Source organism: Durio zibethinus, chromosome 1, assembly GCF_047325235.1.
Source record: "Durio zibethinus cultivar Kanyao isolate XHJ-2024 chromosome 1, ASM4732523v1, whole genome shotgun sequence".
Taxonomy (NCBI): domain Eukaryota; kingdom Viridiplantae; phylum Streptophyta; class Magnoliopsida; order Malvales; family Malvaceae; genus Durio; species Durio zibethinus.
This window is the reverse complement of record NC_143162.1, coordinates 9,451,642-9,594,429: the sequence shown is the minus strand read 5'-3', so window position 1 is coordinate 9,594,429 and position 142,788 is coordinate 9,451,642. Positions and strand designations below refer to the sequence as shown.

The 142,788-nt window shown below is 31.2% G+C and overlaps 10 protein-coding genes, 1 non-coding gene and 2 pseudogenes across 30 annotated transcripts; 7 read left to right on the top strand and 6 right to left on the bottom strand.

Annotated features, from left to right (window-relative positions):
• The first annotated feature begins 45,608 nt into the window (after positions 1 to 45,608).
• Positions 45,609 to 53,032, top strand: LOC111312067 (AMP deaminase). 6 transcript variants are annotated; one of them, XM_089762802.1, is made up of 21 exons: positions 45,609 to 46,152; positions 46,818 to 46,999; positions 47,112 to 47,298; positions 47,729 to 47,907; positions 48,007 to 48,058; positions 48,161 to 48,288; positions 48,382 to 48,561; positions 48,951 to 49,018; positions 49,116 to 49,258; positions 49,608 to 49,669; positions 49,966 to 50,079; positions 50,299 to 50,439; positions 50,559 to 50,711; positions 50,975 to 51,028; positions 51,105 to 51,215; positions 51,303 to 51,476; positions 51,583 to 51,663; positions 51,891 to 51,942; positions 52,019 to 52,117; positions 52,287 to 52,409; positions 52,561 to 53,032. In XM_089762802.1, the coding sequence occupies exons 1-18, from the start codon at positions 45,795 to 45,797 to the stop codon at positions 51,894 to 51,896; spliced, it is 2,373 nt and encodes a 790-aa protein (XP_089618928.1). In that variant the 5' UTR covers positions 45,609 to 45,794; the 3' UTR covers positions 51,897 to 51,942; positions 52,019 to 52,117; positions 52,287 to 52,409; positions 52,561 to 53,032. The 6 variants fall into 6 exon arrangements, with proteins under 6 accessions (XP_089618928.1, XP_089618904.1, XP_089618925.1 ...); XM_089762778.1 differs by having other exon boundaries at positions 51,583 to 51,757; XM_089762799.1 differs by having other exon boundaries at positions 51,583 to 51,783.
• Positions 53,033 to 54,780: 1,748 nt separating this feature from the next.
• LOC111312065 (cytochrome c oxidase assembly factor HCC1-like) lies at positions 54,781 to 57,586 on the bottom strand. Of its 2 annotated transcripts, XM_022912029.2 has the most exons (7): positions 57,267 to 57,546; positions 56,981 to 57,172; positions 56,786 to 56,876; positions 56,242 to 56,454; positions 55,930 to 56,019; positions 55,687 to 55,819; positions 54,781 to 55,121 (listed from the first exon to the last, which is right to left on the bottom strand). In XM_022912029.2, the coding sequence occupies exons 1-7, from the start codon at positions 57,417 to 57,419 to the stop codon at positions 55,007 to 55,009; spliced, it is 987 nt and encodes a 328-aa protein (XP_022767764.2). In that variant the 5' UTR covers positions 57,420 to 57,546; the 3' UTR covers positions 54,781 to 55,006. The 2 variants fall into 2 exon arrangements, with proteins under 2 accessions (XP_022767764.2, XP_022767763.2); XM_022912028.2 differs by lacking the exon at positions 54,781 to 55,121 and having other exon boundaries at positions 55,325 to 55,819; positions 57,267 to 57,586.
• A 406-nt stretch (positions 57,587 to 57,992) lies between these two features.
• Positions 57,993 to 61,313, bottom strand: LOC111312066 (uncharacterized). 6 transcript variants are annotated; one of them, XM_022912032.2, is made up of 5 exons: positions 61,116 to 61,278; positions 60,851 to 60,956; positions 58,553 to 58,614; positions 58,353 to 58,411; positions 57,993 to 58,264 (listed from the first exon to the last, which is right to left on the bottom strand). In XM_022912032.2, exons 2-5 carry the CDS (start codon positions 60,925 to 60,927, stop codon positions 58,250 to 58,252), a joined length of 213 nt encoding a protein of 70 aa, XP_022767767.2. In that variant the 5' UTR covers positions 60,928 to 60,956; positions 61,116 to 61,278; the 3' UTR covers positions 57,993 to 58,249. The 6 variants fall into 6 exon arrangements, with proteins under 6 accessions (XP_022767767.2, XP_022767768.2, XP_089618893.1 ...); XM_022912033.2 differs by having other exon boundaries at positions 60,851 to 60,944; positions 61,116 to 61,274; XM_089762767.1 differs by lacking the exon at positions 57,993 to 58,264 and having other exon boundaries at positions 58,329 to 58,411; positions 60,851 to 60,944; positions 61,170 to 61,313.
• Positions 61,314 to 62,492: 1,179 nt separating this feature from the next.
• LOC111311130 (protein trichome birefringence-like 3) lies at positions 62,493 to 64,636 on the bottom strand. Its single transcript, XM_022910501.2, has 6 exons — positions 64,368 to 64,636; positions 64,008 to 64,245; positions 63,727 to 63,898; positions 63,399 to 63,595; positions 63,155 to 63,313; positions 62,493 to 62,951 (listed from the first exon to the last, which is right to left on the bottom strand). Exons 1-6 carry the CDS (start codon positions 64,561 to 64,563, stop codon positions 62,618 to 62,620), a joined length of 1,296 nt encoding a protein of 431 aa, XP_022766236.2. The 5' UTR covers positions 64,564 to 64,636; the 3' UTR covers positions 62,493 to 62,617.
• Positions 64,637 to 79,013: 14,377 nt separating this feature from the next.
• Positions 79,014 to 81,639, top strand: CXIP2 (CAX-interacting protein 2). Its single transcript, XM_022912027.2, has 2 exons — positions 79,014 to 79,510; positions 80,930 to 81,639. Exons 1-2 carry the CDS (start codon positions 79,121 to 79,123, stop codon positions 81,431 to 81,433), a joined length of 894 nt encoding a protein of 297 aa, XP_022767762.2. The 5' UTR covers positions 79,014 to 79,120; the 3' UTR covers positions 81,434 to 81,639.
• A 1,376-nt stretch (positions 81,640 to 83,015) lies between these two features.
• On the top strand, positions 83,016 to 89,440 carry SAC8 (SAC domain-containing protein 8). Its single transcript, XM_089762720.1, has 20 exons — positions 83,016 to 83,304; positions 83,625 to 83,699; positions 83,810 to 83,937; positions 84,036 to 84,127; positions 84,264 to 84,321; positions 84,838 to 84,894; positions 85,111 to 85,160; positions 85,332 to 85,411; positions 85,499 to 85,605; positions 85,745 to 85,831; positions 85,931 to 86,008; positions 86,736 to 86,800; positions 87,692 to 87,790; positions 87,904 to 88,003; positions 88,171 to 88,279; positions 88,385 to 88,457; positions 88,548 to 88,641; positions 88,746 to 88,832; positions 88,969 to 89,035; positions 89,148 to 89,440. The coding sequence occupies exons 1-20, from the start codon at positions 83,151 to 83,153 to the stop codon at positions 89,273 to 89,275; spliced, it is 1,788 nt and encodes a 595-aa protein (XP_089618846.1). The 5' UTR covers positions 83,016 to 83,150; the 3' UTR covers positions 89,276 to 89,440.
• Positions 89,441 to 90,399: 959 nt separating this feature from the next.
• LOC111312063 (protein ZW2-like) lies at positions 90,400 to 91,110 on the top strand (annotated as a pseudogene).
• A 282-nt stretch (positions 91,111 to 91,392) lies between these two features.
• Positions 91,393 to 95,278, bottom strand: ACX4 (acyl-CoA oxidase 4). The gene is made up of 13 exons (XM_022912025.2): positions 95,169 to 95,278; positions 94,699 to 94,806; positions 94,353 to 94,459; positions 94,134 to 94,211; positions 93,923 to 94,046; positions 93,706 to 93,779; positions 93,539 to 93,598; positions 93,313 to 93,422; positions 92,678 to 92,837; positions 92,434 to 92,510; positions 92,176 to 92,347; positions 91,994 to 92,086; positions 91,393 to 91,698 (listed from the first exon to the last, which is right to left on the bottom strand). Exons 1-13 carry the CDS (start codon positions 95,191 to 95,193, stop codon positions 91,567 to 91,569), a joined length of 1,320 nt encoding a protein of 439 aa, XP_022767760.1. The 5' UTR covers positions 95,194 to 95,278; the 3' UTR covers positions 91,393 to 91,566.
• Positions 95,279 to 95,419: 141 nt separating this feature from the next.
• Positions 95,420 to 98,346, bottom strand: LOC111310663 (lysine--tRNA ligase-like; annotated as a pseudogene).
• Positions 98,347 to 119,527: 21,181 nt separating this feature from the next.
• TRNAA-AGC (transfer RNA alanine (anticodon AGC)) lies at positions 119,528 to 119,600 on the bottom strand. The gene has a single exon. It is a non-coding gene; the product is annotated as a tRNA-Ala (tRNA).
• A 277-nt stretch (positions 119,601 to 119,877) lies between these two features.
• LOC111312058 (exocytosis protein SRO77-like) lies at positions 119,878 to 127,559 on the top strand. Of its 9 annotated transcripts, none has more exons than XM_022912011.2 (24): positions 119,878 to 120,079; positions 120,208 to 120,338; positions 120,677 to 120,761; positions 121,068 to 121,121; positions 121,208 to 121,299; positions 121,420 to 121,523; positions 121,822 to 121,897; positions 122,274 to 122,709; positions 123,172 to 123,510; positions 123,605 to 123,811; positions 123,882 to 123,980; positions 124,083 to 124,155; positions 124,231 to 124,358; positions 124,493 to 124,787; positions 124,883 to 125,106; positions 125,191 to 125,315; positions 125,495 to 125,609; positions 125,826 to 125,881; positions 125,972 to 126,065; positions 126,148 to 126,325; positions 126,404 to 126,475; positions 126,554 to 126,654; positions 126,729 to 126,811; positions 127,054 to 127,559. In XM_022912011.2, exons 1-23 carry the CDS (start codon positions 120,035 to 120,037, stop codon positions 126,789 to 126,791), a joined length of 3,192 nt encoding a protein of 1,063 aa, XP_022767746.2. In that variant the 5' UTR covers positions 119,878 to 120,034; the 3' UTR covers positions 126,792 to 126,811; positions 127,054 to 127,559. The 9 variants fall into 9 exon arrangements, with proteins under 9 accessions (XP_022767746.2, XP_022767745.2, XP_089618826.1 ...); XM_022912010.2 differs by having other exon boundaries at positions 126,533 to 126,654; XM_089762700.1 differs by having other exon boundaries at positions 122,348 to 122,709; positions 126,749 to 126,811; positions 127,054 to 127,384.
• A 1,715-nt stretch (positions 127,560 to 129,274) lies between these two features.
• LOC111312056 (omega-3 fatty acid desaturase, chloroplastic-like) lies at positions 129,275 to 132,148 on the top strand. The gene is made up of 8 exons (XM_022912006.2): positions 129,275 to 130,093; positions 130,236 to 130,325; positions 130,461 to 130,527; positions 130,646 to 130,738; positions 130,817 to 131,002; positions 131,106 to 131,186; positions 131,338 to 131,475; positions 131,560 to 132,148. Exons 1-8 carry the CDS (start codon positions 129,561 to 129,563, stop codon positions 131,734 to 131,736), a joined length of 1,365 nt encoding a protein of 454 aa, XP_022767741.2. The 5' UTR covers positions 129,275 to 129,560; the 3' UTR covers positions 131,737 to 132,148.
• A 1,461-nt stretch (positions 132,149 to 133,609) lies between these two features.
• LOC111312057 (uncharacterized) lies at positions 133,610 to 135,217 on the top strand. The gene is made up of 2 exons (XM_022912007.2): positions 133,610 to 134,600; positions 134,699 to 135,217. The coding sequence occupies exons 1-2, from the start codon at positions 133,754 to 133,756 to the stop codon at positions 135,070 to 135,072; spliced, it is 1,221 nt and encodes a 406-aa protein (XP_022767742.2). The 5' UTR covers positions 133,610 to 133,753; the 3' UTR covers positions 135,073 to 135,217.
• The last annotated feature ends 7,571 nt before the right edge of the window (positions 135,218 to 142,788 follow it).

The window sequence follows — 142,788 nt, the reverse complement described above, 5'->3', positions numbered from 1 at the left end:
TAAGGAATGAGATTAAACTATTTTTTTCCATTTTTTGTTTATTTCTCTTATCTTTTAGATCTATTACAATTAAAGGTTAGAAAATATATAAAACTAAAAAAGTTTTACACTATATAAGTTGATCCCTCATATATATATATATAAGATAGGTTATGAAAATCAGATATTTAAATCTCGATAGTTTCAAATGTCAAAAAGAAAAAAAAATTAACAGTAGTATAAGATTGGTAAAGAGAAAATTGAAAAAGCAACAAATTATATATATATATATAAGAATATATCAACTTATGCAATGTAAAACTAAAAAAGTTTTACACATTATTTTAACCAGTGATTTTAATAGATCTAAGAGATAAGAAAGAAAAGTCAAAAATTATAAAAAAAAAGTTTAATCTCATACTTTGAATATATTAAAATCAATAGTTAAAAAAAAATGTACATTTTTTTTTTTAGTTTTACATATTTTTCTAATCTTGGATTTTTTAGTTTTACATATTTTTCTAATCTATCTTCATATATATATATATATAAAGATGGATAAACTTACATAATATAAAATTTTTTAGTTTTACATATTTTTCTAATCCTAGATTTTATTAGATACAAAAAATGATATTGTTATGGTGTTTTCTAGTGTCTTAGTTGAAAGGAAAAAAATGAGGTTGAAAGGAAGGACAATTGTAACATGTAGCAAGAAAACATGGTTAAAGGGCTTTAGAGTTGTCACTATTGAGCGTGCTTTGACATTCAAGTCAGTGTATTACCTGAGTTAGTATTAGGAAATAAGGTTAGAAATATGAAAATTTTAGTGAAGTATGTGGGAGAAGCTATGTTAGAGAGAGAAATCTAAACAGATTTGTAGGTTCTCCATTTGTTGTTGTGTACCTGGTTCTTCTTTACCTCTTGTGTGAGACAAAAAGCGATCAACTGATTGAAACAATTGATAGTTGAGGAAATATCTATGTAAGACAATTGATAGTTGAGGAAATGTCTATTTAAAACTCGAGGATGGTCCATATGAATGGACGAAAATAGCATTTAATGATCCCAAGTAGAAATGGATTGCATTTAATGATCCAGGGCAAGTTAGTAGCCCATTGGCCAATTGCGAAGTGACTGCCTTAATAAGCCATTGGTGGAACCTTGAGTGAGCCCTTTCTTTGGTAAGTAGTAAGCTGTCTCCTTAAATAAGGTGATATAGCTATTTGGGTATACCTTAACTAGGCAACCTGAGGCCTTGATGCGTTGATCGATTAACTTCAATATAATAATTACCTCTTACATTTAAGAGGGGTTATAAAGTGACAATCCTTAGATCATTATCTAGAGCCTAAAAAGAGAAGATAAAAAGGATTGGAGCAATAGTGCTTTGGTAAGGGGCATTTTATGTATTTGTGAGCATGGTGTGATGATGTGTCTTACTGAAGATGAGATGAGCATATTTGGTGAGTAGTTATGTTGAAATGTCTTTTTGAAAGAATAGATGTTTACAACATGCTTTATTGTTAATATGTCATGCTGGGAAGCAATGACTATCTTTGGATAAATTAAAAAATTGGTAGAATCATAAAGTCTAATACATGAAGACTTAAAAAAATTTTTAAGAAAATTTCTCATACTTATCTTTGGAGCATGTGTGATCATGACGTGTTGGATGGGGTGGTCTGTTGTACATGCCTGTGCCTTTAGAAAAAATAACTAAGTAGGCCATATGTTGTGTTTTAAGTGGAGTGCTGTCAAATAGATTTAATAGGTGCATTTTTTTTAAAAAATACACCATTCTTATGGCTATTGATTTGGTGCATTTTCTCACTTTATCTCGATTTTTAGGAATAGGTGAAAAGATTTGAAAGATTTGAAAGATTTGAGGAAGAAGTTAATTCTTGCATGTTTCCAAAAAAGTGGTTTTAAGAGGCATGTATGGACAATTAATTTTAGGGGTAGGTAAATGGATATTAATAGGAATCATTTCATATTTCTTCATGAACCAATGGGAACCACTTATAGTTATGTTTTTTCAAAAGATACTACCTTTTGGTCTAGTATAAATAAAGGACTTGGGTCTTTGAGTTTTCATTTTTGCTTGTTGGTTATGGAAAAACCTTTTTTTTTTTTTTGTATTTTGTCTTATTTTTATGTAAGATTGTGAAAAAGAAAGTAAGAATGATCTTGAAAAAAATTATTGTTGTTGATGGTTTTAGTGAGGACAATAAGGAAAATATTTGAGAGAACCTAAGGGGTGGCTTGCAATTAAATTCATTGTGTCATCAGAGATCAACTATCTTTCATATCGTAGTTGAGTAGATCGTATCCAATGCAAGTTTTTAGGCTTTTTTATGGTTTGCTGGTATTTTATGATTCTATACCATTTTAGTAGGTTTTTAAAGTCTAAAGCTTGATTTTGATGACATATGTGTCTTTGAGCTGATCAGGCACCTTAACATCTTAATGAAAGAAGCAAACCATGAAGGTGATTTCCAACCTTGAATATGATAAGCTTCTTACCTGTTGAGCTTTGTGATGATGCTTTAGTAGGTAGGAAAAAAGATGGGGGTCACGCTTGTTATGTTTTGTAGCCTCTTCCATCATAGTGGGAGAGAAAAATGTTGGAAGAAATGTGACTCTTCCAATTTCATAAATATTCTTCCTATTGTGAAAGCTTGTAAGATAAGAAGCCATTCCGGTGCATATACTTTTGAAAGATTCCAGCTATTGAGTGCTTAATCCAACTCACGATTGTTTCATGTAGAAATCAAGGTTTCCATGTGTCAATAAGAAAATATGGAATAATTATAGCTCGGAGACCCATTTTTATTTATTTAGGGTTTTGTTGTTTATTTTCAATTTTTTCTGATGCTTTGATTTTGGTAATGATCCTATTTAGCAGACACCGCAAGTTTTAACTAAATTTTATATGATTTTAGTCCATGTTGCTATCGATGCATTACTTAAGCAATAATGACATAATGGTGTGATCCATGCCATTGCCAATGACAACATAATAGCTCAACAACATTCAATCTAAAATCATGGTTATTACTATGTGAAATAGATATGAGCAATTGTAAAAAAAAAAAAAAAAACTTATTTCAATATCTATGAATTATCACTAATTTTTTTTTTTGAACTAAAGCATAAAAAACTCCGAAGCTTAACAGAGTTGTTTATTTTTTTTTTATGCCAATTTCATTAAGTTCTTTCATTTTTAAAGTACTATTCTACCATAAAGTACTGAATTGAATTTTTATTAAGTTTACAAATTATGCTTATTAAATAACATGCAAGTGACAACTCCATTGCTTTCCAAGCTGATTCTAATTATTCTTCATTTTGTGTTACTTTAGTGGGGGCTCCCTAATAGTCCTAGTGATGTAGTCAATTTACTTTTAAAATAAACTTCATAGTTCTGATAACAAATTACTAAATAAAGTGTTGCAATGTTTTAAACTTTTACCTAATTATTACTATCGAAACAAGTGTTTTGATGTTATGTTGAAAATAGTTTATTGAATTTAAAATGAATTATAATAGTTAATTAATCATGTTTTTTTGTTCAATTTTTTTAATTTGACATAGTTGTAAAGAACTCAAGTAAAATATACAAAATTTAACATAACTTGTTTGGTGATATAATCTTGTTACTATTTTAATGTAATTTTTAGTCTAATTAAGTGTGATAGTTCGTTTTCATATAATTAATTATATCACTTTTGTTTGATAATGTAGCCACTATAAATGGATAAAGTTGGAAACAAAAGTCAAGGTTAAGAGTACTTAAAGAAAGTAGAAAATTTTATTAATTTGGCTTTTGAGAATGCAATTAAAGATAATATAACATTATATCCATGTTTGAGGTGTGCAAATATCAATTGGTATATGCATGAAGTTGTGTTTGAACATTTAATTTGTATTAGATTTCTTAAAAAATACACTCATTGGTATTTTTATGGAGAGTCTACACTTTCAAGGTTATCAACTAGAGTTCTTTCAATTTTAATGGTTTTCTAAATTCAACATGACCCTATTATAGAAGGCATATTGCAAGATACTTTTAACCTCAATAACCAATATTTGAAAAATTCATTACCTCAAAATGATGGATTTAATGAGTCAATGTTGAAATAAATTATTTTGATGAACCTGAGATAAATGTAGGTGACCAACAACTAGTGGAGAAGTATCAAAGTTTTATAAGTTGCTTAAGGATGCGAATGAAAAACTTTATGAGGGATCTAAACATTCAAGGTTCTCTTTTTGTGTGTGTTTTTTTTCATTTGAAATGCTTATGTAGATGGACTGAAAACTCTTGGACCTTATTATTAAAGTTTACAAAAAACTATTTCTTTTTGTAAAAATTTTTAAATCTTGTACAGATTCTAAGAAGATAATCAACGAGTTACATGTTGGGTATGAAAAAATTCATAATTGTCCCAATAATTGTATGTTATATTAGGGTGATAGAACAAATCAACAATATTGTCATGTGTGTGGTAATTTTCGTTGGTTGGACATAAATATCGAAGACATGTTGAATGAGAATAATGATAAAGTGCATGTCAAAAAGAAGTTAGTGAAGGTTTTACAGTATTTTCCATTGATATCAAGACTTCAATGAATTTTCATATCTTTTAAAACCTTGAATTTTATGAGGTGGCATCATGACAAGTAGACGGATAAAAGCTTATTTAGGCATTTTGCTGATTCATTGGCATTAAAATCATTTAACTTTAGGTTTTAAAACTTTGCTTTTGATCCATGAACTATTATACTTGGACTAGCATCTAATGGATTTATCCATTTAAAGTGATAAGTACTTCTTATAATACTTGGTTAGTTGTTGTGATTCCTTATAATTGCCATGATTGTTTCCTAATGGCAAATCATGATTGCCAACTATTTGTTTTAGAATGTCTAAAGAAGATAAAGATGTGTTTTATAATTTTTTGAAAATGTGAAATCTCGGATGCCTACACCTCAAACATTTCGACATGTGTGAATCTCAAAGACCAAAAACCTATTTCATTAGTTACATTATTATCAGATTTTGATGCATGACTTACTTCCCATTATTTTACTTTTATTAATGTCAAGCAAGTAACTTCGGTGGTAATTAAACTTAGTAACATATTCAAAGCTATTTGTGGGAAAGTTCTCAAGGTGGTAGAGCTTGACAAGCTTTAATATCAACTTGTGATAACTTTATACCATTTAGAGAAGAATTTTCCTTCAAATTTTTTCACTATTATAATATATTTGGTTATCCATCTTCCATATAAAGCAAAAATAGATGGATCAATTAATTACTAATGGATGTATCTTATTGAAATGTATTATTTATTAAATAGCTTATTAACAAGTTAGTGTTTATCATACAATTTAAGTTAAAAAGGTATATGACAAATGCTTTATGCTTTAGGTTTTTGAAGAGGTTAAAGTCTTATTGTCACAACAAACACCATTTAGAAGGTTTTATCACTAAAGGATATTTGGTAGAGGACTGTATGACATTTTATTCAAAATATTTGGGAGATGTTGAAATGAGATTTAATAGAATAAAGAAAAATGTTGGTCTATAGCATATTGACTTTGCCTACACTTACCTATTTTAAAGTTTTGGATAACTAATGACAAAGTTGAAGTGGTGCAGTTGATGATAAATCTTGGGCACAAGCACATTGATATATTCTTCTCTATCATGACTTAATTGAATCACTACGCACTTAAGTTTTTGTGCCATAGAAATATTCATTCTTTTAAATATAAGTTATTATATTTTTTTATTTTAATAGTTTACTTTAATGCATACAATGAATATAGAAACAAAATTGAAAGCTCTTGGACAGCTATCAAACCCTCAAGAGCTTGATAAGTTATTCATAGAAAATTTTCATAAACGGTTTAGAGAAACTATCGATAATACCATTATTCCCAATTTCAAAATTACTCTTAAGTGCTTAGGGTATTGTAGACACTTTATTTAGTTCGGGGTTCAAAGTAATTAGGCCTAGATCCGATCTAAGCCTAATTGTCAAATTTCCTATTTTTTTATATCTTGTTTGTCTTATTTATTTATTTATCTTTTTTTTTATGTTTTAGTCTTTTATTTATCTAGTTTTTAAATTTTTGTGATAAATCATGCCAATAAAATTTGTAAAGTAATTTGAGCACTAATTAAGGATGATTTCGATAATTAAAACTAAAACATGATCTTTTCAAATATTGAAGAAAGGTTGAAAAGAAATCAAATTAGGGAATCAAAGTCAGATGTAATTTGAAAATTTTTGAAGGATTCTAAAAATCAAGGAAAATCGAGACAATTCCAAAAATAAATAAAACCAGTTTTAAAAAGAATCAAGAGAAAATCAATTAAAAGCATAATCAGATCTGTTATATTTTCTATTCAATACAAATCCCTAAAATTCCTAGCAAAAGGCCTTATATAAACACCAATCAACTACACAAAAAAAAAAAGAAAAAAAAAAGGGAAAACCAACTAAGAAATGGATGAGTAGCAATCTATATCCAAGCTCTTTGGTTAGAATTGGTGGTAGAGCTTTTTCGTTGGAATTAGTGACTATCTGCCACTACAAAACAAGGGATACTTCCATCTAGGCATATCTCTGCCCATTAAGGTAATTTTTACATTTCGTTTATTTATATATTTTTTTCATTTATTTCACTTTTTTTAATGTATGTTTAAAACAAACTTTAAAGATTTTGAGTTTTAAATTATAAATTTTTTATTTCATAGGTTTAAAAATTTTAAATTATGAATTCTACCAAATTATTTGAGAATTTCATAATGAATTTTTTAAAAAAAAATAATAAAAAAATTTTCAATACTACCAAACTATTGGAGGATTTTAAATCTTGAATTAAATCTTGTCAAAATATTGGAGGACTTAATGAATTTGTTGTAAAAAATAATAATAAAATTTACAACCCTACCAAACTATTGAAGGATTTAAATACTGAATTAGATCTTACCAAACTATTAGAAAGTTTAATGAATTTTTTTAAAATAAATTTCATACATAATTTCACAATAAAATCTCACCAAACTATTGGAATATCTACATCAAAGTAAATCTTACTAAACCATTAGAAGATTTTATTGATTATTTCTTTAAATAAAATTTAAATGAATCCGATGATGAAGCCTTTCCAAAGTGGGACACTAGTCTCCATATCTTAAATTGTTACCAAACTATTAAAGTAATTTTAAGATCAATTTTTAATACTAAATATTTTAGTAAATCATAAAAATGGTTAAGGCTTTGATAATTTGAAATCAAACCGGTACCATCCTTTAGATAGGCACTATAAGGGTGCTATAATCTTTCTCATATGTAACCGTATTTTTGAATTTAAAATCTGATTTCGTGGATTAAAATCTAGTATTTAAAGATACCTAAGTCAATCTTAGAAATCCTCTTTAAATAGGATAGATTCGATCAGATGGCTAATCACACCTTAACAGAAAAGATTAATGATGACTCCTTTAGTCTATATCTAGTAGTAGGTCCATAGATCTATATGTTATGATAGTTTGGTGACTCCATTGGCGATACCGAGAGTTAGGCTAGTAAATGATTTCTCGTTATCCAAGCCTAGCCTAATAAATTTAAGATTTTTTTTCCCTTATTTGTATTTATTTATTTATTTGTTTATTCATTTTATATATTTGTCATTCATTTGCACATGCATAACATGTGCTCTACATCTGAGTTCTGTCCTTTAAGAGGGAGTAAAGTACTTACATCTTCATGAGATTTCATGTCTCCACATGGGCTAGAGAAAAACTCTCACTCAAATTGAACCATTTTCGCTTATAGCCTATAATAGGTGAAGATTAGGGTGCCTTTCTAGTCTATAATAGATAATGATATAAGAAACAATTTAAGAACAATTAAACTGTCAAACTTTTAAACCTAGCATGTAAATAAACCCTAAGAGTCTGAACCTAAGTTGAGTCATGCCTTCCCTTATATTAGAAAATCCTAAATAGTACACATAATAAGACATTTATTTTACTTGTAAATTTATTTTGCTTTGTATATGTTATTTGCATATTAATGTTTTATATTGTTTCTTGTATATATCTTATTTACTAACCCTTTTTTTTATTGTATATGCATGCATTCATATCATTAAATTCTTCTTATTGCAATCATGCATACATGCATTCATTCATGGATTATTTCATTTAACTTTTTCATATATTAAAAGATGTGAATGCTTAATTAAAGAGTAATTTTTTTTAAATTTTTTTACATAATTATGAATATGAATTTTTGTTTTTACTATATATTACATACATGCATCCATGTAAACATCATTATATGTACATTATTCCATTTGTTTGGGGTAATCGTTGCCTTTCTTATTTGTATATAATTATGAATATGAATTCATACTATGTATTGCATACATGTATGTAAACATCTTTGTATATACATTATTTTATTTTTTTGGAAAAATATTTGCCTTTTCAATTTTGCACATAGTTTTGGATATAAATTTTTGTTTTCATTTATGTATTGTATACATGTATTTGTATATAGATCCATGTAAACATCTTTATATGTACGTTATTTCATTTGTTTGGAAAAATCTTTGCCGTTTCAATTTTGTACCTAGTTTTAAATATGAATTCTTGTTGTTACTATGTATTGCATACATGTATTTACATATGCATTTTTGTATGTATATTATTTCATTTGTTTGGGGTAATCTTTGGTACGTAAATATGAATTCATGTTTTTCATTATGATTTGCATGCAAGTATTTTTTTTTTTCATCCATTTGATTTTGTGTGACAATAAAAACCCATATGATTTCTTTCCATGATTGAAAAATGTTCTTTGTAAAGAAAAATTTTCATGGAAACAATCTTTTGAGAATTGGTTATAAATATTAAGAATAAACATACACAGTTGTTTCACTTACCATTTTAGATTCCAATTCAGTTGAACACCACACCACTCAAAACCTAACTTTTCAAGTCCTATGATTCTAATTTTCATTTGACAAAGAAAGATTTTTGAGTCAATGATCTTTATTAAGGCTATGAGCAATAAAGTTTTAAAATTCTTGTTTGAAAAGTTCTTTGTAGCCCTATACATGAGGATCTCTTTTAAAGATTCAAGATTTTGGCAATTTGATTAGTGCCAAGACTATTTCAAACACATCATTACCCATGATTTTTCACTTAGCCTAAACCTCTCCAATTTTTTTCTTGGGGCATAATTACCGAAAAGATCATATCCTCTCAATATCTTTGTTTGACATCTTGATTTATGCAACATTCCTTTTCTCTTTCTTGTATTGCCCTAAAATTGTTTTTTGGCCACATTTTGGGGTAAATTTACCAAAAAAATCCAAATTATCCAATTTTTCCAACATATTTTCTTCTAGATGGCATTGATTTCATCTTTTGGTATGGGTTGTGAAAATGAATATTGTTACATTGGGATTTCATTGGATGTAGTAAGATGGTACAATGAGCTTGAGTTGCCAAAAAATAAAAAGCAAAAGAAAAATGAAAAATTATGGATATGAAATATTCAAAAGATTCCAAAATCAAAGAAAAGTCTACTCCTGAGAATTGCATTTTAATAGAGGTATCCATATTTGATATAATAAATAACCATCTTTCATATTCTTTTCATAAAAAGAAAATATCCATTTACTACCCCTTTTGAGCCTATTGAACTTTTGTTTAAAAAACTCCAACCAAGGATCACCTTTCACACTAGGGTAAGTATAAAAAGAGATTTATTTGAAAAAACATTATATCCAAAGTTAAAGCCGAAGAATGAATGCCTACAGTCAAAAGACAAGCTTTAAAATTTTGGGCAATTTGTCAAGATGTGAAAACATGAAGAAAAAAGGAAAAAAAATAGAAACAAAAAACAAAAGAAATGAAGGAAAAAAATGAAATATATGTTTTGAGAAGTGGAAAAGACAAATGTCTTTTAAAAGAAAATTGATAATTGGTTTGATTACCCTTAAACACATTTTTGGGCTTATTTATCCTTTTTTTCAGAACCCTAAACCTCGGCCCATATTACGTCCTTTAAAAAGTTTATTTTGTTCAAGTGTGGATATCTAAATTGAAGAGTTTTTATTTAGGAAATCACCATAATTTTTGGATTTTGGATGAATTTTGAGTTTTCAAATGCATGATGAAATAAAAAAGAAATAAAAAGAAAAAGATTAAATGAAGCTCTAGCGTGAAACTCGAAAAGGCAGTCTAAAACAAGTTTGAAAGCTACTCAAGTAAGTTCATTAGGGAAGGTGATTTTGAAGGAACCTATGAACAATAAAGACCTTTAAGAAATTCAAGAAGACAAACCCCAATTTGAAAATTTGTTTTAAAGTTTGAACATTTCTTTCTTTCTTAGAAATTTTGAGTTTATCATAGTCATTCTTAACATTTGTTAAAATGCCCTATATCAAGAACCTAAATGAGTGCCAAAATGAATTGTGCTTTAAAAAGAATCATTTCTCAAATCTAAACTTTCATTTGTAAGCTTAGATGAAAAAATATTAATTTTTTTTTTCTTATTCAAAGACAAAGTCTTTTTTAATAATTGAAATCATGATATGCCAAGCCATTTCATTCTTTTGGAAAAACTAAAGTTCAGCTAATTCATTTTAGGTAGTAATCACCATCTTTCAAGAGATCTAAATGTCATATGTTGATACATCTTGGTCATGAAAAAGTAATATGTGAGGTATTTTTGGGGGCAATTGGTTGCCATTCTTTTAGAGGTTTATGAAAATTTTTCAAATTTGAAGTGTTATATATATGAATTTTGATGGATATGAGAAAAATGTTTTTTAAATCAGTACGAAAGAGTGACTTTTCTGGGGCAACAAACATACTTTATTTTGATAATTGTTTTTGCACTATTTGGTAAATGTACAAGTCCTTATTTTGATAATTGCATCTGTATAATGGTTTGAATATATGTGTGCATCATTTGAGGAATTTGTAAGTTGCATAATTGGTTGAACCATGTATCTACATTATTTGGTGAATATTTAATCCATTGTTTTGCATATTGCATTTGTATCATTGTTTGTTTCTATCATGCATTTGTGTTATCGGTGAGTATTTAAATCATTGTTTAAACATTGCATTTGCATAATGGTTGGGGCATACATTCGTATCATGTAGTGAATATTTAAATCATGGTATGGCATCTGTATTGTTGTTTAAGACATACATTTGCATCATTTAGAAGGCATTATATAATGGCATTTATTGCATACAAGATTTTGGCTTTGTTGGGAGAAAATATTTAACTTTTGAATTCCCAAATGAGGAAGAGCTTTCATGATGAGATTTTATTTTGACAAAGAAAAATTTTCAAACTTTTAAAGTTATAAAGCCTTTGTTTAAAGGAGCTTTTCAAATAAGAATCTTTGAAATTTTGGATACAAAAACCTAACATTTTTTTCGAATGAGATATTTGGATGCGAAGCCATAAAATTTTGAAAAATAACCTTTGAAACTTTAAATGTGAATCTCTAATTTTTTGAATGTGAGTATTTGAAACTTTGTATGTGAATTTTTAAAAATTTTTGAAGGTAAATTTTTGAAAATTTGAATGGGAATTCTTAAAATTTTTCAAATGTGAATATTTGAAATTTTGGATGTGAAATCTTGAAAATTTTTAAATAAGAATCTTTGAAATTTTGGTTATGAAATGTTAAAGTTTTTTAATGTGAATTTTTGAAATTTTCAATGTGAATCTCTAAATTTTCAGAATAAAAATCTTTAACTTTTGAATGTAAATCTCTAACATTTTTCAAATATAAATTTTGGATGTGATCCTTAAATTTTTTAAATGAAAATATTTAATTTTTGAGTGTGAATCTCTAAAATTTTTAAATTAGAATCTTTGAAGTCTGGAGGTAAGCCTTGAAATTTTTTATGTGAATCCATGAATTTTTAAATCTTTTGAATGTGAATATTTAAATATTGTTTGCGAATTACAGTTTGCGAATCTTTACAATAATGAAAATTCTTGTGAACATGAAACTCTTGCTAATCTGAATTCTTACAAATATGAAGTTCATGCGAATATGAAACTTTTGTGAATCTTTTAACTCTTGCGAACTTGTAGTTCTTGCAAATCTAAAAATCTTGAAAATTTAAAACTCTTACGAATTTAAAGTTCTTACGAATCTAAAAATCTTATGAATCTTACATTCTTACGAATTTAAAAGTCTGGTAAATCTTTAAAGTTTTATGATAAACCTTTGAATTTTCAAATTATGAATCTTTGGATTTCACATTAAAATTTTTCAGTTTTTTTGGACTCAAGCAAAATGGACGAGAAGAACATTTTTGGAATTTTGAAATTATGAAAGCCTTTATTTTAGAGGATATTTTTTCTTGAAGACATCCAAAGATGATCTCTAAGTCCTCCAAGCAAGATTCTTAAGTCTTTTGAATCAAATCTACTTTAGAGTTAAGATTTGTAACACTTTCGAGCATAATCTCTAAGCCTTTCGAGCAACATTCATAAGTTTTTTAGGCTGAATCTGTTTGAAAATCAAGATTTGTAAGACCTTCAAACATAATCTGTAAATTCTTCAGGCAAGATTGATAAGTCTTTCAAGGTGAATCTAATTTAAGATTAAGATTTGTAAGACTTTAAAACATAATCTCTAAGTCTTCTGAACAAGATTTGTAAATCTTTTGAGCTAAATCTATTTTAGAGTCGAGATTTATAAGACCTTTCAGTGTAATTTCTAAAACCTCTAGGCTTGATATTTTAAAACTTTCAATTACATTTTTTAAAAGTTATACAGCCTTTATTTAAAAGAGCATTTTTCAATGAATGATTTGTAAGACCTTCGGGCTTCATTTTCAAACTCTATGGATGCGATCTATAAAACTTCTAGGTATGATTGTCAAAACCTTCTGGTGTCATCCTTACTCTTTTTTAAAAGTTGCGTGCTTTCATTTTCGAAAAGCCTTTAAAAAAAAAGTTGAATAATTTGGGCTCGGACATGTTGGGTATTTATATCTTTGCACAATTTTTGTTTCACAAGAATTATGCAAAAAAGAGTAGTTGTAGATACCTTATTTAGTCCGAGGCTCAAACTAATTAGGCCCATATCCAATCTAAGCACAATTGTCCAATTTCTTATATTTCTTTTTTATATATTCATTATCTTATTCATTTATTTATCTTTTTTTTTTTTATGTTTTAGTCTTTTCTTTATCTGGTTTTAAATTTTTATTATATATCATGTCAATGTAATTTGTGAAGTAATTTGAGTACTAATCAAGGATGATTTTGGTAATTAAGACTAAAACATGATCTTTTCAAATATTAAAGGAATGTTGAAAAGAAATCAAATGAGAGAATCAAAGTCAGATTTAATTTGAAAATTTTTGAGAGATTTTAAAAATCAAGGAAAATCGAGATAATTCCAAAAATTAATTAAACCGATTTTAAAGAGAATCAAGAAAAAATAATTTAGAGCATAATCAAATCTGCAATCTTTTCATTAAATGCAAATCCCTAAAATTCCTAGCAAAATGGCCTATATAAACACTAATCAACCTCACACAAAGAAAAAGAAAGAGAGGAAAAAAGAAAAAAAAAAGGGAAAACCTACTAGGAAATGGATGAGTTGCAATCTATACCCAAGCTCTTTGGTTGGAATTAGTGGTAGAGCTCTTTGGTTGGAATTGGGGACTATCTACCACTACAGAACAAGGGATATTTCCATCTAGGCATGTCTCCATCCATTAAGGTAATTTTGACATTTTGTTTATTTATGTATTTTTCATTTATTTCACTTTTTTTTATGTATGTTTAAAATAAAAATTAAAGATTATAAGTTTTAAATTATGAAATTTTTTATTTCATGAGTTTAGAAATTTTAAATTATAAATTCTATCAAACTATTTGAGAATTTTATAATGAATTTTTTTTAAAAAAAATAAAATTTTAAATTCTATCAAACTATTTGAAGATTTAAATCTTGAATTAAATCTTATCAAAATATTGGAGGACTTAATGAATTTTTTTGTAAAAAATAATAATAAAATTTACAATCCTATCAATCTATTGGATGATTTAAATATTGAATTAGATCTTACCAAACTATTGGAAGGTTTAATGAATTTTTTTAAAATAAATTTCATATATAATTTTACAATAAAATCTCATTAAACTATTAAGAGATCTATATCAAAGTAAATCTTACTAAACTATTTGAAGATTTTATTGATTATTTCTTTAAATAAAATTTAAATGAAACCGACGATGAAACCTTTATAGAATGGGACACTAGTTTTCATGAATACTCATAAAGTGAGAATTATCTTAAATTTCTACCAAATTATTGGAGTAATTTTAAGATCACTTTTCAATATTAAAAATTTTTGTAAATCATAAATATGGTTAAGGTTTGGATAATTTAAAATCAAACTAGTACCATTCTTTGGATGGGCATTGTGAGGGTGTTATAATATTCCTCACATATTTCTATACTCTCAAATCCAAAATCTAATTTCATGGATTAAAATTTACTATTTAAAGATTTTAAGTCAATCTTGGGATTCTTATTTAAATAGGACATATTCGATCATGTGGCTAATCACACTTTAACAAAAAAAGATTGGTGGCAATTTTTTTAGTCTATGTCTTGTAGTAGGTCCAGGGATCTATATGTTATGATAGGTATAAATATAATTAATAACATGTATTTTATTTCACTGTTAGTTAAAAAGTGAAACGTCTTTCACAAGGTTTAAATGGGATTGTGAAACAATATAAATGTTTTATCACTAATGATTTAAATTTCACACTAAATCAAGTGAGTGATTTAAGAGAACACAACATTCTAGAGTTGTTGTTACATCATCAACTATAAGTTATGCTAGTGCTAGGGACATTACCCTTTAGAAGGAAGTTTGACTACTATGGGATTATTAATGATATCATTAAGTTGGATTATTATGGCAAGTGAAAAGTTTTGTTATTTTGATGTGATTAAGCTGATGTGAATAGTACCATAGGTATTAAGAAATATCATTTTGGATTTATAATTGTAAAGTTTTCTCAATTAATTCATACCAAACAATTACTCATCAATAAACCTTATGTTTTTTCCTTTCAACTTAAACAAGCCTTTCATTCTGAAGACCCCAAAAACATGGGGTTGGTTTGTTGTTCTTCGTAACACACCTAGAAACTTATTTAATATGAGTCAAAATCTAGATATGATGATGAACATTAAACTAAATGTTTTTATTCTGTTGATCAAAACTTAGATGAAAATATCGTCAATAGCTCTACTTAATCGATCTGTAAAGATGTTGATGACAACATTTATGAACCACGATCATCTTTATTTTGTTATTAGAATGTTCAAACAGATTGTAATAGATGCTTTTGTATCATTTATGTCACATTCACTTTTATGTACTTAATATATCATAAATCTTGCATTCTTTTTTAATTATAGTAAATTCGACTTTATAAATAGTTAATTATGAACTTTGTTATGTAATAAAAGAAAACTCTATTTTATTACCATGTGTTAACTTCTCCATTTTTAAACTTATTCACTATTATGATGCCATTAAGTTAGAATGCCAAGGAAAAGATTGACGGGGTTAAATATCATAAATATTAGTTCATAATCGTCTATAGCACCTACAAATTTTGGACATTGAATGAATTCTTTTGAGGAAATGTGCCTATTGTCGATTCTAACCCAGTCACTTCTAATACATCCACTGAAGCTAGGTTTGGTAATATGGGTATCAAGGTTTAGATAATATCCAACCAATTAGTTCTACTTCTAATTTAGTTGTATGTTCCTAAACCCTATATTTTGGTTTCAGTTATAATCATTAAAGTTTTGCAATTAACTAATTGAATTTTATTCTTGTATAGTTGATAATAATGATCAATATAGGATAAAAGGTCCAACAACTTTGAAAGATTTGTGGACATTACCTCCAGAAGAGCATATTGTAATATCTTTAAACTCTAACAAGCATCCAATTTGTGAAGAATGTCAACTATTAGCTAGGTTTCTAGGAATAATTGCCCATAACAAAATGAAATTGCCTATCTATTTTAAAATGTAGATAAAGTACCAGAAGAAGTATAGAATGAGGTTTTAAACTTTATTAAGATACTAGTGTAATTAATTATATTAAGCTGTTAATTATTTTAGGTTGATAGATCGATTGTAACTTTTTTTTTTTTACAATCAAGATTTTTACTTGAAATACCTATATCATTTGTGCTTAAGTCATTGGAAAAGAAATCAAAGGATTATAAACATAATTTAAAGAAAAAGTATTTCAATCAAAATAGTGATGTAGATGTAACAACGCAAAACTTACCTCATGATGTGATTAGGTGACAATATGAACATTTAATTAGATTTCAGGTTTCAAAGAAAGGATTTCTTAACAATATTTGCTTATAGCTCAAAAGTTTTTAACGTTATTTGGTGCCAATATTGTAAATTTGCTTTATACGCAATTGTTTTGTATAACAGGAAAAAAAAAGATTCGGATTGTTAGTAGAAAGCAATAAAAATATAGTCATACTAGTGGATCAAAAAGCTTTGCAAGAAAACAAAAAGAAAAAGTAAATTAATTTGCTAGTTAACTTTTGGTGTTATAAAAGGATAAAACTATAAATATGCTAATATATTTTTGTTTTAATGACTTAGATAGCTTGAATATATGATAATCTTGTTCAAATTGTTGAAGTTGGTTGCCATGCTTGATATATGGGAAAATATTACGGTTTATGTGTTTTTAGAACTTTTGGTACTATAAAAAGGCAAAACTGTAAATATGCTGGTATATTTCTGTTTTAATGGCTTATATAGCTTGAATATATGATATTAAACTTGTTCAAATTGTTGAAATTGGTTGCCATGCTTGATATGTGAGAAAATATTACGGTTTGTGTTTTTATGACTTTTAATGCCGTAAAAAGATAAAATTATAAATATGCTGGTATATTTTCTGTTTCAATGACTTATATAGCTCGAATATATGATATTAAATTTGTTCAAATTGTTGAAGTTGACTTTCATACTTGATATGTGAGAAAATGTTATAGTTTATGTGTTTTTAGACTTTTGGTGTTGTAAAGGGTAAAATTGTAAATATGCTAGTATATTTTTGTTTTGATAACTTAGATATCTTAACTATATGATATTAAACTATAAAATTGCAATTCATAATGGTTGCTACTCTTAACAATCTATAATATTGATTGTTGTTTGAATTAATAAGATTTCCTATTACTTATTATTAATATGTAGGAGATTGAGTATGGTAAAAAAAAATTATATGTGTGGAAAATTTTCAAATAATCTACATAAAGAAAGGTGGATCTTATTTGAATGCCGAAAATTAAGAAATTATGGTAATTTCTTGGATTATTTTTATAAAAAATAATTAATTTTTTATTACAAATATAATATTATCAATTATTAACTTAATAGTTTTATTTGATTGATTTACAAGAGAAAGCGAAAGAGAAAATAGCTATTGAGATTGAAGCATCATTAGATGCTTTGTCAACAATTAAGACCTAAAAAAATTAGATTTTCACTGAAGTTACTAGAAAAGAAAGACATGGACAGGTCAACAGACTTGGAATAGGTGTAACACTATCTAGCTACTATGGACGTAGCTCTCAGTAATTTAACTTTGCAACAAGTAAGACTTTACGAGACATCTCTATATTGAAAGAGGGATTGCAAACTATATAAATACATGTAAAGCAAATGAAGGCAGAGAGAAAAGAAAAATGTGCTAGAATATAAAAAGATCATGCTATAATAGACTAAAAGCTTGCCAGATACTAGCAACTCCATGAATAATTCGATATTCTTATGAATTTTCTATAATAACAATTTCTAAGAAACAATCTAGTTGCTAGATACTAGCAACTACATGAATGATTCAACACTCTTATGAATTTTCTATAATAACAATTTCCAAGAAATAATCTAGGTGGTCCGCCAACTTTGCTATAAAATTTAATAAGTATTTATTTATATATATTTTTATCTATATAGCTTATTATCATAGTAAATGCTTTTTTTTTTTTAGTTTATTAAGTATGTTTATGAGTACGTTAGTGATCTTGGTGAAAAAAATCCTTCATTTAATTTAAGTGCTCCAACCTTTAGCAATCATCAATTTCATACTTGTTAAATTTCTTCTTTTATATAGTTGGAAAACAAGCTAAGTTTTATTGTATTTTACTACTTTAACATACTTAAACAATTGATGCGCTTAGATATTTTGATATTTTATAATATTCAATTAATGAATTTGAATTAAGTTTTATATGTTTTTATACTTTATTTTAATGTTTAATATAATTCTAGTAGTAAATATAAAAATATCATTTTAAATATTAATTTTCATTTTTATGTAAAAAAAAAACCTAATGCAAAACACTGGTGGTGTTTATAAGTATAAATGCCATTAAAATGCAGAATATAATGATATTTATGTCTAGAAAACGTTGGTAAATAAGACAATTTAGTGGTGTTTTATTGTCATAAATGCTGCTAAATTTTACATTTCTAAACATAAATGTCGCTAAACAAGCAAAATTCTGACTCCCATGTGATAGTTTAAGGCGTTTGTGAAACGCCATTAATAAACTTGAAAACGACACTAATATTTACTGCATTTTATCTAAAAAACGATTAAATTTTCAAGCAATCGAATAGTTGGCATTTTTAGTGGCATTTTTTTAAAATATTGCTAAATATTTAGTGGCATTTATAAATGTTAGTAAATGTGTAAAAAAAGCCACAAAAAATTCATTTGTATGCTTGTAGTGTTATCATGAACTAAAAAATTTGAAAAATATTTTAGAAATATTCATTTAATATATATTGTATATATTTATTTAATTTAGTTTTGATACTTGCATTAGTATAAAAAGTTATGATTTTAACTTATTATTATATGTTTATTTTTAAAAAAAAGTATTATTATATGTTAAACTAGGGATAGCAAATTACTCAATGCTTTTAAAGTCATTTACATTTAAACTTTTTCTTACTTTCTTTCTCTACCTTGCAAATTACATCATCTAGCATATATTATGTTTACTTTCTTTTTGGATGTGCTCAAATCAATGATAACATAGTAGTAGATAATTGATAACTTAGTAATTAATCATTAAAAACTTAAAAGTAATTAATATAACTTTGTAATAATTATCAATAACTTAATAGTTAATTAGTAATAATAATAAATCATGGATAACTTTATAATAAATTAGAGATAACTTAATAGTAAATAAATAATAATTTAGTAGTCCATAACTAATAACTCAGAAGTACATTGACAATAATATAATAGTAAATTCATAATAACTTAATGATGCGCTTGGCTCGGAAGAAAGTATTTTGTAATGTTATTTTTATGCTTGGTTTTTGTAATGTAATTCCTTGAGATTTTCTAATATTTTTAAGAGTGTCAAAAAAAGGAAAAATAGCCCTAAATTATAAACTTTCAATCTTCTTAAGGTTTTCTAAGGTTATTGATGGAATACAAAATTTATCTCACTTTGCCTTTGATAAATGGTTTTAATGATCTATTTTAACCTTCAATGTCATAAAAAAAAAAAAGAAAGAAACAAATTGCATGATAAATTGAGACCCAAACTGACACTTACAGAGCACTCCAAGTCTCACTTTTTGACACCTATCAATAACCATATTTAAAATTTATTTTTCAAAAAAATAAAATTAATTCATTTTTATTTGTATTGAGCTTTTATTCATTGAGATTAAATTTGTATTTAGTTTGTACAATTGATTTCAATTTATATAATAAAAATACAATAATTGTTAACATTTATATTTTAAATAATATTAAATTATTTGAAATTAAAAATACAATAACATTAAATTATTTGAAATTAAAATTATTTTAAATATTAATTGTACTAAGATTTGAAAAATGAATTTTATTTTTAAAATTTTGGAATTTTAATAAATATTATGTTTTTAAGATAAAAACTTAGTGGATATTGAAATTTTATTTTGAAATTCTAAAATTTTAACAAAGATCACATTTTTAAAATAAAAAACATAGTGGATATTGAAATTTTATTTTGAAATTCTAAAATTTTAACAAAGATCGCGTTTTTAAAATAAAAAACATAATGGATGTTGAAATTTTATTTTCAAAATTCTAAAATTAAAGAAAAAAAACCATATTTCTAAGATAAGAAACTTAGTGGATACCGAAATTTTATTTTTGAAATTTCAAAATTTTAACAAAGACTATATTTTAAAGATAAATATTTTGGATGTTAAAAATATATTTTTAAAATTCTAGAATTTTATAAAAAACAACGTTTTTAAGATAAGAAACATAGTGAATGTTGAAAATTTATTTTTGAAATTATGAAATTTTAACAAAAACCACATTTTTAAGATAAAAAATAGTGAATATTACTACTCATAACAAAATTAAAATAAAAAATAAAATATATTTATTTAATATTATTACATATAAAATCTAAAATACATTAATTTAATATTATTACTTATAAAATTTGTTCTGAGGTACAATCGAAGTAAGGTTAGTAATTAGGATTGTAAAAATTTTTTTCTTGAAAATATGAAAAAAAATTTCAAAATTCTTTAATTTCAATGAAAACAATGTATTATTCATGAGCAACATATTAGGAATATCACGTGTCATCAAGACCAATATAGTAAATAATTTTATTAGATAATTTTACATTGCTCTAAGCTAAATATAAAAATCTTATATTCCTTAGGTCAATAAACTCATAAATAACAAATTTTCCTCTAATATCACATTTTCCCTAAATCATTTTCCTTCATGAAATCTAAGAATCCATGAACTAAACACTCATTAATAGTAAATTAATTACATAACAACTATAATTTAAGGTGTTTAAGTAGTGATTTATCTTTATAATTGTTGGTGTTTATTTAGGAGTTAAGTGGGTTTCATATTTTTGAAAAGAGCATTTTTAGTGATATATATATACACTGAGTGAATAACCTTGGATTGCAAAAGAATGGTAATTTTTACAAGATTTAACTGATGCATACTTTTTATTATCAGTTGGGTGATTGGTTCCTTTGAGGCCTAACTCGGTTGATATGGCGTTGTCAAATTGTTTTGTTGCATCTTGGGCAAGTTTGGCTATTCTTTATGGTCGTGGTTTTATAGGGTTGGCGTTTTGTTGGAATTAGGAGTGTAATCGAGTCGAGTCGAGCTGAGCCGATACATTGCAATGCTTAAGCTTGAGCTCGATTCAAAATAAAAGCTCGAAGCTCGACTCGAACTTGCTTGAGTTTTATTTTTCAAGCTCAAGCTCGACTTAAGGGAAAATTTGAGTCAAGCTTAGGCTCGCTCTGCTTGGCTCGAATCATATTAGAAAATTTATGATTTATTCATTCTTCACTGAATAAAAATCATACTAATAAAATAAAATTCACAAAATCTTCTGTGAATCATTCCAAATATATTTTTTAAAAAAGCATAAAAATTAAAAACAATTTAAAAAGAAGAACAAATTAAAAGAAGAAAAATCAAATCACATGCCATCCTTTTACATAACCATCAAATCGTAAGATAATATTAACAATTTAACAATTTAGATTCAAATACTACAAATACCTAAAAAAAAAAAAAACTAAAATACCACAAATACCCATAAAACAAATTAAAAAGCTAGGAAAAAAATATTAGAGATGCTGGAAATAATGGTTGTTCCTACTGGGATTTTGACTTAGCACATGCGATTCATTTGTGTCTTCACTTCTTACAAGTTATCACCAACCCTCTTAGCATAGTTTGTAGTAGAAAGGGTCTTTCTTACAAGAGTTGGAGTAGAAACATGACAAGAGAGATTTAGAGAAAGCAAAAGAATAGTAGGAGAGAGAGTGAAAGAGAAAACATTATTTGGGGAGAGGGAATGAGTTAAGAGGTGGCGTTGTTCGAGGGAGGGAAGAAGCTGAAAGTGAAAGAGGAAAAGAATAGATTTTAGGTTTTTAGTTTTAGTTTTTTTGTATTTTAAGGGTAAAAATGTAATTAAACTAATAAAATATATATTAAAATAAAAAAGCTCGAATAAGCTTACGAGCACTCGAGTCAAGTATTAAAATGCTCAAACTCAGCTTGTTCGATAAATTGAGTTACTCAAGCTTAAGCTAGGCTCGATAATAATCAAGTCGAATTCAAATTTTTTTATCGAACCCAAATAGCTTGCGAGCATAAGTGTATCATTTACACCCATAGTTGGAGTGTTATCTCAGGAACAAAGTTTAGGATTTTTGGCAAATGTTTAAAAATTAATGAAGATGGTTGTTTAAGGGTGACCATACAGATTGGTTTTAAGAAAAGAGGTTCAAAGTCCTGGTGACTCTTGGCAACTTATCATTAATTGACTTTTGGTGGAGGCATGATTATTTGTTTGTTCAATTACTTTGTCAAATTCTTTAAGGTTTTGAGGTGTATATATATATATATATATATATATAATTTTTGTTTCGGAGAGGGTATAACCCTTATAAAGGAGAAAATGGATTTTTATGTCTTCATAAAACCTTTTTAGCCAATAGACCATGAGGTGGAAGACAAAAGTTTTGTATACTTGTTATAAACTATGTTTTAACTCATTGTTAATGCTAGTTTTATCATTAGATTTATCCTTTTTAGATTTTTAATAAAATTTAATTTTGGCTGAGAAAAAAATTGTAAAGGTATAACAATATAATAGTAATTAAGGATAACTTTTTTTAAAAAATAAGTAATAACTTAATAATAAATTAGTGATTATTTAATAGTAAACCAATGTCGGTTTAATGGTAATTAATTGATAATAATAAATAATAAGTAACTTAGTTATAAATCAATAATAACTTAGTAAGAAATAATTGATAATTTAGTGAATCAATATTTAAAAATTTAAAAGTAAATCAACATAACTTATTAGTAAATTATCGATAACTTAATGTTAATCAATAATAATTTAATAGTAAATCATAGATAATTTAAAATAAAGTTGTGATAACTTGATAGTGAATCATGTAAAATTTAGTAGGAAATCAATAATAATTTTGTAGTAAATAATCAAAAATTAAGTAGTAAATCAATGATAATATAGTAGTAAATATATAGTAATATAATAGTAAATTATTGATAATTTAGTAATAAATTGATAATTTAATAGTAAACCACTAATAATGTAATAGTAAATTACTAATAATTTGTTTTAAATTAGTAAAATTTAATAGTAAATTAGTTAATAATTGACAAATTTATAATAAATCATCAATAAATTAGTTCTAAATTAGTTCTAACTTTATGATAAATCATCAATAACTTAGTAATAAATCATTAACAATTTAATGGTAAATTATTTATAACTTAATGGTAAATCATTCATAAATTAATAATAACTTATTGACAATTTAGTATTAAATTAGTGATAGCTTAGTAGTAAATCATTGACAATATAATGTTAAATCAATGATAACTTAATTATCTATCATTGATAACTCTTTTTATAATTGAAGTGTCCAGGATTGAACCTTGATTACCAATAGAAATGACGTCAAAACTTTCAATATGGGACTTAAAATAATCTTAACATGAATCTATTCAATAAAAAAATTTAGTAAAAACTTCTAAATTTGAATAAAATAATAATGTTATTATATAAAAAGAAAATGATCTCATATATTGTTACTAGACTTTTTAAACTCTATCTTTTATAGTTGTACATGTATAACAACATATCAGTAAATCAAGGATAGCTTAACAAAAAAAAAAGTGTTAACATAGTAATTAATCATTGATAATTTAATAATAAATTAGTGATAACTTAATAGTAAATTAGTGATAACTTAATAGTAAATCATATTCAATTTAATAGTAATCAATTGATAAACTTAGTAGTAAATCAATAATTATTTTGTAGTTAATTATTAAAAATTTAAAAGTAAATCAATATAACTTAGTTTAAATCATCAATAAATTAATAGTTAATTAGTGATAAATCTTTGATAAATTAATGGTTAATTACTGATAACATAATAATAAATCATGGATAATTTAATATAAATCATTGATAAATTAATAGTGAATAATGTATAATTTAGTAATAAATCTATGATAATTTTGTAATAAATAATTAAAAAATAAGTCATAAATCAATGATAACATAGTAGTAACTGCATTCGTAATATAATAATAAATCATTAATAATGTAGTAGTAAGTTATTAATAACTTAGTAATCAATCATTAATAATATAGTAGTAAACACTAATAACTTAGTTGTAAATTAGTAATAATTTAGTTGTAAATTAGTGATAATTTAGTAGTAAATTAATTAAAAATTGATAACTTTATAATAAATTATTGATAAATTAGTAGTAAATCAGTTATAACTTTATAATAAATCATTAGTAAGTTAGGAGTAAGTTATCATTAATTTAATAGTAAATTAATAATAATTTAGTAGTAAATAATTGATTATTTAATACTAAATTATTGATAATTTAATGTAAATTACTGGAAATATGGTAGTAAATTATTGATAATTTAATTGTTAATTATTGATAATTATTTTATACTTGAAGTTGTCATGAATTTAATCTTAATTACTAACAGAAACGAAGTTAGAACATTTATTCTAGGAAGTTATGATACACCTACAATGAATCCATTCAATAAAAAAATTTTAAATTTGAATGAAATAATAATTTTATTATATAAAAGGAAAATTAACTTTTATTAACATAGTACTCGAGTTTGCTGCTACAATCCATGGTTAGAAATATAATAGCACAAATTTTATTAATGATAATAAAAAAAATTAAACAAAGAGACTATCAAAATTTTATTAAAAATTATCAAAATTGTATGAATATTTACAAAAATTATATCATTAATTATCAAACTAATATCGAAAGTTATTAAAATTGTATAAAAAATTACCAAATTTTTATCAAACTTTTGACAAAACTTATCAAAACATATACAAAGTTATCAAAATTAAAATTATACAAAATATCAAATTTTACTTATATTATATCAAAATAAAAATTAAATTATTAGATTTTATCATTATTATCATAGTATCCTAAAAAATTATTTATTAAATTGAATTTTTAAAAATAAAAATTACATGTATGTCACTCGTGTCACAAAACTAGTATATATATAATTAATAGTAATTCTTGAACCGGACCTCAACCTTCCAATCAAAACTTAAAATTCAGAAATTCCTCAAACCTAAGTTGTTGCAGGAAAATGCATGTTATTTGGTTTATCCACAAAATCTCCTTAAAAAGAGCACTTTTAGGCTTTAGCCTTTTCATCTTACTTTATATGCACGACTTGTCAAAGTGTTTAATGCATACAAATTTCCAACCTACCCTAGCTAGTGTTGGATTAAGATAAAAGTTAATGTTTTTCTCAGTCAAAGAAGAAATTTTATTAATTAAAACAAGCAATAAACAGATTGAAGTCCAAGGAGGATCAGGTGCCAACATAAGCACGAAAAGAATACAAAAATAGAACATAAGTATCAGAAAATATCAACACATTTACAGCCAAATAACAAACAGTTCATTTCTATCCACCCCACCTTTGCTAGTGAATCAGCAAAAGAATTAGCTTTTCTGTAGGAATGGATAAAATAAACATTTCCAATCTCTTCCCTAAATTGTCAACTATCAACTATTCATTCCATGACCTTGATTCAGAATTTCAAACCCGAGAAATATCATCTTTGAATCAGATTCAACAGTCAAAACATGATTTTTAACGGTAGAAGACATGGAGAGTACCTTTAAAGCAGTCGTTGGAGCCATTAGCTCCGCGTTAGTAGAATCCATAATTTGGACCCTGATCGCCCAATCAACATGTTGAGCCGCCCGACGTAATACGTGGGCGTCCAATCAACGAGTCACCTCAAAACAGGTCACCTGTCCACCGACCATCTACTATTATTTATCTACTGTTAATTACCCCTATCACACCACCGTGCGCATACCTCAAAGGTAAGAGAAGATCTAGGCACAGGCATTCTAACCCTTCCTCCAAAACCTTCAGCGTTTTTTATTGATATTAATTTGCACAGACAATGATATTAATTTTAATAAAATTAAAAATAACAATGGAGATGAAATTTATTATTATAATATTAAAGTAAAACCAATAATTATCGTAATAATTTTATATTCGTCCGACGAATTTAAAAACGAAATAAAAATATAACGAAGTCGTTACCAATCTTTTTTCGTTAGATGTGATTAGTCACCTATTAAAATTTATCTTTTTAATAAAATTAATTAAAATTTATTAAAAAGATAATTTTATAGTTTACAAAACAATCTGAGTTCGAGAGTCGGTTACATGTGAGAAAATATTAACACCCCCACAGCGTCCGTTTAAAAACGATGCCACTTAAATACGTACTATCCTATGATTTTAATAAAAACAGTTTTATTTTCGGTATTTGAAAAATAATTTTTTTTTCATTTATTGGGAATTGATTTTTATAATTACGTGCTCGAATTTTATTCGAGAAAAATAAATTAGAACCCTTTTATAGAAATAATTCTTAAAATGTTCAAGTACATTGGTAACATTAGAATAACCTTTTCTCACCTAGAGATTTCTTAGGCATCACTTCTCGGAATACCTTAGAATCTCATCCTTGGGGACTCAAATTTATTTTTCGTAAAAAACTATGTCATACATGCAATGCAGAATGTTACCTTATTGATGCACACATTTTATTTTTTTTAAAAAAAAATTTTATTAAATTTTATTATTATTTTCATTTAAAGAATGAAAAAAAAAGAGGAATTTTTATTATATTAAAGATTTTTTATAAATATTCCAATATACTAGTAATATTTAAAGAAATCTTCTCCCTAAGAATTTTTTAAAACATCTCTACTCGAAATACTTTTAGAATCTCATTATCGAATAAAATTTCTATTTTCTCATTTTTTATTACCTATTCTTAATTTATTAATTAGTTTTTATTTATTAGTTTATAAGAAAGAAAAAAAATTTTATTGTATTAAAATTTTTTTATAAATACTCTAATACACTGGTAGTATTTAAAAAAAATATCTTCTCACTTTGAGATTTCGTAGATATCACTACTCAGAGTACCTTTGAAATTCATCAAAGGATTAAAATTTCTTTTTTCTTATTTTTTATTATTTTATAAGATTTATTTTAAAAATAACAAAATTGTCACAAATTTTTACTATATATTTCATTATTTATTTTTATTTGTTAATATTATAAAACAAAAAAATTTTATTCTAGCAAATTTAAACATTTTAGCATGCATAAATATTAATAACAAAATTTAAAACAACAAAAATAATATTAAAAATTTTTTAAAAAATTCAAAAAAATTTATTTTTATTTGAATCAGATCAGTCAACGCTAATCTAGCGATTTGATCGCGTTTAACGACTCGAACCAATCTAGTTCGATTTGGGTGATTCGACGATTCAGCGCGATCTAGTTCGATTTGCGTGATTCAAAGGTTCAACACGGTCTAGTTCAATCTGGTTCGATTTATCTGGATTGGTCAGGGTCAAAGGGTGAGTCGGGTCAGTAAGTCGAGTGCGCGGACCCTGGGTCAGGTCACGGGTTGATGTGCGAATTCTCAGGGGCTTAAAATGACGTCGTTTTGAGGTTTTATTGAAATAGTGTCGTTTTTGGCTTTGGCAGTTTCTATAAAAGGCCTAATTTTTTTTTTTGTCATTTCCTCCCTTTTCAGAAAAAAAAACCTCTTTCCTTCCTTCTCAGCCTAAGTACAGAAGGAGTCGGCCTATCGAAGTCTGGTTACCATTGCCACCACTCCGACAGCCGTCGGTGGTCACCGATCGATCTTCGAAAAATACCCAAAAATTTCAAAACGTTCCACTCAACCCCCTATTGTTGGATTCGAACTCTTTTTCACCAAAAATAGTCCCAATCGATGTAGATTGGGGTTTAAAGTTTCGGGCTCCTTTTTTTTGTTTCTGCAGGTGTTACTTTGGTGCTGGGTTCCTCGTCGAATGGGGAAGACTGTGATTTTTGTTTGAATTTTATTTTTGGCAAGAATAATTTTTTATTATGATTTTTTAATTTTTTTTACAAGATCTCCTCCTCTTTTTCTTTTTTAGGTTCGACCAGGAGCTCTATTTATAAAACTTCGATCATGCCATGTGCCTGAGTGAGTGGCATAGGGCACGACATGGGGTGCAAGCACGAGCTCCTTACCTCTTTTATTTTTTTTTGTCTTATTCGATAGTTAAGAGTATAGATGGGGTGGATAAAATTTATAGTGTATGAGTGACCATGGGATGGGTGATCAGAGGGTAGGGTATGGTGGCCAATGGTGCCGGGCAAGGCACCACCGTTATCTCCCCTTTTTATTTTTTTATTTTTTTTGTTTTTTGTATTTTTGTATTTTTTTGGTATTTTTTGGTATTTTTGTATTTTTTTGTATTTTTAATTTAATAAAACAAAGAAAAAAAAAAGGTAGGCTAGGCTTAAAGAATAAAATGGGCTTCGGGCTCAATCGAAATCAGACTTTAGGTCCAATCGAATTGAAATCGACCTGAAGCCCAATTAAATTGAAATCAGGCTTGAAGCTCAGTTGAATTAAAATCGGGTATCAACCCAATAGCCCGAGAATTATTAATTAAAATTTAGACAAATTTGGTGTCTATAGTTGCCCCTTTTTGTGCATTGCTGGAATAGGACAAAGACAAAGATAACAATTTTGTTCGAAATCCAAAAGGATTTTTCTTTTTTTTTCTTTTTTTTTTGAACATAAACTACTTAGAAAGTTTTTCTCGTCAAATCGAAAATGCTCCTTTCACTTGAGGCTCGAAAATTTTTGAAAATTTAAAATTTGAAAGAGACTTTTCTCAGCAGAGGCTCAATAATTTTAAAATTTTATTTTGAAAAAGTTCCTTTAAGCAGAGGCTCAATAACGTTAAAAATCTCATCTAAAAAAAATACTTCTCAACAAAAGCTCAACAACTTTAAAAATTCTCATTTTGAAAAAGCTTCTCTTAGTAGAGGCTCAACAATTTTAAAAATCTTTATTTTGAAAAGCTCTTCTCAGCAGAGGCTCGACAATTTTAAAATTCTGTCTCGAAAAGACTTTTCTTAACAGAGACTTAACAACTTTAAAAATCTATCTTAAAAAGCTCTTCTCAACAGAGGCTTAACAACTTTAAAAATTCACATCTTGAAAAAGCTCCTCTCAGTAAAGGCTCAATAACTTTAAAATTCTATCTCGAAAAGGTTCCTCTTAGTAGAGGCTCAACAACTTTAAAAATCCATCTTGAAAAGCTCCTCTCAATAGAGGCTCAACAACTTTAAAAATTTTATCTCAAAAAGGCTTCTCTTACCAGAGACTCAACAACTTTAAAATTTATCTTGAAAAGCTCATCTCAGCATAGGCTTAACAACTTTAACAATTCTCATCTTGAAAAAGCTCATCTCAGTAAAGGCTTAACAACTTTAAAATTTCATCCGAAAAAGCTCTTTTAAGCAGAGGTTCAACAACTTTAAAAATTTTGTCTCGAAAAAGCTCATCTCAGCAGAGGCTCAACAACTTTAAAAATTCTCATCTTAAAAAAACTTCTCTTAGCAGAAGCTCAACAACTTTAAAAAATTCATCTAAAAAAGCTCCTCTAAGTAAAAGCTCAATAACTTTAAAACTTTGATATGTTTTCCAAACTGAATTTTTATTTTGAACAAGTAAATTTCTCTCTTTTGAAATCTTCTATTTGATTATTATCTTCATCCGAATATCAAAATCTTATTTTTCATTAGAAAATAGAAAGTCTCTATCCTTATTATAATTGCTCATGGATGCATGTACTGAGTGCTCTAAATGCAATGCATGTAATGCAATCAAAATTATTCATTGTAGTAAAAAACGTCTCGAAATCTCTCACTTTTTGGTTTCTTTTATCAGAATTCTTCATAAATTGCCATATGACCAATCTGTTCTTAACGTTTGACCACTGTATTCTTTCTTAACAATATTTCTCTTCTTTAAAAGTCTGTAACATCAATGTCTTGCCATGTTTTTTCTCATCTTTTTTCATCTGCCTTTGTCAACTTTTAGAAAAGTAATGTTGAGATCTTTCATGTTTGTATTTCTTTTCATCATTTTAAGTTCAAGACAAACAAAATGCAATCATACATTTTTTTTCATTTGTACGGTGAAAAAATATCAAATAAGAATAAAAGAATGAATATACATTGTTTCCAAAAAAAAGATAGCATATTTCATTAAATGGTGAAGTGTTTGAGTCAAAACAAAGGTGCCCGAATAATGATCATAAGATAATCATGAACAAAATATTCTCAAGTTTTTTTTTTTAAAACTAAATCAAATGACTTTCTTGATCCTTCAGAATTTGTCAAACTACATTTGCCCCTGTGTTGTGGGATGATGCTTCTCATTCGTATCCAAGCCGCCTTTTTAGGTTTTCAACTTATATACATTATTCTTTTTCACTTTTTATTTTTATTTTTATTTCTTTTTTTAAGTAAAATATTTCTTTACAGCATCTGAATTTATCAGAATAGATAAATTACCTCCATCCATCTCTATTAAAATTAATGCCCTTTCAGATAATGCCTTTTTCACCACGTACGGGCCCTTTCAATTTGGTGTCCATTTTCTTCGATTGTCATGTTGATTTGGAAGGATCTTTTTCAACACTAAGTCTCCTTCCCTAAAGCAACAAGGATGAATTTTCTTTTCATGTGCTCTCATTATCCTCTTTTAATGTAATTGACTATGATAAAGTGTTGTAAGTCTTTTTTTTTCAATGAGGTTCAACTGCTCCTAGCAATTTTGAACCCATTTTACTTCTTCTAACTCTACCTTCATTAGGACTCTCAGTAAGAGAATTTTCACTTCGATCGGTAGCATAACTTCCATTCCATATATCAAAGAGAACGAGGTGGTTTCAGTAGATGTTCAGACCATTGTTCTATAAGAATGCAAAGTAAAAGGTAACTTTTCATACCAATCTTTGTAAGTATCAGTCATTTTCTCTAAGATTCTTTTGATATTCTTATTTGTAGCCTCTACTACCCCATTCATCTTTGGACGATATGGTACTAAATTACAATGATGGATCTTGAATTGTATGCATACTTCATTTATCATTTTACTATTTAAGATTTTGGCATTATCAGAAATAATCATTTTTGAAAGCCTATATCTGTATATTATCTATTTTTTTATGAACTTACATACCATCGATCAGGTCACACTAGCATATGATGCAGCTTTTACCCATTTGATGAAGTAATCAATCATCACAAATATGAATCTATGCCCATTCAAAGCTTTTGGAATAATGAGATTGATGACATCCATGCCTCACATAGAGAATGGCCATGGAGGAGTCAAAATGTGTAATGTTGTTAGAAAAGTGTGGATCTTGTTAGCATAGATCTGACACTCATGGTATTTTTTAGCATAATTAATACAGTCACTCTCCATTGTCAACCAATAGTAATCAGCCCTCATAATTTGCCTAGCCATCATACGACCATTTGTATGTATCCCATAAACTCCATCATGAACTTTTTCAATAATCCTCTTCACTTCAGCTGTATTCACACATCTTAAAAGTACTTGATCTCGACCCCTTTTATAAAAGATATCTCCATCAAAAAAGAAACTCATAGCCAACCTTCTAATAGTCCTCTTATCATTTTTTATTGCATGTTCTGGGTATTACTGGCTTTTAATGTATTATATAATGTCATGATACCATGGCTTCCCATCGACTTTTCTTTGACACCTGAATAATGTGCTGGTTCATCCTTCACATCCAGCTTGATGGGTTAGATTTTAGTATTTGCATATATTTTAATCATTACAGCTAGAATAGCTAGTGCATTAGCAATTTGGTTTTTCTCTCTAGGCAGATGCTTAAACTGAACTTTTTTGAATTGCTTGATCAAATTAAAGATGTACTTATAATACTGTATCAACTTAGAATCTCCCGTTTCCTACTCTCCTTGTAATTGATAAATGACTAGAGCTGAATCTCCAAACACATCCAACACTTTGATATTTTTTTCAATCGCTGCTTGTAGACCCATAACACAAGCATCATATTCAACTACATTATTTGTGTAATTAAAATTTAACCTAGATGTAATTGGATAATATTGTTCATTGAGAGATATTAAAATTACCCTAATACTATGGCTTAAAGCATTAATGGCTCCATCAAAATAAATCATCTAAAACTTTTCAATAGGTTTATTTTCTTCAATGACCATCACATCTTCATTAAAAAAATCCAGTTTCATTGGCTCATAATCTTCGATTGTATAATCGATAAGAAACTCGACTATCGTACTTCTTTTAATAGCCTTTTGAGTCACATAAATAATATTATATTCTGAAAGTATAACTTGCCATCGTGCTATCTTTTCAGTTAATGAAGGCTTCTTGAAGATGTATTTAATAGGATCCAACTTTGCTATAAGTCAAGTAGTGTGATAAAAACATGTATTGTCAGAGTCTTCTAGTTGTTCAAGTCAATGCACAACACATCTTCTCTAATGGTGAATATACAACACATCTTCTCTAATGGTGAATACTTAGACTCATAATTAGTGAATTTTTTGCTCAAGTAGTAAATTGCTCGTTCTTTCCTATCAGTTTCATCTTTTTACCCCAGCACACATCCTGTTGAATTTTCATGCACTATTAAGTACAAAATCAAAGGTTTTCCCAAGATTCACAGCACCAACACAAGTGGATTTGACAAATATTCTTTGATTTTATCAAAAGCTTCTTAGCATTCATCATTCCATTCTTTTGGATCATATTTTCTAAGAAGCTTAAAAATAAAATCGTATTTGTAGGTGAGTTGAAAGATGAAATGAGCAATATAGTTCAATTTCCCTATGAAAACCTCATACTTCTTTTGGGGTACGAGGAAGAGATAAGTTTTGGATGGTATGTATCTTATCCAGGTCCATTTCAATTCTTCTTTCACTGACCACAAAGTCCAATATTTTTTTTGATTTGGCATCAAATGTACATTTAACAGGATTCAACTTAAACTGAAATTTTCTCAACCTGTCAAACAATTTTTTAAGGTTGACTACATGATCTTTTCCTTCATAAGATTTTACGATCATATCATCCACATATACCTCTATTTTTTTATGCATCATGTTATGAAAGAGAGTCACCATTACTCTTTGATAAGTGGCACCAGTATTTTTCAACCCAAAAGGTATGACATTGTAACAGAATATCCCCCATATGATCACAAATGTAATTTTCTCTATATCCTCTCGAGCCATCTTGATTTGATTGTAGCCTGAGAAGCCATCCATAAAGAAAAATATGGAATGCGTAGCAATATTAACCATTAAAGTATCCATGTGAGGTAGAAAAAAATTATCTTAAATGCTTGCCCTATTTAGATCTCGATAATCGACACACATTCTCACTTTTTCATCCTTCTTGAGAATTGGTACTATGCTGGCTACCCATTCAGGATATTTTACCACATCCAAAAATCCAGCATCAAATTGCTTCTTCACTTTCTCTTTAATTTTCAGTAGCATCTCCGGTTTCATGTGCCTTTGTTTTTGTTGTACTGACTTACATTCTGGTTTTAAAGGTAACTTATGCTCTACAATATCAGTGTTGAGTTTTGACATATCCTGGTAAGTCCACGTGAACATATCCATATATTCTCAGAGCAACTCTTTTAACTTTTACCTTTTAGCTGGTAAAAGGGATGTACCAACTTTGACCTCTCTTATGTTTTCATCATCTCCTAAATTCACTAATTCGATAATTTTCTGGTGGGGCTCTATTGGCTTATTTTCATGTTCTATTAATTTTAGTAAATCAAGATGTAGTGTATAATTATCTAAATCTTTTTTATTATCAAGTTCGTCAATATGAATTAAGTTCTCAAAATTGAAAATGAGATTATTGTCATGATTATTCTTGTGTTCATTATTTGAGATCCTGCAAAGGGTAAGATGAAGAGAATGTTGGCACATGAAAATGGAATGACAAGAAAATGATAAAAATAAAAAATGAAAAGCAAAATGAAGATGAAAATAATAAAAGAAATATGGATGCATCTTTTAAGTCTTTTATTAAAATGACAAACATAAAGACACCATAAAAGATCACCTAATGCTCATAAAAGTAATTAGGGATTTAAAGTTTCATAATATATTACTTTTCAAAAGTTTTAAAGATAACAGGTAGCTTTATGACTCTCCAGTTATTTAGCTCAACATCTGAAGGACAAGGGAGCACAAACAGCTCTTCATCTCGACTCTTCTTTTCTCTATCATCCACCATTTGAATGGCCAGCTCTTAAAATTTTTCCATGAATTTTGCACTTAGGGCTCCAGGCAAATTTGGGTAAATATATCCTCTCGAACGAAAAAAAATCATAGAGGTATAGAATGATCATAGGTTTTGACTCCGGTCGTATCCCTTAAGATTAGCTATTCTCTTATCTTTTTTCTCATTCACCATTTTCATTATGTCCCTTCTTATTGGCTTATATCCTAAGCTAAATTTATCTTTCTTGTCATATACTGTTAGTGGCTTTATGATTCCTTGTAAATCTTTTCCTAGTCCAGTTTCAGGTTGCCATCCCATCTTGGTAAGCTGTTTGACAACAATTTTAGTTGTCGTAGATAAGTGTAGTGAATATAATTTAAATCTTTCAGCCACATATATTGCATTGGCAATCTCGAATGACCTATAAAAGTATTTTAATGCTTTATCTATTGATTCCATATAAGGAGTATTTATTGATTGAGTTACCAATAAATATTTTTCTCTTATCATACATGTTAGCTTTCTTTCAATAATGAATTTAACTTTTTGATATAATGAGAATGGAACAGCACCTGCCATATGGATTCACGGCCTATCTAATAAGCAATTGTATGAAAGAGAGATGCCCATAGCTTGAAATTTCATGTTGAAAGTGCACAGGCCAATTTGTAATGGCATTTCTATGTCTTCTAGTACCTTTCTTCAGGTTTATCATATGACTAGGTTTCATATAAGATCCATCAACAGAGAGTTTCGCAAGAATAATCACAGGTATAACATTGATGGATAGGCTATTATCAATCAAAACCTTAGACATTATATGACTTTTACATTTAATAGTAATGTGGAAAGCCTTGGTACTTTCTCGACCTTCATGAGGAATCTCTTCATCACTGAAAGAGATATAATTTAAAATTATTAGATTGCCTACAAGTTGTTCTATGTACTCAACAGATATATTATGAGATACATATACTTGATTGAGCACTTTCAGAAAAGCATTACGGTGTGACTCTAAGCTTAGCAATAATGACAATAGCAAAATTCTAGTTTGTATCTTGTTTAACTATTCTATCATGCTATACTCGCTATATTTTATTAACTTTAAAAATTCACAAGCTTCACTCTCAGAGACTGGCTTCTGACTGTTCTTTTTTTGGGGCTGTGACAGGATTACTCTAACATTTTTTTTCTTCTCCTACCTTGGCTTTTTTTTTTGGCTTTTTCTAAAGCTTTTAGAGTATAACATCTTTCACTTCAAGTTATACCTCTTACGTCTATTATGTTCGTAGTATTTGGATTAACTACGACATCACAATCATATTTTTATGGTACTGCTTTGTCACTCTGGTATAAAAAAGGGCTAGAAATTTTAATTATCACTATTGGTCGAGAAATGGGTTTTTCTGGCGTTGATGTTGACTTCTCATCATAATAAATTGTTACTGGTCTACGCATAAACTTTTTCTTTGAATCAATGGTAGACACTTCAGCTTTCACCAACTCTTCTCTTTTTTTGTAAAACTCTATCCATCCCATATCCATCAACTTTTACAACTCTTGATAAAATTGGTGATAATTCTTGATAAAATGTCCCAAAGCACCTATGTGATAATTACAGCTCTCAGTTGAGTTAATCGCTTTAGAGTAATTTTGAAGTTCTATTGACTTTAACTTTAACTAAGACTTCAGACACCTTAGCCATTGGAGTTTTAACTTCATCTATTTTTTTCTTTATGTGGCTTCTTTGCCTATCAATTAAGGCATTTATTGATGGTCTGGTATGATTTGATAGAGGATTTCCATTAACATTTGGAGTCTCTTGTTGGTTGATGTCAAAGTTTAACACCCTTTCATTAATTAACCCCTACACTTTACGCTTTAAAGCAGTACAATTCTTAGTGAAATGACCTGGATTCCCATAGTGATAATCACAACACGCATTAGGGTCATATCATTTGGAAAATGAAGGTTTTAAAGGTTTTACAATAACAGGAGCAATTAGATATTTCTCAACAAGTCGAGGATACAAATCTGTGTATGTCATGAGAATATGATCGAAAGTTTTTCTTGGGTATTTCTTGAAGCTCTCGAACTACTATTAGGACTAGATCTTCATTTTGGTCTTGTAGGTACAACAAGACGATTGTAGGTGGATGTTCGAAAGGATGATTGAAAATGGGATGGATAAGCCAGTATGATTGATATGGATGAGGGATAGATGTAATATTGTTCATAAAATTATAATAGGTCTGGTAGACTGCTGCAAGGTAGGGAGTGAAAACTCTAAACTGTTGCCCTACATAGTTCACCGCTTGAACTTTATTTTCTTTCTTTTTGAAAGCTTCACCTTTCTTCGCTCCATTCATCATTCCTGTATCAAGCGTGCCATTTTTTATGACACTTTCGATAATCTCAATCAATATCACTATATCTGTAAAGTTCTTAGTTGTATTACCTATCAATCTCTCATAGTATGATACTTTTAGAGTGTTAACAAATAAGACAATTATCTCTTTCTCGGTGAGAGGAGGTTAAACTTATGTAGCCATATCTCTCCATCTTTGTGCATATTCTTTGAAGCTTTCAGTTACTTTTTTTTCATACCTTGTAAAGATAGACAATCTAGAGCTAGATCCCGAACATACTAATATTGTGTAAGAAATATCTTTGTGAGCTCTTGCCAAGAATGAATATGAGTCCTGTCTAATTGAATATCCCATCTGACTGTAGATCCCGTAGGGTTATCTTAAAATATGTGCATTAATAACTTCTCATCACGTGTGCTACTATCTTACAATAATATATGATGATATGAGTTATTGGGCATTTCATGCCATCATATTTTTTAAATTCAATGACCTTAAATTTTAGTGAAATGATCACATCTGGGACTAAACAAAGTTTAGCTACATCTATGGAGCCATAAAAATTCATTCCTTCTATGGCCTTAAACCTTTCTTCCAATAACTTTATCTTCTCTCGGGCACTGGTATCTTCTAATTTTTCAAGTGTCTTTATTTCTAGCTTTTCTCTTTCATTGGAATCATCCAAATTAGGAACTAACATTAGCTCAGGTGGTTTTTCTATCATAATGGGATTAACAAAATTTTGAAATTATCCTGGAGTAGGTGTGGATGTCAATCTTGGATAAGGATTAGGATATTCACCGGAAGTAAAAATTTGTATTCTAGTTCCTTGAGAAAGTTAGGTCGATCATGGCTCAAACCCTAGAGGATAGATAAGATCTACCATATATGACGATTGCTCTTGAAAGCTAGGATTTTCTCCCACTATTTTTCTTTTATCAAGTTTTCTGAGCATATCCATTATTGTACTGAGATTTTCTCTTAGTTCTTCTTGAACTTTCTCGATTCTCTCAAATCGACTGACCTATTCTTGCTTCATGATTCTTGTTTAAGTCTTAGTATTGTATGAATGACGAGTAAGTTGGATCAAAATTTTTTATGGATAAGCTATTCTTGAACCTTTATTACCACAAAGTTTTTGAAAAAGAAAAAGAGAAAAAAATCAAAATGCTATATGTCAAAAATTTTATTTTTTTCACTTATTTTATGAAAATGATGTACATGATACATGAATGCAAATGAAAGATATTTGCTCTTGGATGAATTTCAACACTAGAAATTTTTATTGATTCCATACAACTTTTATTACATGAGATTTATCATCCTAGAATTATATCTATAGAAGCATTTGACTTGTTCATAATGATCTTTTACCTCGTCTAAAAAGTTCACTAGACACTGTCCATATTCTCTTATGGGATTGACTTTTCTTTTTAATGCTTCTACCTTTTTAACCATCTCCCATGCTTTTTTCACTGCCTTGCAAACTTGATTAGTCAGATGCTCTATGTACTATTACCTTCTTAAGCTTTCTGCTTTTCATCTTATACGAGCATCCCTTTTTGAATCATATGTGAAGATCCAATCTTTTTTCCTTCTATGTCACTTATCTATTATTGCTGAAATATGGCTCTTATGGTCTTGCAGTTGCATCTCTAACCCTTGGATCACCTGGTGAAGTGACTCTTTTTCATTCAGTACTTTAAAGTGCTTTCTTCTCTCTTTTGCGAGCATAACTTTCAACCTTTCCTTTTCTTTTTGGCATTCCACCAATCTTACTGAGGTTGTAAATTATAACCCTTTTCAATTTTGACATTCTTGAGAAATTATGGTGGTTTCCTCTTGTTTTTCTTGAGCTTTGCCCTTCCATTAGTTCATTTCCTCTCGAAGCTCATCCATTTTATGTTGCTGACTAAGGTAAGACTTGGTGACTTTTTCAGTTTTGAATTGAACTCATAACCTCTTATTTTTTTGATGCAAATCTTTTAAATATTATTGGCCACATCTCGTTCTTTTATGATCTTTGTCAATATGCTCTCTTGTATTTTTGCTTCATATTTCAACTGTCCTACCTTCTCGTGAAGTCTCAGATTTTTTTTTCTTATTTCTTTTTTTTTAGCTTCTAATTCTTTTTTGATAAGCTCAACTTCTGATAATTACACCTCTTCTAAAATATTAACTGATTGATATGAGCTGTCATTAAGAGGTAGTATTACATCTCTAAGCCACTTTACCTTCCAAATTTGATAATCATGGGTGACTTTATCGATGAAAGGCCCTAACTTCATTCTTCGTGTTTTCTTCCATGCTTGGATCAACTGCTCTGAAGTTTTTGATGGATTCGGTTGCCCATAAATGAATTCTACTTAGACCAAGCTATGAGTGGCAGGAACAAACTGCTTTGCCCCAAATTGCCTAAACACCATTAATGGAGCATAACTTACAATGCCCTATAGCCCTAACAGCGGTATCCACAGCCTGTTTCCTCCACGATACAATAAGGGCACCTGAGGCATCCAAGGTACCATCCATTCAATTTTATCCTCGGTAAGCCTTCACAAGAATAAAATCCACTCTTCTTTGGTCTTCAATGTCAGTCATTGACTTTTATAGAACTCTTCAATTGGTGTTTAATTTCGAAGATACGACTTTGAGAAAGCACTCTTCTCGCACTTGAAATGACTTCTAATCCACACAATATAATAGCGATGCACATCCTATAAACTGTCTTTTTTCATTTCGTCGATAGAAATTCAATAACTTGATGGTTTCAGCTATGACGGCTACAGTGTGATTAATTGCTTAGGTTTCAATTTGCTCAAAAAAGTCTACCACAATTATCTCAATGTAACCCAAAGTCTTCGAAAAGATTACCATACCACACAATGCTAGAGCAAACATAGCCATACCTTGATCATCATTTAAATGCCCCTGAATGAAGTTTTGAAGAAAGTCTTAATGGACATCGAGATGTTCACCTCTAGGCTTCGTAAAAGAATCAATGGTTCTACTTTAACCACATAAGCTTGGCCAACTTTTTATGATAACTTAATTTTGACTTTTGGGTAAATATTTTATCTAAACTCTGTAGTTCTATCCCAAGCAAAATCGAATACTCCTCAATAGTTGGCACTAAAGCCTCTTGATTAAAAGTGAAACATCTATAGGATGGATCCCAAAATTGTATAGCTACCTTGATTAATTGTTCATCAATCACTATCGAAATGAGAGATGCAATATGTCCGTACTTCTTGCAAAAGTTTTCTTTTTTTTCTTTATTTAACTGACCTCGTATGATGGCTAAGTCTTTTAAATAATTTTGTGTGAGATCTAAATGTACTTTTTTCAGTAATTTAGACACATAACTAGTAGGCAAACAATCTTCACTCTTTGTTGGGCTTCTTTTAACTAAACATATACTTTATTATATGGCTCACATGAGCACTAACTGAGGATGAGTAAATCTGTAGTTCTATGGGATCCATGAAAGCTTTTTGAGAGAAATATGTCTTAGAGCAAATATCTCGATGTATAATTGTATGATATGATTAATGCAAAAATAAAATAAAATTGAGTTAGTGTAAGGATGCGATTTGAGAAAAAAACATTTTTTTGAGTTTTGAGATTTTTTTTTGTTTTGTTTTGTTTTGTATTACACAACTTTTATTCTTAGGTATTTCTTACAATAAGGTGAAGAGGCTCTACCTACGGCTGGTTTCCTAAGCTTATTACATGCTGGGTTTGGATTGACACATGTCTAAAGGTTCCCAAATTATTCCTCACTATCGTCCACGTTTGACTAGTAATATATTTCATTATTTATTTTTATTTGTTAATATTATAAAACAAAAAAAATTTATTCTAGCAAATTTAAACATTTTAGCATGCATAAATATTAATAAAAAAATTTAAAATAACAAAAATGATATTTAAAAAAATCAAAAAATTTTAAAAATTTTTTTTTTACCTAAATCAGACCAGTCAACGATCCGGTCAACGTCAATTTATCGGTCTGATCGCGTTTAGTAGTTCGGCACAATCTAGTTCGATTTGGGTGATTAAGCAGTTCAACGTAGTCTGGTTCGGTTTGGTCCGATTTATCTAGATTGATCAGGGTTAAATGGTGTGTCGGGTCAGCAGGTCGGGTGCACGGACCTCGAATCTGATCACGGGTTGACGCGCAAATCCTTAGAGGCTTAAAACGACATCGTTTTATTAAAATGACATCGTTTTAGCTTTGGCAATTTCTATAAAAGGCCTAAAAAATTTTTTTTGTCATTTCCTCCCTTTTCAAAAAAAAAAAAAAACTTATTTTCCTTCTCAACCTAAGCACAAAGGGGGTCGGCTGGTTGGAGTCCAATCACCGTCACCGACCAGTAGTTAAAAAATACCAAAAAACACCAAAACGTTTCATTCAACCCTCTCTTGTCGAATTTGAACTCTTTTTCACCAAAAATAGTCCCGATCGACATAGATTGGGGTTTAAAGTTTTGGTCTCCCCTTTTTTTTAAACTAAAACTAACTTTTTTTTTTGTTTCTGCAGGTGTTGCTTTGGCACTGGGTTCCTCACCAAATGGCGAAGGCTATGATTTTTGTTTGAATTTTTTTTTAGCAAGAAGAATTTTTTATTCTGGAAACTCTTTTTTTTTTTTTTTACTTTTTTTTTGTAGGATCTCTTCCTCTTCTCTCTTTTTAGGTTTGGCCAAGAGTTCTATTTATAGAGCTTTGGTCGTGCCCTGTGCCTGAGTAAGTGGCACAAGGCATGATATAGGGTACAAGCACGAGCTCCTTGCCTTTTTTATTTCTTCTGTCTTATTCGATAGTTAGGAGTATAGATGGGGTGGATAAAGTTTGCAAGGTATGAGTGACCATGAGATGGGTGATTAGAGGGTAGGGTACGGTGGCCAGTGGTGCTGGGTAAGGCACCACTGCCATCCTCCTTTTTGTTTTTTTTGTATTTGTTTGGTATTTTATATTTTGGTATTTTTTTATATTTTATATTTTATATTTTGTATTTTATATTTTTGTATTTTTATATTTTTAATTTAATAAAACAAAGAAAATAAAAGGCAGGTTGAACTTAAAGAATAAAATGGGCTTCAGGCCCAATCGAAATCAAACTTTAGGCCCAGTCGAATTGAAATCGGACTTAAAGTTCAATTAAATTGAAATCGGACCTGAAGCTCAGTTGAATTGAAATTGGGTATCAACCCGATAGCTTGAGAATTATTAATTAAAATTCACACAAATTTAATATCTACAATAATAAAATTTATATTTGGATTCAAAAGAGCGATGAGACGAAATGAATTATATTGAAAAAAATATCATTAAAGATATTTAATTAAAATTTATATAATAATAAAAATTTTAAATTATTTAATATTTATAAAATTAATTAATAATTAAAAAATTATTTTTATGATAAATAATAAAAAATAATATATCAAATAATAAATTTATTGTATTAAATTAAAAAATTATTTTTAAAAATTTTAAATAAAAAAAAATATATAATTAAATGATAGGATATTTTTATATTTATAATAAAAATTAAGGGGCAAAAAAGAGAAAAACAAAATAAATGAATCTCTAGTGAAGCACTGGACCAACAATGATCACTGAAAAATCTGCATCAATCGCACCGCCTGAATAAATCAAATGCAAAATTATATACTATACGATACGGTTTGCATGATCTCCCATAACAATCCCACCCCGATTAAATCCAAATGTAGCCATAATCTCTTTCACTTGTCTGATTTGAGTGCAGAGCGCACTTCAAAATTCCAGCTTCAATGCTTCTTAATCGTACTTTCCCTTTCAAGTCTTCCCAACCTTCTAATTACCAGTCAACTAAACTCTACCTCACCCTTACCCCATCAATACATAATGTCAAGAGGCATGTGAAATAATTCAAGGATAACTCCTGAAGAATTTCTAAGAACGCCATCACATCCGGCCTGTCCAGATTTACCTTAAGTTGACCCATCAACATTAAACTTCAAAGCCACATTCACCACTATTAAGGCATAGTATCTGCTATCGACGCATATTCTAATCTCTCATGCCAGCATACCTATGTGGCTATATATGCAGCTTATCCCTTAAAATAAGGCATCCCTTTTGGTATTTTGTCCTCTCCGATCATGTTGAGATTACAATTTCAACTTTGCCACCTTTAGCTATAATGTCAATCAATCATCATCAATTTCGGTAAAGAAACAGAACACATTTATAATTAACCTTAGCACAAGTCAAGTTACCTAATATATAATCTATGTTTTGGCTGGTCACTTTTATGGTTTGAAAAAAGGGGTTATGTACAAAAGTGTTCATAGACAAAAACCAAATAAAGTCAAATCCGTGGGCATAGTATATCATCCTGTCTTTCGACATGTCTGGTTCTGAATCTAATATATACTAGTAATATATTTAGATTTTGAATAACTGGTAGAAATGGAGTTTATTTTTGTCGTGAAACCTGAAATTTAACAGGAGTAATGTGTGAAACAATGTGCATGATGTATAATAATATCACGTGATAACAGTTCGTACGTGGTTTTATTGATGCATGAGGAACACTTTTATTGGATTTTGTTCATTCTTTCTTTCCCACGGGAGTCCTTCCAATCAATCAAGCTACTGTTATCTCTAAGCTGGCCTCGCCATGAAGGATCAATTTTGTTAAATTTCCTTAACAGTAACAAGCGAATATATAGTACAAAGCTTTCAAACCCCCTGTCTATAATGGTGAGGGAGCCAAATCTATGAATTTTGATCAGTAGTAGCAGCTAGCTTAAGACTTAAGAGTAAACAATAATGTTTTGTTCCTTTTCGCTGGCATTGTTTTCATCTGCAACTATAATTAATTTGTTGAATACTGATGATGTTTAAAAGAGGGGTAAGGAAGAAAAGCTACCTTTATTTTGTTGATAATTTTATTCGATCAGAAATAAATTGTATGCCCAGTATATATTTTCCTTCTTCTCATATAGAACAAAAGAGATTTTTTCCCACATTTCATTGTCCCAATGTTTTTTGCAATTAAAATTACTATATTCTCTATTTTTTTGTTGCTCATAAATCCATCTTTTTCATGTATAGGATAAATACAAGTACTATATCAAGATATATATGTATATATATATATATATATAGAAATGTAGGGAATAAGCACGTTAATTAATTTTACCTATATTCAATAGGAATTTGAATTTTTATCAAAATAGAAACGAGAATTAATATTATATAGTGAGAATAAAAATGGATATGATTTTAAATTTTTATAAGATATGAGAATGAAAATAGATAATTAATTAGCACTCGTCTATACTTATACTCTACATATATATTTATATATTTATTAAATAAAATTTGTATTAAATAATATAAATTATTAATTTAGATTATTAGAATTAATATATTTTTATTTAAAAAATATATATTAATATATTTATAAAAAATTACATAAATATACAAGATAAAAATAAAAAATAAAAAAATAAACTTTGGCTTTTATTTTTTAAAAATTATAGGTACATGAATTACCCATGTATCTATTAAATACTTATAAAGATAGATATATGAATACATTTAAAATATCCATAAGATATAAATACAATAACAAATAAATATAAAAATTCAAAAAATACTTTACCCACCCCATTTCATTAATAAAGAAATAATCACACAGTTGAGACAGAGGAATCCCAGGCTATTTGCCACATACTAATAAATAAATACTACTTTCTTTGGGACTAAAATTAGGGTAATTAAACCTCATCCTTAAAATATTATTTTCATAAAAATGGTGCGCCAAAAGCATCTGATTTCATGTGTTGCAGCTGCTTGGCCTGCACATATACCGGAAACTTTGGACCTTTGTTTTGGATAAGGAAAGCAACCCACGATCCACACATCCTGTTACACGAATGAGGAATCCTACCACCGCACATTGGGCTCCACCCGAGCCCCTCTTCTTATAACAGGACAAGGTTCCTCCTCTCCCCACTGTCATCATTATTCTTTTTTATTATTATCATTATCAATGGCGAATAAATTTAATACTATTAATTATTTAATTATGCATATCACGTATACACTATTACTAACAATACAAAATCTTCTCTTTTCCATTTAAAAAACAATTCTTCTTTTTCATTTGTTTTTTCTTGTTGGTAACTTTTGTTAGTCTCATTAAAAAAAAAATACATAAAAATCAAAACTTATAAAAAAGATCTTTTCCTTATTCATTTTTTTAACCTTTAAACTCTGATTATTTTCAAATGTATTATTTATAATTTAAAGCAACATATTTTGTCATTAGATTTATCTGATGCGTAATATTTTTATTAAATAAATTAAATATATAAACAGTGATTAAAAAAAGTTAAAGCAATGTATTTGATTAAGAGTTGAATTAAGGATCAAATAATGAATTAGATCATTAATAGATTATATAAATTTAAAAACATTTAACATGCTTATTAAAGAAATTAAAAATTTAGTTAAAGGTTTTCATAAAATAATCGCAAGTATTGTGACATTTTTAGTTGTTGATACACATAAAGCTTTCGTCCATGAAAGACATGAATCATAATTTAAATAATTACCACATTGTCGAGTCGTGATTATGGAAAGGACTAATGGAATTTAAAATGATTTTTTGTTTTTACGATTACAAAAAGTGGGGTCGGAAAAAAAGTATAAAAAAAAAATTAAAAAAAAAAAAGAAGAGGAAAATGCGGATGCGTTGGTGTATTATTTTTTTTGCCCTATAAATAAAGGAAGAAGCCTAGTTAGCACGGACTAAAACAGAGCTGCTGCTTTCTTTCTCTCTGTCTCTCTCTCTGTTCTCTTCGTTTGCCAAAAACTGTTGAGTTTCAGTAGGTTTTCCGGTCTTTCATTTAACTCAGTTTTCTTTATTTGGCTGTAGATTTGGACAGGAAGTGAAAGAACGTGAGAGAAAAACAAGATTCTTGAGAGTTCTAGATGGACACGTACACTGTTCATCTTGCGATGGCGGCTCTAGTTGGAGCTTCGCTGGTGGCCGTGTCGGCGTATTATATGCACAGGAAAACCCTAAGTCAGTTGCTGGAGTTCGCCAAGACGGTGGAGAGGGAGAAAGAGAGAGAGGGTGTTCCGGAGAGAGAGTCGCCGCAGCACTCCAAGAAACGGCATGGCCACCATCCGCGCCGGAAGGGGAACGGATATTACCGCCGTGGCTCGGCGTCTTTGCCGGATGTTACTGTGATATCCTGCGGGATTGATGGTGAAGAGAAACGCAACGGTCCCATCCATGTTGACGAGATTCCCCCCGGCTTGCCGAGGCTCCATACGCTGCCTGAAGGTGAACTTGGGATTTGAAATCAAGAGTTTTGATGTGTTATTGAACAATTTAAGTGTAAAGTAATAGTTTGCTGCTTTGTTAAATAAAATTTTGCACATTGCCTAATTTTCGTCTGGGAAACCTGTTTTCTTGTTCTATGAAAATGAACTGGAATTTATTTTCAGATTAATGCGACAAAAGTTGCCGACTTTTGTTACCTTTGGTGAAGGAAAAAGGGGAAATAGACTTACAAAAGAAATTACTCCAATTTGAAACTTAGAGGCAAGAGTTAGATTACTTTTTGTACCGAAGTACTTCAAGGGAAGATCAGCCTTGTTTTCTAGATATTCTGACTCGAAATTTTGCTGACCTGCCAGAACATGAAGTTTGTAGGCGATCATGATATGTGAAGATCGATAATCAATTGAAAAAAAAATGAAATAAAAAACAATTGAGTGATATTTTTTTGTCCTTTAAGATTTTTGGTTGCATCTCTTTACGACTTTAAAGCAACTTTCAGTCTTTCACTCCTGAGAAAGTTCCAGTTTTAGGGTAGGAAAGAATAAGATTTATCTCGGTTTTTTTTTTTTTTTTCTTTTCTTAGTATTCTCTTTATTCTTTTTCCTTTTTACATTTTGTTGCATCAATGTGATTTCTGATTAGATATAGTAATTATTTGGGTTCAGGGAAGTCTGGTAGCCATGCAACTTCAGCTAAGAGATCTGGAAATCTTATCCGACCTACTTCTCCCAAGTCCCCTGTTGCTAGTGCAAGTGCCTTCGATAGCATAGAAGGATCAGACGATGAAGATAATGTGACTGACAATTCTAAGTTAGACATTACATATCTGCATACTAATGGAAATGCTGTGAGTGAACCCTTTTTTCCTTTTTTATGCAGAGATCGCTTCTGCTATGCTTTTATAGTTTGTTGGAAATTTGATCAAACTATTAAGTTATACCTAAATCTCGCATGTATAGGGCCCCAATTTGTCAGACCATATTAATGCCAATGGAGAGACAATGCAGATAGCTGCTTCAAGCATGATTCGATCCCATAGTGTATCTGGTGACCTCCATGGCGTTCAGCCTGATCCTATTGCAGCCGATATCCTAAGGAAAGAGCCAGAGCATGAAACTTTTGCACGACTTAAAATTTCCCCTGCTGGTATTACCTCTCTCTAATTGTATGCTACATTAGGTTTGTATGTAATATGTCTGCATCATAATGTTTATTATTGCTTAATAAACCACTTTCATCATTTCTTGTGTCCTAATGCTTAAATCATGTGTGTGTAAAAAGTTTTCAACATGTTAAATATTTAGTAATCTATTCAACGAAAATGCTAACATTCAAGTAGACCTAAAACCCATTCTTGTATGATTTATTAAAACATGCTCATCTTTCCTTTAGAAAATATAAGATGTTAAAAGGTCTTTTAGTGCTTGACAATAGTCTAAGATAGTGTCTATGTTTGTTCCCTTGTTTGAAAGATTGGAAGGTCCTATATTTAAGTTTAGGGTTATGATATTAGATTTTGTAAGTACAATTTGCTAATCAAGCTTTTTAATTTTTTTTATCTTCTATTCAATACCAGAGGTACCATCACCGGATGAAGTTGAGGTCTATGTAGTTCTGCAAGAATGTCTAGAAATGAGGAAAAGATATGTATTCAAGGAGGCAGTTGCTCCTTGGGAGAAAGAAGTTATATCAGACCCCAGTACGCCAAAACCTAATCCTGAGCCCTTTTTTTATGCACCTGAGGGAAAATCTGATGTAAGTTTATGCTCACAATCTCAGATTCTGTATCACTATTCACTTGCATTTGAACTCGTTCTTTCTTATGGTTGTAAAGATGCCTACCCTTTTATGCAGCATTATTTTGAGATGCAAGATGGAGTAATACATGTCTATGCAAATAAAGACTGTAAGTGTTGAGAGACCTGATACTGAACTTCCTTACTTGTGATGATCTGAAATACTCTCTTGCTTAAGCATTTTCTTTCTATTTTTTTCTGTTTTATTTCAGCAAAAGAAGAGCTCTTTCCTGTGGCTGATGCTACAACCTTTTTCACTGACATGCATCAAATACTTCGAGTTATAGCGGCAGGCAATATCAGAACTTTATGTCATCACCGGTTAAATCTTCTAGAACAAGTAAATGCTTCTCCCTGTTTATGAAGTGCATGCTAATTTTGTAGTTTTCTATATTTGATCATTAAAATACTTTTTTGTTTTGATTTCCTGCAGAAATTCAATCTTCATTTGATGCTTAATTCGGATAAAGAATTTCTAGCTCAGAAAAGTGCACCGCATAGGGATTTCTATAATGTGAGGAAAGTTGATACTCACGTTCATCACTCAGCATGCATGAACCAGAAACACCTTTTGAGGTTTATAAAGTCAAAGTTGAGGAAGGAGCCAGATGAGGTAACTTTTATTCTTGTGATTTCCTCTGGCATGCTTTTACAGGGGCGCCTTAGAATTGCTGTTCTCCTTCTAAAACTGAGTTCTTTGCAAGTTCATGCATTTCCACTCTATGGTTTGGCCATTCTTCAGTGCGAGGGGGCCTTAGGTGCTATGTAAATGTGTGAGTGTGTTGTTGTGCCCACTCCTCTTGCAAATAGTGACCCTTTTCTTATGGTCTCTCTCTAATATGGAAGTTGCATACAAGCTCATTTGTTTGGTTTGACTAATTATAACTACATATGTGGTGTATGAATAGCCTCATTGCTTTGTGCAAAGGTGTGTGAAAGTGGTGCATGTTTAGAAACATTTTTGCCGCAAAGTTGTGTTTACTAAATACTTTCTTTGTGCAGGTTGTAATATTTCGAGATGGGACATATTTGACCCTGAAAGAAGTTTTTGAGAGCTTGGATTTAACTGGGTTATGACTTTTTCTTTTACTTATTTTTTGCTCAAAAAGGAAGGGAGGGAGAGATTATGTAACTAATTATAATTTATTTTTTCTTTTGTTTGAGCAGGTATGATTTAAATGTGGATCTTCTTGATGTTCATGCAGACAAGAGTACCTTTCATCGCTTTGATAAATTTAACCTTAAGTATAATCCTTGTGGTCAAAGTAGGCTCAGGGAGATTTTCCTCAAGCAGGACAATCTTATCCAAGGTATATCCTATATATTTCCGTGATTTTGAGGATTCAGGAGGACTGTGCCAAGATCACATTGAAATAAACAATTAATTTATATTAATTTGCTATGGAAATTGTTTGTTTGAAATATGTACCAAGATTCAGATATGTTGCTGAATCTTCTATGCTACAGTCCTTCCAATTCTTATTTGAATGAACCATCAGTCTCTCTTCTTCATATCATTATATACATTATAAGGTGCTGTTCTTATTCTTTTGCTATAAAAATGATTCCATGTCTTTGCATATTGATTTGTTGCTTTGAAAGAATCTTCTCTTCCCAGTGATTGTTATTGTGAAATTAGAGAGTATTGTATCTCTGCAGGTCGATTCCTTGGTGAGCTTACAAAGCAAGTGTTTTCTGATCTTGCTGCAAGCAAATATCAGGTACTTCACTAGTACATTTTATCCCTGAGATAAATTCTGCTCTGACTTTTTGGACTTGGAAACAGAACTTCGGAGCAACTGAATAGAACCATTATATGGAAAGATTATTCTTTTTTAAATTTGCTTAACATGTTTTACTTCATTTTTTGGGGAGCTTTATGTAATTAATGAACTAAATTATGGAATGCTAATGTTTGCTTTTGATAATAAGCATCAGGTTGCTCCCTCTTTTTTACCACACCAAACAATATTATCTGGATTTTACATTGTTTTGATGTTCAATCTGATTGCTGCAGATGGCTGAATACAGAATATCGATATATGGCAGGAAGCAAAGTGAGTGGGATCAACTGGCTAGTTGGATCATTAACAATGAACTGTACAGTGGGAATGTTGTTTGGTTAATTCAGGTGCTAATAATCTCTTTGAAATCTCAGTACTTAGTCACTAGCTTCTTTTGCAATTTGTCTTGTGAACCTATATAAAAAGGTCGATTATTGGTCCCAATATGTGGATTAGAACCTTTGTAAATTATGACACTGACTCCACAAAGGAAAATTGTTGTATTCTGGCTGGGCAAGACTTCTCAGTCCTTGACTATGTAAAATTTTCTCTGTTTTTTGCTTCAGATCCCTCGACTTTACAATGTGTACAAGGAGATGGGGATTGTTACATCATTTCAGAACATTCTTGACAACATCTTTATTCCTCTGTTTGAGGTTACTGTGGATCCAGATTCGCATCCTCAGTTACATGTTTTCTTGAAACAGGTTTAGTATCTTGTATTTGTAACTATTCTATTTTTTGGATTGCAATGGTTTTGTGTAGATTACATTGTGCTTCAGTTTGCTTCGTTCACCATGACATCTGTTTCTTGTTGGCAATTTAGGTTGTAGGGTTGGATTTGGTAGATGATGAAAGTAAGCCTGAAAGACGCCCCACAAAACACATGCCAACACCAGATCAATGGACTAATGTATTTAATCCTGCATTCTCCTACTATGCGTATTACTGCTACGCGAACCTTTACACCTTAAACAAGGTATGTATTATATAAGTGGATACAGATTCATCTTTACTAGATTTAAAGATCTTTACCAATACCAGTCTCAAACAAATTAAATAAATGAACATTTGAGAATAGTTGCCTATTTCTTTGCATCAGCTTTATAGCTTTTTTCTTTACATAAATTGGTCTTTATCCCAATTACTTTTATTACTGGCTTTCTTCTTTAAATCAGCAATAGATACAATTACTTTGTTTTTGGTATACAAATGCTTACCTTTGTAGCATGATTTTTCCAGCTTCGTGAGTCCAAAGGCATGACAACCATCAAATTCCGGCCACATTCTGGGGAGGTACTCATGAAAGTTATATGCTACCTTTATGAATGTTTTATTTTTATGTGTCTCTCATATTTATAGTATTTCTCAGGCTGGTGACATTGACCACCTTGCGGCTACATTTCTGACTGCTCATAATATTGCACATGGATGCAATTTACGGAAATCTCCTGTACTACAGTATCTTTATTATTTGGCACAGGTAATAACAAAAGGAAACTTAAAAAATAATTTAGTTAATCAATAAGCTTGGAATTTCTAATTGTTGTAATGGCATATTGGTTATCAGATTGGTCTGGCTATGTCTCCTCTGAGCAACAATTCCTTGTTTTTGGACTATCATCGGAACCCTTTTCCAATGTTTTTCCTTCGGGGTCTGAATATTTCCCTTTCTACGGATGATCCACTTCAAATACACTTAACAAAGGAACCTTTGGTGGAAGAGTATAGCATAGCTGCTTCTGTAATCTCTCTCTCTCTCTCTCTCTCTCTCTCTCTCTCTCTCTGTGTGCAAGAATATCTTTACTTTTATCTAATGTTCAAGTAAAATTAAAGCCTTTGACTTGCAGGTGTGGAAGCTGAGTTCATGTGACCTATGTGAGATTGCTCGTAATTCAGTCTACCAGTCAGGTTTTTCGCATGCTTTGAAGGTACATCCCCTTTCTGATTTAAGAAGAGATGCTGATGGCTGGGAATGGCAAAGATCCGGTGTTGACCCCTTCTCTAGGAATAGTCAATATAGGGGTAGGAATGACTTGTACACAATCAATGTACATGTTCTATTCCGAACGACATCAATCTATTTGGGTGCTTGAAAAGTATTCATGAAAATATTGCGAGTGTGGAAGTAAATTTTTTTTGTTTTTATCTTTGCAAGGGCTGAGTTTTGATTGGGGACTTGTCCCAGGTCTACTACTATTTGGAGATTAGTGAGCTGACCCTTCCACTTTTGTAGAACTCTTTTTGAAATGATTGATGTATTTAAATTAGTTGCATCTGTTTCAGTCACACTGGATTGGAAAGGAGTATTACAAGAGAGGGCCTGCTGGAAATGATATACAAAAGACAAATGTACCTCATATCCGGCTGGAATTTCGTTACAAGGTAGGGGCATGACTAAATTTTTTTATGCACGGATTCTTTTTCTTGTTTATGCATTAAACAAACTTCAATAACCTGTGCAAAAACATAATTTCCTTACCCTGTCGTGCTGTCCACTTTCTGTTCTCTGCCTAGTAAGTAATTAAGCATTTAACATGTTATTCTTTTGCAGATCTGGAAAGCGGAGATGCAGCTGGTTTACCTGGGCAAGGCCATTATCCCTGAAGAAGTGGACAAGTAGCGTGCAGCGTACTGCACAAGTTCTATTCTTTAACGTTACACATATATTTAGGAGGTAGCCATCTGATTCCTTTTAACCTAGTCTGTGAGTAGTTTCCAAGTTTCTTTTAATGTTTTTTAAATAATTCAACTTAAATTGAATAATTTGGTTTATCTGGCATTTCTAAATTTTTTTTAAAGATAGTGCATTTCTCTTATTTTGTTAGAGGAGGTAAAGAACCTTCCCTCGACCTGCATCCTGCATAACGGGGATGATGACCCATAAGAACGGAGAAATGGCATGGACAAGCAACAAGCTGGTCGTGAATTTAAAAGGGTTTGAGGCCACTGGTTGACCTTGTACATGATGGAAGTGTCGGATGGAAAGATCGGTATCTCAGTTCCCAGAGCAGGGGAATCCAAAACCAAATCAAATTCAAACAGGAGGAAGCAATTTACAAAGTATTCCATTAGATATAATAACAAAAATTATTTCTAGTTTTAGGTTAAGAGCGATTATATGATTCTACTTACTGTTGTAGTTTCTACAATGTATGCCATTATACAGTTTGACAAGAAGGGAATGGTAGTCTCTTGCATCATAAATTTTGACTCAGTTTGTTGAGGAATGTGGATTTCCCGTGCAACAGTTCTGAGTGCAGACGTCGTCAATAAATTTACTTTGCTTCTTCAATCTCATTCTTCGTCTTCTTATTGTATTAATAAAGTCTCTTCCTCATTCGACGTCTGAAAGGGGAAAGGAAAACAAGAAAATTGTGAGAAAAATTGTTCCGCCTGTGACTTTGAGCTAAAGCATAACATGGTTGGCTGCTGTTCAAGCCCAACATTGCTTTTTCTTTTTTGTTTTGGGACAAAAATAACCCAATAATAATATCGGTTGTGGCCGAGTAACTTTGCCAGGCATAAAAATTCCTCTTGCCATCAAGCATTCCAGCTGTTGCAGCAGAATTAGAAAAACAGTTTCTAGAAGACGGATAGGTTAGCCATCAATTTTATTAGGTACAAAACGAATGAGTTGATTCTAACTTCTCGAAGACCAGATGCACACCAAGAATTGCCTTTCCATTACATACCTTGATAACTTCTCCTAAGTCACAATATCGGGTTGGTCAAATTATCTCAAGGTCTATGTATTTTTTAAAAAATTTGAAATTTAATTCATAATATATATAATTTAATTTTTATGTTATTTTGCTTTAATAATTTTAGTTTAATCATTAATTTTTATCAATTTTGTAATATTAAAAATATTAATGTGACTATTGACTTAATGATTTGTATATTAATTTTATTACGTAGTATTAATTTTATTGACGTAATAAGTTAGATAAATAAATTTAATTATTAAATTATATAAATAATTTTTATATTCATATAAAATTTAAAATTTAATCTCTTTCATATAATTTCATAAAAATTTTATCCTTGCACAAATTGAACTTAATAGTATTGACTTAAATACTAATAAAAATCATATTTATTTTTTTAAAATCATATTTTAATTTAAAAAAACCAATATTTCAAAATTTTTAAATTTTTTAAATTAGATTTTATTTTTAAAAAAATGGTAATATTTCTAACTTTTAAGAAATTTTATAATTTTTTAAAATATTAAATTTACTTTTTTCAATATTTTAATTTTTAAATTAAATTCATTTTTGAGCTTTTTATTTATGAGATTTTATCATTTTTAATCAAAATACTTATTTTTAATTTTTTAGGAATTTTTATGAAATTTCTATATATTTGTAGTTTTTTTCTTTTAGAAATTGTCTATATTTTTTTTGTAAAAAATAATTATTTTAATTAAATAAAATGTTAAAATTTTAAAAACAAAAAGATCAAAAAATGAATTTTATTTAAAAAAAATTAAAATATTGAAAAAACAAATTTAATAATTTTAAAAAATTAGAAAATTTATAAAAAAAGTTGAAAACAATAAAATATTTTTAAAAATTAAAATGATTTAAAAATTAAAATATTTAAAAATATGAAATTTACTGTTTCAAAATTTTTTTTAAAAAATTCAAAATCTAACTTTAAAAATAAAAATCAGATTTTTTTATAAATAAAATAAAATAATTATTAATAATTAGACCAACAATATGAAGTTCAACTCATACAAAAACGAAATTTTGTTGAAATTATACGAAATGACTAATTTAAAATTTAAAATTTTGTATAAATACAAAAATTATTTGAATAATTTAATTATTAATTTCGTTTATCCAAATTGTTACATCAACAAAGTCAACTATTATATCATCAAGTCAACAACAAAAAATTGACGAAATTAATAATTGAACTAAAATTATTAAGTCAAAATAATATAAAAACTTTCATAATAATATTGTATGAATTTTAAATTTTGAGAAAGTAAATAAACCTCCGGCATAATTTTACCTATTAGTTTCTATCAAATGTCATCCAGGCAAATAAGCTTTTATTCAAGTAAAATTGCAAGCTATTGCTTCAGCGTTCCAGCAGGAATAATTAGATTTTTAACAGAAAAACCTTTAATATAATCATTCATTCTTCTAGTCTACGATAGGAAGAGCATCAGGAGAAACTAAAAAAGGTGTTCCCTCCATGCCGAGGATTATCCAAATTCAACAAATAATAACTTCAGCGGAATCGAATGAACCCAAAAGTCTATCTATATTTTTTGCGTTGATGTATCTCTTTGATTACACCATCAGTTAGTGAATCAACATCATTATTCTTCCCAAAAAATTTTACGAATTCCATATTAGGATCCATTAAGTACCTGCATAAGAAAGAAAGACCAGAATCAATAGAAGTTGTGTTCTGTGTGATTTACAAGGGAAGTTCAGGATGTTCAGCATTAAGAATGAAAATCAAATTATTACAAAGTGTGCATACGAGAACAAGATTCCAGCTCACAAATAATAGGCTTCTTACTGCGGTGCATGAAATGCCAATTGCAGTGAATGGTTCAACAATTAGTAATTTCATCAGAAAATTGAATGATGCATGTTGAGAGGTTTAAGTACTTTACAGCAGTGCCACCCAAAGCCCACATTTACTACCATCCTTCCCTTTAGTAGCCAAAGAATTCTTCCCTTGCCATGACAATAAGTCTTCACTTGAAAAATTGAAAACCTTATCTTATTGCCTAGTCAAAAAAGTCTTGCCCGAAACAATTCCATCCTTTTCTAATTAGAGGTCCACTATTTGTGTTCATCACCGTCTACAATACTCCAAAATCTCTATACTCTACAAATGTCAATTGCCGGTTTGCGTTGAACATCATGCTGAACAAACTACAGATGCAGGTCAGAGCAAACAAGCATAAGGAAGCTAATACATACATGACTATGGAATGATCAACAAGGTAGTCTGAATCTTCCTCTTCTGTCTTCATATAATAAACTCGATATGCACGGGCAACTTTCTTGATCTCATCAGAGTTACCAGTTAACCCTACTAATTTTGGATGAAACTCTGCAAAAGTAGAAATATAATTACATAGCTAAGTGTTTTGATGAACCAAATTATAATAAGCATATGCAACTAGATCAAAATTGCATGCTTTGAAAAATACTATGAAGTACCTTTCACATATTCATGTACTTGCTCAGGGGTATCTCTCTCAGGATCAACAGAGATAAATACAGGCACAATTTCTATTCCCGCTTTTTCCTCTAAAAACAAAAGAAGATACCAAATAGAAATTATGACACTACAAATGGTACTGATCACTAGATATATTTCTAGTCTGACAAGTTCCTGTCCCATATTCTTGTTTCTATGCTAAATCCAGAATCAGATTATTTTCTTTGATTATAAGAAAGTTTTTAACGAATTAAACAAAAATACAATTCATAATTTTATGTTTCTGCCAAATGAAACTATCAGCAACTTACTTATTTTATCAATAGCAGCAGCTAGCTTTTGTAGCTCATCTGGGCAGATATCTGGGCAGTGTGTGAAGCCAAAATAAACCAAAGTCCATTTCCCCAAAAAATCCTTCTCAGTAACACGTTTTCCATCATGGTTTATAAGACTAAATGGGCCCCCAATGGCTGCTTTTCCAGCAGAAGGCCCCTCTTTTACAGCCTTTGAAGCATTACTTATTTCTGCAGCAGTAAAGCTTCAATCAATATTTGGGGGAAAGAAAAAAAAATATACTACTAATTAAAAATTCAAAATCACAGATATTTAATTCATCACCAAGCTGAATCAAAACAACTCTTTCCAGCCACAATTTATTTTCACGAAACTACTACTCTTAATAAAGCATTACACTTAAACCACATAATATCCTTCACGAAACGACATTTAAGAGACATATTATGATGCCCCAACTCGCGAGTTACAACTTTTAAAAGAGTCAGCTGCTTATTCTTATGTTTTGTTTCCCAGCAGAACCTTAAAACTAAAAAAACACAACTCACCATAGAATTGTACCTTCAATATGCCGTTTCTTTACTTTGTCGTAGTAAAGGATAATTCCAATTCCAGTGGCGAGCAGCAACAGGAAACTCAACCATGAAACAGGCTGTAAATGCCAATCCAATCAACACAAAATCCAAAAATTTTGATCCGAAAAAAGGGGAAATTTCAGAAAGAGAATCAAATGAAAAGCAATAAATAAAAAAATACCCCTCCGCGAACAGGTTTGCCTGCATCACCACTGTTCTGTTGTGACCCTCCAGCGTTTTGGGTTCCTTCAGAATTGGCTTTTGATGATGAAAATGATGACTTCTCTTGATTATCAGTAGCAGCAGTGGTAGAATTAGATAAATATCTTCCACAAATTCCCAAGGATTTGAAGTCAGCTCCAACAGCAATAGCCTATGGACCAAAAACAAAAATACTCATAAAATATTGAAAGAATTTAGTAGGTTTGTTTCGAAAGGAGAAGTAAGAAATGAGGAGGAAAGCGAACCGGTCGTAAGAAAGGGGGAGATGGAGGGTGAAGAGAGTCGGCCATTGGGGATGAAGCTGGAAAGGATGATCTACATTGGCTCAGAGTGTGGGTATAAAGACATCCACGAAAGTTTCGAAAACGACTTGCGTTTCTCCAAATAGCAGTAGCCATAGCTGAATGGATTAGATTCCTAATACGTTTGTTTTTCAGCTTTTGTCTTGTTGTGTTCTGATAAACCCTAGTGCGAAGGCAGAAGGGGTTTTCCAATGGGATTGAAATGGGTGAGAGTTGAGATCTGGTCTGGCCTCTTTTCTTTTTTGCAATAAATTCCAGTTGGATCTCTGGGCTGCTGGACACTGGACATATAGTTGGGCTTCCTTCTGCTAAGCTTCACCGGTAATTTTTGGGCCTCTAACTCTGCCTTTTTCCACTATTTATTTACTTATTTTGTAGTTAAGTGAATCTGAAAAAATTTCTCTTTGAAATCAATGGTTGCTTCCAACAATGCCCAAAAATCTCACTCACATGATCAGAATGGATACCATTTCTTTATTTGGTTTGGTTTTAAAAAAATATATGGCAACTTTGTATAAATCTTTGCACTTATCCAAATCTCCGGTACTATAGAGAAAAATAACTCCTTCCTTCCCTTTCACAAAGTTAGTCCGTTAACCAGACTTGAATAAATAGTTGATAATTTTTATGTTAAACCAAATAACAATTGAATGCAATGAACAAAAAAAATACCGCCAAGTCTCAACGATACCGATGCGTTTTCATATCATCAACCCTCTTTAGGGAAGGAATACATAATTTATTGTATATTTAATAATAAAAACTCAGAATACAAAAATATGTTCCAGCGGATTAGAAGCCCTAAAGTCCACCTCCTCTATTTCAGAGAATGAATAAACACAACACTAGATGAGATACGGCCTACAGATTATCAAACCTGCGAGAGTCACTGTTACAAATTGCCAAGTACTGTCATATCTGCCATATCACTGGCTTTTAGACTGCAACAAAAACAATATATGGTTAGAAACAATGATACATCCACCAAAGATAACATATCTAATATCAACTTAAATAGTAGCAGCTGACCTCCATATTTTTCGAGAGTTCTTTCATCTGTTCAGCAAGTTCTTGACTCTTCTTAGCAGCTGCATACACCAGAGCCAACAATTACCATCAGCAAGTTCTTTCATTGGTTCTATGTTGGATAACAATGGGCCAAATTGACATAAAGAAAAAAAAAAAAAAAGGACCACAGTAAATGAAGGAAACAAGCATATATGACATACCCATATTGGAAATATCATCTATCTTCTTTGATGTCCTCACAGCAAATCTCTGGAATGCAGGACTGAAAAATTAAAAACCAAATAAATTGAGAAACTAAGGTCGGTCCTGCAAAAGAATCACATATCACCAACACAATGCAAGTAAATCATTAAATAATGAAACTAGATGAAAAAAAAAAAAAAAAAAAAAACCCTCAACTCAAGTTATCTAAAACTATGAGAAAACTTTCCACAGGCCATTAAAGATCAAAGTGCAATTCTATTTTTGGGTTCATAGGAGATTTTTCAAACCTCGTGTAGACAATGCTTAGTACTTTACAGTATAGATATCCCTAACAAGTCTACCAAAGCAAACTAAAATTAATTATAACATAAGTTTCTGAAACAAAAATTGATCAAAAGCATTTGAATAGATCTACTAAATAAAAAGTTGGTAATATTTCCAATATATTTATAATGAAAAGGGAAAGGGACTGGTTATTTGAGGTAAAATCTTCCAAAATTAATACATAATGCATGACATGTTGCAGATGAAAATTTATGAAGATTTGAGGCACTCTTGCTTCAAGATAACGAGCTGAAGGGTCACAGACGAGCCCAAGCACACTAAGAAGGATGCTTCCAAAATTTGTTAACAAAACATTATCTCAAAGGACAACATGCTATTTACAAGCCTTCATACTCATCAAGAAATTTACTTCCTTTATACTCCACCTTTGTCCAGATATTACCCAATACGCAATTGGTCACAGGTAATGGAAATACTCAAGTGAAGATATAAATGCATTAATGATAATATAATTAAAAACAAAATAAATAATAAGAAAATCAAAGAAAGCTCTAACTATGTTTTAAATAATAATCAAATAAGAAGGTTACGGCCAGAGAAAAATCAAACACAAATGACACGAAAAGATTCTCAAACTTCCAAAGTTGCAGTTGTGTGGCAAATCACACCGCAAAAGTAATAACCTTAGGAAGTCATGAGCTTTACATTGCTTCAGCTAAACTGTTAGAGCGCGTTTGGTTTGTGGAAATCCACAAATTTTCCCCTAGAATATTGATGGTGGGTATTTGTTTCCCATGTTTGGTGCAGGGTAATCCAATTACGAGAGAATGTCAAATTCCCAACAGTACCCAAAGTACCGGAATAAAAAACCCACCTCTTTCTATGGTATTTTAGGATTCCATGGAAAAAAGTTGTCTTATTTCCAAATTTGACTTGAATAAAAAATTTCTCACATATCTGTTACCCTTTTGAAAAATAAATCCAAAACTCAATTTTAACTTTTTTTTTTAAAAATTTTCCTTATTTTTAATTCAGTTTTAATATGTGGCAATTAAAACATTTCAGGGAAGAAACGCCTTAATTGATAATCAATTAAGGTAAGGATCAATTAAGGCGTTTCTTTGTTGAAACACCTTAATTGATATCAATTAAGACATTCCTTTAATCAAACGACTTATTTGATGCTTTTTCCAAAATCTTTACAAAAGCATCACATAAGGCATTTCTTTGGACATACACCTTATTTGACCCATTCAAATAAGGTATTTTATTTTTACAAATGCCTTATTTGATGATTTTTCCAACATATTTACAAAGCCCATTCAAATAAGATGTTTCCTTTTTACAAATGCCTTATTTGATAGATGATTTTCTAGAATCTTTACAAATTCAACTAAGGCGTTTCCTTTAAACAAACACCTTATTTGATGCTTTTTCCATCATATTTACAAAAGCAAATAAGGCGTTTAGCTCTTCAATAAGCCATACTTGATTTTTTTTTTTTTTATGTTTTAATACAGCAAGTTCGGCTTGATGTCTGGTTAAACATTGTATTTGGGTATATTTAACTAAAAAAAATTAAAATCTTTCTTTTCTTATACTGCTAAAGGTATCATTTGTCGTTTGGGTTTCTTTTATTAAAACAAAATGAAAGGTTGCTTACAACTTGTCAAGGAGATTATGGTAATTATATATGAATTAATAAACCAAAATCCTCCCAACCATATGAGTAAATCTGATTATAGGATGTTCTGAAAATCAAACAAAACCCCGGGTATCACACTTTCCCCCAGAATAACCAAACGCCCCTTTAAGGAATAATTAACCTAAACTCCAACGGCCTAAAATGAAGCTTCAATCAAACAATTTTCTATGTCATAAAAATTCCTTATAAACTATTACAGAAAATTTGTATTTTAAAGGCACTTTAAAAATTCCTAATTTTCAGCACGATTGAAATTAAATTGAAGAAATGAAAAATATGAACAAAAATAATTCGAAATCATTACCTGTTTGCAAGTCTATCAACGACAAGTTCATTGATGACGTAAGACATAACTCTATGCATGAAATTCCCTCCGGCCATGATCACTTTTCGAAAATCTGATAAAAACTCTAAATCGCAATCATCAGATTAAAAATCCCAAAATTAATTAAGCCCTTTTTTTTTATTTTGCAAAAAAATAAGTATTATTAATCATGTAACAGGTAAAGTAAAAAAGAAAATCCGCGCTAAGGGCTTTCAATATTTAAAGAGGAAATATGGAATTTTACCTCCCAAAGCCAAACGATGAACAAGAAGCAAGCTCCAATGTTTCTCACAGTTACCTGATTTCTCTTTGGGTGTCTTGAATTTCGTTATACCAGGTCGCAGCCGCAGGGGTTTTTCATTTTCTTTTGTGGTTGAAGCTGTGTTAGGGACTGGGGAATTTGTCTCTCCAAGTTTTAGTTGGATCATTCACGGCCTTGGATTCACGGGCCAGAAAACTCTTTTGTACAAAAGAAAGAAAAGTTAAGGTCCATGGGCCTTCATTCACTTAGAATCACTATTTTTGTTCGTTTGGTTGGAAAAGAAAGTCATTTCAACAATAATTTTTATTTTCACCAACTTTAATGAAAATTGCATTTTTCACAACTTTAATAACATTTTCACCAACTTTATCTAAATGTCATTTTGGAGACCTATAGGCTACTGCCACTCTCTTTTTTTTTTTTTTTATCAATATTTCATATTCAAATGTAATCAAAGGCAGAACTTGACATTTTGTAATGATATTTTTAATGAGCTTGATTTTGTATTTTTATTTAAAACGGAGTTGTTAAGTATTATTATCAACATATTTTTCTTAAAGTGTTATTTTTTTTATATTACTTGTTGAACATTTTCATGCATGATATTATAAAAAATGAAATTAAAAACCTGCAACAATACGGAAGATGTGACACTTGTAATTTTTATTTTCACCTACTTAATAATATTGTCATCACCTTGTACTTGTCGAAGATTTTGGTCATGAAATTTCGCTATTTAACTTTATGAAATATATCAAAAAGTGTAAAAGGTAAAAAGCAAATGTTTGACTTTTGGCCTTCTAATTAAAAAATAAAATGAATTTGCACTTTTTACCAAAAAAAAAAAAAAACTGCACATTTTAGTTTGTTTGTTATTGAACTTGAGAATTTGACTAATTATGATCAAAGAAATTAAGACATTTTATTTTGTTTTATAAAAAAAATTATTAAATATTGTCTTTTAAAGATAACTGAAATGAATTAAACTTTAAATTTAATTCAATTCTTGTAATTTGATAGTTCACATTCCATGCAAAATTTCAATTTCTTAATTATTAAATTTTGGTGGTCAACTCGTTAGATAAAGAGCATTTTTATGGATGGGCTATCTATTTTGCTAGCTAACTTTCTTGTCTTCTTTAATAATTTTAACATCAAGAATTAAATGAAGCTTTCATGTCAAATTTCTCCAAATCTTCAATTAAATTGTTGGTGCCTTTTGGAGTTTAATATCCATTTCATTCAAACATCTTTACTATTATTCATCTTCAGCCCAGAAGATACATTTAATTGATGATCGATTGGAGCTTAATTAAAAGTTCTTTCCTTGTCACAGGTTTTGTCCAAAAAAAAAAAAAAAACAGAAGAAATTGCTTAATTTGCTAAAAAATACTACTTGCAGATACAAATGAAAAACTTTGAACACATATTAAACATATGGATTTTCTGTTTTTTTTTTTTTTTTTGGGTGAAAAAGGAAAAATCTACAAATGTGCTAAAAATATTTGATTCCAAGTATCTGGAACTCCAGGCAGGCACCAATGGATGCAATCTGCATGGCGTCGTGGGTCTCCTTTTTCCTCATCATTTAATAACCTTCCTCCAGTCTCTGTATAAATTGATGAATGTGCATCAATTCTGTACTGTGAGAGCTGTGTTATATTCAGAACTGTAACAGGAACTTTCATTTTCTTCAACACACCATCCACCACACTCATCATCTTCTTGTCAGAACCATTTCCCCAGAACTTCTTCTTCATCACTGGCTTCGTTTCATTGAAGCATTTCAGTCCATCTTCCCTGCCCCAATCTTCGCTTCTGCAGAGAAAGAGATTAAATTGTTAGAGTTGGAAAAACAGTTAACAACAATGATGGCGTAGTCTGTTGATGCGGTGTTGACTCTTAATTTTGGCCATCAATGATCCGGATTCAATCCCGAGTAACCCCATGTACAACAAAAAGAAAAAAAAAAGAAATTTATTCAAGGTAGATACAGGCATGCAAGAGAATTAAAAAGAGACCTTGTATGTACAGGGGACAGAGTTGTGAAGAAGATACGAGTCTTGTTGGGATTTATAGTTGAATCAATCCAGTTAGCCCATGTCTTCAAACCAATTTTGTAGGCAACCGGTGCATCCAGCTCTGCAAAACCATCTTCACCATTTGCGAAGGAACCCCATCTGTTCTTAACAGAAAGTAATGCAAAAAATTAAAAGCTTAACTGACAATGATTTGATTAGTTAAAACTAATTACTGAGAACTTACAACGTCTTGAGCCTAAGCCCACTCATCCACCAAACATAAGTATTAAACGCAAGGATATCAGCTCCTTCCCAGTGTTTGGAGTGCTTGGCAACTGAATCCACTTTTAGTATTCTCTTCTTTGGATCTAAAACATCGATATCCGTGTTGGATTCAACAAGAAATGGAGCCCAGTAAAATTCAATAGTTGCATTATATTCCTGCAAAATTTAAAAATTTAATGGGATTGAGAAGCATTAGCTTTGTTTCCTGATAACCTTTTCGTTTTACATTCAAGCAATGGAACTGGAAGTCTGTCAATTGTTAAGGGGCATAATTATGAAATTGATACCTTGGCTTTGAAGACAGAACGAACTTTTCCTTGTTTCATAGACTTCTTTTCTGGAGCTATAGTCCATTCAATCATACAAATGAAAGATTCCCATTGATTTCTTTGAAGGGAATCCCCTACAAAGAGTAGCCTCTTTCCCCGAAGCTTTTTTAGTGCAAGTTCTGGATTGAATCTACACAGATAGAAACATTAGAAGAATAGAAAATAGTACTACAAGAAACAGTTTCATTTCCATGCATGAATATATGTCTGAAACTAAAAAAGAATATAAAGTTTCTTACCTAGGCAAGCTGCAGTCCTCTGGCTGCCATTCCCAGTGAAGGTAGTCGAAATCAAGCCGACCATTTTTCACACAAGAAAATTGCCTGTCGAGGTATGGACAACTTCTATCTGTGTACAAAGGCTTAATAGAACGGTTGAACACCCACATCCCGTGAGCGATATTACATTCTTCAGCGTCAAACTCGAACCTGTCATCGATTTCGTGGTTTTCTAGGTTCTCTTCTGCAGCTTTATCCTCTGTTAGACAAGGACATTTCAACATTAAAATCTTTGTGCTGGAATTTTGAACAGGAAAAATAATTTCCAACTATTAACAAAACCAAACCCTGTTTGAATTGCTTAGCTATAGAGTTACTTACTAGCTTTTGTAACAGCACCTCTTTTTGCACAGGATTGGGATTTGAGAATAGAATTTGAAGAAAGAAAACTTAGTCGTTCCGTATATAAGAGAGCAAGGAATGCAAAACTGCAGACTATAACTGTGATAATAGAAAGATGTAACTTTCCTCTGTAAGATTTCATCATGATGGTTGAAGGAGATGCTGCAAAGCTCATGGTTGGAGGGAGAGGGGAAAGCTGAGAGAAATTAAACTCAACAGTGTGGGATAAAAAAGTATGAGCTAGCTGGGGCAATAGAATGATAACAACTTTTTTATTTCTTTCTTTTTTTTTTTTTTAATTTTTAATTTTACGAGTGTTTTGAGTAGGAGTAAAGCTAAAGACATGTATGGTTGGGTTGGGCGCTCTAACATCCTTTTTAATTAGTAAAAAATAGTGGAGGTTAGAGAGTAAGTTGAAAGGCTAACATCTTTGGACTCCTCCTCTCTTCTCCCATAGCTATTGTGGAATCTACATGTTCCCAATAACCACTTGAGTGTCGTTGCCATCAAATTTAGACGGTTTAGAATATTTTCATTAGGTGGGAGAAATTAATGAAGTATTTGTTAATAACAGGAGCCAGGAGTACTGAAGCAATAATCTCTCATCTGTCTCTCTCTTTTTGACTTCTTTGTGTTCATATGCATCATTGCTGAATACGATCAATTTATTATTATTTTAAAAATTTATTCATTAATAAAATAATATTATTTAATTCACTGATAATATATAAAATCTATACATTAACCAAATATAAAAAATAAACCCATATATATTTATGTTGTAAATGGAGAAGCAGAAAGGAAATCCCACTAGTTGGAAAATGCCTTCTGTTGAAAACAGAGTCAAGTTCATATATATAACTTCTTATAAAAGTAAATCATCAAGTCTCGTGAACAAGCCGTTGGAGAATATTGGCATGCTCATCATGGTATTTTTTCATAGCTTTTTTTTTTTTTTTCTTTTGTTGAAACGAAGGGAAATGGCTGGTGCTTTTATTTTAAACCAAAGCTGAGCCTTTTCTCCCTTGATTCCTCATTAATATGCACGTTTGCTTACATTTGCCTCCAAAATTTGACTGGGAAAAAATGACATTTTGATAGAAAAGCGCATTTTATTCAAACTTGGGAAAAGTTGTAATAAATTCTCCTAATAGGGTTTATAGTTCGTAGAATCTTGAATTTCAAGAGAAAATGTAATTTTTAAGAAAATGCGATACTCAAGATTTTTTTTTTATTTTCAAGACATCTTATATTCAATTCATTTATTTAGTTGGGGAGAATTCACGTATATTAATTCTTAAATAATTATTATAATCTCATTAATATATATGATGTCAACTTTTTATTAGTTTTTATTAATAATAAATATCCAAATGACAAATGATACATTTAACAGCAAAAAAATTTTATTTTATTTTATTGTTATTTTTATTTTTATTTATAAAATATCATCAATAAAAAAATATTAAGAATTATTTAAGTGTTTTTGGTTGAGAAACGCCTTAAATAATCCTTTTTATTTTTTTAAAAATGATTATTTAAGATGTTTTTTGTTTAAAAATACCTTAAATAAATGCCATCTAAAAAATATAAGGAGATTATTAGAAAGTGTTTTTATAATATCTAATATTTTTTAAAATAGATTATTTAAGGCGTTTTTTATTAAAACACCTTAAATAATCCATTTCCTTACTTATAACATTTAAGAGATAAAATATAAAAAAATTAGAGTAGTTTAGTCAATTAGAGTATATGGTTATTAACCATACAGTTGTAGGTTCATTGCTTTCTTTTAACACTTTAATGTTTTTCTAAGGGGATTATTTAATACCCTTCAATTTTTTGGACCATATTATTTAAGGTATTTTTGACTAAAAATGCTTTAAATAATCATTTTCATTATTTATAAGATCTAAAAAATAAAATATAAAAAAATTGAAGTAGCTCAGTTGGTTAAAGCATATGATTTTAACTATAAGGTTGTAAATTTGACTCTTTTTTTTAGCATTTATTTTGAGAGATTACTCTTTTTAGGATTATTTAAGGTATTTTCTAGCTAAAAAATATCTTAAATGATGCTGATCAATTTTTTTAGAGGATTATTTAAGGCATTTTCTGGCAAAAAAGTCATTAATTGCAATATAAAAAAAAAATTTAGCAAAAAAAATCTATAACTGACTTGCAGTCACTTTCAAACATACCTTTCAAAATAGTAACAGCTATTTCATAATCTTTTATTTAGGTCAAATTTGAAAATAACGTAATTTTTTCCTCGAAATCCTAGAATACCACAAGGATATGTGGGTTTTTTATTCTAAAACTTTGGGTACTATTGAGAATCTGTAACTTTCCCTTGGAATCAGATTACCTTAAACCATATGTTAGAATCAAATATCTAACAGTAAGATTCGAAAGGAAAATACATGAATTTCCTTGAACCAAACGCCCATTAATAGTTAATCTTTTTCTTTTTAGTACAATTAGAAATTCTTTTTTAATGTCATAAAAAGTAGAATTAACATCTATTCTCAAATAAATAAGAGAAGTGGAGATGTTAATGAAGAAATAGGAAAAGCATAGTGTCCTCAGCTATTATTTCTAATCTACCAACTCACATGTAAAATAGTTGTGCTAAGCTCCAACCTAAGGGTATTCTTGAGAGAATAAAAGAAGGAAGAGAGCAATTAAATGCAAAGGCAGAAAGTGTTTCCTGCATTTGCATTCAGACGGGCAAGTTAGATATCAGAATAAGAAAGATTTAAATGGGAGAAACATAAAAAGTTAGAACAAGATAGAACTTTTAATGATAATATATGGATGTTTATATTTATAGGTAAGAGGTAGAAAACCAATAGGGGAAACAATGACATAGTCGAACTGATATGGCACTGAATATGTTAGGTTGACACAAATGTCTAAAATACCCCTAATTGTCTGTTGATAGTCTCTAATAAAGAAAAAAATCATAATACCCTTCTGATCGCTAAATGCCCCCAATATTTTATCTCTCCATCGAGCAATTTAAGTATCAAATTATTGGGCATGTGGTTAATTTATTTTGCATATATTGGTCAGTTTAAAAGGGTCACTAGGGATCCAATCTCCTTTGGGCTGAGGTCATAAATCCATGAGATTGATGTGAGGGCCAGCATCAAAAGGTGATATTTGTTGTTCATTTTGATCCGAGCTGTCCTAGTGTGTGTTGACTTGACATAAGTCTGATCTTACGCGTGTGCTTTAGGTTAAATATATGACTCGTTTGAAAGTTATCGAAATGTCTCTTATCTAGGATGATCCAAGGTGAAGACAAAAGGTTTAAGAGGGTTGAAGAGTTCATTTGGCTAATGTAAGATTTAAACATTTTCAAGAACTCGAATCCTTGTTTACGCTCTAATGGTGATTAGTTCGACCTGAGGACCTATTCAATCTAATTGGTATGATCGGTTTAGGTGGTTAATGTCACATCAAATAAGGAGAAAAGTTGTTTTGGTGGTAAAATTCAGAGCAAGGAAGGTGAAAAAATGCTCTCTAATACATCTTGACACATGGTGCAATTTAGGTTATTCATCTGATTTGGGGAATGACTAGATAAAAGGTTGTTGGGACCTTTATTTTTCACCTTTTTTATTTTTTTACTTTTAATTTGACCTAAGCTTTTTTACCTTAAAATTTTTTTAGTCTTTCTTGACCTTATAATTTTTTTTCTTTCAACTGTTCTTTCCATATATCTTGGTATATATTCTTTCCTTTATGTCTTTTAGTGTTAGTTTTGAGGATGCAGGGAGCTTCAAGGTAGAGCCAAGGAGAGGTTGACTTAAAAAAGATGATGATGATTTAGTCCCACCAGTCATCAAAAGTCAAGATTACAAAAAGATGGCCTATTAGCTCAACCTAATATATAAGGAAAAGTAGTAATGAATTGATGAAAATGCTTAGGTAAATGGATAACGGGTCTTGAGACGAATGAGTTATGCTCAGATAGACTTTGATTTGGAAAATTAACCTTTTTTTCCTTTATCCCAAGTCAATCCATCTTTTACGATTAACCTTTTATTCATCTTTGGCTGTTCCCCATTCTGGGACTTAGTCTCATCAACCTTTTTCCTTTTTTGCTTCATGTCTTATAAATACTCTCATTATTTTTTTCTTTTTTTTTAATCAAATTCTATTGATATCTTTTCTCCTTTTGAGAAGTTTTTTCATCTTTTTTCTTCTCTCGAGGTCATGTTACTCCTTCGCTACTGCTCTAACTTGGAATTTTGCTCTTATTCAGGAGTTTGAGTCTTTTGAAGGTGAATACTTTGATGACAAAGAGGAACAATAGAAGAAAAATACCCATGTTAAGGAAGATGCTGGTAAGAAGGGAAGCTTTTTTAAACCAGATAAGTTGGTTGAAGTTTTTATATGTACCTTATACTCTTTAGGTATGATCTTCAAAAACATGATAAGAAACTTAAAAAAGGTAAGGTTAATTTTAAAAACTACTTAAATATGTATTCAGCTATGGAGTAAACTTTTACTTTTTAGAGGATGAGTATAGTATATTAATGTCGAACTTCTCAAATTGGGTTATCAATAAGCTAGAGCCTCATCAACTCTAGTTATATTGGGATTCAATATGGCCAGTCTAAGGTTCCTCCTTCAGTTTTTGTTTATTTCAATTTTTAATTCTTATATTTTAGCAATCACCTAACTCACTTCTAATTCAATATGGTACATAGTAAGACTTATAGTTTTTTGTCAACACTTAGCCATTTTTCCCAACTTTCCTCTATTTAGGGATTTTTTTTCCATAAAAAAATACTATAGTGATAAGAGGTGGTTTTATGCCACAATTTGACCTAATAAAAAGTTGTTTGCAGATTATTTGAGCTCCATCAAAAACTAAAAGTTGCACTTCTTTTACCTTCAAAAGGAAAAGAAAAATAAAGATAATAAGTTTAAGGTCAAGGCCTAAAAGATAATAAATAAGCCCAATAATTTTATTGATGTACCTGTTGCTCATTTTATCCAGGACCACACAATCAGGATAAAATAATGGAATACACCCGAAAGAAAGAACTCGTCATAGATGCCTACATGCTGACCTCTCTCAAAATGATAAACAAATCAAATTATTAGGGTGAGTGTGAGGTAATCTCATAAGATTTTTATTTTATTTGATTTTTCTCTAACTTTTAGCTTGATTTTGTAGAGATGTCTTCCAACTTAGTGAAAGACTTTGACTTCTCCTTTTTTTTCTACAAACCAAGGCCCAAAAAGGTTCAGAATAAAAAGATTCAGCTTGATGCCCCCTCTGAAGTGGAAAATAAAGTGGTGAATCCCATGATGAATAAACGATCAAGCTCTTTAGCTCAGCCCTCCATCGCCATTAAAAAGCATAAGATGACAACACATTGGGAGCTTTCACAATAGCTCTTCATCTTGTAAAGGAATCGATGACCAATGCCTCTTTTTTTACCTTAAACTTAAGTCCAGAGTTTTGAGGCCCAGTTCAAAAAAAATTTTTACTAGCCTAGAGTACATTCTTAGTGAAAACCCACTAGAAAGTTCTGATGTGGTCAGAAGGTTATGCAAAGTCGCAGTTCCTCCCAATAATAAGTATCACTTCATTTTAGCCTAGTTATTTCGTTGTTATTTACTTTTTTATTTTTCTAAGTCTGAGTTTATCTTTTACAGTTTACTAAAAACTCTCATCTTAGCCTACTAACAATGCTAGTCAAGCTCTATACTGTACCTACCTTACCATGGTGTATATGCTCAAGGTCAAAAAAGACTTGACTGCCTAGGGTGAGGAACATAAAAAAGGTGTAGAAGCCCTAGCCAGTCTGAGGTCCAGTCTTAGTGTTTCTCATAAAAAAAATCAAGCAAAAAAAAGTAGATGAACTGACGGCCAAACTAGAAGGCATACACATAGCAAAAGCCTTAGCATAGTCCATGAAAGAACAGGCTAAGTTGAAGCTTAGAGAAGCTCAAGCTAAAATTATAAAGCTGAAGTCTTAGTGAGATACTGAGGTGAAAGAGAAAAAAAATCAAAGAAAAGGCCAAAAAAGTCTATAGGGATGAGGTCATTTAAAAGTTCAAAGCCTTTGGAGAATTCACTTAGCTTTAGATGGAATTCTTAAGGAAAATTATCCTCAATGCCTTTAAGCTCACGAAGAAAGAAGTGTTGTGCAAGCATGCAGACCTCAACCTCAATTTTTCTAACATTAGCTTGAACAACACTAGGATGAGGCCTCATCCATATCATTTTTATGAAAAAGAGAAAATTGATGAAGATGTAGCTATGGACACCGAACTCAATGTTGCTTTTGCCTTTGAGGTCAATAAGGGGCCTACTACTGCTGCTACTACTAATGCTAACCAAGGTGTTGCTAGTAATGCTTGAGAGGCATTTTTTATTTTTTTGTTGATTTTTTGTAAATTTTTATTTAAGTATAAGGTTGTATTTTCATGGTCACCCACACCAACTGACATTATTCACCAAAACTTTTGTCAATGGATAATTCTTTGTATCAATCTTATAAAGATTAATGAAAAATGAAATTTTTGTTTATGTATTAGTTTGATTTTGTTTCCCTTTTACTTTTTTAATTATTCAAGTGAAAGAGTTCAAGTTTAAGCTCAGATAATAACCCACTGCATGATTTGGTAGTTTAAGTTCAAAGAACTTAGCTCGACTGACTCAAAATGATTCAACCAAATGTTAACTTGAATCAAAATAATTCAAAGTCTCAACTTAATTCAAGTGAGCTTAAAATTTAGCTAAATGTTCAAGAATATTTTAAATATCTTGATACAAATCTTAGGTTAAACTACTTTAGGTTGATTGAAACCTTAGCTCATAAGTTAAAATAGACATATTTGACTTTAAGTCTCAGGTTAGACTTAGTTGCGGTTATATTAGGTTCGATAAAACCCAATTTTAAGACTCACAGTAAACATAATCATTATAACTTCATTCAATGATTTTAGATTACAAGTATGAGCTTGGCTAAGTTCAAGCTATTAATAGTACACTTTTAAATTATCTGCATTTCATGTCATCAGGATGTGACTACTATTCATGTCCTGTAATCTATGAGTTGCATCATAGATGACTTCCTTAACCATATAAGGTCCTTTCTAGGTCGAGACTAACTTGCCACATCGATCATCAACTTTTGAAAGTTTAATCTTTCAAAGTACCAGGTCACTCTTTTTAATGTTCTTACATAAAACTTTCTTGTTGTAGTAGTTGGATACCCTTCGTTGGTAAGCTGTTATTCGAGTTAAGGCCATATCTCTTTGTTTTTCAACTAAATCTAGATTGGTCTTTAGGGCCTTTTTATTTTTTTTCCTTGACCTTAATTCAACTTTCAAGCTTAAGAGATCAATCTTAACGGGTACCACGACTTTTGTTTCAATATTAAGTGGAAAAAGGTTTCTCTTGTAAGGACTTTTATGGTTGTCTTCATGGCCTCTAGTACTCTAGAGAGCTTATTAGCCCATTTTCCCTTGACTTCGTCTAACTTTTTTTTTAGGGTTTCCAATATCGTCTTATTGGTGGCCTCCGCTTATCTATTTGATTAAGGGTGGATAACTGACGTGAATCTTAAATCAATATGAAGGTTAAAATACCATTCTTTGAACTTTAGATTTTTAAATTATTTGTCATTATCCGTTACTATAGACTGAAGTAAGCCAAACCTATAAAACTGAAGTAAGCCAAACCTATAGACTATATTTTTTCACATAAATTTCTTAACTTGGGCTTTTGTTATAGTAGTTAGAATCTCGATTTTCAGACATTTCATAAAATAATCTATCGATACCAGAATAAATCTCTTCTATCTTATGGCTAGGTGAATGGTCCAAAGACATCCATCCTCTATTACATGAAGGGCCAAAGGCTAATGATGGGAGTGAACTCAATTGATGAAAGATATTGCACATGGGTGAATCTTTGGTATTTATCACATCTTTTCACTAGGTCAGTTGCATCCCTTTTAATGGTAGGCTAATAATAACCTTGCTTAAGTACTTCACAAGCAAGCGATTAAGGTTTAAGGTGATTTTCACATTTCTTTTCATAAATTTTCCTAAAGATGTAGTTTTCTTCTTCATCATCTATACATCTTAAATAAAAAAGACTAAAAGATCTTTTATATAACTTTTCATTGGTTATAGTGTACTAAAGAACCTTTCTTATCAAGGCCTTAGTTTGGACCTTATCTTTAAACAGTTCTCTTGTGGTTAGGTATGCATTGATCAGGATTGTCCAAGTTTTTTTCCTTAATTTGTATAACTAGTTTCTCTTTAGTGCTCTTTTGTACCAATTATTCCACTAAGACTTGGCTTAAATTTTTTGGTATCATCCTTAAAACCAACTTAGATAGAGAATCTACCAATGAGTTTTTTTACCTTGTTATTTTTCTCACATTAGCTTTCATTAAGTATTTTCAGATTCTTTTCCCTAACTTTGAACTTATCATTTATCTGATTTACTACTAACTGAAAATCACTATATATAGTTACATGCTTCAAATTTAGCTCAGTTGCTAGTTTTAGGCTGACTATCAATATTTTATACTTGACCTCATTATTAGATGCATTAAATTTGAATTGTAGGGTGTGTTGATATCGTAGGCCTTTTGGATTGATAAGGATAAGGCCAACCCTACCTCTGTGGTTAGTAGCAGTTCCATCGATAAAAAGTTTTCACATCTATTTTTCTTTAACTTTTTTATTCTTCTCAAGTTATTTGTCAGAATGAGTTGATGTCTATTAATACTTGGAATTTTAAGATCAACTTGGGGAATATATATTACTTGAATTCATTAAACTCTATTACCCGCTTAATTTTTCTACCTGATAACTTTAGTTTTTGTAAGTCATGCTTGAGTGGTTGATCGGTTAATAATGAATTGTGTAAGCTTGGAAGTATGGCATGAGGTTTTTGGTTATTATGACAATCACGTAGGTTAACTTTTTTATCTTGGTGTAGTTTACCTTTGACCCTATCAGTATTTTATTCATAAAGTAGATCGACCTATGTTTTTCCTCTTTTTCTCGAATCAAAATCAAGCTATGGCCTAATCGATATTGGTTAAATATAGATACAATATTTCATTAGGCCTTGGTTAGAAAGGATAAGTGAGGAAAACAAGAACTCTTTAAGTTCATCAAATGCTTTCTGACACTGAAAGGTCTATTTGAAGTTGTAAATGTTTTTAAAGATCTTGAAAAATGATAGGTATTACTATACCGATAAGGATATAAACTTGTTTAGAGTAGTTATCTCCTGATTAATCTCTATACTTTTTTTACTAAGGTTGGTACTTTCATATCTAAGATTGTCTAAAGCTTATCTAGGTTCATCTTTATCTCTCTTTTATTGGCTATGTAGCTAAGAAATTTATCCGACGTGACTCTAAATGCACACTTGCTTAAATTAAGTGTCATGTTGTACCTTTTAAATGTGTCAAATGTCTTTTTTAAGTCTTTCAAGTGCTCGACAGAGCTTTTACTTTTTACTATTATGTCATTCACATATACCTTTACGTTCTAACTGATTATAGCCAAAGTAGGCGTCCATAAAACTAAGGAAGCCATGTTTAGCATTGTCATCCACTAGCCGATCTATACTGAAAAAAGAAAAACTATCTTTTGGGCATACTTTATTAAGGTCAATAAAGTCAACGTACATCTTTCTTTTTTTCACTATGTTTCTTGACTATAACCATATTGACTATCCATTTGGGCTAATAAACCTCCCCAATGAAGCCTACCTATAATAGCTTGCCACTTCTTTTTTAATAGCCTTTTATCTTTTTGGGGTACAAGTCCTCTTTTTTTACAAAACTGGTTTCATATCCGGATTAATGTGCAACCTATGGACCATACCTTGGTATTGATACTGGGCATGTCAGACAGTGTCCAAGCAAGCAAGTTGGTATTATTTCTCAAAAGTTAGATTAACTACTCTTTATGTTTAAGGTTAATTTTAATCTGTATATACTTTCTAAGGGTGTTCTTCTAAAATGGTATAAACACAAGTTCTTTTGTTGTTCAGATCAGTTCTCATTTACCTTGATTTTTTGATCAATTATTTTTTTTCTATTCAGTTAGGTCGAGATCATTTCTACAGGGATTGATCCTAATATGACGTTAGTATATTATCGATAAATGATCAGAATGTAAAAGCTGAACAAAATATATGTATATTTCATTTCAATTTTTTTTTGACTAGTGTGTTAGCTCGGTCCTATTAACATGTAAAGGTTCATGCCAACTTATGGGCTTGATCATTTTCAAGATCTATTCAAAAATTATAAAATTTGTTAAAAGCTTATTTATTATGAAATTAAGCTTAAAAGCTTAGAGCAACTTAAGAGCACACTTCTATTAGGTCAATTTTTTATTATTATGGGTGCGTACTCTTGTTTTATTGCTTCTCTTAGGTTTCTGTTGCTTACTTTTCTTCCTTAACCTTTTCAGCTTCAGTCGAACTGTTAGTCTGCTTCCTAGTCATTCCTTTCATTATTGTAACGTAACATTGCTGTGCCGTAGACTGGTTTTTCCTTACTTTTCCAACCTCATAAGGTGTTAGAAACTTTACTTTCAGATAGGGAGCTAGGCTTATGAGTTGCATAAGAGATTGACTAGGTTAACCTAATAACATATTATAGGTAGATGAAACATCTACAACCATAAATTCTATGATTGACATAACTATCCTTGATTTCATCCCCAGAGAGATTGGTAATTTAATAGTCCCTTTAACTGGTACCTATTCATTTCTAAATTCAATTAGAGTTGTGGTATTTGGTTACAATTGTTTTTCCCTGATTCTCATTTTCTTTATAGTGGTGTGGTATAAAACATCAATTGAGTTTCCATTATCAAACAAAATCTTCTTGACAACATAGTTGTACACCACAACTATGATCACTATAGCACATCGTAAGGGTATTGAATTCCTTTTAAGTCTTTTGAACTGAATGAGATCGATTCATCTTTTCAGTTTTTTTTCTTTCTTTACCGAAGAATCGATAGCCATGACTATACCTTGATCAAATTTTTTTTTGCCAAAGTAGAACTTTTTCTAGTGATCATATTGATTACTTGAGCAATTGGTTTATTATTAGTAACTTAGCCCTCATCTTATCTTTGCTCATCCTTTTGAACTTTTTCTTTCTTGTTTTTCTTTGGCCTACCTTTCATGTCCCTTATAGGTCTTTTTCAGTTTGTTCTGTAGTCTAACCTATTATGCCCTTATCTCCGTTGGTCCACAGACCTTCCTACATGACCTCTTTTGATCAAAGCTTCAATTTCAATTTTTAGGTCGACACAGTCCTCAGTGTTATGGCCTATATCTCTACAGAAGGTACATCTTTTGGTTGAATCCCTCTTTGTGTTTTGCCTAAATGGCTTAAACCCTCTGAACTTTGGATTTCTTTTGATTTGCATTAAAATCCTCTCTTGAGAGGTATTCAATACAGTGTAGTTTCTCTCTCAATTGGGGCTTTTAGCCTAATGTTATCTTTTTCTTGGTGGAAGACCATAGAAAGTCTTACTTTTTTTTATGATTGAGGAGGGGATATGAGCCTTTCTCACCTCGACTGTCGAGGAGGAGGGATAAGCCTATCTCACCTAGGTTATTTCTCATTATAGCTTCAATATTTATATCTTTATCGAATAAAAACAGGACATCGACCAACATTTTGGGTGGCTCTAAAGACATGGTCAACTTGAGGTTGTACTTTCTATCATTGAGTCCACTTGTTAAGGCCACTACAACGATCAGTTGCTTTAGGTTTTTCAACTGTAAAGTTTTCGTATTAAAATGTGTAACATAATTTTTCAAAGATTCATTTCTACCTTGATGAATTGATAGGTTGCTAATGGTTTTTTTTCTTTGTTCTTTAGCTACCTACAAATCGGGATAGGAAAGAGTGACTAAACTCTTTAAATATCATGATTAACCTTAGCTTTAAGCTGCTATACCAAGATTGAGTTGCGCTTTTAAAGGTAGTAGCCAAGCCCTTACACATTAGAGCTTCATCTGTACCATACGCCATCATATTAGTTTTATAAAGCTCTAAATGGTCAAAAAGGTCAAATGTATCATCATAAATTTTCAAAGTTAGTATTTTAAACCCCTTTGGGGGTATAGCTCTGTCAATTTCTTTAGTGAAAGGCAAGGTCTCCAAGAACTTAAGCTCGTCCTCGAAAGTTACCACCGTGCCTTTCAATTCTTTCTTTATAGCTTGCATCTGAGCTTCCAGGTCTCTGCTCGATTGGGGTTCCAAATTGGTTTGTTTTTATTTTTGGGTTGTGGCGTGTGTTAAGTTGTGGCTAAGGTAATGGTGAATGGCCAGAACATCATGCTCTTCTTCCTTTAAAGTATAGGAAGTTTCTACCTCTTCATAGCTTGATTGCCTTTCTACAGCTTGTTGACCGGGGGTGACTAGATCGGATACCTTTGAAGCCTGAGGTGGGGTTATTGTTTGTAGCATTTGCTTGAGGGCTTGTATTTGCTCGGTTAGAGCTTGGAATTGCTTCATGGTTAGACCAACTTGCGTTAAAGCAAGTGTGCTAACTATTATGCATTTCCATTCCGACCGGGATGGCCGTCTCCCTTTCCTCAAAAACTCTTTTCTTAGGCGGCATAACTTTTGGCTCAACTGATAAATGGAAAAAACCCCTACCTAGTGTGGGAATGTTTATGTCGAATTTCAACCTGCGGGTATTCTTAAGGGAACAAGAGAAGGAAGAAAGCGGTTAGATATAAAGATAGGAAGTGTTTCCTGTATTTACACTTTAATGCACAAGTCAGAGATTAAAATAAAAGAGATTGGAAAGAGAAAAATATAAAGGATTAAAACAAGATGGAGCTTCCAATGATAATACTTGGATGTTTATATTTATAGGTAAAAGGTAAAGGACCAATGAGGAATAACATTAACGTAATCGAATTGATGTGACATTAAACATTTTAAGTCAGACAGCTTAAATGTCTAAAATGTCTCTAGTTATTTGTTGATAACTTTTAATAACAAAAAAAAAATCACAATACCTTTTTTACCACTAAATCTCCCCCAACACAAAAAAATCCCATATCTGTTCATTAGCTGGTAAATCATGGAGCTGTAGATGCTTAGCTGTTTGGGAAAATAATGGTTTGCAGAACAAATAATGGACCGCAGCTTTTAGCTGGAAAATAATACAGAATTTGCCATCTTGATTGCGTCTTCAAATGCAACTATTTTCAATTCTTCCGACCCCAGATTTTACTGTTTGATTTCGACACAAAAACCAATGCAAAAATGCAATTGCTTCATCATCAAGATAAACCTAAATGGATCATCCGATCTTCCAAGAATCCATTGAAATGCATTAAAATTTTCACATATCAAAGGTCCTCGTATCGTTATCGACGAAGAACACATAGAAAAAAGAAATCATAGAGTAAACCAGCAAGCTTCGACATCTGCTTAGGTAATTTTCAGGCTGTGGATGTTAATATCGCTTGAAAATTAGATTTTGGGTGATTTCAAAGATGACTCTGTCGCTTGAAAATGAATTAAACCAATTCAGGTATTTTACGTTACATGTACATCATGAATGACAACAGTCCTAAAAATGGAGAATTTGTCTCGCGACATTGAGTGACAACATGTTCCATTGGTTTTTTTTTTTTTTTTTTTTTTGAACAGGAGAGTTGGGTGCATTCGGAATTTTGAAGAAAAGCGTTAAGTATGGTTAAGGAAATATTATCATACAACTTGCTATTGCAAGTTGCAAGGCAATAATGCCGTAGTGGTTGTGAAAAAACCAATATGGTGAAATTCTGATAAAAATAAAAAAAAAAAAAAAAAGAAATTGCATTGATGCTGTGATTGGTGAATGAAGGCATAAATAATTTATTTGTCTTGCTCACTTTTTCAAATGATCATAAAATTCTCATGAATTAGACAGGTCTTAGCCAAATATATTGACGTTTCAAAAATAATTTCTGTTAGAGAAAGCAAGGAACTAACACGTCATATCCATCGTCCTTACCTTAGCAAAATTGTTGAATGAGTTTTTTTTTTCTAGGGGGCGGGAGTGGGGGATTTATTTTATTTTATTTTTTTACAAATTTTTTGGGTTGGAGAGGATTTTGGTTGGAAGATTAAGTGCATGTTTCATTGTTCGGTAATATATTTTTTTTATTGGGTTAATATTATGGATAATTTTAAATTATAATAAAATATAATATTTAAATTTTAAAAATTTTTAATATAATATATAATTTATGAATCTATTAATTAATATAATAATATTTTTGATGTAATTAATTTAAAATTATGATATGTAATAAATAAATAATTTTTTATATATTAATTAATTTACAGTTTAAATATTATATTAAAATATTTTAGAATTAAGATATTATATTAAATATTTTATTATAGTATAAAGGTAAATAATGACATTATTTTTTTTTTAAAGCTTTTACTACTTCTTATAGTATTCCAACATGGCTAAATATGAATTTCTAAAAGGGCTTTTGCATCAGAGCCCACACTCAGTTGTAAGTCAGTTGGGTAATTAAAGCTAAGCCCATTTCATTCCAACAAAATGAAAAAAATAATAATTGGAAATCGGAAAAATCTTTGTCCTTCGAGTTCCAACTTCCAAACAGAAGTGAAACATCCCGTTCTCGGACAGCCTCTCTGGCTTTGCTCCAAAACCAGTTCCTCCTAATGGCCGCAATCAATGTCTCTCCACTCTCCATCTCTTCTTCTTCAATTCCTAGACACTCCTTTTATACTCCCCAAAATACACCTATCTTTTCCTTCTATTCACGCTTCGGCCCTTCTCTTTCTTTCCCTTCCATTTCTCTAAGACCCCACACCTCGATAAAACCTCGCTGTTTAATCATCGCTTCAGCTATCAAGAACCTCTCGGAGGTCGAACCGGTTCCTTTCCCGGTCACACCCGAGGAATTCACCTCGAAATTGCCATCCGATGCCGGAGTCTACGCTGTCTTTGATCGAAACAACGAGCTTCAATTTATCGGCATCTCGCGTAACATTGGTGGCAGCCTTTTTACTCATAAAAAATCAGTGCCGGAGCTTTGCTGCTCCGTTAAGGTACATTTAATAATATTGCTTTTATAATTATTATTGTTTCTAGGGATGTTGATTGTTGAGTTTAAGAATTTACGAGTAAATCAATGCAAGACATTTAATTAAAAAGTGAAAGAAATAAATCAGACGTGACCGGAAATAATTGACCGAGCTGAGCTGATGGATGGGGATTTTTGAACCAATGTGATGCTTGAAGTTTCGAGTTTAATGGGATTTTAACAGAATAAAGATTGTAAAATTGAATGCTTGGAAATTGTCAAATTTTTTAAAGTTTCCGATTTAAACAAAATTTGGGTTTCTTTTTGTTTTCTTGAGGGAACCCCAAATCCATAAATTCATTGAATTTAAATAGTCTTAAGTCTGCCAAGTGCCAAGTTTTGTACAAGATTTTGATGCTGAATTAGATTTACATATATTTTTAGCTCTATTTTGTCCATATCTGATTCACCACAATTTTTCGGAACATCTCAATAGTGGAATTAACCCAAGAACCCTGCCATATTCTTAGGTTACTTTCACTTCTTCTTTCAATGAAGTAATATCCGGTGAAATATCTTTCGTGGAATAACTCTTAGGAAAGCAACTTGTGTTTCAAGAGTTTTTAGTAAAGGTGTTACTTTTGTTCATTGAGGAAGTTGTTCTGAGAACATTTGTTTCATGAAGGAATTGTTCCTTGAATAGTTGTTCCATAAATACCTATTCTGTAAAAGGGATGTTCCATGAATAGTTGTTTCGTAAATTAACATTCACTGAATCAATCTTATCACCTATTCTGTAAAATAACTTTAACTGAAACAATCTTTAACACCTGCTTTGACTTATTCTCAATTTTAACAACTTTAGAGAAATTTAAAAGAATAAAATGTTAGTAACTAAAATTCAAAAATTTGATTGTTTTATTCTACTGTTTATTTGCGAAAAGGCTAATAGCTATTTGTCATTGGATCGGGCTTGATATCTCAAAACTGATTTTGGTAGCCTGGTATTATCGGATGTGCTAGAATTGATTGCTTAATGACCAGACATTTAAGGTGAATGATCTTTATCACAGTGTAATTCGTCATAGAAAATCAATTAGACAATGACTAAACTGAATTGGAACTCAAATGATGTACCACCAAGGTGGGTGTATACAAATTGTAGGTTGAGAAATTTCATCATCAACCATCCAAGAGTTTTGAATAAAGAACATGCTTCAATTCTTACCAAGCAAGCTGAATTCAAATACACCAAATTGGCATTGGCATGGATGGATGAGCCAAGTCAACCTGGCTTGGTTATTGTTTAGCCGTTTTTCTTAATCCACTTTGTTCAGAGTTCATGTTATGGTAAAACTGCTAGTGTCTTTGTTGATACTAGTGAAGACAATCAAAGAGTTATTACTTGCCTGATATTTATTATGTCAATTTAAGCGTTCTGTAGGTTAGTGTAGTCAATGAACCTGATAAAGCTGCTTTAACTCAAGCTTGGAAGTCATGGATGGAAGAACATATACAAACCACCGGAAAGGTCCCTCCAGGAAATGAATCAGGGAACACCACATGGGTTCGGCAGCCTCCAAAAAAGAAGGCAGATCTCCGACTTACTCCTGGTCAACATGTCCAATTGACTGTTCCACTTGAGGAACTCATTGATAAGTTGGTGAAGGAGAACAAGGTAGTGGCCTTTATTAAGGGATCAAGAAGCGCCCCGATGTGTGGATTCTCACAGAGAGTGATTGCCATTCTTGAAAGCCAAGGAGTGGATTATGAGAGTGTTGATGTGCTTGATGAAGAATATAATTCTGGATTGAGGGAGACACTCAAGCAGTATAGTAACTGGCCCACATTCCCCCAAGTTTTTGTGAATGGAGAACTGGTTGGAGGGTGTGATATCCTGACCTCGATGTATGAAAAGGGTGAGCTTGCTGGTTTGTTTAAAAAGTAGTGGGTTTTGAGCTTCCCTTGAAGCAGTTATCAGATTGTAAGACTGCATGTAGTTACAGGTTATGCGTTGATAGATTGTGGATCTTAAAGTTAAGTTGTACGTTTCATCAATTATTATAACCTGGGAGCAATCACTGGATCATTATCTATTGTAGTGCAAATTCTCTGCATGATCCTCTGTTGAATCCATTTCTGATTCCCCCTGGTGTCCTTTCTCAAGTGTAGGTTATGAATTACATGGCGCTTTGGTCCTATGGGAACTTTCTCATAAAAAGTATGGGATCAAATAGGACATGCTCGGTTGGCCCATCAGTTCTGCTTCTAAATTGTGATTGCTGTGTCAATATAAACAAGATAATACAACCAAAAGAGAAACAGGCCTTTGTCGGCCTTGTGGCTAAGATCAAGTCCAACCCCAAGGCAGGGGACTCAGACCGGATTAAGGGACCCACTTTTTGGGCCCTATTTCGGCCCATGGACATGCATGAAGGCTTATCTCCTCGGAGTATGTGTTAAGATTTAGGTGGAAGAAAAGGTTGCGGTTTTAAGAATTAATCTGGAAAAAGAGAACGGAAGAAAGAATATATAGAATGTGGAACAATGATTAGTATTCTGATTAAAAATAGAACAATGATTAGTATCAAAGTAGTAAAGTATTTATAATTGATAAATAATGTGAAAGTATCAAATTGTTAAAAAATGTTAACATGATAACATGAACATCTATTAGAATATGTTGATTTTGATAGAACTATTGACATTTTTTAAAGTATATAAATATATATATATATATATATATATTATCAAGTGATTGATTTAATTGATTAAAATTTATTTTATTTTGATAAAAAAATTTTAGATTCGAATTTTATCGATAATTATTTATTAAGATTATTTCGAATACACGTACATCTTATCCTAATTTAAAAAATTAAAAAATTTATCTACCTTTATATTTTTTTTACCAAAATATATATATAAACAAAGACAAATCTATGTATTTCATTGACACTATTTAATTGAAAATAAATCTTTCTCATACCATTTGTCATAAAACAATTTCTCATATCTTTTTTGTGGCTAAAAATGAATAGAAATGATATACTATTAAATTTTACAATCAAATATAAGTCTTAACAAGTTGAAGTAGAATAAATCATCATATTCGGGTCCCTTACTAAATTCCTTTGTATAGCTACGACTACCTTATCATTGCCCCCACGTCAAGCCACAGATCTTTCCAGACAAAACAACCTTAATTATTAGGAAATTATAGTAATCCACTACCATAGTAATCCCAGCACTACATTTAAGTTGCCAATAAAATTTTGACTTAATGATAAAAAGAAAGTTTTCGAATATTAAAATTTTATTATGTAAGATTTTAATTTAATTTTATCTTAAATTTAAATAATTATATTTTAATTTATTGAATAATTTATTTGTTTGATAATTTAGTGATTGTGTTGGTAATATTTAATTATTTAATTGTAATTTTAAAAAAAATTACATTACAGTTTGCGCTGATCAATGAGGGTTACTAATGTCATTTTCCAGAAAGTATGCTGGTTTTAGAAGTAAAAAATCGAATGTTCTGTTTATTCGTTGGTCAAATCGGTTGTTATGACATCTCTTCATTTCTTGATCATCATCCTCAACCCATCAACGATTCATTGATATTTGCCCAAAAGAATAATTAAAGCAATTACTTGTTGAAGATGGAAATCGGATCTTCTTCAGATAAAATTTTCAAGCTCTACGATCAACTAGAATTGCTGGAATATCAAGATAAGTTCGTGGTCAAATCCCTCGAATCTCCCGATCAAGGCTTCTCGATTTCCCGTCGTGAAGGAAACATCGAGACACTATCTGGCAAGTTTTTTTTTTTTTTTTTTTCCCTTTTCCTTGCTGAAATTCTAAGCTTTGTTTGGAATGGCTTCTACTTTAAGAATCCTGATCGCGCCATTTTTGAATAATGAATTTTTTTTATAATATCAATTACCAATAATGTAAATATTAGCATTTGGGAATGAAATCTTTGGAGTAAATGAAATGAGTTATTAAACTATTTTCTGCGTCAGGATATAAATGATTAATTTTTTAACCATGGTTAATTAAAAGCGATATTTCATTTTATATTTACTTTCCATAACTTGGATTGGAGAGTTTAATATACTTTAAAGTTTTTGCAGATGCATCTTCTTCTGAAAAACCATCCAAAACCTCTGCCATTTATGGCGTGGCTGGAACCATTAGATTGCTCGCAGGTACAATATTATCCAAATTTAATGAAAGTATTTACCTTTTTTTTGTTTTTGTGTTAGTATCTTATAAAACTGAAGTCAGTTGTCATAAATTCTTCTTGCACTTTATACAGGAACATATTTGCTTGTAATAACTTCGAGAAAGGAAGTTGGAAGTTTTCTAGGTTTCCCTGTGTACCGAGTTGAGTCTATGAAATTCCTGGCTTGCAATGAGGCTTTGAGGTTTTCCAACTCTCAAGAAGTAAGATTCCTTTTCGTGTCTTTAAAATGTTTGATCTATTGTGATGCTTATTGTTTGACCCTTCTATATCAAAACAAGTAATGCTTTATTTTGAGCAGAAAAGAGATGAGGCTTACTTCATGACTCTGTTGAAAACAGTCGAAGCAACTCCGGGATTGTACTATTCATATGAAACAGATATAACATTGAAGTAAATTCTTTTCCCTTGCAATATGCTTTTAAGTAGAAAACCACTGTTAGCCACATGGTCACTGAGTTTTAATTGTTATGTAACGAATGTTTTTCAAGTATTAAGTTTATAAGATGCATTTGATCGTGTGGACCAGCTTGCAGAGAAGATGCAAGTTAATGGAAGGGTGGATGAGCAAACCAATATGGAAGCAGGTTATTTACCATACTTGGACCATCGTGGAAAGCTTGTTAAACTTTTTTAATTTAAAAAAAATCCACTTCTGGTGTTTTTTTAAATCTTCTGGCTGTGGATATCGGTTTGTTAATGTTACAAAGTGAGGTCTTGCTGTTTAACACGTGAATATGGTTCATATGCTTACTCTTTATAGCTGCTAGTTTCTGGAGATTCTTTGCTGTTCAAGTCAAACACTCAAACTACCTTAATCTCATTTTTATGCAATTTTCTCTTTCTGAACTAGTTCAGGAAGAAGATAAGAAAAAAAAGAGGGAGTTCTTTTCCTTTTATTTTATGCATAAATATTCACTTGCCCATTATTAATTTCATGATTCAAAAATGAGTTCCTGTTCTGAAAAAATGATTACTATTCTCATGGTAGGAGGCTGACTATTGGCTGCATGGAATTTTACCTTGTATGTAAAATATAGTACAACATATAGCTATTCAATACATGCAAATGATTTTTAACTTCAATTTTCCGTGTATTTCAGGCTGATCCTCGATTTGTTTGGAATAAACATCTTTTGGAGGAACTTATTGAGTATAAGGTTAGATATTTTCCCGTTGTATATTATAACATTATTAGCTTCTTATGTTGTTAGTATTTCATTGTTAACCATACCAAAGTGACTTCTACTATTGTCCTAAGAAAGAAAAACTCTAAAATGTTGATAAGTGATGTGAACTTTTCCAACCGTATCATGAAATTGCTATATCTCTTTCTTTTCTCCACCTTTTTGACACAATTACTTTTGCTGTGGCAGCTTGACGAGTTCATTATCCCTCTCCTACAAGGAAATATCCTTAAAATTCTGTTTACTCATGCTTTTGAACTGATTTGCGAGTGAGTGGCTTGTGCATATGCATGTATATCTAATGAGGAGATGAGTCTTTGTACCTATCATGTATATTCATGAGGACTTTATTTTATTTTATATTTCCTTTGAAAACCTATTTTGCTGTTTCCACTTAACCTAGGTTTAAGTTTCCAAATGGCTCAGCTAGAGTTGAAGAATTCACCTACCACATGTACATTACTTTCAAGGAGGTGTACACGGCGCCTAGGTAAAATGTTTTTGGATGAACTATGCTTTTAATTATGAATGATGCTATACCTGAGCAGCCTTAAAATACAGTCATATGGTATCACAGGGACACGTATGTGGAGGAGGGGAGCAAACCTGGAAGGAGACACTGCTAACTTTATTGAAACCGAGCAGTTGTTGGAGCTTGAAGGTTTCAGGTGTTCATTATTGCAGGTATGTCTACTGTCCTTTGTGACTTCAGAAAAACTCATCGCTATTTCATTTTCTGTTTTGATGAAATCTATTTTTCTAACCAATGGAGAAAAAGTGATTTGTTTCAACTTGTAAAGTTATTTGCTTTTTTCCATCTCAGATACGAGGCTCTATTCCACTGCTTTGGGAGCAGATTGTTGATTTAAGCTATAAACCACGACTTAGAATTATTAACCATGAGCACACAGTATATTTTTTCTTGAAAATACAGCATTTTCTTTTTTTATCATTCTCACTGAACAGTGGTGCTTATGATTTAACATTGCACTTTCAACTCTTCATTCAGCCACAAGTTGTGGAGCGCCATTTCCATGATCTTTTTCAAAGATATGGAGAAACTATAGCACTGGATCTGACAGAAAAAGTAAGTGCTTGTTCTCTCTTCTCTTTATTGTCTAGCAAAAATCGAGCATGAGATTGCAAATGGCTTTATATATCTTGTTTGGAAAATTGTTGTTAAGAGCTGCTGGATATAATTGCAAGCTAATCCACTTATTTTTCCTGGCTGGTTTCAAATGCATAGCAGACTGCGAAGTTTTATACTATTTACTGACTTTGTACACAAGCTTTGACTCTTTTATGCAAAGTAGACCTGGCAATGTAAAACATGATACGGGGATATGAGATGAAAATGATATGAAAAAAGAAACGAATGTAACATGGTTTAAAATTTTAGCAAAAATTATATATGGGCCTAACAAAATAAAAGAAATGTATTTCACGTTTTCGTGTCAGCACGAATTGTGACACATAATTTTCGTGTAAAACACGACACAAATACATGAATTGCTAGTATTTTATGGGAGCATTTCATCTATAATCATTGTAGTACAATTAACCAATCACAATTTAGAATTGTGTGGGATCTATCAAAATTTTATGTGGAATCCACACTTATAGATGAACCCCTATATAATTCTTTATTGTGATTGGATAATTGTAGGATTTTAGTAAAAGGTATTTTAGGTGATATGCTCCCATTTTTTACACGACACAAATACACGAATTGCCAGGTCTAATGTAAAGCTCCAATATTTCATTGTACTCCTGAGTAGCAAATATTTCATCTTTCATTTATTTTGATATTTTAGCATGGTGATGAAGGTCAACTAAGTGCTGCATATTCAGCTGAGATGCAAAAGCTTCCAAATGTTAGGTGACATTCTACATTCCTATGTATTTAAATATATTAGTTTGCAAAGGATTTTTTTTAGTTGTTGGCTTGTTGCTACTTCTAGATAACTGTTGGCTGTCCTTTTTGATCTTTCCTTAGCATGATTTTCCATGAATAAACATTGATTCTTTGAGTATCAGTTTAGCTATTTTTTTATTGTGAAGATTCTTTCACTTAGTTTAACAACGTGAGAAAAAAATGAGTGTAGCTAAGAGGAGAATGCTTAGATGGATGTGTGGTAAGATTAGAAGAGACAAAATAAAAAATGAATAGATTTGATGAAAATTAGGTGTAGTCTGAATTGAAGAAAAGATGAGAAAAGGTCATTTGAAATGGTTTGGACATGTGAAACGTAGGTCTATTTGTGCACCAGTTAGGAGAAATGAGCTTTTGGATTTGGGAGAGATCAAAACTTCTAGAGGTAGACCACAAAAGATGTGGATGCAAGTAATAAGAAATTATATGAGGGTTAAGAAAGTAGATGAGCAGTTTTTTTTTTTTTTTAATAGAAATGAGTGGTGCAAGAAGATTCAAAACTATGACCTAACATAATTCCTTTTTTTAGCCTCACATATATTCGACACTAGAGTTATGGGATATAATGCTTAGTTTGTTGTTGTTGTTGTAAGATTCTTTCACTTGGTATACTTTTGATGGTACATAGCTTGGTGAAGCGCCCCACCCCTCCCCCCCCCCCCCCACCTTTGCCCTTCTTTTTAGGCAACTTCTTTCTGCCCTTGATGTCAATTGCATTCTATGGAAAGCGATACACATGTTTCCTAAATTAAGATCATTTGCTTCCTTCAGGAACTGAAGAGCCAATAAGGGAACTTTGATTGTTACAGCTTAATCTTTTGCATGTCTGTCCTGCAGATATGTATCATTTGACTTTCATCATGTTTGTGGGAACTCAAACTTTGATAACCTTGGAGTTCTATATGATCAAATCTCTGAGGATTTTGAAAAGCAAGGGTAAGAAGAACAAATATAATGTATAACATAATATGTATCCTGAAAGTATGCCATGATCCTGGTGCTATCTATCCAGAGTACTTTTTTTAACTATCACTATTCCAGCTGAGCAGATACTTTCTCATAGACACAGATGGCAACATCCTGGAGGAGCAAAAAGGCATTATTAGATCTAACTGCATTGATTGCCTTGATCGAACAAATGTGACCCAGGTTTGTGGAAAATATACTCGTGTTTTTCTTTGTTATGATATAAACTGCTTGAAGTTGAAAATATCCATGTTGACCAGCTAATCTTTATATGCTCTAATTTCTATAATACTTCAAAGGATCTTTTAAGCTCTGTTTTTTATTGTTTGTTTATTTATTCTGTTAAATAGAGTTACCTTGCTCGGAAGTCTTTAAATATCCAATTGCAAAGGCTTGGGGTATTTACGTCTACTGAGTGCATTCCATTGTTTGCTGAAGATTATGGAAAGTTCAGAACGCGTATGTTATTTTGCATACATTGCTGATTTTCCATCTTAATTTATGAGTTAATAATGTCTTTTTATTCATGCTAAATACTTGTCTCACTTGTCTCACTTATGCTAGTGTGGGCTGAGCAAGGCGATGAGATAAGTCTTGAATATGCTGGGACTCATGCACTGAAAGGGGACCTTGTTAGGTATATGAATTTGGGAGTCAATTTCTGAAAAGAATATGTATCTATTCGTATCCAATATGTGATTGTTTTTGGATGACAATAATTCTGCAGATATGGCAAACAGACAGTAGCTGGACTCATCAAAGATGGGATGAGTGCAGTATCAAGATACTATTTGAACAATTTTCACGATGGAATTCGGCAGGTAAGCTGCCTCTTAAGCTTTGTCAATCAATGAAATGAGAGAGACCTAACTGTAAATAATAAAATTGTTTGAAAATTCTATCAAACAAGTTTCATGTTTTTCAGGATGCATTGGATCTTGTAAGTGGTCGCTATACTGTCAGCAGAAACAACCCTTCACCATTCCAGCTAAATAGTTTCGAATCTTTTTCTGTATGTATCATCATATTTCCATTGGCGTTTAATTAAATATTCATGTCAAAGAATCTTTAGGACTTGCCCTTCTCTGTTATTTGTAGATTGCTTCTTGGATGGTTATTTTTCATTATTATACCTTGAAATTTTGCAGTATCTTCCAGTGGCATCAGCTTTGCTAGTAGGAGGTTTGACATTGACAACCTTCACAATTCAGCAAGGTATCACTTCTCTATTAGTTTGGAATTGTGATTAACAAAACAAGGTTGTACACATTTTTGAATTGCTGTGGTGACTAAAAAGTGTCAAAACTATTTCCTTTAACTTCTGTAGCTGGTCGAAGCGCACAACATTATGTCTCTTCTGTTTTCTGGGCTGGAGTGACTGCTGGAGTTATGGCTTTGGTCAAAGCTAATGGAAGGCAATTCTGTTCTAGGCCTCGCTTGTGTGGCCTGTTGTAAACTACTATGGCCTTCTGTCAATTGTGGATTCAGCGAATCATTTAAAAAAAAAAAAAGTATACAAATTGAAAATTTCTGATGTATTTAAAATTTATTATTTAAGAATTACTGCTAAATATTTATACTATTTAACACAAACAGTCTACTTATTGGCTTTTATTACAAGACGAAAAGGTCTCGAAATGTAGCATGGAGCCAGCAATTTGGATTATCGTCGAGTAAATTCAGTGGATGTCTAGTCAACCATCGACCTGGAAGCAACGGAACCACAGCCATTTTCTGATTTAAGTGATAAATGAAACAAAAACTCCTTAAGCTCCGTTTGCCGCTGTACTGTTCCATCCAGCTTTGAACCCCGAGAACCCAAGCAAACTCCTCCCTTGGGTTTCATTCACATATGAAAAGGAAAAAGAAAAAGGAGTAAAAAATCAGAGTAATGAGTTGGGCATCTACTTGCTTGGCTTCTTGTTCCTCAAGTGTGCAGCTTCAACAACGTGTCTTTCTTCTCGTTGAAGCAACTGGAAGGCTGCTACAGCCAAATCCCACTACGCATCAAACAAAACTGTCCTTTGGTTTTCCATGTTCACCTTCCCATGGTTAGTAACCAGTTCACATGAATTCTAATTTCAGCATGTGCAAAAAGTGCTCCTTAAACATCCTCACTTGACGACAAAACTCACCGAACCTGTCTCTTCCAACACTCATCAAATCTCTCACCCAGTGCCTCCTCTTTTGCCCTCTCAATTTGTCTGTTGTGTCGGTTGCCTTTAACACCAAAGATCGCCTCTATTCATCCCCTCTTTTCCTACTCTAACAAACTTCAAGACAGCAAGACTGCAATAATAATAATAATAATAAATATAGGCCCTGCCTTCTTTATCTCTATCTCACGCCAAAAATACACGTCTCCCGTGAACCCTGAAGCACCATCTCTAGGCCAAAGAGGAGAATTCTTTCCTACCAAGCAATAAAAACTCTGATCCTACTTCAATCCTACAACCACCTTTCAGAATCACCTGCTATATAAACAACACTTTTATTTATTCTTTTTCACGCCTATCACTTTTTTCTCTTCTCTTTATTGATATTTCTTTATCTTCCTGTTGTTGGCTTACTTGCCTGCTATGACTCCGGGAACCAACGCCGGCACTAAGAAAAATGCTGGCTCCTTTGATACATTCTTCGAGGGTTGGCTAGGGCGCCAAGAGCAGTACCTCGACGAGCTACTATCTGTTCAACAACGTGGTCATGAATCCCAAGAAGATGATCTCAAGGACCTCATCACCCGAGTACTCTCCCACTACCAACAGTACTTTGAAGAAAAATCTCGAGTAGCAAAGCGCAATATTTTCCTTGTTCTTTCTCCAAACTGGCTCTGTTCCTTTGAGCGTGCCTAGCTTTGGATATCAGGTTTCAAGCCTGGTTTTGTATTGAAGCTTGTTTGTAACTCCGTGCATGACCTATCTCAAGACCAAAGCGAAAGAATAAAGAAACTGATCGAGGAGACAAGATATGAAGAAAGGGCGCTTAATGACGAGTTGGCGAGGGTTCAAGAGAGCATTGCTGCTCCGCCTTTGATTGAGATAGCCAGGAAACGAGCACGACTGATGAATATAGAGAATGCAGAAGAGGAGGCAGCACTGGTCATCTTGAGGAACGCGGTGGAGGAAGTGGTAGCAGCCGCTGATTTGCTGAGGATGACCATAGCAATGAAGGTTATGGAGACATTGAATCCGGTGCAGAATGTAGGGTTTTTGACAGCGGTGACACTGTTGTTGGTTAAGCTTAGGAATTGGGGGCTGCAAAAAGGTGCTGATAGATATAGGAAGGAATGAAACAGTGATTCATGATAGTTTTTAGAGCATAGTTTGTATATGACATCTTTTGTAATTATTTGTTTAGGGGTGCTTTTGACAACTTGACAAAGTATTCAACGGCTACGGACTAGGGTCCAGGAAAGTTTCGGCCAGGACTAAGGTCGTCACTGGCCCCGGGCTGATGAATTGAACTCTACCTTTGATTTCCCCTTCGTTGTTGTATGCGCATTTACTTGCCTTAGGAGCAGAGGTACCTACCACGATCTGTACTCGATTTAAAATCTAAAGAAGCTTATTACATATTTGTAACTTCGATAAATTTATTCAATTCCCAAATAATATGGCTGATTCGCATAAGCATTAAGCAAGCTGTTCTTTTATTACAACTGTGCAACGGGCTATACAGAACTTACTATTTTTTTTTTCCATCACTAAAGGAATCTCCTCCCACAGAGTCCAGGAAGAAAGTTTACACTACAGGCGGCTTCGCTGGCTCATTGCTGCCGGCTTAAAACTGGCAAAACCAGTGATTTCTCTACCAGTTACCAAGCTGTTGATGTCATAAGTGCCTTCGTAAGTGTAAATGGGTTCCAAATCACAGAATGCCTGCATGGCGACCAAAACAAGAAAACTCACGATGGTTTCTAGAAGAATTTTTTCTTTAAAAACAAACGCAGGTCGTGTTACTACTCAATAAACCTAATTGGATGACAATTAGGAACAAATCTTAGGTGTGCCAAATTCACTACAAGCATACATCTAACAGCTATTCATTGTACTCTATGGACTTTTTGGATCTCAGGTTTGCATTAGGTTTACCAAATTGCATTCTGGTCAAATGGCATCCTTTTGCAGGAAAATGTGAAAAAGTGATTTTGACTTGAGAGCAGAGAATGCAAACCTTCGCAACAAGAAAATCAGACAAAATTCCATTGCCACCAAGTAACTCCCGTCCAAGAGCAACTGTCTCTCTTGCCTTCAAGGTAATCCATGACTGAAGATCATAAAAGTTTTGTCAAGATTAAGAAGTCAGAATGAAATCTCATATGAAACCACGGGCTTATGTATCTTAAATGTTTATACCTTTCCCAAGCTGGCTTGACCGGGAGTCATTTTACCCTTCTCATATAATTTGCAAAGGCGCCAACCAACAAGGGTCATTGCTTGAACATTACCAAGCATGAGAGCAAGTTTCTGCTGGTTAATTTGGAAGGCTGCCAATGGTGCTCCAAACTGCTTCCTCTCCTTCAGATACCTACATCATAGCAAATTCAGAAACAGGTCATCTTGAAAGCTTGAAATGTCATTGCTCAAATAGGAGAACAGCGCCCATTGCAATACCTCTGACACATGTCATAGACACCCATCGAAATGCCAATAGGTTGCCATGCAACTATTACTCGTGAAACAGCCAGTACCTGCGCTCTCATAGTGGCAATTCATATTAGCGGCAGGATATATTAAAAAATATTACTATAAAATAAATGGTGAAATTCAAACCACTAACTGGAGATTATCAACCAATTAGAAAGCAGAAATACTTGAGATGAGATATCATTATTTGAGGAAGGTCATTAGAATGAACCTTGCTTGTATCTTGAAAAGAGTTTACACCAGGTAACCTGTCCTCATCAGGAACAAAGACTTTCTTTAAGAGAATATCTCCATTTTGAACAATTCGTAACCCAATCTTATTTGCTATTTTTGTAGCTGTCAATCCAGGGGCATCCTTCTTAACTATATATCTGAAACAGAAGGTAGAAGCATTCTACGTTTAAGGAAAAACAGCATTCCATGAATCTAGCTACCTTTCTATTAGCAATCTTACAGCTTCTTTTGGCTTATAATTTCCATGAACTTGGGAAATTATGGCTCATGCCCATGGTAGTCTTGAGGTTTGCAACCAGTAGTATATCGTTCCATCTTTGTTCTTTATAATCCTAACCACTGGTAAATTCAGTAAAGGAAAAGGTTCTGAATATATGTCTTACCATTTTTTAAAACTTATTATCAGGGCTGAGCATTTCTACTTCTTCAGGATCATTAAGTCCTTTATGGTGGTTTAGAATATAAATTCAATCTTGGGTTCTCATTCTATGATTGCTAATACTTTTTAGCTTCTAGTGAACATACAAGCATGTCTATCTTTTAAGCATCAGATGGATTGTTTTGTGTAAGACCAAATGCTACATCCTATGTCTTATACGCTATTTCACCTACCCGTTTATCTGGTTCGTTGTGGTATTTCTGGCAAAAATAATCAACACATCTGCAAAAGTACCATTTCCTATCCAACGTTTTTGCCCCTCAAGAATCCAACCTCCCTCTACCTGTGAGATGACAGCAAACATGATACAGCATAAAATTTAGAATGCTGCATAGTGATTGTCATTAGCTATACTAAAATAAGACAAGTGAAAACCAATATACAAGGATGAGTGTGGACCTTTGTTGCAATTGTCTTCAGAGAACTAGCGTCACTTCCATAGTCAGGTTCAGTCAAGGCCTAAAAATAATAGTAAAATTATTTTTTAAAAAATTTTCTTCAATTATAGTTGGAAAAAAGACACTAAAGACCTCCCAAGATGTTAACGCCAAAAAGAAAAAACCTACCCAACAAGCTATAGTTTTTAACTGTGCCAAAGAAGGTAAATACTTCTGCTTCTGTTCCTCTGACCCGCATAATGCTATTCTTGATGGTCCAAACAAGTTATGCAAAGTCATAATTAATTTATATAATTTTTTTAAAGAAAAATTAATCATAAAAAAATGATGTCAGCAATTAGAAATAATATATAGAGAAAAATGTAAGTCATTTCATATATCCCACCAATGGTAAGCATGGCCAGAGATGAATGCACCAAGATAAAAGTTGAACAGCTTGCATCAACTCGAGCAACCTCTGCAGTTGCAATAGCACTTCCAGTAAGGGAGAGACCTGGGCATCCATAACCCTGCAAGTCAGAAGTAACCAAACATCATACTTGATTTCCACTTCAAGAAAGAAACAATTTTAAAACCAAAATCCTTATGGTAATAACCTTGATAGTACCACCAGCAATACGGAGATCACCAAGTTTCGGAACTAGTTGGAATGGAAACTCTGCCTTCTCCCAGTACTGAGAGAAAAATAGCAAATCAGTGGCTTTCATTTTGAACATATACATTAAGAAAAAATAATTAAACCCTAAAAATCACATCATTTAGCAGTCATCAATCCACGTTGTGAAAAAAGTTCATGAAAAACATTAAAACGTTACCTCTGCCATTATAGGAGCTACTTCTTTTTCCATACACTCTCGTACTTTCTTACGGAGAGCCTGCTCCTCAGGACTTAATAGATCATCAAATTGATAATAGTCAGAAGCTGTATTTTTTTCCAAGAGAAAAACACACATATAATTAGAAATCAAGAATTCCCATTAGATAACAAAAACAACAACCGTCAAAAACCTATCTACCACTCTAGAACCAATAATTGTTCTCCACCAAAAAAAAAAAAAAAATCAAGCTTGCCTCACATTCGAACAAGTTTAGATGCATAAATATAAGCAACACAAATATGCAGCAGAGCTAAAAACAGAGAACAATAAATAAAATTCGTACCAGAAGGAGGAAAAGTAGATGCAGGAGTAGCTTGAGGGAATGCAACCGAAACATCCAAAGGTGGTAAGTTAAAATAAGAAGGCTTGGCACTTTTGTCAGTTTCATCATCTGTGAGACATCAAAGCCAGCAAATTTATTTGACCAAACAAAAACTTAGCATATCTCATAGGTGAAAACAGCTAATAGAAATTATTATTACTTTTTTTTTAAATAGAGCAAAATATCCAGAAATGATATGTAAAGCTCCTAACTTTTTAGCAAAAAAAGCACGGAATTGCTAGTTACTATTAATTTTCTTAAAAATTACTGGTAATTGCTTGGTTAAATCAAATTGGGCACTCAAATTCATTATTCCTTATGTCATTTAAGAGCAAAATTATGATCAAACGGCGATAAAGAGTTAAAAAAAAAAAAAAAAAAAAAAAAAACAGAGAAACTTTCGATAATTAATTCATCTATGAAAAACGAACCTTGAATCGTGGAGTGAAGTGTCATGGTGATCAAAGGAGATTTTTTCCCCTCTCTCTTATCTGATAGAAAAGTGGGAGATCTGGGATCGGACAAAAAGAAAGAATATGGCGACTTGGCAAGCAGGTTTAGGCTGTTTTATATATAAAAACAAAACAATGGACGAACGAAGTGGTGGGCATTTACGTTTTAAGATAAGTAACAGAGGGTAGGCCAGATCAGACATTATCTTTGAATAAAGTCTGTAAAATCAAACGTTTGAAAACTAGCCCTTAATTAATTATTATTATTATTATTTACAATTTTCAAACAGTTTTCTAAAAGAAAATAATCAATTGCGTAAAATCTAATTAAAATCAACTGTTGCTTATCAATTTTAACATATTAACATTATATTGCAGTTTTAAATAATGTTAACAGGAATCTGATTTGCTGTCAGATGTGACATTGCAACAAATAGATATATGAATCTCAAAATTGATGTTATACGTATAGAAGGTAATTGCTAATCAACTAGGGAAAGAAATGACCTTGTCTAACAACCGAGTTATGGTGTGCGGAGGAGGGCATGGACATCAAAGTTTTCACAAGCTCCCAACAAATACTTACTAGCAGTTTCACTAGAAAGATCCTTAGGTATGCTGAGGTTTGCCCTAGACTCCAACTCCTCTATCATATCCATCCTTCTACAGAAGTTAGGGAAACAATGGTAATTAGACCCTTCAAAGCAATATCTGATAATACTTTCAGTGATAACCTATCTGATATTAAATACTAGTACGTTTAGTTACCAAAAAGGTAGAGTAAAATCGATCTCTATAGGTTCGCTGTCAAACCCATTAGCATGGTACTTTATTTTATGGCTCCCTGTCATCTCCTTCACCATACATGCACATTTACAATCTTGCAAATCATTCACTCTTTAAGACTTGCCTAACAGATATGTATGCACAAAATCCAACAGAAAAGTTACAGTTGCATCAATGCTTAAAGTAAATCAAGGAGGCTATACTAAACACCTGTCAAGTTAAATAAGTGTGCTACGGGGTGAGTTTGAAATAAAACAAGCTGAATTAAATGCTATTGGAAGCTTACCAGATAACAAATTCTCTGTTAGGTCCATCAAGTCATTATAATCTGCATAGGCCACGTAAAATTCACACATTGCGAATTCTGGAAGATGAGTTAGATCCATTCCCTCATTCCTAAATACTTTCTCAATTTCATAAACACGATCAAGTCCCCCCACAACCAGTTTCTTGAGATACAGTTCTAGGGAAATACGCATATAGAGCATCATATCCAATTCATTATGATGTGAAACGAATGGCCTGGCAGCAGCTCCTCCAACAGTCATAGTCATCACAGGAGTTTCTATTCCACCTGAGGAGGATGGTTAGAATATTTATAGTAAACTAAACACCAGGGCAAGTTTAAAACATGTTATCAGACGTTAGTTCACCATGCTGCACTAGCTTCAAACCCCTATGAATCCACGATTGTTGAGGAAGTTTCAGCAAAAAGAAATCATTTTGGCCCTGCTCTTGAATACTTGCTGAACCTCCGGGTTCAACATCAGGTCTAGATAACATTGACGATATCGAGTTTCCTAAAATCAAGTAAGTTATTATCAAGTGCTCAAGCCTCAAAGAAAGACACATTACTTGACAAATTCAAGTATCTGGTGTCAGTGATTGAAACATTAGAAAGCAAAATAGTAGCAATAAACATACCATGGGAGTAGAAAGTAGAAGCCAAGTTCAAGAGAACACATGACAAGGAAAGAAAAATGAAAAAGCAGAATTACATTCCTCATCTATTAGAATGTAAGTTTCTGCATTTCTTGTCATTCCAGGGGTCCATACATGATTAGTTGTTTTCTTCTAGAGACATCAGTATCTAACTACCATTTGAAAAACATACAGAAAGAGCATAAAAATTCCTTCTGAGCTTTTACCTTAGACTGTGCTTCGTCACTATTGGAGGTGACTGTATTCCTTGGTAGCATGTGAAGGCATGGAGTGTGTACCATGAGTGACTTAGGAAAAATACTTAATTCCCCTCTTTGACTCTTTCCGGTAGCATTTTAAGATGAATTTCTGCATTCAGGGCTTGCTAAGATCAAATGTAACAGCTCAATATAAGTAAGGAGTTTTGGACCAGCTCATTAATTGGGACTAGACGATTATAAAATAAATAAAGATACAGCATACTCTCCCAGTTCAAATTTCCACATAAAATCTGATATTTTGGTCCAGAATATGAAACAGATTAATCTTCGAAATGTTAATGGTAGGTTTCAATGGAAAAAAAATTTTCGATAGACAAAAGAGCAATCCTACTAAACATTGATGTATACTAACCGGGGAAACCACAGATCCCTACTATGTCACCTCGTTTCACGCCAGAGCTGTACTTAGAGAACTCATTTTCATCCATGTTGGAATGCCTAGCAGAATCAAATTCAAGAAAAAGCTCAATTCTCCCACAGCAAATAATGTGAGTTGAAACAGGAAGTTTATAAGCAGCTTGATTTCAATATCCATGACAACAAGACCTTCGAAAATTGAAACTTAGTAACACCAATCTCGGAAGATCACTGGTGGAATTCAAGACAGAAAAAAAAAAAAAAAAAAAGATGCACCTTGCATCTGCCATCACTTGAATTTTAGCACAATTTCCATAAAGATCATAAAAGTATAGTTTTGACGATGATGATCTCTTGTTCATTATTCTCCCTTAAAAGATTGTAATCATGATCAGAATAGTCAAATAAGAGACAAAACCTAAAAATAAAGCCAACTCATGTGTTGAGTTACTTGAATACCTGCTAAGCAGATTTCAGCGCTCTTACCATGTTCACCCATGCTCAAGCTTCCGAATTTGCCGATAAATTCAGTGATAGTCATTGAAACCAAAAACTTATGAAGGTACGGATTCAAACCAGATTCCTTTAGCAGTGCCAAGCTTTTTATTCTGTTCTTCAGGTATTGCTGCAACCAAAGGTTATTTTTAGAATCTATCATCCATAAATACTTTTATACCATAAGGAAGCTGAGCATTAGCTGCAGAGGATGTAGTGAAATTGGTAAAACCTACTGTAGGATCCATGTTATCATCATCTGTCACCTGTTGCTTCTGATTCTGTGTTGTCCTAATTATGCTAACGTGCAAATGCATGAACTAACCAATTAGTAATTTTTTTTTTTTGGATAATTCAATTTTCATTAATGATTCAAAGAAAGCAGAAGAACTGCTACAAAGTTTACAAACTGAAAAAAAAAAAAAAAAAGCAGCAGCTAGTTAACTAACTAGAAACACCTAAACCCCAACTATTGCAGAGCTCATTTGCGCAAACAAGAGAAGATGAACTAACGCTTGCACGAACATCCACCAAATTTTGCTGAAAAATAGTTGTAGAACTAAGCACATATTATGGCTTATTCCAAGGTCTTCCTTAAAAGAAAATGGAACAATAAAAACATAAAGAAAAAAAAAACTATTTGCACGATCATCTTGGTTCTTCTGATCTGGAATACTTGGATAAGCAGGATAGCTAATTTATATGATCAAACTAACCAATACTCATTGAATAGAGGGAGAAAAAAGCTGCTACAATCATCACCTTCTTTTTCTCCTCTTCTTGGACCTGCCTCTCTCTTGCCCTCCTTTCTCTCTTAAGAGCATTAAACAAGAAAACAAGTAGTACTATCAGTTATCAGAGGTGATTGAAGAAGGCAACTCCTCAGATATTTACACTGAAGTAAAGCACATGATGAAGAGCAACGCTTCTTGCTGAGAGTTTCAGATGAAGCTGGTTCGGGTTCTGAAACACACGAATCCATTGATATTTGCTGGAGTTCCTTGATTTTCCCGATGAGTGAAAGACTATATATAATTCTGTGATGGTCTCTGAAATTGTCTTGGTCTATGCTTGCAATTCTAAAACAGTCTTCTAATCCTCATTCCAGTCAACTAAATCAAAGGCTTTTCTTTTGAAAAAATATTATTCAAACTTGTCCTATTTATTATACGAAGGACTTTCACTGACTACGGAAAATTATGATAAGATATTGTAATCCAAGTTTTGTTTTAATTCTAAAATCATAATCTTTAATATTATATTTATGACATAATTACATAATATTATAAAATATTATATTAAAAAATTATTTAATACATTAATAGTAAAATTCTTTAACTTCACAAGTAAAATTAAAATGATAATAAATGTTCAACTTCTTTTTTAGATTATTTTTTATTTTTTAAATATACATTAAGCCACATATGTCATTATCTTAAGTCTGCTTATAAAGTTAGAAATTTTCACTATTAATATATTTGATAATTTCTCTTATATTAACAATTTTTTATTCTATTTTAGATATAACTTGAATATGTTAGATTAATTTTTGAAAGCAACCAAAAAAAAAATATCTTTAAAATATCATAATTCGATTTAAATAAGATGCATGAATTAAAAAAAATAATATCTTATTTCACATGATGATGTATAAAATAATAATCAATCTCAATATACTTGGTGACGAGATGCTTATCTTTATAAACCTAAATAAAAAGGATCCTTGAAGGGATCTAAAAATGCCACGTGTCTTTTTTTTTTCTTTTTGTATAGTAAGTGGGTTTTATTGGTTGGCATTTCTATTTCATTTTTTTGTTGTTTTATGTTTGACTATGTTAGAGGATGAAGTAGTTTCTTTGACACTTGTTTTCTTTGTTGCTTCTGTATTTGATAGGTGTAAGTCTTGTCTATTTTCGAAGCTTCTTTGTGTTGTTTCTATTTGTGTTTTAAGTAAAGCTATTGTGGTGTGTAAAGCAGCCTTTTTTTTTCTATGTGAGTTTTTCCTTTCATTTTGCTTTGGTTTTTAAGTCGTTTTTTGGTACAAAATATTTTTCTCTTTTATTATTTCATTGAATGTGAGTTTCTATTTTCTTTTGGATTTCATTGTCATTGTTTTCATGGTACACATTGTAATTTTCTTTAATGGAGTTTCATTGTTGAATGGATTTTTGGGGTTTGTGATTGGGAGTTTTGCATGTTATTGTGAATGTGTATTTTTTGAAGATTTTGTTTTTGCATATTGTCATCTTGGATGAAAATGAGTTTTTATTGTTTTCATTAGTTATGTTTTTTACTTTGGAAATTTTTTGTATGAATTTAAATAGCCAAGACTTATATGGGATCATCAAGGTAGGCGGATGAGGGTAAAGAGGAGGAAGAGGAAAGAAAGGAGTATACATAGGGTGGTTGTGCATTTTTTTTATTTGTCTAAAATATTTATTGTATGTTGTATTAATGATAATTGAGTTAGGTTTTTTTGTAGATTGGTTTGTGTTGTTCATTTAAATAATGGTTTTTATGCAAGTATTATTGAATATTGTTTGGATTAAGTTGAAGGTTAGTGAGTTTTTGTTTTTGTGTATGTTTAAGTTGAGTGATATTTTGTACAAGATTGAGGAACCAACAAAATAGAAGTTGAAAAAGAATTTTTTTTGCTTTACTCTTTTCTAATTTCATAGCTTTGAAATACTCTAGAAAAACATGTAGCAATTTTTTTAATATAAATTACAAATACACAAATTACAGTATAAACTATTTTGCAATTAGAAATTTGTTAAAAACCATTAAAAAACATTATTATTATTATTTTGGCATCAGTAAATACTCAAATATTATTTGAAACATGCAAATTTGTTTCTTTCTTTATTTTTTCTTTATTTTTTTTATTAGCATTAACTCTCTTTTTTGGAGTATAAATGTGGTTAACAATTCGAGAATATTTCAGTTGCTACATATGTCAAAGTTGCTTTAACAATTTTCATAGTATCTTTTAAGATAAAAACAAATCATGATTTGAAAAGTATTAATATATAAGTTAAGTATATTCTTATTGTCTTTTCATGGGATGTGTGTATTTCAATAAAGAGAAAAAAGTAACATTGCAGGTGATTGAAGAAAAGGCCACATAGTTGAGAAAGTCAAAAGCTATGACTTTGAGGCATGAAAAGAATTTCAACCGTGCATTGTCTCATTAGGTTCATCATTTTACTCTTAACCCATATTTTAAACTCCATTTTACTATGTTAATAACAAAAATAGTATTATACATAAATATTTGGTAGTTGTAGGGAAACAAATTGAGTATTTGTGAATTAAGAAAAAAAAAAGGTAAAGGGCAATGGCAAAATTTAAATTGTCCCGTGAATTTTTTTTTTCCATTCATAGAAAGAAGAATAAAAGTACTTAATTTGCTATTTCCTCAAGGTTTTTGTTGCGCTTTATTATGTCATATTCTTTTTTTAATTTATTAGCTACCTAAAAGCTGAATATATCCATATAATTTCAAGTTCTTATATACAAAAAGATGAATTGTTATGTTAATAAAAACTAAAAAGGAAACAAAATTTGAAAAATAATATAGACATGTGAAAAGGTGGGTGAATTCTTAAAAAAAAAGTTATGGATCTTCAACACTTTGATTAATTCCTCCATGATGCCATTTTGTGTCATCTATGCATCCATCCGTCTTTGAATAATAATAATAAGATCAAAATACATTCCTTTTCTATTTCTATGCTAGCAAAAGAATTTAAGAAAGCATGAGAACTACTCTTCATGATCTACTTTTACTTTTTATGCTATGGTGGTTGATTCTAAAGTTAGTTTAGAGGTTTTGCATACAGTTTTAATTTTAGTTGGTGATAAACTTTCATAAGATCTATGGTATTGTTTCTAATGTCACTTAACTGGAAGTAAAATGCATCTTTTCCTTTATATTTCACATTTGTTGAAATGTAACATAGAAATAATTTTGAAAAATTTTTTTTGGCCAATAAAACTGGATGTCAAATGGCTTCAGACAATCACATTTTTTATTTTGTGTGTTAAGTTGTTACTTTTAGTCATAGATATTGTTAATGGATCATACTTTGTGTATATATTGGTTGGAGCTATAATTATAATGTAGTCTATAGTTTCTTTAATTACTGAATTCAAGTTATGAAATTTTTCATGGCCGATTTTTTGTTTTAAATAAGTTATTTGTTAAATATACTCATGTTTGGAAATTATAATGTGTTGCTAAATTGTAGTTTGTTTTCTGATATCAGGTATCATTTATAGACTCATGGCTCTTTTGTTTGAATCTAACTAAGCATCTTCTCTTCAATTTATGAGGAAATATATTGATGGAGAGGAGGACACTCTTCAGAGATATGTTGTTTATTCATTCGGTGATTATTATTACTTTCGAAAGAAACTTAAAGTATTGAACCTTCTAACTGAGTAATTAAAGTTTTCTTATATCCTAATCAATAACATAACTATTTCTATAATTTTGTTAGTTTGAAATATACATTGTTATTTGTTTGAACTTTGAAGGTATATTTTCCTACTTGATAAATTTGATAAAGTAAAATAACAAAGCTTTGGCTTAGCAAAGAAAAAATGAATTGTCATCAGTTCTTTCTTGCACAACATTTTTTTGGAGGAGAAATAAGTAACCAAGCATGTTCTAGATACTATATAATCTTAATTTTTAGGTTAATCTCCATTTTGCATTCAAGGGATATACTAGCTTTAGAAGAAAATGAGGATATGCTTGGTTTTGAACATGGTCATATTTGCTATTCTCATTTTCACCCAAAAAAGTTATTGTAAAAATGTCCTTAATGATTGAAATTAATAATGGTCTTTTAGAAAATGAAACTTATTAATTTTAGTTCTATCAAACATGAATATTAAAAATTATTATAGCAAACCAAGTGAAGCTAGGCATCCATACTAGTATTTTCTCATAAACATTGAAATCAAAATAATTATGAAACAATATCAATAGACCATAATATTATAATTCCATGATATTATAATTTAGTGTTATACGGAGCAATTCTAAATAAAATAGTTTAATTATAGAAAACATCACTAGCTCTCTATCATTTCTTGGTTTTTTTTTTTTTTTCAATATTCAAATCAAATAAAGTAAAAGAATGTCAATATTCAATTCTCTAGTATATGTAAGCCTTAAATTACGCCTAATTTTTCTCTTTAAGAAAAAATCTTTATTTTAAAATCCTGTTCAAACCTTTAATTCTAATCTAAAATTAGTTTTACCATCATTTTCTAATCATGAAGATGATAATGAAAATATAAGAAACAATCAATCCTTTGCTACACCTTATAGAAATTCCTTTTATAGATTTCAAAGTACAACCTACACTCAACTATCCAATCAAATTCCCATATTTTCAAAAGATAACCAAGCCAACCATCTTACTATCATTCTATAAATTCTATTTTAAACTCTACAACATCTTCTTATAGAAAAACTAGAATTAAAGAAAATAAATTCTCTTTTATTATAAATCAATATAAACTACAAGAAGCAGATTATATAAAATTTTTCAATAAATCCTCAAAAAGGTTTTATACTTTTGTTAAAGAAAAATTTTATTTTCAAAAATACATTCCGTATTTTTTACATATCTTTTTGGATACTAGAGTAACAATCTCTAGTTATAAGAGTAATGCTATATCATTAAACAAAATGGAGCCTATGAACAATCTTATTATAATCATAAGAATGATGGTAAAGAAACCGTCATAGGTTTTAAAGCCAAAATTTTTCCTATTTATTTCAATAATATTAAATTTATAATTCTAAAAAATCATATGTTTTCCTAATATGCATGGAGACATGCTTTTAGGAAATAATTTGTTTCATAATCATTTACCTTTTTCTATCTATCCTGATACTATTCGGTTAATAATAAACAATTAGTCTATTAAAATTCCTCTATTAAAAGATCACAAACATATTTGTGATAAAAATTTTCAACCTGAAGCCAATCAGGTAAAAATAAAAATAATCAATGAAAAACATTGGTTTTATACAATACTTCAAGAAAATTTTAGTGAAGAACCACTAAAATTATATCCTAGAAGCCTTGGGTTTTGTGAATTCAAAATCATAGATTCTACAAAAATCATTAGGGTCAAGCTTATGATCTACACAAAACAAGATGTAGATGAATTCAAAATTCAAATTTCATAACTCATTTCCAAATGATTAATAGAACCAAATACTAGTCCTCATTCAAGTCCTGCTTTTTTGGTAAGAAACCATGTAGAACAAAAATGTGAAAAACCTCGAATGGTAGTTAACTATAAAAAGTTAACTTAAAATATTATTTTTATGGATATTTTATTCCTTAGAAAGATGTCTTAATCAATTTAGCAAAAAATGCTAAATATTTTTCTAAATTTGATTGTAAATCAGGTTTTTGGCAAATTATGCTTTCTGAAGAGACAAAACCCTTGACTATTTTTAGTTCACCTACAGAACATTATCAATAGACTGTAATGCCTTTTGACTTATGTAATACCCCTTAAATCTTTCAAAGATAGATGGATACTATCTTTAATAAACATAAATAATACCGCTGTGTTTATATAGATGATATCCTAGTTTTTTTAAAAAACTTTGAGGAACATAGGAAACACCCAAATCATATTTCTCAAGAATTTATTTAGTATGATATTATACTCGGTCTAAAAAAGTTTGAGTTAGAAAAAAAAAAGAGATAAAATTCTTAAAACAACAAAGATTGAAAATCTTTTATCTATTAAAACAGCAAGGATTGGTATATCTTTACCTGAAATAAATAAATGTTTTATAGTGATCATAATTATTCTTATATGGATATATCTAATTTTAGGATACTTATTAAGAAAATAATTTATTTTTTGTTTTGAAAATAAGGGGATTTTAATTGATACTTGTTTAGAATCATTTGCTATGGTATCACCACATACTTTTTCTATGTGATGTCCATGGTTGAAAAGTTTTGAAAAAATCGGTTTGATAAACTTCATCTTTTTTTATGAGATGTAAATTTTTCAAAGTTTTTCAGAAATAGTATGACTTTTTCTTATAACATTTTTTAAAGAAGTTATTGGTTTTTCTGATGCTTGATTATTATTAGTAGAACTTTCAAATACTGTATCTTGTTAAATACTACATCGTTCATAAAAATATACTTTATTTTAGAACTATCAGAATCTGTTTCAAAAAATATTTCATAAAAAATTTCATTATTTGATAATTCCTCAACAAAACATATTTGAAGATCTTTTTGATCAAGGGTTTTGATAATTTTTTAGCACTTTTTCCTTTTTTAGGATAATTGGGTGCTATATGACCTTATTCCTCACAAATAAAACATTTATATTTTTGAGGTTTAGAAGTTTATCTTTTAATAGTTTTGAAACAAAATATATTTTTATGAACGATGCAGTATCTAACTAAGATATAGTATTTGAAAGTTCTACTAATGCTAATCAAGCATAAAAAGAACCAATAACTTCTTTAAAAAATATTATGAGAAAAACTTATACCATTTTTGAAAAAACTTTGAAAAATTTAGAACTCATAAAAAAAGATGAAGTTTATCAAACTAAGGCTCAAGGTAAAAAGAACTTAACTCTAAACTAGTATCCAATTCAAATCAAAAACTTGCTTCTCAACTATAATAAATTTTATTAGATTATTCCACCCAAATTCACTAGTATTTTTCATATCACAAATTACGTGATATTATCTCTTGAGTAGCTTAACCCTTGGCTTAATATGAGGGGTGGCTTTTACTTGAAAAGTATGAATGAGTTGCTCAAACATTCATTTAATATAACCTAGATATTCAACGCAGAATATCCTATTATCTACTTGTCATAACGTCTAGATCTGGGGATCTATCGCTAGACATTGACTTTTTGAGAATTGCCACCAATCTTTTTTATCTAGGTGCGATTGGCCACCTAAAGAATCTGTCCCTTCAGGAAACACCTAAGTTTAAGGGTCCCTAAAAGAATAGGTTCAGGTCTACAAACCAGAACAAGGTTCGGGAGTTCGGTTACGTGTGAGGAAGATTATAGCACCCTCACAACACCCATCAAAAGATGGTACCAACTTAAATTTGTATTATCCAAAAAGCCTTAAAATTTTACCAAGTAATTAATTATTGAAAATTATTTTCAATTGAATCTAATACTTTTAGCAGAAAATTGAGAAAATTCTCTCACCTCAAGAGTATGCAAGAAAAACTATTGTTTCACTTGCAGAGGTTCCGTCGTCGGATTAATTAAGGAAAAATCAAAATCAAAATCAAAATAGAAAGGAAGGAAAGGATGATTGTTCTTGTGTAGGAAAAATTGATACTTTCAACTTTTCCCTAAAATATTTTTTTGAAATTTATTTTTAAGGAAAATTGATACTTTCAACTTTTCCTCAAAAATCTTTTTTTTTGAAAATTTATTTTTAAGGAAAATTGATACTTTCAACTTTTCCTAAAAAATATTTTTTTGATTTTTATTTAAAGAATATAAAACAAAATAAAAGTAAATAAAGAAGAAAAAAAATAAAGAAAAGTAAAACAAAAATAAAAATAAGATAAAGATAAAAAAATATTAAATAAATCTAATCTAATAAATAAAAAAAATAAAAAAAACAAATAAACAAATAAATGAAAATAAAAAAAAAAACCTGGAGCGGCTCGGATCGCGGCTCGGCTCGGCTCAAGGAAGAGAAAATGGCTCGAGGGGCGGCTTGGGAAGCTCGGCTCGGCTCGAAGGGGGCCAGGCACGCGCGGGTCGGGTCGGGTTTCGACAAAACGCGCGGATCTTCTGGTTACTTAAGGCCAAAACGACGTCGTTTTGAGAGGGTATAAAAGGTATTTCCCTCTGTTCTTCGGCAAAACGCTCTTCCCCTCTCTCTCTCTTTTTCCTTTTTCCTCTCCATTCTCTCTAAAGGGCCTGAAGAACACCGGTGAAATTTTCCCCGGATTCTGAAAAAAGTCACCGAAATCTGGAAAATTCACCGGAGGTTAGCCGGAAGTTTGTCGGAAGATCACCGGTTTCTGGGATTGTTCACCGAAAACTGGGCAGGTCGTCGGAAACTTCAAGATTCACCAAAATTGTTGCCGAAAAATTCAAATATCGTCGTAATTTTCGTCGGAATCTGGAAATTTCCTAGAAATTTCCAAAAAAAATTTTCGCCAAAAATTTTTAAAAAATTATTTTCGATCCCTACAGCTATCCTAACTCTTCTCAACCTTCTTTAGCCTTCGAAAACTCTTCTATACACCTCTTTTCTCTCAAATTCAGTAGCTTTGCTCACTGTTTTCTTTTTTGTGTCCCCTTCATCTGTTTCAGGAGATGCCTTTTATAGGGGTTGATCAGGAGTTCCTGATCAATCCCAATTCCTCCTTGGACGGGGATTCAATCTTTGAATCCAATTGGACTCTTTTGATTGAATTCCCCCCACAGTGGGATTCTTCAACTTATAATCTTAGCCCTCCAAAATAAAAATCAAAATAAGAAAAAAAATACTAGATAATTAGAAAAGATAAATCAAAAGATATTATAGTATAAAAAAATAAAAAAATAATATATGATAATCGAGAAAAAATCAGATAAAATTAACAGATAATTTAAAAAATAATAATAACAAATAAAATAAGATAAACCTAAAAATATATTACAAAACAAAAACAAAATAATAATAATAATAATAATAATATAATAATAAATATATAACTATATAAATAAAATACATATAAATCTAATCTAATAAATAAATAAATATATACATATATTAATACATAATAATAATAATAAATAATAAAATACATAAAATACAAAAGAAAGAGAAAAAAAATAATAATACAGGATAAAATTGAATTGGGCTTTACCCATTTGGGCCAAGCCCAATTGATCTGGGCCTGGACCCAATTGGGTGTCTACAACTGCCCCTCTTTGCACATTTTCTGTGAAACAGAAATTGGGCAAAGACGTAGACACCCAATCAAAACTCAACCCAACATTGTCATTTTTTTTTTGTTTTTTTTGTTTTTTTTTTTTTTGATCAAAGCTCCTCTAAACAGATGCTCAACGACTTTGAAAAGTAAATTGCTCCTCTAAACAGAGGCACCACAACTTTTGAAAATAAATTGCTCCTCTAAACAGAGGCAACGAAACTTTGGAAAATAAATTGCTCCTCTAAACAGAGGCACCACGACTTTGGAAAGTAAATTGCTCCTCTAAACAGAGGCACCACGACTTTTGAAAAATAAATTGATCCTCTAAACAGAGGCACCACGACTTTGAAAAATAAATTGCTCCTCTAAACAGAGGCACCACGACTTTGAAAAATAAATTGCTCCTCTAAACAGAGGCACCACAACTTTGAAAAAATAAATTGCTCCTTTAAATAAAGGCACCACAACTTTGAAAAATAAATTGCTCCTCTAAACAGAGGCACTACGACTTTGAAAAAGTAAATTGCTCCTCTAAACAGAGGCACTACGACTTTGAAAAATAAATTGCTCCTCTAAACAGAGGCACCACGACTTTAAAAAAGTAAATTGCTCCTCTAAATAGAGGCACCACGACTTTGAAAAGTAAATTGCTCCTCTAAATAGAGGCAACGGACTTTGGAAAGTAAATTGCTCCTTGACAATCATGTCCAAAGGAGTTGAAAGTTGTGTTTGAAGGAATTTCAGGAGATTATGCCCAAAGGTCTTATAAATCAACCCTGATACCAAAAGACATCCTATTTCAAGGATTAGGAACTTACCTGACAAGTTTCTTCTCAAACTTGTAAAATATCTTTATATCTATCTTTCCATGTGGGATATTGGAACACCCTTGCTTTTTGGATTTATACACTATACTTTCTTGAAAGTAGTGTATGCTATGCAAATGTACATGAATTTCAATGCATGCTATGCAAATGTTGGCCAATTAATTCTTGTTTAATGTATGGTACTCAAGTTTCTCAAGCTCTTTTCTTAGGCATCAAGCCCTTTGATTCTTCAGAGATCCAATTACACTACTCTTCTAAGATCGAACCAGTGTAGCTCTCAATTGTTTTTTCCACTCACATTCTTCTTTGTTCAGTTTCTCGATACTTTGGAATAAGCTTCATCAATCGATCATCACTTGACCATCATTCAATGAATTTCTCAGCACTAACAAATTTCAAAACAAGTTTCATCCATCATCACTGAGTCATTACTCATAGATGTCCCAGCATTAACCATTCCAAAACAAACTCTGTCTACTGATTGTCTTCATCATTCAATCATAACTTGCAAGTCATATCGATCAATTCATCACTTTTCAAGATTTGCCCCATTATATCATATACCTTTTCAAATCATCTCATTTAGGTTTCTACCATTTTTTCATCATCTTAGATTTCTTTTCAAATGAATGTAAGATTCTTTTAAGCACATATTCATTCATTCATTATCATTTCAAATTTTGACAAATACAATGCAATCAAGCATTTTCTCAATTCATTCTAAGGGTGTAACAATAAGAGGACAGAAAGTGAACTATGGTAAAGATAATCAATAAAGATCTATTTTGGTACAGAACAAATAAGAAAAGAAATGTCATTGAGATGGATGGTATGTCCGAATGATGAATATTCAGATAATTCTCAACATTAATCTAAGATTCTTTTTCAAAAACTCATTCCATTTACTATTGAAGTCAACTTGAGCTTGGTAAGTTTTACCCTAGTCTTTGAGGGATCTTCAGATGTTTTTAATCTTCCATTCATGTGAGCCATTTGACCTGGATCTTTTTCTATCAACCTTTCAGGTTTTCAATTTGAATCTCTTTTTTCATTTTTTCATTTTTTCTTCTTTCTTTCATTTTTTTTTCATCTTCTTTTTTTCTCATTCTTCACCTATTGTTGACATCCTTCATACATTAAACTTTTATAGTAATGTAGCATGATTCCATTGCTTCATCATGAGCATGCCTTCGCTCAACATATGATCATTCAAGTTGAGTATTTACACTTGATCCAAATGGACTTTTTAAGGTTGTAATATAGGCCAAGGTGAAGGGTAATAAAAAAATGGATATAATAGGCTCAAAACATGTATTTAAAAGGTTTAAGACCGAGGAATCATTTGATGCAGCTTGGCATTTTGCCCCACATCGTTTCACTACTTTTTTCTTTCCTCACACAAAGAATTCTCATTACTTTGTCCCAAGTCATGTGTGGCATTTATTTTTTTTCTTTTTTTTTCCATTTTTGAGACCTTTTGTGAAATTTTTTCAAAAATTGCCCCCCAGTGTAGATGGTGATCCTTGGTTAGGGTTAAAAAAAAAATCATAACAGGCTCAAAAGGGTAGCAATAAATGGTTTTTCAAATGGTAAAGGAAATATGGCCATTTTTCATCTCAATTGTGAATACCTTTCTTGAACATCATCTATTGAACAAACTCATGAATTCGTATAAAAGATTGCACATCTTCAAGACATATCTATTTCACCTCCGGTAATAGCCTATTTTTGCTCAAATCATCTTCTCATATTAATATGGATGAGTTCTCAGAATTAAATCCCATAATTATTGTTATCATTATCTAAATATTCATCATCTGAAATTTAAGAATGGGAATGAAAGGTAACGGAGCATGGAGTAATGGTCAAGTGAAAGAGAAAATTGTAATGAAATGCATTGACTTGCCTTTATTAAAATGATAACAAGTGAAGACATATTACAAAAAAGAAATCTAACATTACTTGAAAAGAAATCTTAAAATGACAAAAAAAGCTTCAACCAGCCTTATCTCCATTCTAAAAAATTATCCCCCTATACAAACAAGTGAAGAATCTCTACAGCCATCTTGCCCCTCAATTCATTGTGACTCTCCGGACCCTTTCTATTCTTGACTTTCACTCTGAGCGCTAACATTAAATGTTATTACTTTTCCTTGATCAAAACTTACCATTCCATCATTGATCAACCGTTGCACCTTATACTTTAAAGCAGTGCAATTTTCAGTAGAATGGCCAGTAATTCCATAATGATAGTCGCAATGGGCTGTAGGATCATACCACTTTGGGTAGGGTGGTTTAAGCGGCTCCACATGGCTGGGGGCAATCAAATGGCTATTATAGAGTTCTCGATATAACTCTGTATAAGCCATAGGAATTGGATCAAATACAGGTTTTTCTCGAGTAGTCCGTTGTTCTCGTGAGCCACTTGCTGGGTTAGTAAGACGAATTTGGGTTCTTATAGGAGCTTGAATGTTAAGGCTATATGTAAGATCTTGAGGGCTAAAATAAGGTGGTTGTGGAGCTAGCTGGTATGGGTAGGATGAGGCATTATTCACAACAGGATAGTATGGAGAGTAACCTTGGGATGGATAGGGTTGATAACCCCTGAATTGTTGTCTATCAAAGCTCACAGCTTGAGCTTGAGCTTCTTTCTTTTCTGATGCCTTCTTGGTTTCTCCTCCTTTCAACTTACCATTTTTTATGGCACTTTCAATAATTTCTTCAAAAATCACCATATCAGTAAAATTCTTTGTTGCATTTCCTATCATTTTTTCATAATAAAGAGGTTTTAAAGTACTGACAAACAGCACTGTGATCTCTTTTTCTGTCAGTGGAGGTTATACTGTGAAGTTATATCTCTCCATCTCTGAGTGTATTCTTTAAAAGATTCGTTTGCCTTTTTCTCCAGATTCTGTAAAGACAAACGATCAGGGGCCAAATCGATAACATGTCGATACTGACTGATGAAGTTATGTGCCATATCGCTCCAGGAGCGAATGTAGGTCCTATCCAATTGAACATACCACCTGGCAGCAGAACCAGTAAAGCTGTCCTGAAAGACATGCATCAAGAGTTTTTCATCATGTGCATAGGCTGCCATCTTTCTGTAATACATGGTGATATGGGTTTTGAGGCACTTTGTACCGTCATATTTTTCAAATTTCGGTACTTTGAACTTATAGGGGATAACCACATCAGGAACTAGACAGAGCCCAGCAGCATCAACTGGCCCATAAAAGCTAAATCCTTCCACAGCCCGTAGCCTCTGCTCTAGCATGCTAATTTTAGAGCTTTTCTCAGCTTCCACCCTTATCTTTTCTTTTTTTTTCTTTTTTAAATCATCTAGATCAGGAATTGGTTCTGCTGTCTTTTCAGTGAAGATAGGATTTATATAGCTATTATACTACCCTGAGTCGAAAGCTGATGGCATTTCAGGACATGTTGGATATGTAAAATGTTGTGGTGGGACCTCTTGGGTAGACTGGGCCTGAGGTGGGCCAAAATTTGAAGGGTACAAAGGGTCAACCACTTCTTGCTGGCTTGTACTTTTTTCAACTCCTTTTCCTTTATTCATGTTATTAAGGGCCTTCAGAATCTTGCTTAGTTCACTTTCAATCTTCTTCTGAGCTTTTTCTAGCTTTTCAAATCTATGAGAACTTTTTTTTTCCATTTGCCTTACTCTGGATCTTGTGTTGTATGGATGAGCAGGGTTTTCATTAGATGGAGCTATCCTCGGACCTTGAGTACCATACTTATGATTAGAAATGTTATGCTGTGCCTTATGTATGATGCTTTGATACACAGATGAAATGTACATTTTTTTGAAGAAAATCTAGTATGAAATGAATGCAAATGATTGTGTTAAAACATGATCATGAAAATAATATAGATGCATACAATCAGACAAACAACATAGTTAGTTCCATGAATGAGATGAAAGTGATGCTGGTGCATAATGTTACATATGATAAAAATAATACACAAAGTTAAACAATCAAAATGATTAGACAAACACCCTTTTTGTGTCCTAATTTCAGGGTATATCTATCATTGGGTAGAAAAAGCTCTATCTTAGGTGTAGGCACTCTTAAGGTTCACTACATGTGGTTTTAAGGTCAGAGTCTAAAGGTCCTCAAATTGTTCCTTACATCCCTATCCATCACAGACTAGTAAGGCACCCTAATCCTCACCCATTATAGGCTACAAGCGAAAAAAGTTCAATTTGAGTGGGAGTATTTCGCTAGCCACTGCGGAGGTATTAGACCTCATGAAAGTAATAGGTACTTTACTCCCTCATAGATGGACGGAGCTCGGGTGTAGAGCTCATGTTATGCATATGCATATGAATGACATAACTAACAAGATACATAAACATGAATGAATAATAACACATATATACAAAAAGGTTCAATTTTATTAAGCTTTTGGATAACACAAATTATTTGCTGGCCTGACTCTCAAAGTCTCCAGTGGAGTCGCCAAGCTGTCATAACATCTAGATCCGGGGATCTATCGCTGACATTGACTTTTTGAGAGTCACCACCAATCTTTTTTATCTAGGTGCGATTGATCACCTAAAGAATCTGTCCCTTCAGGGAACACCTAAGTTTAAGGGTCCCTAAAAGAATAGGTTCAGGTCTACAAACCAGAACAAGGTTCGGGAGTTCGGTTACGTGTGAGGAAGGTTATAACACCCTCACAACGTCCATCAAAAGATGGTACCAGCTTAAATTTGTATTATCCAAAAAAGCCTTAAAATTTTACCAAGTAATTAATTATTAAAAATTATTCTCAATTGACTCTAATACTTTTAGCAAAAAATTGAGAAAATTCTCTCACCTCAAGAGTATCCAAGAAAAATTACTGTTTCACTTGCAGAAGCTCCGTCATCGGATTAATTAAGGAAAAATCAAAATCAAAATCAAAATAGAAAGGAAGGAAAGGATGATTGTTCTTGTGTAGGAAAAATTGATACCTTCAACTTTTCCCCAAAAATATTTTTTTGGAAATTTACTTTTAAGGAAAATTGATACTTTCAACTTTTCCCTAAAAATATTTTTTTGAAATTTATTTTTAAGGAAAATTGATACTTTCAACTTTTTCCCAAAAATATTTTTTGGAAATTTATTTCTAAGGAAAATTGATACTTTCAACTTTTCTTCAAAAATATTTTTTTTTGAAACTTTGATTTTCAAGAAAAATCGATACTTTCAACTTTTCCTCAAAAATCTTTTTTTTTTGAAAATTTATTTTTAAGGAAAATTGATACTTTCAACTTTTTCCCAAAAATATTTTTTGAAAATTTATTTCTAAGGAAAATTGATACTTTCAACTTTTCCTCAAAAATATTTTTTTGATTTTTATTTAAAGAATATAAAACAAAATAAAAGTAAATAAAGAAGAAAAAAAATAAAAAAAAGTAAAACAAAAATAAAAATAAGATAAAGATAAAAAATATTAAATAAATCTAATCTAATAAATAAAAAATAGAAAAAACAAAAAACAAATAACAAATAAATGAAAATAAAAAAAAAAACCTGGAGCGGCTCGGATCGCGGCTCGGCTCAAGGAAGAGAAAACAGCTCGAGGGGCGGCTTGGGAAGCTCGGCTCGGCTCGGCTTGGCTCGGAGGGGGGCAGGCACGCACGGGTCAGAAGCGGGTCGATGCTCGGATCGAGTTTCGGCAAAACGCGCGAATCCTCTGATTATTTAAGGCCAAAACGATATCGTTTTGAGATGATATAAAAGGCACTTCCCTCTGTTCTTCGGCAGAACGCTCCTCCCCTCTCTTTTTCTTCTTCCTTTTTCCTCTCCTTTCTCTTTAAAGGGCCTGAAGAACACCGGTGAAATTTTCATCGGATTCTAGAAAAAGTCACTGAAATTTGGAAAATTCGCTGGAGGTTCGCCGAAAGTTTGCCGGAAGATCACCGATTTCTGGGATTGTTTGTCGGGAACTGGGTAGGTCATCGAAAACTTCAAGATTCACCGAAATTATTGCCAGAAAATTCAAATATCGTCGAAATTTTCATCGAAATCTGGAAATTTCCCAAAATTTTCTAGAAAAATTTTTCGCCAAAAATTTCTAAAAGATTATTTTCGATCCCTACAGCTATCCTAACTCTTCTCAACCTTCTTTAGCCTTCGAAAACTCTTCTATACACCTCTTTTCTCTCAAATTCAGTAGCTTTGCTCACTGTTTTCTTTTTTGTGTCCCCTTCATCTGTTCCAGGAGGTGCCTTTTATAAGGGTTGATCAGGAGTTTCTGATCAATTCCAATTCCTCTTTGGACGGGGATTCAATTTTTGAATCCAATTGAACTCTTCTGATTGAATTTCCCTCCACAGTGGGATTCTTCAACTTATAATCTTAGCCCTCCAAAATAAAAATTAAAATAAGAAAAAAAATACTAGATAATTATAAAAGATAAATCAAAAGATATTATAGTATAAAAAAATAAAAAAATAATATCTGATAATCGGGAAAAAATCAGATAAAATTGACAGATAATTTAAAAAATAATAATAACAAATAAAATAAGATAAACCCAAAAATATATTACAAAACAAAAACAAAATAATAATAATAATAATAATATAATAATAAATATATAACTATATAAATAAAATACATATAAATCTAATCTAATAAATAAATAAATATATACATATATTAATACATAATAATAATAATAAATAATAAAATCCATAAAATACAAAAGAAAGAGAAAAAAAATAATAATACAGGATAAAATTGAATTGGGCCTTACCCATTTGGGCCAAGCCCAATTGATCTGGGCCTGGACCCAATTGGGTGTCTACACTACTTTTCATCTAAAATCATCTGTTAAAAAATGTAAGCATTGAATCATATAAGAATCTTCCTTTTTTTTCCAAGAATGATTACTTACCCCAGAACTTTTAATTCTTCTTTTGGGTAGGTCTCGTACGGATTGCGAAGGATTACCATGCAATGATGACATGTTCAATTCTTAATCACATGGTTAAACATTATGCAAAAATATCAATATCATAACTCAAAAACCCATCAAGAGAATGAGTTAAACTAGTACATATGGAAAGAAAACAAAGATGTGTATACTAAAAATTGTAATATACATTAGACACTTGAGAATAAAATAAATATCAGATAACTATATATTCAACAGTGATATAAATCATATTTTACATTTAACCATATGGTACATAAATCAATTAAATTGAGCAAACGTTATAATATACAAAAAATTTCTATAATGTTCTTATCCTTGGATTATAACTAATAGGTGAACATCTTATTAGCCAAATTATTTCTAAACTGAGTCCAAGAATCAATGACTTAACATGTATAATCAAATTTTAATGTTCAAAGCCATATGATTGGCTAATTCTTCTTTTAGTAATATCACCTTCAGTAATGTTAATTACCATCGCAGACCTAATAAAATTATAGAGAAAATAATAAGCATAAATGATTTGACACTATGTTTTTATTGAATAAAATGACTTATCCATTAAAATTAACCATTCAGCTTTTAATATATAAAAATATCTCTTGATACAATTTCTTGCTTGAAAGTGTTTCATATTAAAATATTCTTGCAAGGTTGTCAATTGGAGTCTTGCCTTTCAATCACTAAGATGGTATCGTTGACCTCTATAAGGTGTCAGAAACCTTTCCATTTATGTATTCGGCATCACATAAATAATAATTACCTATTACAATGGAACAACATTAATAATATGAAAAAATGTGTTTTATTATGTTAAGCATCCAACTTAAAATCAATTGGCTATAAGTGGATGGATCCAACCAAAATATAAAACTACAAGAAATTTGAATATTTATTAAATGTGAGATAACACCATACTAACACATTATAAAGCTAAAATGAACATAATAAATATAATACCTTATAAGATCATCAACCTATTCTTACATGTAATAGCATCCCTTAGCACTCTATCATTTTGTTGCAAAACCTTTTTAATCTTGGTGGAATATATATGAATTGCATATTTGAGGTGCAGACACCAAGAACATTGGTAGCAATTTCATTTTTTTTAGTCTTGTATGTAGTCCTGTCAATTGCGTTTACATTGACTTTGATGTATATCCTATCTAAGACACCCAAACAACCTTTGAACCATTTTCATCAATTATTTGTTGAATTATCCGGTATCAATTCAAATTTTTTAAACAATAGCATATGTAATCTTAAAATAGAATTCAACATAAAATGAAATTACCTAATAATCATCTCTTTAGATCTAGCTACTTAACGCTTTATAATCTTATTTTTTGTATGATAGGTTATAATGTGGAAGAAGTTAATAATTAGTTCTTTTATTGATACTTGTCTAGATGCTTATAATCCCATTTCTGTTTAAAGCAAATGACATAATTTTACAAAAACTCTCTTATCTATTCTAGTATTATCTACACACTGTCTATTGCTCTTAAAGATCATTGCATTTAAGTTTAACTCTCTAATATGTACTCTATCATAAGATGTTCCTCCATAAGATAGTTTACGTTATTTTCTAATATTCATATGTAATAAAGTCATAGCAACAAAATATAACACATGTAACAAAGTCTCCATCTAGTTCAAATGCATAATAAACAATGTAACCAATTGCATTTTCGTTCTTAGTGATAAATCAACCACAACTGTTTAAAAAACAGAATCTCATTAAAGTTAAAAACATAAATAGAAAGCAAATCTTTATATATGATACATGGAATCTATTAAACATAAAAAAATATATATAAATCAACAATAAAACATTTATGTATGAAGGAGCTAAAACAAATAAACTATAAAACACATTTGATATATCAACATAATTTAAATCCATGTTTAAACGACATCTAAAAAGATGAAAAAAAAAAGAAAAAAATTAGAATGCAACAAATAATGTAGATCAGATAATTAAGTATTAGATAGTATACACATCATTTTTTGAACTTAACAATTTAAAAAAAGATAAACTTAACAAGACAAAGATGAAATGACGGATGTTGAAGGTGAAATAAGTTCAAATAAAAAAGTACTTGCTTTGAGTTGAGATATGTTGAAATAAAAATCAGAAATGTATTGGCTATTAAAATGTGATGAAGACATCAATTATAGCGTTTCATATATAGAAACGCCTTATTTGATGTATAAAAATATAGTTTCTTTTGAAATCAATTAGACATTACAACGTTCATACTTTATGAACATGGTTTTCGAGAGAGAAAATAAATTTTTAATATGTGGCAATTATGATATTTGTAGAAAGAAATGTCTTAATTGAAAGGGAAAGTTAAATTATAATAGTTTTCATTTACGGCGTTTATAGAAAAGAACACCTTAATTGATAATCAATTAAGGCATTTTTTTCCATTAAAACACTTTAATTGATAGCTACTTAAATCTTTATCAAATTATAATTAAAAATTATTCATGTCATAGCTCGGTCTTTGAAATTCAAAATAAAATTTAATATCATATCAATTAATGCATTTCTTTCTTGAAACACTTTAATTGAAATATAAATTAAAAAAAAGATAAATTTTTTAATAAAAAAAATTACAATTGAGTTTGAGACTTTTTTTTCGAAAGGGTAATTGATATGTAATTAATTTTTTATTTAGATCAAATTTAAAAATAAGATTTTTTTTTCAAAATTCTAGAATATCGTTAAGAGAGATATGTTTCTGATTCTAAAGTTTTGAATACTATTAAGAATCTGACTTTTTTTTATAATTAAATTCTCTTAAATCAAACATGAAAAATAAATAATCGTCATTAAAATTTTAAAAATAAATTTATAAATTTTTTCGAATTAAACACACTCTTAAAACCATTTAGAACTCCCACTTGCCGGGTCATTGTCCTGGCTTCTTTTTTTACTTTCTTTACTTTCCGTGCCTGGGGTACAAGAAAAATAAAAAATCTTTGCTTTCCGGAAAATTAAATAAAAAAAGAAATGAAGCTGTAGATAGTAGAAGTAGTGGTGAGATGAAGCAAGTGGAGATGCAGGGTATTGATCCCCGTACCTCTCGCATGCTAAGCTTAAATGCATGACAACAGCTTAAACTCAAAATGGAAGCAAAGAAGTATCGTCCGAAACTGTCAAAACATTCTAACTAGTTACTAATTACTACTTTTTTTCTTTTTCCTCTTTCGATGAACACTGGAAGCTGAACATTCTACCACCAATCCATTGGGGTTTGAGTAAACCAAGTAACAAACCACAACGACAACATAGAACAATCAATGACTCAATGAGATTGCAAACAATGATCTTCAAGTCTTTGGTTTTATCATAGAATCCGTTGAACAATACTCAATCATGCTTCTAACTTCATACACTAAGACTGAAAGCTGTAAATGTTCTCAAGTTTAAGTACAAGTTCTACTTTATTCAAAGTAATGTAGTTCTCTTTGTAGCCCCAGTACTCTGTTTTAAAGCAGCTTGTTCTGCTGTTTTCTTCGATTTCTCTCTTGCTATTAGTATGACATACCAAGCAAGAGTTGATACAGAAGCTGAAGAAATTTTCTCCATTCAAAGGAAATTCTAAGTACAATTTATTCTTTCTATGTTGAATTTTAGTTCAAGTTCTCTTTTTCTAAGCAGAATCTTATCCCCTTTTCAATTACAGCAATGAACAGAGGCAGAGAAGAATTTGGAGCACAAAAATAATGTACCATAATGGAGATGCGGGGTATCGATCCCCGTACCTCTCGCATGCTAAGCGAGCGCTCTACCATCTGAGCTACATCCCCCCTTAGCAACTTACTTTCATTTAAATTAATTTAAATTAAAATTAGACTAAGACAAAAACTCTTAGTTACGTTTCATTTGATGAGTTTGTTTAAAATTCTTGCAATCATATCTTGACAGCTGTCCCGCAAGTCATTACCTTCATGTTTAAGGTGATGAATTTGGAGTGTTAGTAAGAAGTCCAATGCAGAAGATTAGCACCCACGGCAAGTCGACAACAAGCTATTCCACTTCCATGGATCTTTGGAGGATAAAACAAGCTATATTCCATCTTGACTCAAGGTTTTACATGTTTGATCGGGTTATTCAGTGAAATACGCAAAGAAAACTGAAAAAGTCTTTACTCTTTAACATCCAAAGCAAACATAAAGCAGAACAAAAAAGAAAGAGAACAAATTTCCTCAGATTTCATTTCACCTCAATCTGGGTTTTCATCATGTTTCCTAAGCGCCTGCTTCAGAAGGCTGTTCACCATTCTCAGGTACAAAAACGAAATTCCTTTTATTGCTTTTAGATTCTTCAGATTCTTTCTCTTTTATTGAACACGCATCTGATGGAGCTTCTTGGATTGGTTTCTGTTTTTCCAAAAAAAAAAAAAAATGGTTTCAGCAAAATGTGCAGTATGGGAATTTGAAATCAGAAGACTTGGATTTGCGAGTTGCTATCCACTATGGGATCCCTTCTACAGGATCAATTCTTGCCTTCGATCCTATTCAGCGCCTCTTGGCTATCGGCACTTTGTGAGTTTAAAGTTTTAAGCTTCGACTACAAAATACTATCAAGTTATTTTATTTATTTATTTTGCTGCTACAAATAGATAGTCATATAAATGCTTCGAATGTTGCAGCCTTTTTTTTTTTTTTTTTGAATTTTTAACGTTGTTTTGTGTTGAGAGGTTGTTGGATATAAGAATGTTTTGAATTTTGACCATTCTTTTTCTTGAATTCATGAATTTTCATATGAAAACAAAATACCATTTTAGTATCTTGCAGAATTTGCTTCTTCTACAATGTGTGTTATGTCCTAACGTGGTGTTTCCTTTACTTGCTTTCTTTGTATATGAATTTTGGTTCCATAGAGATGGCCGGATTAAAGTTATTGGTGGTGATGGCATTGAGGGACTTTTCATATCTCTGAAGCAATTACCTTACAAATATATAGAGGTTCGCTTATGTACCGCACAAACTGCTTTTAAGACTTGCTGGCTATATTGTTTGTTCTTTAATCCTTAATAAACTCCAAGTTCAATAATGTGAATTCCTTCAAGGAAATTCAAGATAAATTGTTTTTCTGTTGAGAGAAATTTGATTGTCCATCTATGAAAGGCTATAGTCATCACAGTTTGGATCTTTGCAAAACAAAGAGATATCAATGATTGTAAATTGATCAACTCTTTAATTTATATAGAATATCAGGTGCATTTTCTTATTAGTTTAGCTTTGAACTAAACTTTAGCATTTTTATGGCAGTTCATGCAAAACCAGGGTTTTTTAATTAGCATCTCAAATGACAATGATATTCAGGTATTGATTTTTTATCAACTGTGCAGCGGTTAGGTCCTAAGGCATCATATACCTTTTATTTTCAACAATTTCCCAATTTTTTACAGGTTTGGAATCTGGAGAACAGGTGTATAACGTGTTGTTTACATTGGGAATCCAACATCACTGCCTTCTCTGTCATCAGTGGCTCGCATTTCATGTATAATATATTTATCAAATAATGATCTAATATGTTTCTAAAATCAGCTGCAAGTTTGGTAGTTATGGAAGTGGTATTTGATCAATGCTGTATCACATTGTGCTCTATCTCTTAACATAGGTTCATTGGAGATGAGTATGGTATGATATCAGTGATTAAGTATGATGCTGAAGATGGAAAACTTTCTCAGTTGCCATATAATATATCGGCAAATTCTTTAAGTGGTAGTTTCTTCTTTCCTTTCTAGAGGCCAATAAATAACTTGAACTCTGATTAAGAAAATTAAATAATTTTTCATGTTTCTACTTTGGTGGCATATGTTACTTGGATTTCTTATATATTATTACTTATGTATCATTCTTTTGGTTTACAGTGATCTTATATACAATTTTCTTTTAGCTCTACTAAATATGTAATTGCAGCATGATGAGTTTAATTCATACAAAGGATCATGAAATCCTAGATATATTGTTTCAAACTTTTTGGTTCTCTATTAATGGACTGTTTGATGCTGTCTCACAGAAGCAGCTGGGTTTTCATTTCCTGATGGCCAACCTGTTGTTGGCATTCTTCCTCAACCCCATTCTTCTGGAAATAGGTATGGCGCAATTGCTTAAATTAGCTCAATTTTTGGAATTAATAAGAACTGAGGCTCAACTTAATATCAAGTCAATCCAATCCATAATGCTTGAATTTGAACCTTCGCTTTTACTTTTGCATGTATGGTAAATGTGAAAGAAACTTGGGACAATTTGATGCATTACCATAAAATAACATGTTTTAGACTAAGTTGTAAAATTGGATCTATGTTTTGATTCCATCAGCATCTCAATATGGCTGCAGCATTACTAGCATGGAACTGCTGTCTTATATTAGAACCTAATTACCCTAGACAATAAGGAAAAGGCAATCAAGATTGTTTTGGTGTCTGCTTATCACTTTAATATTTTGAGCTATATATTTTTTTTTTGCAGAGTCATAATTGCATATGCAAATGGTTTGATAATTCTTTGGGATGTTTCTCAAGCTCAAATTTATTTTATTGGAGGTGGAAAGGATCTTCAGTTAAAGGATACAGTGGATTCAGAGGTTCAAGATGATACATTTGAGCATCATCTACAAGAAAAGGAGATAAGTGCTATTTGTTGGGCATCTTCTGATGGATCCATTCTTGCAGTGGGATACATAGATGGGGATATCTTGTTTTGGAATACATCAAGTATTGCCTCTTCTAAAGGTGAACGAAATGGACAAAACAAAAATGTCGTAAAGCTGCAATTGTCATCTGCTGAAAGGAGACTGCCTGTCATTGTCTTACAATGGTCCCCAAACAATAGATCCCACAATGATTATAATGGCCAACTTTTTATCTACGGTGGTGATGAAATAGGATCTGAAGAAGTTTTGACGGTGCGTTATGCATTTGATTGCAATTTGACACTTCTATCCTATAATTTATGTAATCGTAAAGTGTCTGTTGGATCTAATAGAATGAAGTTAAACAATTCTGAATGCATAAACTATATGTTCTAAAAGGGTGTAAAGTTCTCACTAGCTTTGGTAGATTCTAAAAGAATGGTCATCCATTATGAAATAATGTCTTCATTTAAGAGGCTATAATTTCTTGTAAATACATTTAATATGGGAATTCCTATTTTTAACATGATAACAATAGTCAATATTTTAAGTTTTATGGCAAATTCGTTTTAATCTTGCTTTTGGATGGTGTAAAAATCTAACTTTTGTGAGTATTGTTTTGTATGTTAGTATTTTGTTGTGAAATGGTAACTGCATCTATTTCTACTCTCTTTTGGAAAACTATCAACCATCAAAGACAAAAAGCTGAATTTAGCGCTTATTGTGGCGGTACAGGTTTTGAGTCTTGAATGGTCATCTGCGATGGAGACTGTTACGTGTGTTGGTCGTGTGGACCTTACACTCACTGGCTCGTTTGCTGACATGATTTTGTTGCCAACTGCTGAGACAACAGGGCACAATCACAAAGCTGATCTTTTTGTGTTGACAAATCCTGGACAACTGCATCTTTATGATAATACCATCTTGTCTACCTTGCTATCTGAGCAAGAGAGGAAACAATTTGCCTGTCCGGTGGAATTTCCCATGGTAATACCTACAGCTGACCCATCAATGACTGTGGCAAAGTTCAGTGTGCTACCCACAGGTGAAAACTCATCAAAAGGTCCGTCAGAGGTATTGGATTTCTGTCATAGATATGTTTAATATTTGAAGCCATTGAGTTCCCTAAAAGTTTTTCTTGTCTAATGTTTTCCTTCTGTTCCATCAGCTTGCATTTATGATGAAACCTGGCTCAGTACCAACCCCAGCTGGTGGCATAAAGTGGCCCTTGACAGGGGGCATACCTAGTCATCTATCTGTCGCTAAAGATAACAGTATTGACAGTTTGTACATAGCAGGTTACCAGGATGGATCTGTTCGGATATGGGATGCGTCTTATCCTGTCCTGTCACTTATCTGTTTTCTAGAAGGAGAAGTGAGTTCAGTCAATATTGTGTCCTTTCATGCAATTTTCTTTGCACTAAATAATTTCTTATGAGTGACAGGTGCAAGGTACAAATTTGACTGGTTCAAGTGCTCCAGTGACAACTCTGAGCTTCTGTTGGCACACTTTAAGTTTGGCTGTTGGCAATGAATGCGGTGTGGTCAGAACTTTTTCTTTACATTTTCTCTTCCTCTTTTAATGTGTCAAGGTTGGGTATTAAACTGGTGCTTTATATATATTTTAAACATTCTGCTTTGTATAGGTTCGCATTTATAACCTCGATGGCAGCTCCGGTAAAACAAGCTTTCATTATGTCACTGAGACTAGATGTGAAGGTAAGCTTTCATCTTGTGATACTTTTCTTAGAGCCTATACTTTCTCAAATTAATATCATTCAACTTGCCTTACAGTTCAGAGTTTTCCCCAAGGAAAAGGACCTCAGTATAAAGCTGTATTTTCCCTTTTTGAATCACCAGTTCAAGCCCTGCAGTTTGGGAATTGTGGAGCCAAGCTTGCTGTGGGATTTGAATTTGGTCGTGTAAGTTTCATCCGCCTTAACTTTGTTTGACATATCCTCTTCATTTTGCTAAGAAGCTAGGTCATAGGTGATTTGCTGGTTATTTCAGCTTTCTATCCCAGAAGGATTCATATTTCTTTATGCTTCTACCACAGGTTGCAGTGCTTGATGTGAGTTTGTCATCTATTTTGTTCATGACTCATTATGTGTCTGGCTCGTCATCTCCAATCATTTCACTGTCTTGGTTAGAGTTTAAAACTGCTCATAGCCTTGTGAAAAGCTCAAAGCATTCAGAAACAGAAGTTGCTGTCAAACCTGAAGAGGAAATAATATTTGTCTTAACCAAGGATGCAAAAATTATCTCTATTGATGGTGGTAATGGTCAGATGATACACCCTCATCCATGGCACTTGAAAAAAGAAGAAACTGCACTCTCCATGTACATTATAGGTAAGTACCATAATAAAGCTGGATGCTTATAGTCAACACTTTTTTGCCCTTAGTATTAACGGATGATAGAATTCTGATGATATTTTGAACTCCAGAGAGCAGTTTTTCAGTATCTGAATTAAACTGTGAAGGGCAGCTGGAGGAATCCAGCAAGGATATCACTGCCAAGAGTGAGCCTGAGCTTGACGCCTCTTCAACTGTGACTGAACATCTCTCCTCATCAGAAACTGCATCCTCTCAGGAACACTCACTTGATGCACTTGTTTTGCTTTGTTGTGAAAATTCATTGCACTTGTACTCCATGAAGTCTGTGATTCAGGTGCCTTTATTCCTTCGCTATGTTCTACTTCAGAATGTTGTTGTGCCACTCCATTTGTATGCTAAAGAGATATAATTTCTATAGGGGAAGGATAAAACAATTCATGGAGTAAAACATACGAAACCTTGCTGTTGGACCACCACTTTTAAGAAAGATGGAAGAGTATGTGGACTGCTCTTGCTGTTTCAAACAGGGGATCTGGAGATCAGGTAAAATGTTGATATTTTATATTTTTTTCTCTTTTTGTCCTTAAAATAGGTATTGATTTCCTTATGATGTCATTTAATTCCCATGTTTTAAATAGAGATTGTGTTCCTTCCTCTCATGAGCACTATTAGCATCAATGTTTATCAAATGACTGACAATGTTACTGCCTATCTCCATGCAGATCCTTGCCAGACTTAGAATTGGTTAAAGAAAGCTCCATAATGTCAATTCTAAGGTGGAACTACAAGGCAAACATGGATAAGACGATGACTTCTGATAATGCGCAAGTTACACTGGTACTTTCTCGTGGAATATTTTTTTTCAGAAAGCCATTTCAATTTTTACCAGAGTGTTTCATGACATATTAAATATAGATTTAAGAGCATACTTTAGCATATGCTACACTCCAAAACAAAAATTACCTCTAATACTAATAACACTTTTTTGGTCAATATATTTGTGTTCTCAATAATTTATCTGATGATATATGCCCGACGTTTGGTATACAACAGAGAAGTGGATGTGAAGTGGCATTCATCTCTCTCTTGGCTGGTGAAAATGGTTTCAGGTACCACAACCACTTGTTTTGTCAATGCTGTGGTGAAAATTAAAATTTAATGAAGAAAATGATTCTGAGAACTTGCTTTATTGTTTCTAGGATTCCAGAATTGCTGCCTTGTCTGCATGATAGGGTTCTTGCAGCAGCTGCCGATGCTGCCTTTAGTTTCTCGTCAAATCAGAAGAGGAAACAGGTCCATGGAAATGTCACATTCTTGGTTTTAATTTCTGAAGAAACAAAAATTTGCTTATGTACACTTTACCATATTGCTGCAGGGTACAACACCAGGGATTCTTGGTGGTATAGTCAAAGGCTTTAAAGGAGGAAAAGTAAATACTTCTGCAACGCCTGAATCCAATTTTACTCATTTGGAGAGCAAATTTTTAAAGACCCCATTCATAGATACAACCCAGAATGTTATAAAAAAGCAGGAAGATGTGGAGCTTGACATAGGTTCTGTCCACACCTATACCCTCATTCTTTCTTCATTCTTGGTTTTTCTCTGACAGCATGTTTTTCTTTTGGCACCAGATGACATTGAAATAGATGAAACTCCACCTGTAGCTAGCTCCTCATCTCACGAAGCTGTTAAAACAAAAGGAGGTAAATCTGACTTTCTAATTTGCTTTTCTTTACTCAACTTCTAAAATGAATTGGTAGAGTGTTCTCTCTACCTTGCAGGAAAGGAAACAGACAGAGAAAAATTGTTAGGTGCGCCAGATGATTCAACACCCAGAGTTAGAACAGCTCAAGAAATTATTGCTAAATATAGAAAAACTGGGGTAACAGATTTAGATACATTTTGGTTTTAGCAATTCGTTTTTTTTTTTTTTCACAGTAGCAGCTTTCTGAGCAGACACCATTATCTGATTGCAGGATGCCTCTTCATCAGCTGCCCATGCAAGAAATAAACTGGTAGAGAGGCAGGAAAAGTTAGAGGTAAAAAGGATTTCCTATAAAATGCAGTTGTCATTTGTATGGATGGATAAAACCTTATTATAATTTAGTTACTAAGACAAAGGGAAAAAAGCTGTGGAGAAATAGTTCCCAGAAAAACCAATTTAGGCCATAAGATGAACATTTTGGTGAAATTAACTTAATAAAATTTAAAAGCCTTCATTGTAGCATATTGTAGCTTACCTCTAACCTAGCTTCTTTCTGGTGACTTATGATTGAACCAGAGAATCAGCAGGCGCACTGAAGAGCTGCAAAGTGGGGCAGAAAACTTTGCATCATTGGCAAGTGAGCTTGCCAAGGCAATGGAAAATCGAAAGTGGTGGCAGATATAAAGAGAGACAAATGGGGATTAATTATCTTGAGATAAGTTGTTCATGCTCGACTTTACTTGATCATTTTTTGGGAACAGGAGACTTAAAACTGATAGAATCTTTGGTGGAAAATTGAGGGTTGTTGAAGCTTCTAACTAAGAACTGTGTTTGAGAATTAATTATATGTCCGATGTAAAGTAATATTATGTTTGGTTGGCTTAAACATGATTCATTCTGATAAAAATCCTTGGGTTGAAAATCATAAATTTTTTCATGCAAATGCATAGTGCATAGAGAATATAAAAGGGTTGATGTTGATAAAGTATAGAGGTGTAATGTAAATTGCAGAAGCAGGGAAGCTAATCAAGGAAACCAATTGGACTGATTTTCTATTATATAAAGAATTACCATTTGTTGGATTGAGTTTGCTTTCAACTTTAAATGCATTTTTTATTTTTGGTCAACCCCCTTAGAAGTTTAGGAGCTATTTGCCCATGAGTATTAACATAAATCATATGTTCAAAATTATTGCATTAAAGCTTTTTCTTTTTGGATAAATCCTAGTTTTTATTTTATTTTATTTTATGTTGTAAACATCACTAATACATTGATTATGAGCTTTTTATGCCAAGTTTTTTAATTCTAAATATTTATGTTCTCTTTTAATTAGTAACAAAATAAAATCATTGTCAAAGTTGTGAAAAAACAGTTTTGGTAATTGTAATTTAATTTAATACTAAAAAAAGAATATTAATTGAATAAACAAATCGAGTCCTATTTGGAATTAACATAAATTTTCAAAGAGGACACAGAAAACTTTGCTAAAAATTGACCCAAAAAAAAAAGTTGGAGGAGTGGGGTACTCCAGGCAGGCTGCCTCCTTGGTGGCTTTGACCAGACATTATTATCTTAACAAATATGCAAATAAAACAATAAATTTTGATGATAAATCACGTGATTGATATACGTTTTATTTTTAATATAGAAAGGCGTGTTCGTCCACCGCTGGATTTGGACTTTTCCACAAAAGAGTGAGATACCTCATATTGTGTCAGCTTTGGCAAAGTGGCTGGGAATAAAGTTGACACATTTATTTGTTTCATTTGTATTCTGTTCAAACTATTTTGGTGCACTATTAAGATTATAAACAATATATATGTAACATTAACATTTCATGAATTAAACAGTCACTTTTTATTTGGCCAAAATTAAAACTTTAATATTTCAACACTCGTTTAGTACTTTCCAAATTTGAAGTGATGGATCGTCTGACCTTAACATATTCAATGGTTCATATTACTCTTTTGCCCTTTTGCCTATCAATAATCAGTAATAAAGTAACCGTTAAAGAAAAGAAAAGGCAACATAATAATATTGAGCACGTGTGAGAAAATGATTCTGGTCGGTGGGCTTCATTGGGAAACCGACCTTTCGAAGCAATGCTACGTCTGTTTGCTATTGGAAAGAGATTTCACACATGCCAAGCGCTGCCCCTAGCCATCACATACATAGGAAAAGTGAAAATACGCTCCAAAGAAAAGGACTGAACCAGCAAAACGCAGTACCGCGTCTAATATCTTATAAATATAATTGAATCAAATTAAATCGATATAATAAAAAATTTAAATTTAATTTTTAACTCATAATTTGATATTTTATTTAAATTTTGTTCAAATTTTATTTTTTTAATTTAAATTTAATTCATGATCAAAATTAAAATCATTCGATTAAATTCGATTAACATATAAAAATAAATTTAATTTATATATTTAATAAAAATTTAATTATTTATAATCGAATTCAAACTTAAATTTAAAATAATTTATTAATTAAAATAATAAAAATATATTTAAATATAAAAATTCGATTAAACTCGTAAATTATTTAATTAAATATAAAAATATTTAAATTTAATTTAATCGATAAATAAATTTAAATTTAACTCGATAATAATTAAATCAAATTTAAATTTTATTCTATTAAAATTCGAATAATTTATAAATATTATTATATCATTTATATCTCTAATTACGATTAAAAAAAAAAAAACAAATTGACTCGTAGTAGGCTGACTCCACTCGTTTCCGCAAACCCCAGAACCATGATAAAAGCCCCTCAATGCCCCCTTCTTTCTATCAAGTAACCAGTCAGGAACCTCTCAGTTTTTGCCTATCTCTCTCTTTCTCAAGAACACAAACTTTCTCGAATGTTTTCGGTTCTGTTCTTTCCGATTATTGCTGAGGAGAGAGAACATTAAGGCAAATCTTGAGGTTGTCGTGGAAGCAAGATTGCTAGCATCAAGAAGTTTTCCTTTTTATCTCACCTTAAAGTTGGCAACTTGTTTATTTGATTTCTCCTAGAGTTTTTCCGTTTATCTTACCTTGAAGCTAAACGCTGGTTGAGCTTTACCTCGGTCTTTAATGGCGAGTTTTGTCATATCAGAATGTGTTTTAAAGCCTCTTCCTCATATCTACGCTAGACCCGCGGCTGGAGTTGTCTCAAGGAACTCTTCAAAGCCCAGATTTTTACAAACAAGCAAGAAATTTTCAGATCTAAAACCAACAAATCCAATCAAATTCTCGACTGAGGTTTTTGGAGGCAGGAACTGGGGGCTAAAAGTCAGTGCTCCATTGAAAGTTGCATCCACAGAAGAAGATGAGGAAAGAGAAGAGAGAATCCATGGTGTCAACGAGTTTGGAGAAGAAGAAGAAGAAGCAGGATTCGACCCTGGGGCTCCGCCACCGTTTAAATTAGCAGATATCAGAGCTGCCATACCAAAGCATTGTTGGGTAAAGGATCCATGGAAATCTATGAGCTACGTGGTGAGGGATGTTGTTGTGGTGTTTGGCCTGGCTGCTGCTGCGACTTATCTTAACAACTGGCTTGTTTGGCCTCTTTACTGGGCTGCTCAAGGGACCATGTTTTGGGCTCTTTTTGTTCTTGGTCATGATTGGTAATTTACAATTCGCATTACAACCTTCTGTTATTAGATCTTTCTCTTTCAGTTTATATTTATATTTTCTTTTTGATGCTTGATTGGGTAGTTCTTTGGATGTTGTTGCTTACTTTTGGATGCCCTTGATTTCACCGTGCAGTGGCCATGGGAGCTTTTCAAACAATCCTAAGTTAAACAGTGTAGTGGGGCATCTCTTGCATTCTTCCATTCTTGTGCCTTATCATGGATGGTGTGCTCTAAATTTGAAATTTTCTCTTTTCAATTTGTATATGTAATTTAACTTAGTCCATTGTGCTGAAAATTTTCCATCACACTTAACAGGAAGTTTTAATTAATTTTATTTCCGTTATGATTAACTTTACAGGAGAATTAGCCATAGGACTCATCATCAAAACCACGGGCATGCTGAGAATGATGAATCATGGCACCCGGTTGGTTAAATTTCTCTTGTTCTTTCTGGTGTTTGTTTGGTCTATTACCACGCCTTTGTTCTTCCTTTCCTGTTTCCACCTGGTCTAAAACTTAAAACTTTTGTCAATGCTGTTGCAGTTATCTGAGAAGATATACAGGAGTTTGGATAACTCAACACGAACGTTGCGGTTCATGTTGCCTTTTCCCATGCTTGCATATCCTTTCTACCTTGTAAGTGTGTTGTAGCTTGGTTGATAAATTTGATCCCAGATATAGAGATATTTAATGGCTGTTTAATTTTAATTACAGTGGAACAGAAGTCCAGGGAAGACTGGTTCTCACTTTGACCCTAACAGCGATTTGTTTGTCCCAAGTGAGAGAAAAGATGTGATTACTTCCACCTTATGTTGGACGGCCATGGCTGCTATTCTTGTTGGTCTAGGCTTCAAAATGGATCCTATGCAGTTGCTTAAACTATATGGCGTTCCATACTGGGTAGGTTTCAACTTTCTTTTGGTCATCTGTTTCTTCTTTGACGCAATGATATCTCTTCACCAGTTAGAGAATACAATTGGACTTGTCTTTGCTTTGATGTTAGATATTTGTGATGTGGTTGGATTTCGTTACATACTTGCATCACCATGGTCATGAAGAGAAGCTTCCTTGGTACCGTGGGAAGGTATGATTGTCCTACCTTGGTCTAAGGCAATTCTGTCAGAGAATTTTTTATAAAGTTTGAAATTTTGGAGATTCAGACAATATTGTATGGAATTCCAAGGTTCATTTTGAACTTTCAAAATTACTGTTTCATTAAAACAATATTCTGACAGGAATGGAGTTACTTGAGGGGAGGGCTTACAACACTTGACCGTGATTATGGATGGATCAATAACATCCACCACGACATCGGAACCCATGTCATACACCATCTCTTTCCTCAAATCCCGCACTACCACTTAATAGAGGCGGTGAGTACCTCATATAGTTTTGATTGCTATGTTCTTATGCATTTTCTTATCATCCTGATCTTATCTTCTGTTTTCATCTCACAGACTGAGGCAGCTAAGCCAGTTCTTGGAAAATACTATCGGGAGCCAGAATATTCAGGTCCTCTACCTTTTCACCTGATTGGAAGTTTGATAAGAAGCTTGAAGAAAGATCACTATGTTAGTGACACTGGAGATGTTGTCTACTACCAAGCTGACCCGGAACGCAGAGATCCTTTTTAAGTTCTAAGGCTTCATCCATCCAAATGAAGCATAAGCCAGCGTGATGCTTCATAAAATTCCAGCTAGAATATTGGGTCGAAATAAAGCTCTTCGCTTGGAGCTTTCTTGCTTAACCAAAAGAGGTCTAAGCATTGAGCTTGTATTGCCATGGTACAGCCACAATCATATAGAAATCATATTTAAGTTGAATAGTATAATTAACAAGGGCAATTGGAGCCTTTTTTTTTTCTTTGGGGGGAGAGGGAGGCATATAAGTTAGGATATATTCGATTGTGGCATTCTACTAGTAAAGGAAAATGTATATTTATTCTTTTACAAGAGAAATACCAATTGCTTAAGCAAAAATTAACATTTATTGCTTAATTGAATCCTCTGAGAAATGGACAAAAAGGAGTTCTATGTTTATTCTTTAGGTTATGTGTGCGGACCACGACTCAAGGGCTGTCCCTCTTGCTTGTTATTTTCATCCGATAGTTTTGTGATAAAGAAGGAGAAATCATGACTAGCATCATGTTTACCTCCGCACTTTTGGTCCCAACCCAATCAGAAAAAGCGATTCTAATCATTTACTACCCGTCATCATGCCTATCTTTATAATTTCCCACTATTCTACTTGATTGGTTTTTAGTTGTCTTGGTCAATCACCATCAACAAACAATACCATTAACAATAATCCTCTGATAAATGCTATGTCATTATCTTTTTGTTCCGCGTGAGGAAATAAGCCATGGTGCGTGTTTACCCTTATCCATGAAAGAAATGTGCAACTGAGTAGCAAGTTACGCGCATGATTTTCCCCAAATACCATTTGATATTTTTATTTGTATTTCTAGGATTTTTTTTCCAAACATTAACATCGCATCAAGCTAGAGACAACGGCTGGATGCAAAAATCTTCCCTTTGCACGTGAAAGAGATTGCTACATGGGAAATCACATTGCAAAAAAAAGGAAGATTTTCGTGCTTTGTCTTCGCTTAGTCCACAACCAATGAAAATCATGTCAAAATTCTAAAACCTTGAATTTCAAGCCATCAATTAAGTACTTGTTTTTAGTAGATATATGCATATTAATTGAGTAATTTGACACCATATAATTATAATTTTTAAAAATATAAAAAAAAACTTATAATATTCAGGCAAAGTATCACGTCATATTATGAGTACGACCTTCGACTTGGAGGATTGAACCTCTTAGCCCTTCTTACCCTGTGGGCTGTCAAGTTTCAATGACCGGTTCTAACGCAAGAAGGCTAACTGAGCCTAGGCAAATAAACTTTCAACATAACACCGATTCCACATGGATTGAAAACCCAATTTACGCCAAGTGAGGGCCCAAAAGAACAATGAACACTGAGAAATGTAGTAGAAGCCGTCCAGTCAGCAGGAACCGGAGTCGGTGGCTGGCAAATACGTACTACAAGAGTCAGGACCACCTCTTTAAGATTTGAACAACATCAAAAGTCCACAACTTCGGCTGCCAAAAGCTGCTTTCCTTGTTTTTTTTTAATGGTAAAAAAATAAGCCAGCTTGATCCCCCGCTTTGCAATCTAAATTAGAAGAGCTTCTATTCCTCTTACTATTATTCTCTAAGCATGGCGCGTAGGCTAACGTGAATCCATTAATAGTGTAAAAAACTAAAAACAGATCGACTGCTGACAATTTTGTCTTTATGCACTTTAACATACACTCCGTACTCGAGCTGAATGCGCGTAGGTCTAGGATTTTTCTTGTTTTCTAATGTGAATTCGACGACCTAACCCAGCTCTCTATAATTCATAGATTATAGACCGACCATTCTTCCTAACCTATGAATCAATACAAAAAATTATACTCATTTGTGTACGATTCAAACTCAAAGCCCGCCACTGTTTCTTTCCCGGGGTAGTTTGATTTTGTTGACTATATTTTGAGCCATTCTTGAGCATCATCTACTCACTATCCTACAAGAAAATTTGTGCTTCTCACTAACTTTACTACATTTTTTGCCTCCCTTTTTTTTTTTTTCTCCAATTGAAGCATGAGTAACACAAAAAGTTCTAGTTTTGGGTGTTTTTCCGCCGTTTTGCGCCGGATTCTTTGTTCAGGTAGTCCTCAAGCACATCCATCTGATCGCGTTATAGAGTTAAACACTGTCGATGATGTGGCTAAGGTTCAAGTCCAAGCTTCTGAAAGTGGCCCTGGAATAGTGGCGAGGCTAATGGGGCTAGACTCATTGCCAGAGAACACCTGGGTACAGAAAGGTAAAACTCCAGGCTCTGTTACGCGGAGCAGGTCAGTCAATTTCGTGGATTATATGCTGGAGTTTGATTTAACACAAGCCAAACATCGCCGTGTGAAAACTTCAGCGTCATTTCGTGAGGTACCGCAAGGTCCGCAACAATTCCAGCATAATCAGAATCGAGAATTCTTTGTGGTGTACTTGGATAGTGTGGATAAAAATAATGAAGCAGGGTTTAAGCCAACGAAATCAGAGAAAGGAGATGGATCAAGTAGTAAGCATGTTAAGCAAAAGGAGAATGTAAGCGATAAAGTAGCTCGTAAGAAGGCGAATCAAGAGAAAAACAAGAAGATATCCAAGCTTAAAAATGAGCCAAGAAGAGTTTCTTCTGGTAAACGTCCTTTGGAGGCTGGTGGCTGCATTAGTGGAGCCAAGGTTGGTCAGATTAATCATGATGCAAATTCGAAGGCAAAAAGCCCATTGAAGATGGTAAATCAGAAGGAAGTATATGTTGTGACAAGGAAGAAAAAGAATCAACGCGAACTTAAAAAAATTGATTACTCTGAGAGTAACTCAGAGGGTTCAAGCTCAGTTTCTGTCCTTAATGTAAATGATTTTGTATCCCACCAAGAAAAAGCCATTTCAGGTTTGGATTCTAAATTTCAATATCGGATTCTGTGAATTCTGTAAAATAGGTACTGCCATTGCCAACTAACTTGATTATTCTCAAAATCTTTCTTACAGAAGATTCAAGGTCCTTGGAACTGAATTCAGAGAAGAAATGCTCATCAAAGTCAGTGAAACACGACTCTCCCACTATTGTTATTAGTGCTCGCATTTCAATAACTGGAGGTCTTGGAAAGCAGGAATTTACCAAGAAGAATTTTGAGTCAACGAATATCGAGGAGACTGATTATTACATGGAGTTGGTTGCTAAGCCTTGCAAATTGACAGAGGAAGATATCAAATTCTCAAACTGGCTAACCAAGAAAGTTTTCACGTTTGAACACTTTGAAGAGATCTGCGCGGAGTTTGGGGAGCAAATACTTGATCTCATGTTGTACCAGGTAGCTGACGAACTTATGGGATTTCACATGCAAATTACTGACATATCATAATGCTTGAAAAAGACTTGGTGGAAAATTTTACACAAAAGCAGAGTTTTTCTATGCAAAATCTCTAAGGTAAACCTTGAAAATAAAATTTCAAGGCAAATCTCGTGTGAAAGGGGTTCGCCGACTTTGATTACTGGTCCAGTTGTCTTTGCAAGCAGATTGCAGCAAGGATCTAGTGTCAGGTGGCGCAAGAACATATAGGAAATTAGGAATAACATGATACATGTTCAGCAAATGTAAACTTATTAGTAATAATACATTACTAATAGATTAAAAAAAATCCTGTGTACTTGTGGGTTTTATGTCGCTGCTTTCTCGTACATTTGAGTTTTGTTAGATAAATAATTATGAGAAAAAAATAATAAAACAAATTTTATTTTGAGGTATGAAAAATATTTTTTTTAAAATAATTATGTCTTTAGGATATAATAAAGTTTTAAATTTTTTAATTAAAAGTAATAAAAGTGATTATATTAAAAGATTTATTTATAATGAATGAGCAGATATAAATTTTTATTCAAATAATTATAATTTTGTATATAATTATGATCTTTATGAATAATAATATATTTATATTCAAATAATTATAATCATTTATCATATGATAATTATTTATGTTCAAACATAATTATTTAATATATAAATAAAATTAATATAAAAATAATTTTATTAATCAATAATTAAATCATTCTATTTAATGTAAGATGCACCATATTCTAAACTACGAATAATCCCTCACCAGTTTAGAATATTGGTACTTAATCTTTAACTTTTCATACAAATAAATATTATGAATATAAAAAAGTATATCTCGATTTAAACATTCAATTAACGTATATATCTTAAAATTTTAACGAAATTGATGGTATTCGCAGATTAAACTTTAACTCTCTTGATGTTAGAATTGAAGATATAACTGATATAATACTTATTTATTCTTTTGTTAAAAGTTTATAACCATTTTTCGCATGTACTTATTTTATTTATAAATATTTACAAGAAAAATCTCAATTCTTCTTATTGAAGCGGCACTACTTCTATATTTATATACGTAGACTTTTTATTATGTCTTCATTGCTTTAGACATTTAAAACTTCATTAAGAGTATAAAAACTTATCCTCTCAATGCAATAGATCACACTAGTTTCTAAAATTTGAATGGATTTTACTAGTGCTTAATAAACACATAACAATAACTTATTTTTACCCATTAAACTTTATAATTAGAGGTTGTTAATTCAAAGTTAGGTTCTCATTATTGGTCTAATAGTAAGGGTTTAAATCTATTCTGTTTGTAATACTACTAACCAAAAATCTTTAAATTTAATTTCTTTTACGGTAATTATCCTCACTTGAGATTAATTCTCTAATATAATCACTTTAGGCTAATATATTTAAATTTTTTATTTTACATATCATTTATATGTTCAAGACATTATTGCATTATTCTTACCATTTTAAGAAATAATTGGTTTTGGTTGTGGCCACAACTCTATACTCATAAATTTCAACCATTATATTTTCATACTTTATACATCTTTAATACAATTATACTTTTAATACAATTGGATAAACTCAATGAGTAAACCAAACCATTTTAGTTTTTTAAAGATTTTTAAGAACCTTTTTATGATTTTATTTTATTAAGTGTCTAAACTTGTAATAAAACTATAGTGGTAATTTTTATTTCTTTTGATTCTTATCACCCTCACCATGCAAGTATGCATTTTTTTTATTAAAAAATATCTCATTCAATTATCAAGATATCTTATATACTTAATCAAGTTGCTATTTCATTTAATTGAGTTGCCATTTCATTTATCTTTTCAATATTTTATGTTTTTTTTTTAAGTAGAAGGCCTTCAAATTCACCCTTAGTGAAAAATAATTAGCAAATATTATATATCTTAATATTTCTTTTTCATAAAAGTTTCAAAACTTTTATATTTTAACTCAATATAAGAGTTTAAAGTAATAAGCAGATTTCAAATATAATTATGCTTCTATAGTCTCCTTTTAGCACTTTTTAAGTCAATCCATAAATACTTATATAAATCTATTTCATCATTGACACTATTAATAATTGTTTTACCATGAACAAAACCATTTCCATCACCTGAATGGATCAAATAGCATTCCTTTTACTATTATAAAAGTTTTCATATTCACAAGATCTTTGAATTAATCATGGTTTCCAAAGTAAATATACTTTAAAATTTTCACTATATTTCAAAACTTTTAATAAAACTGTAGATGATAAATCATTTGTACAATCCATGAATTAGACCATATACATAACAAAAAATTACCACAATGTGATCAAGATTGTGGCATCAATTTTGGCTTATGACTATTCTAAGCCAATCATAATAATCCACATCATAACTATAAATCATATAGATTTGACTATTGAAATTATTTTACTTATAGTGATAGCTTTTATTGAAAATCAACCATCTCAAATATTATCATGAGTTTCTAATATATTTACTAATTGCACAATGGCCAATTCTAAGTTCATGATTATTGAAACCTCTAAACTTCATTTCAAAATTTTATGAGAACTTGATTTTTCTACCATTGTACAACATATATATTTATGTTATTTGTCACTTTTAACTGGTCATAACATTTTCGAATATATAATAAATTCAAATTTTACTCATATGACCAATATGTCTAAATATAATAAGAGTTAATGGTATATTTAACTCTAATTTCAAATACTTTCACAATCATTTTGGGATCAATATATTAATATCTAAATCACCATATCAATGCAAGTCATGAAACATGAATCAAAAAAATTATTTTCATAAAATAGCATAAACAATAATTATAATATGAATTCTATTCATATTTCAAGTAAAACCTCGTAATGAATTTACATTGGTTAAATCATTAATTGGCTAACTCTAAGATTTATGGCTTTCACAAACCAATATTATTATCTAAGCCCATATGTTAATATGGTGTATAACAACCACTTCTTTGCCATTGTCATGAAACTATTGAAAACCTCATAAACTTGTGCACTTTTTCTTTTAGTAGCCTACAAAAGGCCGTTTTTTCGGGTACAAGAAGCAAAAATATCTTCATTATCTTTAACCAATAATGTTTTAATTTGATGGTGACATTCTATCTTCATAGTCCATATTTTTCTTATATGTATAAGAAAGAAAATTCCATTCCATTCAATTCATGTTTGTAATAAATGGTAAATTGTATCAATGTTCTCCATGCCATCACAAAATGGAATTAAACACATGTATGCATTGGTGCCTTTGGAACATTGAATTTGCATGATCTTTTCTAATTTGTAAATATGATTAATTAGACATTGATAAGCATATTTCAAAATGCTAGTAATTAACAAATGCTTCAATAGTTTTAATGACATGCCTTTTTTATTTTTAATTAGTATCCTATATGCGAAAAGTAATAATGTTTTTGTGTAACTATTGATTAACTCTTTAATGGCTATTTATATTTTCATTTTGTGATTATTCACAATAAAATTTTATTTTGTAAAATCACTCATAGTATAATACACTTAGCAAGCAAAATACATGTCACATTACCCATGTTTCTGATAATAATAATTATTTGGTTTATTATCCACTAATTAATTCATGAAACACCATATCTTAATAATAATTATTCACATACATCAATTTAATTTTAATTGATTTTCATGAAAATTGAACACTAGTAAAAATTTGAACTAACAATAAATTAAAAAAAAATCAACTTTGGATTTATAAACGACCAACCAAGATGAAACCACACAAATAGCTTGACTCAACTTATTATCTCAATTTTAGTGTCATGATTTAACACTAAAACTAATCTAGCACTCAAATCTTATTTTCTGCATATATTTTTACTTACATTTAATTTTTCATGATAAATTCCTTTATTAATTTCTAATTGTTTTCATAGAAACCATGGGCCAATTTTCTTATTCTATATATAAATAAGACATAACAATTAAATAATCAGTCATTGCATTAGAATCCAATTTAATTTGTTACTTGATAATAAGTGATAATTCTTTTGGTCGTATATCAATTCATATATTTCTCTTTTATGTTTTAGGCTATTTCCTATTCCAATCTTTATAAGCATTGATTTTTCAAATAAATATACTACAATTTATTAAACCTAATTATGGAACCAATTTCTATATATAAATAAATTTATACAATGTAATTAATATTTTACATATTGTGTTTTAATTTTACAAACTAATGAAATTACTTATCAACGTGTTTATTTCATTTAGTCAATTTTTTTACCAGCAATTATATAAATAATAAAATACATAGCTTTAATAAAGAATTTTATGAAAATTAACATTTTGGTTCATGGAAACATTAATCCTTTGATATCTTGAGCTTCTTCTAATATTAATATCCAAATCATGCTAATTTCTTTTTTCTTGTATCTTCCTCATGCGAAATATAAATTTCTCATAATTACTTTTTAAATTATTAGAAATAATAAATAAGAGAAGAGAAATAATAAAAAAAATTTGGTTTCGAAGCATGAAAAACACTTTCTTAAAGTTAATTATGCCTTTAAGATATAATAAAGCCTCAAACGCTCCAATTATAAATAGTAAAAATGATTATACTGAAAAATTTATTTATAATGAATGAACAGATATAAATTTTTATATAAATGGTTATAACCTTTTATATAATTATAATTTATTTATATTTAAATAATTATGATCATTTGTGATATGATAATTATTTTTATTCAAACATAATTATTTAAAATATAAATAAAATTAATATAAAAAATTAACTTTACTCATCAATAATTAAATTTTTTTATTCAATATAAAATGCATCGCATTCTAAATTACCTACAATTTTTACATCTAAAATTTTCTGGGATGTTAATTTGAAGATCTGAGTAGACTCGTAGTAGAAGCTGTCTAGTGTTGGATTCTGCTATTTTCATAATTGATTTGTGTTATGCATTATAAAATAAATCTCTAATGTCAGGCCCAAGGAGCAGCTATCACTTCAAGCGCAATGCTCCGCCAAAGGTAACGGACCACTGAGGAATATTAAACCATCTCCTCCCGATTCGCAAAGTTCCTTTTCCCCAGTGGCTTCCTTTTTTGACTGATTCAATAATGTCACTGAGGAATATTGAAGAAAAATATAAAAAATCACCCGTTATGAATAGCAGGTCACATGAATTTACTACTGTCATTTTCAACCGCTGTAATGATTGTTGGTTTTACACAATTTGATCTTAGAATTTTGCTCTTTATTTGCAGGGCTTCAAGAACAAATGCCCTTAAAAGAGCATCACAGAAAAAAAAAAAAAAACTGACTTAAAGGACTATAAATGTAGAATGAAGAAATCAAGAAGATTTGTCGAGTAGCTATTAAGTATTGAAATAGTGGAAGATCACTTAAGAAACGTCGGTTCTTACTATGCTCGACTTCTCCAACCTAGATCAAAGTGGCTAGTAAGGTCCACTTTTAGAGTCACTATGAGCTGGATTCAACGACTTTCTTACCTTTGCAAGAACATCCTCCATCAAAGATGGCCAATCATCAACAGCAGCAGTCTTTCCCTGATCTGTATGCTCATAATTATTCACGATTCCAGGACCACGAGTATATGAATTGATCATCACATTCTGCCCTTGCCTTGCATGCTCTGACACATTTAGATTTAGATAGACATGATGGTTGGAACTCGATAGGCCTTCACCAGCAGCAACTCCACCATAATTATTGATGGTTGCATGAGAGGATGTCAGCATATTCGACTCTTGCCTTCCCTGTAGTTGCTGGTTGGAACTAGATGGGCCTTCATCCACAGGGATTCCATAAGCATGCCCATAATAGTTCATGATCATGAGTAGTGCAGGATTAAATGTCTTCATAGAACCACGCTCGGATGGACCCCCTAAATCAAAATTCCTGCTATTTTGATCCAAGTTGTTTGTTCGGTTCCACCAAGGAGCGCTAAGCAGCTTCATAATAATTTCATCAGGAGAAGACATAGCATCACAAGCACAGTCAAGTGCAGTCGCTCCATCGGAAGGAGAAGGTTTATCAACATTGACGACACCAGACTGAAGTATAAATTCCACCACTTTTGAACTTCTACATATTGCAGCAATCATTAAAGGTGTCCTCATCAAAACCCTGCGCTTGTCATTATACCCAATTGGATAACACAAACATGTGATATCCTCGTCAATGTTACATCCGCCGTTCTCCACCAACCGCATGAAATTTGCAAGATCATCATACATACATGATTTAACCAAATCTAAATAACTAGTTGTAGATATCCTATTTGGTTTGGGCCTAAGGTCATTGGGCCTAGTTCAATAGGGTTTAGGTTTAAACCTATTGGATCCGATTCTTGATCCAATTAGTTGGCCAATTGACTTTTATTTTTATTTTTATTTTTATTTTTTTATTATTTGTCTATTTATTAATATATATTTATTTTTATTTTATCTATTAATATTTTTATTATTTATTTGCTTTTATTATTTATTATTATTATTTATCTATTTCTTTTATTTATCTATATTTTTTTGTTATCTATTAATATATTTATCTTTTTTATTTTGATTAATTTTCGGTTAAGATTAGGATTATAAAAAAAAAATTGGAATGAATCTGGCTGTGATTTGAGAATTGACAGAGTTGGGATTGAATTCAAAGATTGAATCTAAATCTTAGAAGGAGTTGAGATTGATCAGAAACTCTTCTGATCAATCCTTATAAATAGGTTCATAAATCACACATAAGACACAAGGGAATCAGAGAGGAAAAAAAGAAAACCGAGGTGAAATGGAAGCAAAAAGTGTTCAGAGGTAGTATAGGATTTTTAGAAGTTTTTTTTTTGAATTTTTGGAGTTCTTTTTCTAGAAAATTTTTGGATATCCGACGAAATTTTTCGACGATGTTTGAATTTTTCGACGAGTTTTCCAGTCAGATTTGAAGTTTTGGGCGGCTTTTTTCTGATTCCGATAGGAATTCAACCAGAATCAGGAATTGTTTAGAGAGAAAGGGAAGAAAGAGAAGAGGAGAAGGGAATTCTAAAAAAAATCGATCTTCAGCCTTATATACCCTCCCTAAAATGACGTCGTTTTTGCGTTAGTAAACCCACAGGATCCGCGCGTTTTGCCAAGATTCGACCCGACCCGTAGCGCACCCGAACCAGCGACCCGTTTCTCCACTTGGGTTCCAACCGAGCCGAGATCCTGAGCCACGCATCTGAGTCGTGATTTTTGGTCTTGAGCCGAGCCGTATCCCAAGCCTCAGCCCAGCCGTTTTCAGATTTTTGGTATTTTTTTATTTATTTTATTTACTTTTTTTTATTTTATCAAAATAAAATAAAATAATAAAAATAAAAATTTTGAGAATAAATATTAATTATCCAATGATAAAATTTATAAAAATTTCAAATGGTAAGTTTTCATAAAATTTTTAGGTGAGAAATTTTGTCTAAATTTGTTCCAAATGGTAGAATAATATAGATAAAATTTCAATAACAATAATTAATATTTATTTTCAAACCAAAAAGAAAAAATTAAAAACATAAAAAGTATAAAAATATAAAAAATTTTTAAATTAAATACAAATTACCCAAAGATGAGATTCTTAGAAATTTCAAATAGTAAATTCTTATGAAATCTCTAGGTGAGAAATTTCCTCTAAATTTGGCCCA

What these genes read in the sequence shown, in the direction of transcription:
- LOC111312067 (XM_089762778.1), top strand. Translation starts at nt 45,795, where the DNA reads ATGGACACGTACACTGTTCATCTTGCGATGGCGGCTCTAGTTGGAGCT. An exon ending in GCTCCATACGCTGCCTGAAG is followed by an intron (nt 46,153 to 46,817) that starts GTGAACTTGGGA and finishes ATTTGGGTTCAG; the next exon opens with GGAAGTCTGGTAGCCATGCA. An exon ending in ATGTTGTTTGGTTAATTCAG is followed by an intron (nt 50,080 to 50,298) that starts GTGCTAATAATC and finishes TTTTTGCTTCAG; the next exon opens with ATCCCTCGACTTTACAATGT.
- LOC111312065 (XM_022912028.2), bottom strand. Translation starts at nt 57,419, where the DNA reads ATGGCTACTGCTATTTGGAGAAACGCAAGTCGTTTTCGAAACTTTCGT. An exon ending in GCAAACCTGTTCGCGGAGGG is followed by an intron (nt 56,877 to 56,980) that starts GTATTTTTTTAT and finishes TGGCATTTACAG; the next exon opens with CCTGTTTCATGGTTGAGTTT. An exon ending in AAAGAAACGGCATATTGAAG is followed by an intron (nt 56,455 to 56,785) that starts GTACAATTCTAT and finishes TTACTGCTGCAG; the next exon opens with AAATAAGTAATGCTTCAAAG.
- LOC111312066 (XM_089762767.1), bottom strand. Translation starts at nt 61,299, where the DNA reads ATGATCCAACTAAAACTTGGAGAGACAAATTCCCCAGTCCCTAACACA. An exon ending in GACACCCAAAGAGAAATCAG is followed by an intron (nt 60,945 to 61,169) that starts GTAACTGTGAGA and finishes AGTTTTTATCAG; the next exon opens with ATTTTCGAAAAGTGATCATG. An exon ending in AGATGATATTTCCAATATGG is followed by an intron (nt 58,412 to 58,552) that starts GTATGTCATATA and finishes TGGTGTATGCAG; the next exon opens with CTGCTAAGAAGAGTCAAGAA.
- LOC111311130 (XM_022910501.2), bottom strand. Translation starts at nt 64,563, where the DNA reads ATGAGCTTTGCAGCATCTCCTTCAACCATCATGATGAAATCTTACAGA. An exon ending in AGGTGCTGTTACAAAAGCTA is followed by an intron (nt 64,246 to 64,367) that starts GTAAGTAACTCT and finishes CTTGTCTAACAG; the next exon opens with AGGATAAAGCTGCAGAAGAG. An exon ending in CTGTCCCCTGTACATACAAG is followed by an intron (nt 62,952 to 63,154) that starts GTCTCTTTTTAA and finishes CTTTCTCTGCAG; the next exon opens with AAGCGAAGATTGGGGCAGGG.
- CXIP2 (XM_022912027.2), top strand. Translation starts at nt 79,121, where the DNA reads ATGGCCGCAATCAATGTCTCTCCACTCTCCATCTCTTCTTCTTCAATT. An exon ending in AGCTTTGCTGCTCCGTTAAG is followed by an intron (nt 79,511 to 80,929) that starts GTACATTTAATA and finishes AGCGTTCTGTAG; the next exon opens with GTTAGTGTAGTCAATGAACC.
- SAC8 (XM_089762720.1), top strand. Translation starts at nt 83,151, where the DNA reads ATGGAAATCGGATCTTCTTCAGATAAAATTTTCAAGCTCTACGATCAA. An exon ending in GGAAATATCCTTAAAATTCT is followed by an intron (nt 85,161 to 85,331) that starts GTTTACTCATGC and finishes CCTAGGTTTAAG; the next exon opens with TTTCCAAATGGCTCAGCTAG. An exon ending in GAGGTGTACACGGCGCCTAG is followed by an intron (nt 85,412 to 85,498) that starts GTAAAATGTTTT and finishes ATGGTATCACAG; the next exon opens with GGACACGTATGTGGAGGAGG.
- ACX4 (XM_022912025.2), bottom strand. Translation starts at nt 95,193, where the DNA reads ATGACACTTCACTCCACGATTCAAG. An exon ending in ATCTACTTTTCCTCCTTCTG is followed by an intron (nt 94,460 to 94,698) that starts GTACGAATTTTA and finishes AAAAAAATACAG; the next exon opens with CTTCTGACTATTATCAATTT. An exon ending in GTCAAGCCAGCTTGGGAAAG is followed by an intron (nt 92,087 to 92,175) that starts GTATAAACATTT and finishes TATGATCTTCAG; the next exon opens with TCATGGATTACCTTGAAGGC.
- LOC111312058 (XM_022912008.2), top strand. Translation starts at nt 120,035, where the DNA reads ATGTTTCCTAAGCGCCTGCTTCAGAAGGCTGTTCACCATTCTCAG. An exon ending in ATCAGTGGCTCGCATTTCAT is followed by an intron (nt 121,300 to 121,419) that starts GTATAATATATT and finishes CTCTTAACATAG; the next exon opens with GTTCATTGGAGATGAGTATG. An exon ending in AGATGTGGAGCTTGACATAG is followed by an intron (nt 126,326 to 126,403) that starts GTTCTGTCCACA and finishes TTTTGGCACCAG; the next exon opens with ATGACATTGAAATAGATGAA.
- LOC111312056 (XM_022912006.2), top strand. Translation starts at nt 129,561, where the DNA reads ATGGCGAGTTTTGTCATATCAGAATGTGTTTTAAAGCCTCTTCCTCAT. An exon ending in ATGATGAATCATGGCACCCG is followed by an intron (nt 130,528 to 130,645) that starts GTTGGTTAAATT and finishes ATGCTGTTGCAG; the next exon opens with TTATCTGAGAAGATATACAG. An exon ending in TTCCTTGGTACCGTGGGAAG is followed by an intron (nt 131,187 to 131,337) that starts GTATGATTGTCC and finishes ATATTCTGACAG; the next exon opens with GAATGGAGTTACTTGAGGGG.
- LOC111312057 (XM_022912007.2), top strand. Translation starts at nt 133,754, where the DNA reads ATGAGTAACACAAAAAGTTCTAGTTTTGGGTGTTTTTCCGCCGTTTTG. An exon ending in CCAAGAAAAAGCCATTTCAG is followed by an intron (nt 134,601 to 134,698) that starts GTTTGGATTCTA and finishes TCTTTCTTACAG; the next exon opens with AAGATTCAAGGTCCTTGGAA.